Source organism: Rattus norvegicus, chromosome 1, assembly GCF_021556685.1.
Source record: "Rattus norvegicus strain SHRSP/BbbUtx chromosome 1, alternate assembly SHRSP_T2T, whole genome shotgun sequence".
Lineage (NCBI taxonomy): Eukaryota > Metazoa > Chordata > Mammalia > Rodentia > Muridae > Rattus > Rattus norvegicus.
Window position 1 is genome coordinate 125228522 of NC_141534.1, and position 104082 is coordinate 125332603.

The 104082-nt window shown below is 36.9% G+C and overlaps 1 long non-coding RNA gene across 1 annotated transcript; it reads right to left on the minus strand.

Annotated features, from left to right (window-relative positions):
- Positions 1–20675: 20675 nt before the first annotated feature.
- Positions 20676–62206, minus strand: LOC148007689 (uncharacterized). The gene is made up of 4 exons (XR_015646691.1): positions 61396–62206; positions 60481–60546; positions 41097–41244; positions 20676–20829 (listed from the first exon to the last, which is right to left on the minus strand). It is a non-coding gene; the product is annotated as an uncharacterized LOC148007689 (long non-coding RNA).
- Between the last annotated feature and the right edge of the window lie 41876 nt (positions 62207–104082).

Below are 104082 nucleotides of genomic sequence, written 5' to 3' on the forward strand. Positions count from 1 at the left end.
GGACTTTGAATTCTTATCTACTGGTCAAAATGTATAATAATTACGTACATACATTCTGTAATATATAAAATATGTGTTTGATACTTTATATGTGCAATTTATTCTGGATTTTTTCTCAACTTTACTCAAGTTGAGTTTTCTGTAATTGGAGAACATCAGTTGAACTGTGTCTACAGGGTAACCTGATTAAAAATCTGTAGGTCATTTTCATAATTTATGATTAATATGAGAGGACCCAGCCCCTTTTGTGTGGCCCTATACCTGGTTAGGCTTTATTGGTGTGTATAAGGAATCATTCTGAACTACCCACAGGGAGCAAACTGGTAAGAAGTAGCATGGCTTCCATTCCCTGCCTTGAGTTAATGTCTTGTCTTCACTCCGTGATAGTGTGTGACTTCAAACTTTTAAGATGAAATAGACACTTTTATACCCCAAGGAAAATATTTCTTTTACTACTGTACTAAGTATCATTTGTGACAATTCTGCAATCTAAATGTTAGACTTATAAGAAATCAAGATTATGTAGAGTTTTGTGGATACTTTCAGAAGAACAAAGAATTACACCTGATGTAATGAATCAGAGAGTGAAGAGTAAAACTATATGTCTTAATAAATACAAATGTCATTGAAAGACAAAGATTACTTCTGTTGGATTTATTGCTCATAGTAACCAAAAAAGCATATAAAAATAATAGGCTAATAGAATATTTTCCTCTTCCTCTTAAAAATATGATGACATTGTTGAAGCTATCACATATTTCATCTGCTGGACATAAAAAAATCAAGCTTTAACTAACTAGAAAATTATTTCTGTTAGCTATATTGAATACTAATATAGAGTACTATTCAATTGCTAGCAAAACATGATGATTTTTAGCTATTGAAGGACATTGCAATCTACAATAATGACATGTGAGGCAATATGTACCAATGGTGAAATAGCAGTGAGACTGTTTATAGGACTAAACAACCTCTTTCTTTATTGCAGTTGAGACTTTCTTCAAAGAGTGAGGAATCAGTCCTGGAACTGCAAACATAATTAAAATGCATGCTGAGGGAACTTTTAGGTCCCAGAATAAAATCATTTGATGCTATTCTAAATGGTCAGTTTCACACACAGACAAGTACATTTTTTATTATATCCAGTAGTTTTTGCCATTCTTAGTGTTTGTTTACATGTAATTAATGTTGCATTTAGTGTTGATCATTACACAAATGAATTAACCACCAGAAAATCCAAGTACACTCCTAATGTGTACTCATCTATTGTTCAGTCACATACCTGGGCTCACTTAGCACTGATGACTGCCTGATGAGCAAGGGTCACTTTTCCTTAGAAATGCAGCCACTGGTAAGGATACAGTGAACATATTTTGAATTAAGAGAGACAATACGTGACAACGTCAGAGCCAGAATTACATATATGGTAACAAATATTACTGACATTTTGGAAGAAAACAAGAATGTTCATTCTTTTGCCTACTTATTATATTAGGAGTCAATTCAAGGGAAAAAGTGAAGGAGAAAAATGTAACAAAAATGGAATATCAATGGTTAAATATGTTCATTTGAATATCATCTTATTTTATATGTAAATTTTCCTTAATTTTAAACAAGAAACCTATTGCTACTGAAGGACCCCACAAAGGTGACAGGATAAAAAATTAGCACAAATGATTCAGTAAGTTTCATTTATAACAAAATTACTATTTAAGAAATCATAGAAAAACATGCCATTCATAAACCATGCAAGCACACATGCACACACACCCACACATGAATACACACACATCCAAAACGTAAAACGGTACGCTGACAATTTAAGAAAGTAAAAATATTAAAGAAATTTCAGGATAAAATTCCTCCATGGTTATGAGATAACAGAGCTATTACATTACAAATTGCATGATTCTAAAAGCAGTTCACACATTTAATGTAATCTCCAACCAAAATTTTTCATACACAATTAAAAATGTTATTGTAATTTCATATGGGAACAAGAAGTTTCACTTTGGCCAAAAACAAACAGAAAAAGAAAAACAACAACAACAACACAGTAAGAGCCATTCATAATAGAACAGAATGCAAATCAACTCATTCTTAACATCCTGTACAAACCTGAAGTCCAAGTAGATCAAGGACATCCACATCAAACCTGATAACCTCAAATAATAGAAGAAACAGTAGTGAAGATTCTCAAGCACATGCAGACTGGGGAAATTTTCCTGAACAAAACACCAGTGGCTTATGCTCTAAGATTGTGACTGACAAATAGAACCTCATAAAACTGCAAAACTTCTGTAAGACAAAGGACACTGTCATTAGGACAAGATGGCAAAAAACAGATTGGGAAAAGATCTTACCAATCCTATAACAGATAAAGGGATAATATCCAAAATATACAAAGAACTCAAGTAGGTACACTACAGAGCACCAAATAACCCTGTTTTTAACATGTGGTACAGAGCTAAACAAAGAATTCTCAACTGAGGAATATTGAATGACTGAGAGGCACCTAAAGAAATGTTCAAAATCCTGGGACAAATGATAAAGGAAAGGACCCTGAGATCCATCTCACTCCAGTCAGAATGGCTAAGATCAAAAACTCAGGTGAAAACACATGCTGGCAAAGATATGGAGAAAGAGGTACACTCCTCCATTGTTGGTGGGATTGCAAACTGGAAGAACGACTCGGGAAATCAGTTTCGAGGTTCCTCCGAAAATTGGACATTGCAATTCCTGAGGACCCAGCTATACCTCTCTTGGACATACACCCAAATGGTGCTCCAACATACATCAAAGACACATGGTCTACTATGTTCATAGCAGCCTAATTTATAATAGCCAGAAGCTAGAAAGAATCCAGATGTCCTTCAACAAAGGAATGGATACAGAAATCGTGGTATATGTACACAATGGAATATTACTCAGCTATCAAAAACAATGACTTCATGTAATTAATATGCAAATGGGTGGAATTAGAAAATATCATCCTGAATGAGGTAACCCAATCACAAAAAAACCCAAAACAAAAACAACAAAAACAACAACAATAACAACAACAACAACAACAACAACAACAACAACAAAATAAAACACACATGGTATGCACTCACTGATGTGTGTACATTAGCTCTAAATCTCGGATTACCCAAGATACAATCCACTTACAACATGAAATTCAAGAAGAAGGATGACTAAAGATTGGATGCTTCAGTCCTTCTTAATGAGGGAATAAAAATATTCATAGGAGGAGTTATGGAAATAAAAGTAGGAGCAGAGTCTGAAAGAATGGCCATTCGGAGCTTGCCCCACATATGGATCCAGCCCATATATATACATCTACCAAACCCACACAATATTGTTGATGCCAAGAATTATATGCTGTCAGAAAGTTTATATAGCTGTCTCCTGAGATGTTCTGCCAGAGCATGACAAATTCAGAGGCAAATGCTCAGAGCCCACAATTGAACTGAAAATAGGGTCCCCATTGGAGAAGTTGGAGAAAGGATTGAAGGAGCTGAAGTGGTTTGCACCCCTTTAAGAACAACAATACCAATCAGTGACTAAACCACCATACAAACCCGTGGACACACCTGTGGCTCTAGCTGCATATGTAGCAGAGGATGGCCTTGTTTGGCACCAATAAGTGGAGAAGTCCTTTGTCCTGCTATGTCTGTAATATTTGGTGTAGGTGAATATCATGGTTGGGAAGTTAGAATGGATGGGTGCTTTGGTGGGGAAAAATCTCATAAAAGAGGGAGGGGTATGTGTTAGGGGGTTTATGGATGGGAAACAAGAAAAGGGGATGACATTTGAATGTAAATAAAGTATGTTCAATCAAAAAAGCTGTAAGGGGAAAAATTATGCCAATTTTAAAGACAGTTAATTTAGAACAATATTTTATTGTTTGCTACTGTATATAAGTGTTTGAATAATTTTCTATGGAGAACATGTCTGAAGAGGACTGGAGACTGAGTCCTCAGCTCCACTCTGACTTGCATCACAGATCATGGGAAGCAGACACATAGGTGATGTTAATTGAACACAGTTTCTCTGAATGAGTTGTTAGCAATTTTAACTGTTGAGAAATCCTTTTGGGTAAAGGGAGGTATTTTAATAAAGAATGGAAAATATTAATAGTCAAATGGCCTTTTTTTAAGTGTAACAAAAGTTTGGAAAGCTGCTATCACATTCAGAGTATATTGGAGAGTAAAATTGTCTCCACAGGTTGAGTATTGACTGCAACAGCCTATAAACACTGATAAAACCAAAATGCCTTCACATGAAGACTATGCTGAAGTTTCTTTTTATATCATCAAAAGAAAAAACTGCTTTACTGACAGCCTAAAGAGAATAATATTAAAAGACAAAAATAAAGGTTGCTTAAAGTAATATTTCTACGTAGATGAGAGAATGTACTTTATCACATGACAACAGCTTATATAACTATATACTACAATATTTGGCTCTATGAGGAAATTACAGAAAGCGAAAATAATAACATACTAATCAGACAGAAATGTTGGAATGAATTACAGAATATTTTCTCACAATTTTTAACATCTCATGTTATGAGGACTCAGACATAATCCTTTCACAAGGGTCTAGAATTCACCTAAATCTTCAGACTGGTTATAAATCTCAGCATCCCTCCCCACCTGTATCAGTAATTCCAGTGATTGGAAATTTTCAAGGAATTTTACATTTAAGTTTATTTTACTATGAAGAGTTTAGGTAAACCTAGTCTTTGATGATAGAATTCATGAAAAACAGTAGGGTTGTTTATTGGAAAGGAGAGATATGTTTTTTAAAAGATAAGATTTTCAAAAAAAAAGATAATATTTTCTTTAAATAAAAAAAAAACCTGAATTATTGGATTGACACTGTAAAACACAAGTACACCACTTTACAAACATGTACAAAGCTCTGGAGCTACAAGCCTGAAAGTATAATGGAAAAGAGTCACAGCAGAAACAAGAGCAAGCAGCATCAACAACAACAAAACACTTATATGTCCTATAAATGGCATTATTTCCTTCCGCAATGAAATTTAATCCCGAATACTGAATCTTCTATTTGGATCTACATAGTTTTTCACATATAATTCTATTTTAATAAGAACCATTTTTCTATGACCAAGAATCAATCTGTCTGTATATCTGTGTTTATTTTTCATCCCTCATCTTTTCACGATGATGTCTTACCACTCTGATCTTTTCTGACCCAGTCTTCATCAGTAATTAATCATTTTCCCTCCATTGCTCCTTCACTGGTTCTTCAGTTATTAATGAATTGTCAGTATTCTATGGTATACACTGATAAAACCAAAATGTCTTCACACGAAGACTATGCTGAAGTTTCTTTTTATATCATAAAAAAAAACTGCTTTGCTGACAGCCTAAAAAGAATAATATTAAAAGACAAAAAGGGAAATGTTGCTTAAAGTAAGAGAGACCACGCCCCATACACTGTAATTGACACAATACTTGATGACAAATTATATGGCACGGAAGCAAGTATCACCTATATAACGTTGTTTGTACTTCTCTCTGTGTGTGTGTGTGTGTGTGTGTGTGTGTGTGTGTGTATGTATATATATATGCAGATATATTTAAGAAATTCAGAATTACAGCATATTCTGATAAAGAATCACATCTAAATTTACATATAATAATTTTTAAAAAGCCTACGAATTTGCTGAAAATTCCATGAAAATTTTTCATTTTAAAACTATGCTTACTGAATCGTGACTTCTGTAATCCCTGATTCAATTCTGAATCGTTCACTTCCTTCTTTTAGCCGCATTCCAAGATTAACGGGAAAAATACAAAGGCGAGACTTGTATTATCAGTAATAATTGCGAAGACAAGATTCAATCAAAGAAATCCTGAATGTAACAAAAGGGAAAACAAACCACTTTCCAGTGTTCCCACTACCACAGGAATTGAATGAAGTGGGTGTCACTTCTTGGCTCCAAGGGAAGTTGAAAACCGTAAGGACTTCTGCTCTTTGTAGTTTCACAATATTTTCTCTTGCCAGAAGCCAGGGTCTGAGAGGGAGGGACAACACTCTGCGCAGCACTTTTATGACTCATTTGCTGTAGACCTTCTATTTACTGGATCAGTTTGCTGCAATCGGATACATGCTGTTGTTGAGGATACAGAAAGGAAAAGGACTTTCTCAGCTTTAAGCTGGTTTTATATCAGTCGGATTTTCTAGACAGCATCTTTTACGAATAGCTGTGTTTCTAAATCAACTCATCAGAATAATTTATGAATGAGATTTAAAAATAATTTTTAACAAGGAAATATACTTTCAATCCTAATGCATATGTTCAATTACTTCATCCAGAAGAAATTAAATCGCTGATGGTTTCTTCGGCCAGTCTTGATAAGCAGTTTTGTCTTACCGTAACTTTTCATGCTAATTTATGGTGCTTGGTTGACACATCCTTGTGTAACCTCTCTCACCCTCTCCCTTCCCCTTTCCCAATTCCCTTTCCCTCTCCTCCCCCTCTCTCTTTTGAATATAATGGGAAAAGGAGTGGATCTGGGTGAGAGGAGAGATAATGGGGAGAGCTGCATGGAATTGGTGGAGGGAATTGAGATGTAATGAATGAGAGAAGAATAACAGGAGAATAACGATAGAAAATCATGAATGTAAGACAATAGAAATTGAATATAACTAATACTGAAGAACAAGATTTAAAAATTTGGGTTAAGGCCACACTTTATGTAAGTATATTTCGAAGGAAAAGGACACTTTAGAAATAGAATTATGGGGGCTGGAGAAATGGCTCAGTGGTTAAGAGCACTGAATGCTCTTACAGAGGTCCTGAGTTCAAATCGCAGTAAAAATCTGGTGGCTCACAACCAACTGTAATGGAATCTGACACCCTCTCTGGTGTGTCTGAAGACAGCTACAGTGTACTATCAGTAATAATTGCAAAGACAATAATATAATATTTATAATAAATAAATAAATGTTTTTAAAAAATAGAATTATGTTTACTCTAGGAAAGGCTGATCTTCTCAGCGGTTGGTACAAATTACGAAGAAGAGTTTAACATGAAAAAACAAATAAATAGACCTTTTTAAGTGGTGGTACACAGTGTTACATCCATGTTGCAGGACCTCAAAAGATATTTTGTAAATACATAAGCATCTTAATTATGAGCTCTAGATCAATGTCACCGATGGTCCTGTCACAGCATGTCATACTGAAAGCCCTCCGAATAGGGTTTCAGGGTTTTTATTACGGTTACAGCAAATTTTTGGAATTTGTGTAAGGTTCAGCAGGTTAATATTTTAACAATGGCATTTTGGGATACACTGTAGTAACCGCACACAGGGAAAGAACTACCGGATGAACAGAATGGCTAAGTTACCTGTTCTCTGCAGGATGTCATAAGGTAAATGTATAATCTGTTATTTTACCCTGACTGGCTGGCTGTTGCTAAATGGGGTGGATTCCCATAGAATGTTTGCTCAGCTAGACTTTTGTGATTTTCTTCCTAGAGTTGGAGTTTAGCCCCTAGTCTCTCATAAAATAGGGTTGCTTCAAAAACAGATTTGATTGGGCTTTACAACAGGTTGATGATTTTGATTAGAATCATTCTAAGAGTGATTAAAGAGTGTTTGATTCAAGGGGTAAGAATTTTATTCCACATGCAAAACAAACCTAGGGGAATATGGGACAATCCTCATGCTGACTTCTGAGTATCACCTACATGCAAAAGCAAACAGGGACTACCTGCTGACTCAACTGATTATGATCAGGTGGAAGATATTCCCTCGCCGCCACCCCTCATTTCCGAGATATTTTCTCTGCCTTAATGAAAAATAGCCCATTTCCTGTGTCAATGCAGAAGTGGTAATTGCCATAACTAAGGGAGTTGCCTCCCATTACTATTGCCAGAAGCACAGCCCGCTCCTTGGTGGCTGAAGAAAGAAAATGTGGCACTTCTCACAGTGAAGGAGTATTTTAAAGAATGGCCAGCTTCGACATTTCAACTAATAAAGCCATGTTTTTATACTAATTTTATTGAAACTAAAATGATAAGTATGTAGAAGAAAATACAACTATACAGAATGAAATATAAATATCAAACACACAATGGTATAATAAATGAATTTCCCTTTTAAATCTGCGTTTTGAATGTGTTAATGGCAAATATTCCCCTCCATCCATTTTTAAAGTCAGTCAGCATCACAGGATTTTCACTGATTTTGAATTCTCATTTACCTGTTATGTTAATTTATATATAGTGTGATATGTTACCTAACAGTGTCCTGAACTATTCTTCTTGTGTCTCTGAAGGAGAACATACCTCAGATGGCCCCTGCACTAATCAGGTATAGGATTTGGCTTTGAGATGACTGTTAAATCCTTTAAAAACAGCACTGTCATTTCATATCCTTGGGTCCCTCTGCATTGTACTAAGAACTTTTGTAAGTGTTTCCATCAATCTTTCTGGTCTCTCAAAATCTACATGGCACAGTGAGCACAGAGGTAATCACTATTCAGTCATCACTTGTCTTGTAGATTTAAGGGTAAGAATGAAATCTGTGTCTGAGATCTAGGAAGAACACAAAAGTTTCTTTCCCTTTAGAACACATTTTAATGCACTTGAATTTGCAGTAGGCTGATTGAATTCCCTATAATATTTTAATGTCTCCTATCAAGAATCTGTCCATCCTGCCAAGCCTGGAACCTCCAGGTTAGGAAAATGTCAGAGCCAGGACATGGGAAGGATGTGCTTGGGGTGTAGAACAACCTTTTAGAAGAAGGAAGAACAGATGGGATAGGGGGCTTATGGATGGAAAACCAGGAAAGGGAATCACATTTGAAATGTAAATATAAAATATCCAAATAAAAGATCTCCCATGAAGCTTCGAACATTATACTTTCTCATCCCTTACTTATGAACTAGACATTTCTTAAATTTATTGGCAAAGGTGTATTCATTGTGTGGCTGGCCTCTTTTATAATGATTAAAAATCAAAACTATATATTTACACACACACACACACACAGAGAGAGAGAGAGAGAGAGAGAGAGAGAGAGAGAGAGAGAGAGAGAGAGAGAGAGACAGAGAGAGACAGAGAGAGAGAGAGAGATTGCTTATTGTCTTCCTCTGAAGTATGTCTCAAAGGTTTTAGGTGCCTTATTAGCTCTGGTTTCTTTCTGTATACTAATCCTTACACAGTTCTCTGTATCTCTAATTTCAAAGCTTTACCACAATATCCATTATCAAATAAAATATCTTCCTCTTATGACTCATAATTGTCCTTTCAAATGATTGTTTTATTGAAAGAAAAATTCAACATTTTTAGTAATCAGGAATATGCATATTCAAACCATATAAAGATTTTATCTTCCACTAATAAGTATGGCCAAGATCAATGAAATAAATGACCACACAATGTAGAAAGGGTGAAGCATAATAAGAATCCTTATCCACTGCTAGTTAAAACACACAGTTGTATTTCTTTTTTGGAAGTCGGTGTGATTTTGCACTTCGGACCCTGGGAATATTGTACTCCAGATTTTTTCATATCATTCATATCAGTAAGAAAAAGGATACAGCCTAGCCGTCGACGAATAGGGCTATGGTTAATGAAAATATCGGACAAAACACAATGGAATATTATTAAACTGTTAAAAAAACAATAGAACTCATAGTAAAGGAAGGATAAAAATCTCATCCTGAGTTACCCGTATCCCACCAAACATCTCAGACAATGCCTAAGAACATGATTGTCCTATGCACAATGTTGATGGCTCTATTTCAAAAGATGATCCTGCATTTCTGTTGAACATAAAGAAAAAAAAGCAGGTGCCTAACTAAAGCCATTATCTACTGAATAGTGTCCGTGGTACTGAAAAGTATTCTGCATGGTACATGAAGGAAAATTTAAACACCAACTCAACTCTGCATTCTTTGACCTACAACAGTCAGCTGCCTACATGATACTCTGCTGCAAGAGTGGCACCTGCTTGGGAAAAAGCTACTACTATTATCTGATGATCTAAGGTCTACTCACTGAGAGAGAACACATTTCTAACATTTCTTCCATGGCAAAATACCTGAGAATAGTGCGAAAAGAATATACCAATGCCTGCTTACACTATGTATCAATAAAAGAATTTATAATAACACTGTTATATCCATCATAAAGTGTATTACTTCACCTTCACTATAGAAGCTAAAATATACTGTTTATGGTGTCAGAAACAGAGACCCATATCCTTACAGTGTGCAGTATGGACGACCTTGGTTAATTCTGTCATAAATCACATATTGCCATCCAAATTCCCCTTCATGGCTCAGCAAAATTTTTAGAAGCCATTGTAAAAAGTTACTAAGGCCAGTGATGTTGGGAGGGTCCATAGGTCAGTCCATACACTGAGAGCAGGAATGGCATGTGATTTCCCACCTTTCATCAAGTAGCTATCTCTATTTGACAAATTCTCCAAATGGAAAAACTAGTGTACCCCAGTGGTACCCTACTGAGTCCAGAATCCACACAGAAGATCAAGTCTTATTCCATGCAGTAGAGAGACAACAAATGTGACTCAACATTAATATCTTGAGTTATTGTTTGACGCACAATATACTGTATTTTTAAACATACTAATAATTTTTTGTGGGCATATGTCTCTCTGTGTCTTTGTGCTTCTTTATTGTGATTTTTTTCTTATTACTAGGGTTGCTAGTTGTGTTTTATTTTGTATAGCTTTTTTTAATTTGGTTGTATATTTTCTAAGGAGAGAGAGAGAGAGAGAGAGAGAGAGAGAGAGAGAGAGAGAACATTAGGATTAGGTGGTTCTGCAGGTGGTAAGAATAAGTTAGGGGAATAAAGGGTATGACAAAATTAGAATATATTGTGTGAAAAAATCTATTTTCAAAAATTAGTAATTCAAAGAAAATATAGATGTTATGGTCATCCTTCTTAAGACATTAAAATTAAATCAAAGTACTCATGGGAGATTGCATTTATTTCATTGGTCAGAGGAGGAGAATATATGGAAATCAATTCCCTAATACTTAATGATGCTTCATGTATGGAACTCTGATGATTTCTATTTTTTTTTTGGCCCAGGTTGTGGCACCTCAAATCAGTAGCCTTCCTCTATGGAAAATACAAACATAGTGAGAAAGATATTAGGGAAACAACACCCCTTATATTAGCCATGAGTAAAGTATAATATATTGGTGTGACTCTAACCGGCAAGTGAAAGGTGTGTATGACAAGAATTTCAAATCTCTGAAGCAAGAACGCAAAAAAGACATCAGAAAATTGTAAGACTTTCCATGATCATGTATCAGTAGGATTAACATAATAAAAATGTCCATTTTACCAAAAGCAATATACAGTTCCAGTGCAATTCCCCATCAAAACTCCAACTCAGTTCATCACAAAGATAGAAAGTCCAAATCTCAACTTCATCTGGAATAAGAAAAAAACAACGAATAGTGAAAATTATTATCAACAATTACGGAATTTCTGCGAGAGTCACCATCCCTCACCTCGAGCTGTGCTACAAAGCAATAGTGATAAAAACTGCAGGATATTGATACACAGACAGACAGGTAGATGAACACAATAGAATTGAAGACCCAGAAATGAACCCACACATGCATATTCACTGATCTTTGACAAAGAAGTCCAAAGAGTGCAATCCAAAAATTAAGCATTTTCAAAATTGGAAGTGGCCTAACTCAAAGTCTGCAAGTACAAGAATGGATATTGAACTATTTTTATCTTCTTGTACAATTCTCAAGTCCTAGTGGATAAAGAACCTCCACATAAAACCAGATACAGTGAATCTGATAGAAGAAAAAAATGGGACAGAGTCTTGAACACATTGGCACAGGGAAAAATACCTGAACAGAACACCAGTGGCTCATGCTTTGAAGTCAAAAATTGACAAATGGGACCCCTCTAAAGTGAAAATGTTTTGTAAGGCAAAGTACACTGTTTAAAGGACAAAATAGCAATGTACCAATCCTATATCTGATACAGAGCTATCGTCCAAAATATACAATGAACTCTAATATGTTAGACACCAGAGAATCAAATAACCCAATTTAAAAAAAATGGGGTACAGAGCTAAATGGTTAATTCTTAACTGAGGAATATTGAATGACTGAGAAATACCTAAAGAACTGTTCAACATACCTAGTACTCAGAAAAAAGGAAATCAGAACAACCCTCAGATTCTAGCTCACACCCATTAGAAGGAAAAGATCAAAAACTAACTTGACAGTAGATGCTGACGAAGATGTGGAGAAAGATGAATACTACTCCATTGTTGGTGGGACGACAAGCTGGTAAAACTACTCTGGAAATTAGTCTTGTGGTTCCTCAGAAAATTGGAAATATTTTTACCTGAAGATCACTATCGATTAAAAGATGCTCCAACATATAACAAAAACATGTGTTCTCTTATATTAATAGCAGCCTTATTATAATATACAGGAGCTGGGATTAACATAGATGTCCCTCAACAGATGAATGGATACAGGAAATTTGGTTCCTTTACACGATAGAATATTACTCAGCTAATAAAAAAGACTTCACAAATTTTGAAGGCGAGTGTGTGGAACTAGAAAATATCCTCCTGAGTATGATAACCCAGATTCCAAATGACAGTCCTGGTATGTACTCACTGATAAGTGGATATTAACCCTAAAACTCAGAACTCCCATGACTCATAGACTCTATGAAGTTTACCAAGGAATTTCAAAGGTTTGATGCTTCGATTCCATTTAGAAATGGGGAGAAAATAATCATTGGAGGCAGAGGCAAAGAGGGACCTGGGTGGGGGAGGTGATGGGGTGATAAAGGCATGGGAGAGTTAGTCATGATAAGAGACTGGTGAGAAGTCCAGAGTGCTTGAAAATGAATAAAAATACGTGGCAGGGATGAGCTGTGGAGTGAACTAGAATGTCCTAGATCCCATGGACGAAAGAAACTCCCAGGTCCCAAGGTGGATGATATTAGCCAAGATAGCCAACAGCAGGGAGATAGTACTTGAAGAGACCAACTTTCATAGATTGACATGGCCCCCAGTTGAGGGATAGGGCCATCTACCCATTTCACATTCTTCAACCCACAAAGGTTTATGTATAAAGTAAGTGCATGGTCAAAAAAATGCATCAGAGAATGAAGGAAAGACCATCTAGTTTCCGCCTCACTTTGACAACCATCCAGTTGTGGACCTCAAACCCTAATACTATTGCTGCCAAGAAGTGCTTGCAGATAGGAGCCTTGTATAAATATGCTTTTAGAGGCTCTGCCAGCACCTAAGACTGATGCAGATCCTCAAGGCCAGAAAAGAGACTGATCCCAGAGAACCCAATGGAAGAATAAAGGGAAGGACTGAAACAGCTGAAGGGGATTTTAATCCCATAGGCGGAACAATTATATCAACGAACCATATCCTTCAGATGCCCCAAGGACAACCGCCAATCAAAGAGTATGATGGTTGAGTCCATGGCTCCAGCTACATGTGTAGCAGAGGAGTGCCTAATTTAGCATCAATGGGAGGGCAGGCTCTTGGGCTGGTGGAGGCTTGTTGCCCCAGAGAAGGAAGATGCTATAGGGGTGAGGCATGAGTGGATGGTTGGATAGGGAAGCACCATCTTAGAGGCAAAGGGAGGAAGGATAGTTTGAGGAGCTTGTAGATTGGAGTCTGGGAGGGGAGATAGCTTTTGGAATGTAAACACCTAAAATAATTAATAATATAAAAGAAAATGGAAGTCAAAGAATCCCAGAAAGCATGTATCAACAATTGCACATGTTTTCAATTGACACTGCAAACTTCATGGTAAGACCATTCTATTTTAGAGACTATAGATTCCATTTGCTTCACATAGGAAATCAAACTTAAGCTATCCAGGAACCTTTCCCTGATGGTTATTTTTTAATAGTGCTAGAATATGCTTCTTTGCATTTTCTAAGTACGGGGGGAAACTCATAATTTTCTTATTCATTGATAAACCTTATATACTACATTAATGACCTGCCATGTTCAATGCATTCATAGTGTAACTATGGTAAGACTACTTATTCAAGTAACCAACCATATTCTTGATTAGAATCAATGCCTTTTCTGCAGGAGAGAATTCCAGTATGGTACTCCAAACATTGACAACAAACATGCCTGAGGAAATTCAGGATCCTAGCAGAGAATATATTAATAATATTTTTTAAATGGTCATTTTGTCAAATTCCCTTTTAAATATTTCTGTTAATTTCCATAGTTACATGCTGGTTATTCTTTGAGTAGTTAAGACTCTTATTATAAGGGGTTGGGGATTTAGCTCAGTGGTAGAGCGCTTTCCTAGGAAGCACAAGGCCCCGGGTTCGGTCCCCAGCTCCGAAAAACAGAACCAAAAAAAAAAAAAAGACTCTTATTATAGTTGTTTTTGATTAGCAGAAGGATGAATAAGTACTTAAAATACTGATAATAAGGAACCTTCATTTTTCAGCCACATTTGGGACAACTAAAACAACCTGCCCTGGCATCAAGCAATATTAAAAAAAAGTTACAGAAATTATATAACACTAGAGGATTAGAGAAATACTGTGAAATAGCATTGCTGCTGCATACATGAACTCCAATGGTTACAGTTAAATGTGCACCCCTCACAAGACCACGGACAAAGTCAAGGATGGAGGATGATGGTTCTCTCCGTACTCCAACTGTACATGTAGACATTTCTATTGGAGTAAATGTTTCATAGGGTAGCAAGTGAGTTGTTTCCTTAGAAATGTGGTCACTGGTCAGGATAAAAATAAATTATTCCAGCATTAAGTCAACAAAAAACAAACTAAAAGCTAGCATCCTGGTAAATGAAGAAGCTCAAAACATTTTCGTTAAAATCAAAAACAAAACCAGGAACAAAACAAAACAAAAACACTTCTTGTCTTATTCTGAACAATATTAGGAATCTTAGGGAAGCATCAGGAATGAAAGACATAAAAGCAGTAGGAGTAGGAAAAGAAGAAGTCAATTTGTGATAGGATTTATAAGTAAAAGTTGCTAAATAGTTGAAAATGCATAATGATAGTAATAACATTCAGTAAAGATCTAGGATCAAAATTAATGAAAAATCACGTTTCTGTAATAAATATCTTAAGAAACAAATAATACACCCAATGTCATATACAATACATATAAAGTATAACTTTATATACAACATTGTTAAATATATATAAATATATACATATACGAGCAACATGATATCTATATTATACCTGTAGAAAATTTGAAAAGTTACAATGAAAATAAGGTATACGAATAGCAAATTTATGAAAATTAAAACAGAAAACAGAGCTTGACATGCCTCTTATGGCCAGGGATTGTCAGGGCTATTCTCATGAAAATTGCTATTCTAACAAAAGCAATTCACCTGTTCAATGTAGTAATCAGTAATATTCATGCAAATTAAAAAACATTGTTTTTATCTTATACAGAAAACAAAAAGACATTTATTGCAGAAGAAAAATGAATTATAAAAGAGTTGTAGGAGATATCATGTCAGATTTAAGTATATGCTACATAATTAACATAACAAAGGTGTATGGTATTGTATTACTAAGCTATAGCTATATTTTTTAAACAAGTATCTTCAGAAGCAAAAACCTCAAGACCGCTCAGAGTGCTATTGGCATGGGCCACCACAGGTTTGTACTTTGGATATACATTATAAATCTTGAATCCAAACAACATTTTGAGAAAGAAAACAAAATACAATGACATAAAGGAAAGGACATGCCTCTGTGGACCTCCCTGTTCAAGAGTTTATAACAGTCTGCACTGAGTCTTCTGTTCATATCTTATAACACTCAGTGTAGTGTTTTTATGGGATTCCTAAGTGAGTTAACAAGTGGGTTTCTGATGCTTGTGCACACTCCTGTGGCACTTTTTATTCTGTTGCATTGCCTTGTCAACATTCAATATCATGATTTTTGTTTATCTTACTGTATTTCATTTTGTTATGTTTGGTTGTTGTAATTTGGATGTGCGTTTCTAAAGAAAGACTGAAAGGAATTAGATATAGAAGAGAAGGGAGGTTGGAAGGAACTGGGAGGAGTATAAAAAAAGGGAATCCATAAATATTGTCGATGGCATTTATATTAATTTTCAATAAAAATATAAAATACAATACCATTTTTGATGAAAAATACCTAAAAAACCTGCTAACAAACAAACAAGCAAATAAAACAAAAAGAAAAGACAAACCATTGTTGATTTTTCTGATGAAGAATTGCCAAAACAAGAAATTAGCATGCTATTTTGCATAACAAATCAGGGGAAAGATCAAAATAAAAACGATTACATATCCAAGGAAAGTTATTCCTAATTCACAAGTTTATTGTGGGATCTGGGCAACATTACAAAATTAAAAGATATATTAATAAAGTCAATAAAAACTGTATATATTCAAAGTAAATTACCTTATTAGATCTCAGAAAATAAAAGTTTATTATTATTACCACTATTATATATATTTATTTATATAAACATATATACATATACATATTTATACATATGTGTGTGTGTCTGTGTTATGTGAAAGATAATCCACATTTCCATATTTTGGCACTCCACACACCTGAATTCACTCTCTGACACTCTCTCTTCAACCGACTTGGAAACCCCTTTTCTTTCTTATAACTATCATAGTGTCAGAACTCATACTACTGTGGTTTTCCTTTGATGATAAACTGGATATTAATCCTCAAGTGATTTTACCAGGTCATATCCTCCAGGGCATGGCAGAACCTAATTTATTCCTTTGTGAATATTATTTTTATGCAGCATCTGTATACCAACCAAATATTCCTCTTTTTCAATCTGACTGTCATTACTCACACGCAACAATAGTGTACAATATTGTCAATTATATGAAATATTTAGGTTCAACCTGCATGAGAACTGAAATAAAGCAGCAGGGCAGATTTAAAGCTCAAAAGTAGGGGCACTAAAGCCAACACAACACAGGACAGGAAAAAGGAATCCAGGTCCAGATGTAACTGCTTTCTGAACTGATCATTCAAAGACTAGATATCTATAGAACATTTTTCTAAATGCAACATATTTGCAGTACTTAATGTGCAAAAATCATGTCTACCTAAAAAGAAACAAGAGATCAAACTGGGAGCTGACCTGGATTGCTGCCCTGCTTTGCTGATGATTCCTATGGTGGATGCAACAGGCAACTTTGACTGCCTTTTCTCTGAGCAGAATTTGCTTCACTTCCTTGATTAATCATAGTCCCAAACCTTAGTCTCTCCTAGTGAACCAGAACAATCCTCCAATCACACATGTGAACATGTTTTCGGGCTCCAAGAATTCAAAATCTTTTCTAACCCTAAGAAATAAGCAGGCAACGATGAGAATTAACCTTTCTATTGCAAGTATTGAAGAGAAGGATCTTCTCAAGCTCCTTTAAAAGGCAGTCAGGAATATATTCAAGTATTTCCGGGGCAATGGGGACTATGTACTACTGATTTATATTCACCTTTAGATCTCTATACAAAGGAAAGAAAGAGTGCTTAGAAAAAATTTAACCCAAACTAGGGAATGTACAAAAGCTCTCTATACTTGTAGTACTATGATGAGAAATCACTGAGGAATAAAAGATTCTCCCTTAACAACATTCTGCATTATTCATGTTTTACTTTCTTAGGTATATTTTTCAAATTTCCTATATGTTCATGTAAATGAAAACCTTACCATGAACATAATATTTGTTGTTTAATAAAAGAATCGTTTTATCTTTCAGTGATGAAGTTTGTTTCCCTCATGTTTTAAAAAATGTTGCTATGATACACTTTTTATTTAGTTTTTTTTGCTTATTTTTAAAACAGAGTATTAGAATTTGCTGGACTTGTGCCACACTTTTCAGACAAGACACGCTTTGAACTCTGAGATCGAGAGTTTCTGCTTCTTAAATACTAGAAGGAAAGTCATGTGCCAACATGGTTACCTAGGTTGTTCATGATGATGATGATGATGAAGAAGATGATGATGATGATGTCGATGATTGTGATGGTGGTGATGGTGGTGATGGTGATGATGATGATGATGCTTTCAATCTACATTTATTTTAGCCGCATGGATACCGGACATTGTGTATTAGATGATTAAGGAGTCATGTTCCAACATCAGGGTTCCCTGGAGCATCTTAAGATTACCATTTTCCCCTTTAGCTCTGAGGACTCGTTTCCCTGAATGATGTTGTCGAAGACTCTCTCCAGGTCTCTGGATACTGGTGAAATTGTAATAAATAAGAAAAATGCAATTGTGTGAGTGGCATTTTTTAAGGGAACAGAGAACATCAAGGCTAGATTGACACTTAGACCCTGGCAAAGTAGTAGGCCCACAGTGCCATGGAAGCTGCAGTTCTTCATAAAGCGACACCCGACAGTGGACTTTGGAGATAGCAGTGTTAGTGGGTCCACTAATACATCCCAACTCTGCAACTTATACAAGGGATTCTTAATCATTTTTTATGATGTTGAATACCTTGTTCTCTACAGTCCAAGAAATTTAGACATCCACACTGTGTCTCAAAAGTAGGCCTCCTTGTTCACCCTTGGGAAGTTCCCAGGTTTCCCGTTCACTTTAGTTTTATTCATTTATGTATATTTCTCTCTGACTCTCTCATTCTCTGCATCTCTGTCTCTCACTCAGCTTCTGTCTTTGTGTGTTCTTTTCTCTCTGCCTCTGTCTGTATCAGTCTCTCTCTCTCTCTCTCTCTCTCTCTCTCTCTCTCTCTCTCTCTCTCTCTCTCTCTCTCTGTGTGTGTGTGTGTGTGTGTGTGTTCGTGTGCCTGAACATAGTGTTGATGTATGTAGGTGCCAAAGACTGTGTATGACTTCAGATCAGCAGTTTCATGTAATTTTGACATTCCCGACATAAATGATTGGAAATCCTGCAGAGCCATCCTTGTTTTATAAGCAGAAACATCACTCAGGCTCTTCTATGAACATTCAAGCCTTGGTGATATAAATGCCTGCTGAATATGAGAATGAAAGTACGAACAAAATGTAGAATGGCTTCTGATTTTAAATGTACATACAAAATTATTTTCCAGTAAATGTAAATATGACTTAGCAACATCCTTTCTGCAAGTAAAAGACTACATAGGAAAAGGAAATGCATAAGGAATTAATAAATGTGTTAGCGCCTTATCATTCCTTCTAGGTCCCACCCAACTGTTACCTAGGTCCAGCCAGGTAGGCCTGGCTTGCTCTGAAAGGGAATGTTTAGCCTCTCTCTCTACCCCTTTTTATCTCTCTGACCCACTTCTTGCACTCCACTTCTACATCCCCCCTTTCTCTCTGTGTTCCCAAGTGCCCTCCTCCTCTCCTTTTTCTCCATCCTCTTCTCCGTCTCTACTCCCTTCCCATCTCCACTTCCCATTCCCCAATCTCAACTCTATTCTATACTAGACCAATTTTATGGCTGTTACCTTGGGGAAAGAGATGCCTCAGCATGGGGCTGCTGATGCAACCTATAACAATAAACTGTGTTCGGCAAAATATATCCTTGACTTTATAAAATACATCATTTGGCATTATAACTTGGATTTGCAAACTGGCAGATTCACATTTCCTGCCACTTCATGGACTTTCCAGCAATTGGCTCAATATTCCTCTCTACTCAAACATGGGCAAATTGGGAAGATGCCCTCCTGCCACTCAGGCATTGGTCAGGGTAAATGGCCACTGGTGTCTATTTAGCTCACACCCACAACCTCTAATATCCTTGCCAACAGAGGATGACTGGCCTTTCTAGCTGACTCCTCATCTTAGGTCCTTTACCACTGGGTGGGCTCTATTTCCCTCCTTGAGATGGTTTCTCTCTCACTGCTGGCATACTCACCTAGGCAAACCATTCTCCTTGGGCCCTGGCTCCACAGCTCAGCAGCTGGTCCCAGCTCAACCCCTAGGTTATCACCTGGTGTTCTGACAATCTAGTCTGGTTGCTCATTCCATTCTGAGTTATTAATTGATACTTGGAACTCTGGAATCTATAAGCTTAATAACTACTATTCTCACTCTAAGACAATGGCTACTTTGCTATTTCTAAGATCTGTACTGGGACACCTCCTGGCCTTAAAGGCTTCTAAATTTTTTCCAATGCCGTATAAATAGTAACTCTAAATGGCCACTTAACCACACATTGAAAAAAATCTTTGACATCTCTCAGCAGCAATCTGATAAATGGAAGATTTTTTCTGTTCAGGCCTTTGCCCACCTTTCCTTTCAACCAGTTTATTTCTTGATCCAACTAGCTTGCTTTCTGGTCCCTGAACCTTGGCCTCGCCAGATATTTTTTCACTGCTGCTGGCGGCTGTTTGGTCCAATGTGCAGTCTTAAATTTTTACCTCCCTGGAAACTTTTATTTCTGTTTCCTTTCCATTCGGATCTACCGTAGCTCTAAGCCAGCTGTGGTGTGAGAAGCAGCAGCAGAGCTACTCTATGAGCCTGCCTCAGGTGTGCCACACCACCATTTAGAGTGTGCTGCTCAGTCTGTGATGCTAGGACCTGCACAGTGGCAGAGGCTGCTTGCAGTGACAGGGGAAAATCTCCATAATGCCATGTCCACCAGACAAAACATGCCTATTTGTATCTTTTTATGTTTGCATCTGTTGATACATAGTCATGCTTCTATAGATAACTGTTGTTCGGTTCAAAGATATAACCAACACCGGTGGAGGTATACTTTCAGCACCATCTTGGATGAAGGCAGTCTCATGACTATCTGACATGTTTGTTATGGTCAGTCCTTACTTCACATCTGTCATTAGGAGAACAGCCTGAATGAAAGTCTCCAAAGACATTTAACAATTAAGACAAACTTTTTATATTGTTTCTATCCAGCTGTGGTAAATAATTTTAATACTAATTTAAAGATTTACAAGATTAAAAAATGATAGCTCCCATAAATATATGTTTAGCCTTGTTTTGCTGCTGTAATTCTGTCACTAAGCCATAAGCTCTGTACTTCTTGATATCAGCCAGAACAAATAATTAACAACAGATACATATCTAATTCAGATATACTTAACAGATCCTAGCTCTCAATCTTGTCAGAAATCTGCTAAATTTAACATTAAATATTTAAGTATATTGTGACAGACCGAGACCTCCAAATCATCACAGAGAACTTGCACAAGATCTCCAAGATGATACATCATAGTTACAAGTGACTCTACCTGGATTGTGGTACAGTGACCACTGAGAGAGATGGTTCATTTCCTTACCTGCTGCCAGTGCTCAGGCTAATCTGTAGACAGACAGAGGACACCCAGGGAATTAAATGTATCATAATGCCTAAGGCAAGGTTAGTCATTGCTCCCATATTCCTTCTCCACAGGGAGAGCCTCTCATCTTCTAGGCCTGATGAATCTTTGCATGAGTTGTGATGGAGACAACAGGACCTGGAGAAACTGTTTAGGTAATGGATTATAGACTAACTTCTGTCATTTTAACTAATATATTAGATCAAGATTATATTTTATTCTTCCCTGACTTCTGATTAGATTGAAGCTAAGCTAGTTGCAGATTGACAACTAGAAAACAGGCAACGGGCTGCTTATCACTAGATAATCCACTACTATATTAGCTCATTAGTCTATTCATTAAATAGTTAAGACTCTCTTATCTATGGTAAAAAAGACGACAGGCTTGCATTACTCATAGGCTTCATAATAAAGGACATACAAATTCAGATGTAACCTTTCACAGATGAAACTTTCTCCTATTTCCTTATCCAAATTAAGGTTTTAGTGACTAAATGTTTCATATTTCTTCACCATACTATATGATTGTTGTATTGAGACTTTAAGAGTTCAAAATTCCAATTCTTAACAATGGAGTTTTGTTAAATGAGCCTAACCCTAGAAAAATATTCCACTAGGTGACCCTACTTTTAGTATCACTAGTTCATATATTATGTTTCCTTTGATTGTCTTCTAAATATATATTAAAGTATACCTCAAGCTAATTTTAAAATATCCACTATCAAAGTTACAAATTTAAGTTTCCTAACTATAGCCTTGAAGTATTTCTCACAGTAAATCCATCTGATCAACTATCATGTTCACAAAGTCATCAAATTTTGATTATCTTTTAAATAGAAACTTAAAGTTTTTCATCATACTAAATTTATATCTATTCATTCTTCTGGATAGAAGTCCTTCTTATTCCTTCTGCTCCCCAAAAGACTTTTGTCTTCTCTAATCTCAGTTTAAACACTGTTCATGGTATTAACAAACTTCTCTTTTGTATATTTATAAGCTCCAGGAAACACACTCAGATCTACCTCTCATGGACTGAGCAGGCACCATCTGCCAATCAATAGCCAAGTTGCTACCTGTTACCTATTCCTCTCCTGTTCCCTGGATTTGAGTGTATCCTCATATCAACCACCAAGACCTAAGCGTTCCAAATGTACACTAAAAAAAGTTATTTTCCCCAAACTTACTTACTTAACTTTATTTTCTACCTCGTGTTTGTGTGTGTGTGTGTGTGTGTGTGTGTGTGTGTGTGTGTGTGTGTTTCCTATTTTTCATTTTCAATTCTAGGTATCTACTCAAACTCTACATCCAGGAAAGCTCTAGAAGAGCAACCCATGGAAGATCCAGCCTACTCTCCTATTCTCACAGACACAGGCACTCCTTTGAGTCTTCATCTTCTTACCTACAGATGTTCCCACAGACCCTGGACAGCAAGGAAACTTACAAATCTCCTAAGCCTTGACCAACATCCCTGTCTCCATTTTCTTAGCTTTCCCACATCACCCCAAAATTGGCAGGATCAAAAGAGCAAAGGATCACATTGACCCTATTGTAGATTCACCACCACCTCTTTCTAGTTTCTCCTATTTTTAATTAAACAAAAATGGAGATATGTCAGCACCTTAATTTTTTTTCTTTTAGGCTCCACCAAACAGTTATTAGCAACATCCAGGTAGGTCTGGCTTGCAATAAAAGGGACTTTTTAGCCTCATTTCTCTTTCTCTCCCTGCCACTTTTCTTTCTCTGAGCTCCTTCTACCTCTCTCCTTTCTCCACATGTTCCTGCCCCCTCTTCCCATTCTTTCCTTCTACTCCTTCTCAACACACACATTTCATGCCACCAACTAAACTCTATTCTGTACTAGACCTGTCCTACTCACTCTAATGGAGAGATGCCCTTGTTTGGCCCTGCTGAGGAAACTCTTCACATCAAACCCTACCATACTCCACCAAGTATATCCTTGACTTACTGAAACACATCAAACTGTGATTTATATTTGACAATCTGTACTGTCCATTATAAAAAATTATGGAAAAATTGTTCCAGGCTACATATGGAAATTCTTTGCTTCCTACCCCATGACAGAACGTTTAGAAGCTATCCCTGTGTGACTAAATTTGTTGTGATGTAAGAGTGATCAAATATGCATGGTAATTTATCAATTCATGCCATGCTGAGAGGAGGTGTTGACCACTCATAAACAGATTGTTCTACTGCAGATCACTTTCTCTGAAGATTCTGCCAAAGCTGGAGAAGTTTAAGTTTTCTTGAAAAGATCTGTCTGTCATCTACCATCTTGTATTTTTAAGATACCTCTCAAATCCTGATTCATAGAAGGAATAAGCCACTGAAACTACAATGCAGTAGGGTTGTATTTGTCAAAGTTGTCAGCGGATGCCTAGCAGAAAGTACGTAATCAGACAGAACTGATTTGTTATTTTTAAATACACTGTATCAATATCACTTTCTAGACATGGGGTTGTTGTGTAGAATAGATCGGCTCTTAACATAATCATTCCATCTTCATCTGTCCCTGAGCAGATCAAGGTTAAGGTTGTTATACCATGAATTAGTTTACCTTTCAGATTTTATACAATAATGACAAAAGTTAAGAATTATATAGGGTTAGATAACAAGAAAATGAATGTAAGATTTTTTTCAGCTATCAAGATAAGGTATCAAGGTGGAATTAGGATGCTGAAAACTCCTAACCTTTATTTTTAAATAAATTACATTTTTATTTTAAAAGTAATGAGTATTTGTGGATATTATATAAAAGTATCATTCTCTGAGCTTTGGGTTTTAGATTTATTGCTTGGGACAGAGAAAGTCAACCTGTTAGTGAAAAGGCCAATGCTTAAGATCCACAACTTTTGCTACCCACGAAACAGGTTCTCCTACCTAAATTAAGTTATTTATGATAATCCTGCTCAGTCATGATTGAAGCTTGTGTCTCAGGTGATTCTAGGTCTCATCAAGTTGAAAAGGGGAATAACCACCTTAATAGTTTCTAAGAATAAAATCCTGTATAAGATGTATGCAGTAATCTATACTATGTATTTTATGGATAGAAATTATGCCTTTGTGATTTCTGCAGTTGATTCCAATTAGAAAATTGACAGTATTATTTTTGCAACTTATAAAAATTTCTATGTACTGCTTACCATGTGTATATAATGAAGAGGACTTATAATAGACCAATTCAATGATTACTTAATATGGGGCAGTTAGAAGAATTGTAGCGGTATGGAATTCATCGATCTTAAAATTCACACAATGGATACAGGGTCCACTATCTGGGAATAAAACGTATTCTGTACCTATTGTTTTTGTTTCTCTTGGGAGAAGTCTAACAATGCTCAGTTTTTCCAAGTCCCCTCCTTTTCACAGCAGAGAATTCTAGTTTACATTTGATAATCATTTAACCCATGTCTTCTGAGCTTTTCATTATCTCTGAATATTGGAGTCCTGTCTTTTTCCTCCTCTCATTTTCATAATTTCTTCTTTTGACTATCCTTTCTTTATTTCAGAAACTTTGAGAAACAATCTCAATCTCTAGCCTAGGCTGGCCATAAAATTATAGTAATTAGTTTGTTTATATCCACTGAAGGATATGATTACATATGTGAGGGAATAAACCATGAAAGCTTTTCAAAAAATATTTTTTTGCATTCATAAATTACTTTTTTCTCCCTCCTTTTTATTGGATAGTTTATGTATCTAAATTTCTAATATTATTCACTTTCCTGCTTCCCTCCTCTCCCATCTCACTTCCCAATGCTTCTATGAGGATTCTCCTCCTCCCACAGACCCACTCCCACCTCAACACCCTGGCGTTCCCCTACACTAGGGAAAAGAGCCTTCCAAGGACCAAGGAATTCTCCTCCTGTTGGTGCCAGACAATTCCATCCTCTGCTACATAGGTGGCTGGAGCCATGTGTCCCCAAATGAGCAATCTTTGGTTGGTGGTTTAGTCTGAGGGAGCTCTGGGGTGTCTGGTTGGTTGATAATGTTGTTCTTCGTATGTGGTTGCAAATCCTATAATCTCCTTCAGTTCTATCTCTAACGCCTCAACTGGGGTCCTTCTGCTCAGTTGGATGGTTAGCTGCTTAATTTGTATTAGTAAGGCTCTGATAGAGCCTCTCAGAAAATTTTCATATTACACTCCTGTCCACAAGCACATCTTGGCAACAGCAATAGTGACTGGGTTTGGTGGCTGCATATGGAAGGGATCAACAGGTAGGGCAATCCCTGGATGGCCTTTCCTTCAGTCTCTGCTGCACTCATTGTCCCTATATTTCCTCCCATGAATATTGTGTTTCCCCTTCAAAGAATACTTTCTGATACTTTCACATTTTGTCTTCATCCTTCTTGAACTTCAAATGGTCTGTAAATTGTATCTTGGATATTCTGAGCTTTTGGGTTAATATCCACTTATCAGTTAGTGCATATCATGTCTGTTCTTTTGTGCTTAGGTTACCTCATTCCAGATAATATTTTCTAGTTCCATCCATATGCATATGAATTTCACGATGTTATTGTTTTTAATATCTGAGTAATTCTCCATTGTGCATATGTATCTCATTTTCTGTACTCATTTTTCTATTGAGAAATATCTGGGTTGTTTCCAGCTTCTAGCTATTATAAATAAGGCTGTTAAGAATATAGTACAGCATGTGTCTTTGTTATATGTTGCAACATCTTTTGGGTATATGCACAGGAGTGGCTTGATCCTCAATTTGAAATATGTCCCATTTTTGGAATAGTTGTCAAATTGATTTTCAAAGTGATTTTAGCAGCTTGCAGTCCCACCAGCAATGTAGTAGTATTTCTCTTCCTCCACACTCTCACCTGCACTTGTTAGCATCTGAGCTTTATATCTCAGCCATTCTGATTGGTATAAGGTGGAATCTCAGGGTCATATTGATTTGCATTTCCCTGATGACTAAGGATGTTGAACATTTCTCTAGGTGTGTCTGTGCCATTTCTGATTCCCTCATTGAATATACTTTGTTTCGCTCTGTATCCCATTTTTAAATAGGATTTTTTGGTTGTATTGAGTAAAACTTCTTGAGTAGTTTTATATTTTGGATATTAAACCTCTATTAGATGTAAGGTTGTTGAAGGTCTTTTCTCAATTTGTGGGTTGCCATTTTGTCCAATTGACAGTGGCCTTTGCCTGAGAGAAGCTTTTTAATTTTATGTGGTCCTATTTGTAAATTGTTGATCTTAGACATGGATCCATTGTTGTTCTATTGTTTTAAGTACCTTTTCTCTTTAAGAGAGAACAATCAAGGAACAATGTAAAGAAAGCAAAGTCAAACCTCAGCAATGTTTATAATTCAATACCTTATCAATTGTGATCCACTTACTATTTTCTGATATCTTTTAAGGCAATTGAGAACTTTTCTAGCTCTGCCCTCTGCAGCACATGTACAGTTTTTATTGTATCAAAGATAGCTATGCCTATTTCCTCGCCGTGGCTGTTGTTGATAGTTCTGGTTATCCTATTATTCTTGCAGCCCCCCCCAAATACTAGGGTTCCTTGCAGCAACTGAAATTTACATTCATTAGTAACCTCTTCATGCATGTCTTCAGGAAATCCATACCTACCCACCCCACCCCCACCCCCGTGAAAAGCCTCACTGGCTGTCCATGAAATCTTCCTTCCTTCATATCCTGTGTCTCTAAGGTGAATTTTGTCATTGTAAAGTTAGTAAGCAAAAGACTTATTACCTCGTCATTTTTGGAACACAGTTTCTGCCTGGCGACCCTAAGGAATGACTTCACAGAGATTTTACCTCTTTAATGCTGATCTCTTCTTTATCAAAGCTGATTGATTATTTGTGGCAAAATGACTGGTATTCATTTCCAATAGAGCAAGGTTTTCACATTAAGTGGCTTCAGTATTGATATTTTGAATTTCAAATTTCTCAGGTACCTTCAAGAAACAAATTTTAGCTCAGAGGAAAGGGAATTCTGGAAGATTAAGGCTAAAAGACTAAGTAAGAAATACGATGTGTTACTCTTTATCTCTGCCTTTATACTTAATGCACTAAAAAGAAATGAGAGATATAAATAGATATAGAGAGAGACATGGAGGGAAAGAAGAAAGAGAGTGAGACACAGAGGGAGAGACAGGGAGAAAGATGTAAGACAAGGTAATCCTGAAGAATCAGTAGATTCTGAAGATGTTTGCCATTAGAGTAATAAGATAAGCTGGAAACGTATTACTAAAAAGTCACCCCAAAATATGCTCTGGGTATTGAAACTCCAGGTTACCACTTTTCTCTTCTAGGTTTCCAGATGCCGCTCTGATATAAAGTAGAAAACTACTCTGAGGAAGCAAGTCTGATTAATACAGATTGTGACAATCCACAGAGGTAATCAAGAGCTAGAGGGTCCAAATATAAAATACAGAGGTCAATGAAATTTATTGTTTCAAAGCTGCTGATGAGGATGCACTGAGAAAGTATTTTGATAACAATAGAAACAGCAACAATATTATTGTTTAAGAAATATGGAATTAAAATAATGCCGAAAAACAAATTCAATAGCAGGAAGTATTTTTGCTTGATTGCTAGAACGTGAACAGCGTACAAGTGATTGAGTCAGGGCCATGACTGAGCAATATTCCTCTGGATTTAAGGAGGTTTATGTTCATGATATCTAGTACCTAAAATGGCCAAAATAAATTCAGTAGAAAGAAAGGAGAGATTGAAAGGAGTAAGATAGCCACAGAGGATTGAGATGAAAAGAGCAATGTGCAGGTTAGAAGTAAGTAAACAGCTGCTTTGATAGAGGCCTTTCCCAGTGGAGAAAGCAATGGGAGAATGCTACAGAGATGCTACACAGAGCAGTTTAAGTCAGATTCTAATGTTATTTATGTTATGCCAAAAACATGCTTGGTGCTTCAAAGGGATGGGTGGCTGCTTGGAAATAAATATTTCACTTCCAGTGAGCAGCACTCTGTCAGGAGTATGAACGATATTCTGTCTGGAGCCTGTACTATTATGCAATGAGGGACAAGTTGATGATCTTAGAGGATAAGATCAATATTCCAATTAAGTCACATGATGCCAGTGTTGGACCTTTTTTGCTTGGCTTGTGTGCAATAGGCCTAATCAATCTTAACAATGTGAGTCTCATTTGCATTGTAGTGAGTGGTGAGATTTCTTTACCAACTGAAAACACACGAGTAGATGATCTCTATCCCTCCAGCACTACTGACAAACTGAAGAGAACATAGAATAAAGGAGAAATTTTAGAGTCCTGATTGCAGAACCGTTTTTATAACCACATATATTGTTGGTAGCTTGTTAATCAAAAACTCATCAGGTTTCAAAAAATATCTTGAAATTTCCACCAAAGTTCTCATCAGTTACACAATTCATACAGACACACTTGTAAATTCTTAGGGATATCCTACTGGACAGAGGCTGGTGGTAAAATGCCTCCCACTAGCCTGGCCTTAAAGTCACAGATTATCAAATGTAGCTGATTTCCTTTCAGTAGGTCATCTTCGATTTCTTTCTTGGCCAACCAATAAATCTTTCTTTTGGAGAATTTGCAATCAGCAAATTTCAAAACAAAGTACAGAAAATCTTTAATGTAATACAACAGAAATTGAATACCACTAACACTCAGGATCAAGGTTTCAAAATTTTGGTTTAAGCCCATATATTTTGTAAGTATATATGCGTTGAAAAAGAAACATTAGGAACAGGATCGTGTTTATCCTAGAAAAGACTTATCATACCAGCTACTGAGAAGAGATGAGGAGGAGGAGGGAAAAAAAGGGGACAGGAACAGTTGTGGGAGGAGACCAGGATGATATTCAGAGTGTCAGGGAATTGAACAGATGTGTAGAGAAATGGAGGATGAGGAATTGTGGGTAGCCACCACAAAGTCCCTGATACCAAAAAAAAGAGCTTACCAGGACCCAAAGAGATGAGATTAGCTGAACTGTCCAACAAAGGAGGGAGAAACTCTAGAGAGCTTATCCAGAGGTTAGGCAAGGCTCCAAGTTGGGGAACAGGATCATCTACTCATCTCAAAATTTTAACCCAGAATTGATCATGTCTAAATAAACTAGAAGGACAAAATGTGGAGCAGAGCTTGAAGGAAAGGCCATCCAGAGACTGTCCCACCTTGGGATCCATCACATATACAGACACCAAACCCAGACACCATTGCTGATGCCAAGAAGTGCTTGTTGACAGGAGCCTGATAGAGAAGTCTCCTGAGAGACTTTGTCAGAGACTAACAAATACAGATACAGATGCTTGCAGTGCACCTTTGGACTGAGAAATGGAACTCCAATGGAGGAGTTATGGAAATGAATGAAGGAGGTCAAGATTTGGAACCCCCTAGCAAGAACAGCAATCTCAACCTACCAGACACACCAGAGCTCCCAGGGACTAGACCACCAAGCAAAGAGTACACATGGAGGGATCCATGGCTCCAGCTGCATATGGAAGGAGAGACCCTTAGTCCTGTGAAGACTAGACACCACAGTCTAGGAGAATACCAGGGCAGTGAAGTGGATGTCCGTGGGTTGGTGGGGGAGCACCCTCATAGAAGCTGGGGTGGGGGAATGGGGTAAAGTTTTGTAGACGGGAAACTGGAAAATGAGAAAACATTTGAAATCCAAATAATTAAAATATCCAATAAAAATGAATAAGTAAAAAACAAGAAATTTAGACAGGAAAAGTTCAACATCAACAAAGGAAATAAATAGACCCTTTTTTGTGCTGGGATATACATTGAAGACCTCGATAATATTAACCCTATGAGGAGCAATTAAAGAGTTGTTTCTTTAAGGAGAAAAAGTTTTTTCCTCCATGCAAAACAAAAGAAAATTTGAGAGGAATGGGCTGTCTTCATGTTGACTTCTCATCACTTTCTGCATTCAGTAGGAAAGATGACAACTGTCTTCCTTTCAGAAAGACCCTCACCACAGTTATGCAGAGCTAATTCATGAGCCCTAATGAAATCTAGCATGTGTCCTGGAACAATCTAAAAATGTTAACGGTTATCACTAAAGGAGTTAGATTCAATTACTTGCCAGAAATACTGCCGCATCCTTGCTGGCTGTTGCCATTTTCACAGCTTCAAGGCTTCAACGAATAAAGTCCTGTTAGTTGTATAATTTGGAGTGTAAATTAAATGGAAAATATTTGCAAGAGTGAACTATTACAAAATGAAGAATAAATATTGTACACAAAATAATGGTCAATTAAAATAATTAATTAAATTAAGTTATTAAATTTTTTTTAGTAATGTACTCATCGCAAAATATTTCTCTCCATCCATTAATTCTGTGAGGAAGCCTCAAAGGATTATCATTGAACTTTAACCATGTGATGACTTGTGTGTAACGTTATGTGGCAGCGAACAGGTGCTACATCATTCCTTCTATGTCTCTGAAGAAGAGCATACATTAGATGTCCCTAGTAGTAATCAAAGTACAGGTTTGGCTTTAAGATGACACTTTAAATCCTTTTGGGAAAAAAAAACAGTTATATCCTATCCTTGAATCCCTGTGTGTTCTCACAGGCCCAAAGTGGGATCCATCTCAAGGGGAGGCCCCAAGACCTGACACCATTACTGAGTCTATGGGGCATTCACAGAAAAGGGACTTATCATGACTGCTCTCCGAAAGACCCAAGAGTCAGCTAAGAATAAAAAGCTGATATGTGCTCCCAACCAGTGAAACCTGACCGCTCTGATTGAATTAAGGCAAAGCTGGAGGGTGTTGATGAGGAAGACATCCCTGTAGGAAGATCCCAGCAGTCTTAGTAAACCTGGACTTCCAAGATCTCTCAGACATTGGATCACCAAGGAGGCAGCATACACCAGCTGAGATGAGGCCTCCATCACATATAGAGCAGAGGACTCCTGGGTCTGGGTTCAGTCAGAGAAGATGCACCTAACCCTCAAGAGACGTGAAGTTTAGAGTTCTGGTGGGGTAGGTGGGGTTGGGGCATCCTCATGGTGACTGGAGGGAGGGTGGGGTGGAAGTACAGGATGTGGAACAGTCTGGGAGTGACGTGGACCAGGAGGGGACTATACTGTGGGGTGAGAAAAATAAGAACATTCTTGTAGAGTTCTCCACCAATCCTCTTGTTTTGTTGTATGCTACATGACAATATGTGCACATAAGTAACTTCTCCTTCAGGCATACTTTGTCTTCAGGTTTTAAGGGGAAGAATGGATTTTTTTTGTCTAAAACCTATGAGTACCAAAAGGACTTTTTTCATGAGAATACAGTTTTAAGCGCAATTTCATTTGTAGTACATGGATTTACCTACTATCATATTTTTAAATTTATTTTATCCCCAGAACCTGTGAGAGAGAGACCCAACCGCCTGGTCAGGTGGGCACTCCTGAGGCTGCAGAGCGGAAGAGACGACCAACACTGCTCACCACTGCCCACATCCCTGGCCCAAGAGGAAACTGTATAAGGCCTCTGGGCTCCTGTGGGGGAGGGCCCAGGAGCGGCAGGACCCCTGCCAGAGACACCGCCGGACCCTGAAGGAAACAGACCGGATAAACAGTTCTCTGCACCCAAATCCCGTAGGAGGGAGAGCTAAACCTTCAGAGAGGCAGACAAGCCTGGGAAACCAGAAGAGACTGCTCCCTGTACATACATCTCGGACACCAGAGGAAAATACCAAAGGCCATCTGGAACCCTGGTGCACTGAAGCTCCCAGAAGAGGCGGCACAGGTATTCCTGGTTGCTGTCACCGCAGAGACCCCTGGGCAGCACCCCACGAGCGAACTTGAGCCTCGGGACCACAGGTAAGACCAACTTTTCTGCTGCAAGAAAGCTGCCTGGTGAACTCAAGACACAGGCCCACAGGAACAGCTGAAGACCTGTAGAGAGGAAAAACTACACGCCCGAAAGCAGAACACTCTGTTCCCATAACTGGCTGAAAGAAAACAGGAAAAGAGGTCTACAGCACTCCTGACACACAGGCTTATAGGACAGTCTAGCCACTGTCAGAAATAGCAGAACAAAGTAACACTAGAGATAATCTGATGGCGAGAGGCAAGCGCAGGAACCCAAGCAACAGAAACCAAGACTACTTGGCATCATCGGAGCCCAATTCTCCCACCAAAACAAACATGGAATATCCAAACACACCAGAAAAGCAAGATCTAGTTTCAAAATCATATTTGATCATGATGCTGGAGGACTTCAAGAAAGATGTGAAGAACTCCCTTAGGGAAACACAGGAAAATATTAATAAACAAGTAGAAGCCTACAGAGAGGAATCGCAAAAATCCCTGAAAGAATTCCAGGAAAACACAATCAAACAGTTGAAGGAATTAAAAATGGAAATAGAAGCAATCAAGAAAGAACACATGGAAACAACCCTGGATATAGAAAACCAAAAAAAGAGACAAGGAGCTGTAGATACAAGCTTCACCAACAGAATACAAGAGATGGAAGAGAAAATATCAGGAGCAGAAGATTCCATAGAAATCATTGACTCAACTGTCAAAGATAATGTAAAGCTGAAAAAGCTACTGGTCCAAAACATACAGGAAATCCAGGACTCAATGAGAAGATCAAACCTAAGGATAATAGGTATAGAAGAGAGTGAAGACTCCCAGCTTAAAGGACCAGTAAATATCTTCAACAAAATCATAGAAGAAAACTTCCCTAATCTAAAAAAAGAGATACCCATAGGCATACAAGAAGCCTACAGAACTCCAAATAGATTGGACCAGAAAAGAAACACCTCCCGTCACATAATAGTCAAAACACCAAACGCACAAAAACGCAGTAAGGGAAAAAGGTCAAGTAACATATAAAGGCAGACATATCAGAATCACACCAGACTTCTCGCCAGAAACTATGAAGGCCAGAAGATCCTGGACTGATGTCATACAGACCCTAAGAGAACACAAATGCCAGCCCAGGTTACTGTATCCTGCAAAACTCTCAATTAACATAGATGGAGAAACCAAGATATTCCATGACAAAACCAAATTTACACAATATCTTTCTACAAATCCAGCACTACAAATTATAATAAATGGTAAAGCCCAACATAAGGAGGCAAGCTATAACCTAGAAGAAGCAAGAAACTAATCGTCTTGGCAACAAAACAAAGAGAATGAAAGCACACAAACATATCCTCACATCCAAATATGAATATAACGGGAAGCAATAATCACTACTCCTTAATATCTCTCAACATCAATGGCCTCAACTCCCCAATAAAAAGACATAGATTAACAAACTGGATACGCAAGGAGGACCCTGCATTCTGCTGCCTACAGGAAACACACCTCAGAGACAAAGACAGACATTACCTCAGAGTGAAAGGCTGGAAAATAATTTTCCAAGCAAATGGTCAGAGGAAGCAAGCTGGAGTAGCCATTCTAATATCAAATAAAATCAATTTTCAATTAAAAGTCATCAAAAAAGATAAGAAAGAACACTTCATATTCATCAAAGGAAAAATCCAACAAGATGAACTCTTAATCCTAAATATCTATGCCCCAAATACAAGGGCACCTACATACATAAAAGAAACCTTACTAAAGCTCAAAACACACATTGCACCTCACACAATAATAGTGGGAGATTTCAACACCCCATTCTCATCAATGGACAGATCATGGAAACAGAAATTGAACAGAGATGTAGACAGACTAAGAGAAGTCATGAGCCAAATGGACTTAACGGATATTTATAGAACATTCTATCCTAAAGCAAAAGGATATACCTTCTTCTCAGCTCCTCATGGTACTTTCTCCAAAATTGACCATATAATTGGTCAAAAAACAGGCCTCAACAGGTACAGAAAGATAGAAATAATCCCATGCGTGCTATCGGACCACCACGGCCTAAAACTGGTCTTCAATAACAATCAAGGAAGAATGCCCACATATACTTGGAAATTGAACAATGCTCTACTCAATGATAACCTGGTCAATGAAGAAATAAAGAAAGAAATAAAAACTTTTTAGAATTTAATGAAAATGAAGGTACAACATACCCAAACTTATGGGACACAATGAAAGCTGTGCTAAGAGGAAAACTCATAGCGCTGAGTGCCTGCAGAAAGAAACAGGAAAGAGCATATGTCAGCAGCTTGACAGCACACCTAAAAGCTCTAGAACAAAAAGAAGCAAATACACCCAGGAGGAGTAGAAGGCAGGAAATAATCAAACTCAGAGCGGAAATCAACCAAGTAGAAACAAAAAGGACCATAGAAAGAATCAACAGAACCAAAAGTTGGTTCTTTGAGAAAATCAACAAGATAGATAAACCATTAGCCATACTAACGAGAGGACACAGAGAGTGCGTCCAAATTAACAAAATCAGAAATGAAAAGGGAGACATAACAACAGATTCAGAGGAAATTCAAAAAATCATCAGATCTTACTATAAAAACCTATATTCAACAAAACTTGAAAATCTTCAGGAAATGGATAATTTCCTAGACAGATACCAGGTACCGAAGTTAAATCAGGAACAGATAAACCAGTTAAACAACCCCATAACTCCTAAGGAAATAGAAGCAGTCATTAAAGGTCTCCCAACCAAAAAGAGCCCAGGTCCAGACGGGTTTAGTACAGAATTCTACCAAACCTTCATAGAAGACCTCATACCAATATTATCCAAACTATTCCACAAAATTGAAACAGATGGATCACTACCGAACACCTTCTACGAAGCCACAAATACTCTTATACCTAAACCACACAAAGACACAACAAAGAAAGAGAACTTCAGACCAATTTCCCTTATGAATATCGATGCAAAAATACTCAATAAAATTCTGGCAAACCGAATCCAAGACCACATCAAAACAATCATCCACCATGACCAAGTAGGCTTCATCCCAGGCATGCAGGGATGGTTTAATATACGGAAAACCATCAACGTGATCCATTATATAAACAAACTGAAAGAACAAAACCACATGATCATTTCATTAGACGCTGAGAAAGCATTTGACAAAATTCAACACCCCTTCATGATAAAAGTCCTGGAGAGAATAGGAATTCAAGGCCCAAACCTGAACATAGTAAAAGCCATATACAGCAAACCAGTTGCTAACATTAAACTAAATGGAGAGAAACTCAAAGCAATCCCACTAAAATCAGGGACTAGACATGGCTGCCCACTCTCTCCCTACTTATTCAATATAGTTCTTGAAGTTCTAGCCAGAGCAATCAGACAACAAAAGGAGGTCAAGGAGATACAGATCGGAAAAGAAGAAGTCAAAAGATCACTGTTTGCAGATGATATGATAGTGTATTTAAGTGATCCCAAAAGTTCCACCAGAGAACTACTAAAGCTGATAAACAACTTCAGCAAAGTGGCTGGGTATAAAATTAACTCAAATAAATCAGTAGCCTTCCTCTACACAAAAGAAAAACAAGCCGAGAAAGAAATTAGGGAAACGACACCCTTCATAATAGACCCAAATAATATAAAGTACCTCGGTGTGACTTTAACCAAGCAAGTAAAAGATCTGCACAATAAGAACTACAAGACACTGAAGAAGGAAATTGAAGAAGACCTCAGAAGATGGAAAGATCTCCCATGCTCATGGATTGGCAGGATTAATATAGTAAAAATGGCCATTTTACCAAAAGCAATCTACAGATTCAATGCAATCCCCATCAAAATACCAACCCAATTCTTCAAAGAGTTAGACAGAACAATTTGCAAATTCATCTGGAATAACAAAAAACCCAGGATAGCTAAAGCTATCCTCAACAATAAAAGGACTTCAGGGGGAATCACTATCCCTGAACTCAAGCAGTATTACAGAGCAATAGTGATAAAAACTGCATGGTATTGGTACAGAGACAGACAGATAGACCAATGGAATAGAATTGAAGACCCAGAAATGAACCCACACACCTATGGTCACTTGATTTTTGACAAAGGAGCCAAAACCATCAAATGGAAAAAAGATAGCATTTTCAGCAAATGGTGCTGGTTCAACTGGAGGTCAACATGTAGAAGAATGCAGATCGATCCATGCTTATCACCCTGTACAAAGCTTAAGTCCAAGTGGATCAAGGACCTCCACATCAAACCAGACACACTCAAACTAATAGAAGAAAAACTAGGGAAGCATCTGGAACACATGGGCACAGGAAAAAACTTCCTAAACAAAACACCAATGGCTTACGCTCTAAGATCAAGAATCGACAAATGGGATCTCATAAAACTACAAAGCTTCTGTAAGGCAAAGGACACTGTGGTTAGGACAAAACGGCAACCAACAGATTGGGAAAAGATCTTTACCAATCCTACAACAGATAGAGGCCTTATATCCAAAATATACAAAGAACTCAAGAAGTTAGACTGCAGGGAAACAAATAACCCTATTAAAAAATGGGGTTCAGAGCTAAACAAAGAATTAACAGCTGAGGAATGCCGAATGGCTGAGAAACACCTAAAGAAATGTTCAACATCTTTAGTCATAAGGGAAATGCAAATCAAAACAACCCTGAGATTTCACCTCACACCAGTGAGAATGGCTAAGATCAAAAACTCAGGGGACAACAGATGCCGGCGAGGATGTGGAGGAAGAGGAACACTCCTCCATTGTTGGTGGGATTGCAAACTGGTACAACCATTCTGGAAATCAGTCTGGAGGTTCCTCAGAAAATTGGACATTGAACTGCCTGAGGATCCAGCTATACCTCTCTTGGGCATATACCCAAATGATGCCCCAACATATAAAAAAGACACGTGCTCCACTATGTTCATTGCAGCCTTATTTATAATAGCCAGAAGCTGGAAAGAACCCAGATGCCCTTCTACAGAGGAATGGATACAGAAAATGTGGTACATCTACACAATGGAATATTACTCAGGTATCAAAAACAACGACTTTATGAAATTCGTAGGCAAATGGTTGGAACTGGAAAATATCATCCTGAGTGAGCTAACCCAATCACAGAAAGACATACATGGTATGCACTCACTGATAAGTGGCTATTAGCCCAAATGCTTGAATTACCCTAGATCCCTAGAACAAACGAAACTCAAGACGGATGATCACAATGTGAATGCTTCACTCCTTCTTTAAATGAGGAAAAAGAATACCCTTGGCAGGGAAGGGAGAGGAAAAGATTAAAACAGAGACTGAAGGAACACCCATTCAGAGCCTGCCCCACATGTGGCCCATAAGTATACAGCCACCCAATTAGACAAGATGGATGAAGCAAAGAAGTGCAGGCCGACAGGAGCCGGATGTAGATCGCTCCTGAGAGACACAGCCAGAATACAGCAAATACAGAGGCGAATGCCAGCAGCAAACCACTGAACTGAGAATAGGACCCCCGTTGAAGGAATCAGAGAAAGAACTGGAAGAGCTTGAAGGGGCTCGAGACTCCATATGTACAACAATGCCAAGCAACCAGAGCTTCCAGGGACTAAGCCCCTACCCAAAGACTATACATGGACTGACCCTGGACTCTGACCTCATAGGTAGCAATGCATATCCTAGTAAGAGCACCAGTGGAAGGGGAAGCCCTGGGTCCTGCTAAGACTGAACCCCCAGTGAACTAGACTATGGGGGGAGGGCGGCAATGGGGGGAGGGTTGGGAGGGGAACACCCATAAGGAAGGGGAGGGGGGAGGGGGATGTTTGCCCGGATACCGGGAAAGGGAATAACACTTGAAATGTATATAAGAAATACTCAAGTTAATAAAAAAAAAGTAGGTTTGAAAAATATAAAAAAAAAATTATTTTATCTATTAAATATCTCCCATGAAGCTTAGAGCTTAATAGTTTCTCATCTCTACGCATGAACTACATGTTTCTTAAATTTATTAACAAATTTGTATTCATAATCTTGCTGGCTTCTTTTATAATGATGAAACCAGAAAATAATTTGTGTGTGTGTGTGTGTGTATGTGTGTGTGTGTGTGTGTGTGTGTGTGTATGTGTGTGTGTGTGTGGTGAAATTGCTTAATAACCCCATCTAAATTACGTTTCAATTGCTTAGGGTACTTTATTTGCTATGATTTGTCTCTGAATACAAATCTTTCCATTGTCTTCTGTACCCATATTTCCATGTGTTCTACCACCTTATCTTTTTATGTTCAAATACAAATTCCTTCCTCTATTTACCCATAATTGACCATTCAAATGCTGGTTTCCTTTGAAGAAAAGTTCAACATCCTTAGCAATCCCAAATATGCACATTAAAACCATGTTTATATTTTATTTTTCACTATTAAGTATCTCCATGATCACACATGCTAATTTAGATGATGAGTACTAAGAAATCTCATCCTGCCGGTCAAAAAACATACCTGTACTGCTAATTTGGAAATCAGTTTGGTTTTCTGGGAATGTTTTACCTCAAGTTTCATGTGTAACATTGTTGGGCATAAATCTATGGGTATCCATATCATATTATAGAGATACTTACTAGTTCCTATTCATTGCTGTTATATTCACATTAGTTGTAATTAGGAAATAGCATACACTTCCATAGTAGAGAAATTGATAAGGAAAATATGGTGTAGTATAAAATAAAATATTAAGCTGTTAAAAAAACAAAATAATGGAATGAAACAACAGCAAAAACAACAAAACAACAATAAAACCTAATTGTGAGTTATCCAGAACCACGAAGACAAATGCAATATGTATCAGTTTATATTTTGATATTGTAAGCCTTGACGATGGAATACAAGATTTAGGATGGAGGGAAGCGGTTTATGAGGATAGATAAATAATATAAACAATTATGGGGATATTTGGGGATGATATTGGAATGCAGCAATTAAATGGACATAGTTGAATGAAGATGATAGAGTGGAATACTAAGGAGGACAACTATAAGTAGGAGTCAGATAAGTTCTTAATATATAACATATTTAAATAAGAATTAAAGGATGTTAAAAAAATAATGGGAGAGAATAACCAAACTAGACATCTCTTCCCACCAAATGAAATCTCCAACTCAAATATTGGCTATATCTACTATGTTTCTTGGCCAATGTGTCCTCATTGTAATATTTCAATCATCTCAAACTATTGCTTAAACTATTGATTGATACATACAACTGATGATGGGTCTATTGTTGAAGACAGCAATTCGATTTCTTTTGAACGTAGAGAAGACAAGCAGGTGCCTAACTAAAACCTTTACCTTTTGAATTGTGTTGCTCATACTGAAATGAATTCTGCATGGTTACTGAGCAGAAACTTAAATGCCAACCAACCTCTATACTATTTGATCTACCGCAGTCAGCTGCCTATAAGATAAGCTGCTGCAATAGTGGTGCTTTCAAGGGAGTAAGAAACCACTATCTGACTGGATTTGAGACATACACAGTGAGACAGAACACATTTCTACCATTGTTCTCATGACTAAATACTGGAGTTTAAGGCTTACGGTAGGTATTATTACCTGCTATAGAAATGTCGCTACAAAATGATTCCTAATAACATTCTGTTATATGCATAGATCAGTATATTGCTCTACTGTCATCACAAAAGCTAGCATATACAATAGATTGGGCTAAGTAAAGAGAACCATGTCTGCACAATATACAGAGTGAAAGACTTTGGATCACACTCTCATAAATGATACACTGCTGTCCTATCTCTTCCTTCATGGCTCAGGAAAGATTTGTAAAAGACACAGTAGAAATATTATAAGGCACTGTGGTGCTGGAGGAATGCAAGCAAGTCAGTAATGATGTCCAGATAGAGCAGGACTGATACACATATCGACTCATATAAACCAGGAAACCATGTGCAGGTTCTGCACAGGTTTTGCAGGTCAAAATTATTGGAGGTCCAACCACAAGTAGTGGAAAATGAATATGATCTACCTCACTAAGAAGCTCTCTCCATTTAACACATTTTCCAATATAAAAAACTACTTTTTCCAGTACGGTTTCATAGGAATAGAATCCACACTCAAGCAAAGGCTTCATTCTAACTTATATAAATCAATGGTAAGTTTGAATTTTTTGATTCATAATTTACTATATTTTAACCATGCTGGTAATTTTCTGATGCATTATGACTGACAATTTAATAATTTCCTGGGCTTTTCTCTGTGAGCATGTATAAATATGTGTCTATGTGCTTCTGGTGTTTTTTCTTATATTTCATGATTCCTTTGATTGTTCTGTTTGCGTATGGTTATGTTTTTTTCATGTTTTCTAAGGGGTGGGATGAGAACATGAGGAATTAGATCAATGTAGAGGTAGAAATTATCAGGGAGAACAAAGTAAGGAGGGATTAGAATATATGGTCTGAAAAAAATCAATTTTCAAAAATTAGTAAATCAAAAACTAATACAGATTCCATATTGATACATCTTTAGGTACTAACATTTAATTAAGTTAGTCTTCAGAGGATACATTTCTATTGGTCAGAGCAAAATTGTGCAAGTCATTCTGCTCTGATACACTCCAGGATGGAACTTTGTTTTTACTAGAGTTCATTTTATATAACCTGCCAGCTCACTGATGAGTCAAATTATTTTTTCACTGAAACACTGGGATTTCAACTCAGGAACTATAACACACTGGGTATACATCCTATTTAGAGCAACATTCCTATGTGTCAATGGTTTGAAAAGCATAAAAGTCATTTGATTGATTTGATTTGTATTGTCCTTTTGTTCAAACATGTAATATTTAGTTACTGGAAAATATTTTACTCTACTTACATCTCAGATAAATTAGTTATTTGTTCATTTATATCATCATTTAAACTCACTTCTTTTGGTGACTTTTTGATACATACTCACAAACTGCAGACTAGGGTTCCTTCTAATTAGTGTAATCCAAAGTGTCCTCAGAGAAGTACTCCACGTTTATCTCTCCCAATGTGAAATTACAGGTCACAACATGGTAACTTTCATCTACTTTTTCTTCTTTGAAAAATTTAGTCCCTAAAAGAAATGAAATAATGAAATTCACAGGTAAATAAATGGAACTAGGAAATATTATACTGAATGACGAAGCCCAGACCACCAAGACAAGTATGTTATTTGCTTATATGTGGACATTAGCTGTTAAGTCAATGATAAAAGTGTACAATCTACAGAACCAGAGATACTAGGTTTAGAGTAAGAGACTAGGGGCAATAGATAGGTCTCCTTAGGAAAGTGAACTAGAATAGATGGATACGCATAGCACAGGGTTGTAAAGTGAAGGAACCAGTAGTGATAATTATTGAATAAGTGAATAGTGGAGGGAATATGGAGATAAGTAAAATTAAGAGCCCTTTCATGGTTACTGTGGTAACATATACCCTTTATGAATATATACATACGAATTCAATTTAAAGAATTCTTTCAACAATACGTTTCTGGAGTCAGAGGTCTTGGTTGCTTACCTTAGGTTAAGGAGCAACTCAGTGGCTTTGTGCATATCCTAACACGTGAGATGATCTGTCTGTGAACATGGATATAACCCTATTCCCAAAGGCATGAGAACTGAAATGTCACATGCATATAACTGCTATGGTATGTGGGACAGGAAAAAGGATAAAGGATAAAGAACAAATGTGGAGTGGCTTTTGACATAGTAATATTAAGTAATTGACTGAATAATGTTGTTAGAATCCATTTCAACATAGATCAGTCTCTATGTATCTATGTATCTATGTATCTATGATCTAATCTATGTATCTATGTATCTATGTATCTATGTATCTATGTATCTATGTATCTATGTATCTAACTATCTATCTATCTATCTATCTATCTATCTATCTATCTATCTATCTATCTACTTACCTACCTATTTATCTCTCTTAGAAACATTGTCCTTATGGATATAATAAAAATATGGCATCAGCAAACCTGCAGCATGTATTTCCTTACTTTGTTTATTTATTTTGTGAGTATGTGTGAGAGTCTGTGTGTGTCTGTGTGTGTGAATTTCTTAGTGTGAATTGATCATACTCACCTTTTCCTTCCATTGCTTCGAGATGAAATCCTTCTCTGCCAATGTAATTTTGTGTCTTTTTCAGAATCAAATACAACTACAGTTTATATAAATGTGAACCAAGCAAGTTGTAGCATTAACAGGTCTAGATAAACTGCCTACTGATGCAACAGTGGTATAAATGACATGAGAATAACCAGTCTACATTCTGGTTGAAATTAAGACTTTCTCCCAAAATTGAAATGTATAAATTATCCTATTATATGAATCAAAAACATGTAGCCAAACAGATTATAGGCCCTAAGGGAAAGGCAAAGGTTATTATTCTGTCAAATGAACATATTATTAATCTAACTATGACTTATACTTAGAACCACAGCTTAGTGTATTTTTCAACCCTCTTGAGAGAAGGTCCTTCTGCTAGCACATCATGCCTAACATAGAGATCAATAGCTGTTCAAGTGGCATGGAATAAGAGAATGCTCAATTCCAGTCACTAAATAAAATGCCTATACCATGTCTCCCTATAAAGGTTCAGAATTAATTCTGGAAGACAGGCTGGCAGAGTTATAAGTATTGTACACAGTAAAGGACTAAAGTCACCTTTCATCAATATTGTGGCTACTGCTGAATACAATACACTGACTCCAGTGAAAGACATACAGAAAATTGATCCTTCCCGTGTGTGTGTGTGTGTGTGTGTGTGTGTGTGTGTGTGTGTATCATGTGTGTATAATTACCACACATAAAGGTCAGGGGAAAATCTGGGGAAACAGTTCACTAGATGTGCTTGTGTATGTATTCTAGAGAGCAAACTTAAACTGCCAGGCTTCAACAACAGTCACCTGTGTCTCCTGAGACATAGATTTTTATTTGTTATTCTTTTACAGATTCATACTTGAACATAATGAATGTTAGTCACATGCATCCTGTTATACTCTCCAAACCACATACTTTCTGCCATGGACATACTTTTTCCAACAAGTTTCCCTGTTAATTTCAACAAATATATGTATTCATATGAAGTTCTGAATGGTCAACATGGTTTCATTTTACATTTGCTTTGATCTTAAATATTAATATTTTAAAAATAATAAGTAAATTATATCATTTATTTGACACTGATGAAAATATGCAGCAAAATATAGAAATGAGTAATGTTGTGGAGAGAAAGATTTTTATAAATATTCCATTTAAGAATAAATATTGAAAAAGGAATTCAGCGTGTGCAGACCAATTCTGATTCTCTCTTTATTTCCTCCAATCTCTCAAGCTCAAACACCATTCAGACACTGAAATGAAAGTAGGTAAATCTCTTCTTGTCAATTTTCATTGTACATACAATAAAGTGAGGGCAAGTTTCTGATAATTGTGAATTGTGCAAACAGTCATGTAAGTCTTCCTGCTTGCTGCATGTGTACTAAAGACTGAACCCTGTGCTTATCTCTGTTCATTTAAAAGAGGCACGTTGTTTAGAAGCTTCACCACCAAATTGTCATAGGTATGTTCAATATTCTTCCTTGTCTTCTGCCTACCCTTCTCTCTATATAATAATAAAACATTGACCAGAGAAGAGTAAAGGGAAGAAAAAGTAAAAGTAATGATAAGGGATCATGGCGAAATATTTTTTAATTTATTTTCAAAGTGACCCTTGGAAATTGTGATGGATTGCATATGATTGGCCCTGGGAGCGGCACTGTTAGGACATGTGGCCTTGTTGAAAGTAGTTTGTCACCGTGGGAGTTTGTCACTCCTCCTATTTACCTGATGATTCTCAGTCTATTCCTGGCCTCCTTGGGTTGAAGATGTACAACTCTAAGGTCCTCCTGCACCATGCCTGCCTGGATGCTGCCATGTTCGGCCTTGACTGATTATCTAAGCCTGGAAGCCAGTCCAAAATAAATGTTGTCCTTCATAACACTTGCACTGGTCACGGTGTCTCTTCACAGTAATAAAACCCTAATTAAGATAGAAGTATCCATACATTCAGAGATAAAACTGAGATGGGCAGAATATAGCCAATTCGCTTTAGCAAACGTATCAGTAGTGATGATTGCATCCCACTGTAAAGTGAGGAACATGGATCTTCTTAGATAAGAGAGAATTTTTGTATTTATATTCTGTCACTAACAGGGAATTTAAAGTACTAAAGACAATCTTTCATTTTTTTCCTCATCTAAAAGACAGCTACATTTGAAAAAAAAAGCAGATGTTTTCTCTTTCCAAATTCATTTTCACACAAATGTTTTCATTTTCTGATTTTTTCATATAAATCTAATATATTGACATCATTTCATGTTTCCCTCTTGACTCTCCTACTCCTCCAATGTAATCTACTCCCCTCTAATCACTTCTATAATTATTGTTACACAGACACACAAACCCACACCCACAAACACAACACATACACACACATACACACACACACACACACACACAGAGAGAGAGAGAGAGACAGAGAGAGAGAGAGAGAGAGAGAGAGAGAGAGAGAAGAAATGATGAAAAATCTTGAACTCGAATCATACTAGAAAGATGGCATAGAAGTACAGGTGCTTGCATCCAACATCTTGTTTCTGTGTTCTCAGTTTAATACCCAGAAGTCACATGGCAGAAGGAGATGATTAACTCTTTCAACAAATTTCTAAACTACAAGCATTCTTTATTTCGACCATGCCATCCATTAGTACAGAGATATGAAAAATGAATAAATGAATGTGAGAAAACTTTAAAACATAGCTCACATCTCAAATGAGAAAACAGTAATCATTGGTCTTCAAAAAAGAAATGACTTCATCTTGCTACTTATTATGGTAGTAATTAAATCCTTTAGACAAGTAAGTGATGTATAAAATTTGCTTAGTAAAACCATGTAAAATTCAATAATACACCCAGGATACACTGGTGATAGTAATATAACTGAATGCTTTTTCAAAAATTTTTCCCCATTAATCAATTTATTTATTCACTTTACACCCAGATTACAGCCACCACTCATAGTGCCCCCTCACATAGCCCATCCTCTTATTCCCCCTTTTCCCTCATCTTTACCCTCTGAGAAGGGCAGTCCCCCCTGGATACCAACACAGCATAGTATATCAAGCCTTTGCAAGACTAGGCACATTTTCTACCACTGAGGCCAAATAAGGCAGCATCATTAGAGAAACAGGATTAACCATCAGGCAACAGAGTCAGGAACAGCTCCTGCTTCAGTTGTTGGGTGGCTTGCAATACACAATTTTTAAAAATAATACAAAAGTCCTCTGTGAGTATGTCATGTGAGTTTGTTCTAATGACTGGTTGGAGTTACATCCTTAAAACATCCATTATACAAAAGTGTAAGCCTGCATATCACAGAAGACTGTAAAAGTATGGACATGATGACACAAAACTTAAAACATTTTTTGTTTTGGTTTTCCAAGACAATTTGTTTTATGGCTGTGAAGATACAACTTCAAATCTCATAAGTGAAAACATTTAATTAGGGCTGGAATACAGTTTCACACGTTTAGTTCATTATTGTCATGATGGGAAACTGGGCAGCATGCAGGCAGAGCTGTTGTTAGAAATTGAGAAGACAATTGTATATCTTGATCTGCAGGCAGCAGAAGCAGACAGTGTGGAGCTTGACCATAGGAGGCTTCAAAACCTGTTCTCACAGTGACACACTTCTTTGAACAAAGCCACACCTTCTCACAACGCCATTCTCTGTGGGCCAATCATACATTCAAAGCACTATACAAGATTGTTCCATGTAGGCTTGGCTGTCCTGCATCTGCTTTCTGTAGACCAAACTGGCCTTGAACTCAGAGAGATCCTCCTGCTTTGTCTCCTGAGAGCTGACATTAAAGGTATGTCAGACATCTTGTATTATATTAAGCCATAGAAAAGATTATCACTTTAAAATGCTAATGATGAAAATGAATACCATTTATGAACTCTCAGTTCCAGGGCTGCACAAAAGAATATAATGTTGAGGCAGAGTAGAGTGGATTGGAATGACTCCGATAGACTCATGTATTTGAATGCTTCTTCCATAGGGAATTGCATTATTAGTAGGTCTGACCTTGTTGGAGTGAGTTTGACCTTGTTGAAGTTCATGTGTTACTATGGGGCAGACTCTAAGGACTCAGCCACTTCACTTCTTCCTGCTTGTATACCACAGTGTTGAACTCACAGCTTCTTCTCACCTCCATATCTGCCTGCATGCAATCATAGGTTTGCCATGATAATAATGGAGTAAATATATAAACAATAAATAATCCAACATTAAATGTTTTCTTTTATAAACATTGCCATAGTTATGGTGTCTCTTTACCATCATGAACATCAGGAATATTGGACTGAATTCAGCTGGAGTTTAGGAAGCCCAACTAACAGAGAAGAACTTGTTACTAGGATTTTGGGGTATACTGTGAGAGTGCTGACCATGCTTTGAGGAGGATTGTGAAAGGACTTTAGAGATTCGATGTTCAAAATTTTGAGTGTGAAAACTCAATGAGAAGTTTTGAGGAGATTGAAAGAATAGAATGTTACTGGCAGTGAGGAAAATGGAGGTTTAGCTTTTGAACTTTCACAGTGAAATTTAAAGTGTATAACAGAACTGTTTGCCATTTTAAACTGAGACTGTCATTCTGGTCAGTTGAAGATAAAGAGTCAGCCATGATTAAGAGAGACTGGTAACAATGAAGTGAAACACTTGTGTTACTGGAGAACTTGATCCTGGTTAGCTGCAGCTGACAAATTATAGGTGGTTGATGAAAAAGAGAAGAGCATCATTTCCTGAAAGCACAGAGAAACTTTGCTCAAGAGGTCCCCGAAGTTGACCATGTCTTGAGAGCTGGACTTGGTAATCTGTAGAGACACCCTGGGAGTACTGGTCCTGAAGTCATGAAGCAAGATAGGAGACACGGAGAGCAACTGTAATCTCCTAGTGGCACTGTGAGAAACGAGGAGATTTGTAAAGGTGAATACTCAGTCACATTTGAAGCCTAGGACCAAAGGGGTTATGCAAAGAAGGTTGACACGAAGAAGAAAGCCTTGAGAGCCATGGGTGAAAGTGTAGCTCAGTGCCTGCAAAGGATGCCTGCAGTTTTGTAGCTACCTGTACCATGAGAAAACCACTAAGAACAGCAGCAACAGTGGAATGGATCCAGCTCAAGCCTAGAATATGAAGAATGTTCTACAGAAAACAGAGTTGTAGATGTGACACAGGTCTATTGTAGGACATCAGAAGATCTTCAGTAGATTCCAGACACACAGTGGTTGCAATCAGATTTTGCTTTGATTTGATTGTAACTATGCCCAGATGTTTATTTTTTGAAGTAAAAATGTATCTTACTGGAGCCAAACAACAGAGAATTTAAATTTTAATGGACTTTGGATTTTAAAAGGGATTTTTATAAGAGACTGAAATTTTAATGTGTTCGAATTTATAAAGCACATTAAAGCTTGAAGTTCTCGGACTTCTAAAATTATTTATATTTTTTAATGTGAGATCTTATGGATGGATAAAAAAGGGATAATAGTGGCTTAATAGCAATGTGTTTGTGGGTGAAGTGAACAAGGGGTTAGCTGTACCACCTGGTTTTATGTATCAACTTGATACGAAATCATTAAAGGAGAAGAAGTCTCAGTGGAGGAAATGCCTCAATGAGACATATCTATAAGATATTTCCTCCATTAATAATAAATGAGGGAGGGCCAAGACTATTCTGATTAGTACCCTCCCAGAGACATATTTGTTCAGTTTATAGGCAAACAGGCTGAGCTAGTTGGAAACAGTCCTCCTCCATGGCCCTGCATTAGTTCTGCTTCCAACTTCTTACTCTGTAGTTACTTCCTTTGGTGATGAAGAACAATGTGGATAAGTAAGCTCAATTATACCTGTTTCTCTCCTATTTGGTTTTTGCCATGGCATTTTTGTTGTAGCAATTGAAACAGTAAGACACAGAGATAAAAAATTATGAAGGAGGTACAATTACAGTAATGCTCGCATATAGGAAAATCTGCACATTCACGATTACTTGTGGGCTTTGGCCCTTCCATTTTCAGATTGGACTTTTGTTCAAAGATTGTTTATATAAGTAGGGAATAAATAGTTGGTATGAAAAATACAGAATAAGACATGAGGAGTTTAAGCATGTCTGTAAATTATGTTTTCCCACAAGACATAGGAAGGTTCAACAAAAATAAATAAATTAGCTGATAATAATAATGATGATGACAAAGGTATTGATGATTTTGCTGAGAAAAAGCTTTAAATGAGAATGATTCAAACGATTAAATCTCATTGATAATTCAAGAATCCTTGAAAACACAGAAAAATACTCTTAAAAGGAAGGAACTAGGTCTATACACATTAAAGTAAAAATGCAATTGTGTTTGCAAAAAATGTTTTCTTCATCAAGTTACCACAATTATGTGATAATTCACTCTGGATGACTGACCATGAGCATGATAGTTGGCATTTTCTTGGCCCAGTGAATGGCACTATTTAGAGATGTGGCTTTGTTGGAGTAGGTGATTCACTGTGGGCATGTGCTTTAAGCCTAGCTGCCCGGAAGTGAGTATTCTGCTAGCAGCCTTCAGATGAAGATGTAGAACTCTCTTTTCCTCCTTTCCTCCTGGACTATGCCTGCCTGGACACTGCCATGTTCCCACCTTGATGATAATGGACAGAACCTCTAAACCTCTAAGCCAGTCCCAACTAAACGGTGTACTTATAAGAGTTGCCTTGGTCATGGTGTATGTTTGCAGCAGTTAAACCCTGACTAAAACAAATACCCTATAAAAGATCCATGTTTCTGTGGTTCACAGCAAAAAGTATGGATTTGGGTCCCAGTACCCAGATTATGGTTTATGAAAGTTTGTAACTCTCATTGCAGGGATTGAACAACTTCTCCTGAATTCAATGGGCATGAGTCCCACATGTAGTACATAAACGTTTGTGTAGCCAATACAATTACATATATAAAATAAAATATATTAATCTAAAATGATTTAGAAAAATTGTTTGGATGAAATATTCGGTTTGTTTGTTTCTTCAACAGTAGATATCTTCTGGTCCTTTCTCTAACACACAATAAGCATATTTCCTACCTGTGTTTGATAAATGCTCTACAGGAGACATTGCCATGAATGTTCAGTTTAATGTTCTTGTTCTTCATTTAAGGGTAGAGTTCTAACAATTTTTACAGTTGTATGGTTATTACAATAATGGTGGTCACATATAAATATCATGACAGACATTCATGTTTTAAATAAACTCAGAATTTCAATAAAGCACAATAATTGCACCCAGAAATATACATAATTATCTGACATTAATGGAAGCAGAGGCCCTTGGTCCTGTGGAGGCTTCATGTCCCAATATTGGGAGATGCTAGAGAGGTGATCTGGGAGTGGGTGGAAGACGACCCTAGGCAAAGAAGAGGGAGGAGAATGGAGATGTGATGGTGGTTTTGAGGAGGGGTAACCAGGAAGAGAGATATCATTTGATATGTGAATGAATAATTAATAAAAATAGGTTAAAGACGTTGCAGGGTTCAGAAGGGCATCAATGCAAGCAGAGAGATGCTACAGATGTTAAGACAAAGCCCTACAGGGAGCAGACAGAATATTGTATAAAGTGAAAGACAAGCATAAATTTGAGCTGGGATGAAAAAGTGCCAATTACATAATTGGGATACATGAAGTTCAATTAGAGTAGACTGTGTGAACAGAGAATAGAAACAAGGATTGGACACTAGGGATCAGAAGTATGATGGTTAGTGTTTCTCTTTTCTTTTTGTTTGCATTTATTTTCAATCTTTTTCAACTTAGGACATATTAGGCTCATCTCTTTAGATGAACCTCAATTGAGAAAATGACTCCATCTGACTTAGCTACAGGCATGACTGAAGGAGGATTTTCTTACTATTGATGTGGGAGTACCCAGACCATGGGCACTGTGCTATCTTCCCTAGGCAGTTCTTTCATGGGTGGTAAGAAAGTAAACTGAACAAGACAGTAGATGGTGCTCCTTTGTGATTTCTCCTTTAGGTTCTGTTTCCTAGTTCCTAGCCTGAGTGTTTGGAACAGGAACTATAATGAGGAAGTACATACCAAACAACCTTTTCTTCTGAAAGTTGTTTATACCCAGGGTGTTATCAAAGCAAAAGGAAACTAATACAGCTGGAAGTCCTTAGATGTAGCAATTTTCATGCAGATGGTTAGTGATGAGTGTACCTTACCACTGGTCAGTGTGCTTGCCGTACTCCAGCCTGGAATTTATATTTCTGTTATAGTCTCTGAGGGAGTGGAGATGTCTTGTATTCGTAAGATCAAAGTTTTTAGATTTAAAAGATACCATTCCATGTTTTTTTTATTTACCTCAAGGAACGTGTAACTGGTGTGTGTGTGTGTGTGTGTGTGTGTGTGTGTGTGTTTGTGTGTGTGTGTTTGTGTGTGTGTGTGTGAATACTTTAATTATTAGTCTGTGCCTTGTGGTTCAGGAGACTCAGGTAGTGTGTGTTTACATATAAAACCTTTAACTCCTTATTGCCTCGGTATGTGCGCCAAAGTGTTGTGTATTGTTTTGTAAAATGCACTTATTTAGTGGAAGGAAAACTACAAAACCAGAGAAACTGGGTTTAGAGTAAGAGACTAGGAGTAATAGATAGGTCTCCTTAGGAAAGGGAACTAGAATAGATGGATACGCATAGCACAGGGTTGGAAAGTGAAAGAACCAGTAGTGATAATTAGTGAATAAGTGAGTAGTGGAGGGAATGTGGAGGTTAGTAAAATTAAGAGCCCTTTAATGTTTACTATGGTAACGTATACCCTTTATGAATATATGCATATGAATTCAATTTAAATGAATTCTTTGAACAATATGTTTCTGGAGTCAGAGGTCTTGGTTGCTTACCTTAGGTTAAGGAGCAACTCAGTGGTTTTTTGCATATCCTAACAAGTGAGATGATTAGTCTGTGAACATGGATATAACCTTATTTCCGAAGGCATGAGAACTTAAAAGTCACATGCATATAACAGCTATGGTATGTGGGACAGGAAAAAGGATAAAGGATAAAGAATAAATGTGGAGTGGCTCTTTCACATATTAATATTAAGTAATTGACTGAATAATATTACAATCCATTTCAACAAAGCTCTGTTTCTATCTATCTATGTATCTGTCTGTCTATCTATCTATCTATCTATCTATCTATCTATCTATCTATCTATCTACTTTCCTACCTATTTATCTCAGAAATATTGTCCTTATGGATATAAATATATGGCATCAGGAAACCTTTATGCATGTATTTCCTTATTTTATTTATTTAATTTGTGTGTATGTGTGAGTCTGTGTGTGTCTGAGTGTGTGAATTTCTTAGTGTGGTTTGTTCATAATCACCTTACCCTCCCATTGCTTCCAGATGAAATCCTTCCCCGCCCATCTAATTTTGTGTCTTCTTCAGAAACAAATTCAACAGCAGTTTATATAGATGTGAATCAAGCAAGTTGTAGTATTGACAGGTCTGGATAAACTACCTACTGATGCAACAGTGCTATGAAGGACATGAGAATAACCAGTTTATATTCTGGTTGAAATTTAGACTTTTTCCCGAAATTGAAATGTATAAATTATTGTATTATGTGAATAAAAAACATGTAGCCAAACCGATCATAGGCCCTAAGGGAAAGGCAAAGGTTATTATTCTATCAAATGAACATAATATTAGTCTAACTCCATATGACTTATCCTTAGAACCACAGCTTAGTGTATTTTTCAACCCTCTTGAGAGAAGGTTCTTCTGCTAGTACAACATGCCTAACATAGAGATCAATAGCTATTCAAGATGCAGGGAATAAAAGACTGCTTAATTCCAGCCTATACCATGTCTCCATATGAAGTTTCAGAATTAATTGTGGAAGACAGGCTGGCAGAGTTATAAATATTATGGACAGCACACAACTAAAGTCACCTTTCTTCAATGTTGTGGCTACTGCTGAATATTACACACTGACTCCAATGAAAGGCACACAGAGAATTTATCCCCTCCGGTGTGTGTGTGTGTGTGTGTGTGTGTGTTTGTGTGTGTGTGTCTGTATGTGTGTTTGTGTGTGTATGTGTGTTTGTGAATGTATGTGTGTTTGTGAATGTATGTGTATGGGTGTGTTTGTGTATCTGTATATGTGTTTGTATGTGTGTGTGTTTGTGTGTGTGTGTGTTTGTGTGTGTGTGTATGTGTGTAAAAGTAACATGATACTTCAAGATTTATGTGGTACTTATGTAGTAACAAATATCTTCTACAAAATATTGTTTCTCACTTTTTTCTTTCTTTGGTAGAAAAAGTACACAATGGTAGAACTAAAAGCAAAAGTTTGTTTGTTTCAGACATCCATATTCTATTTAAGGAATAATATCAAAATAGATTTTTTTTAAAAATTTCACACCAGTACGAAAAATTCAAATATTTCCTTTGATAAATAAAAGGCAAATTGGCACATTAGAATATGTCTTTCGCAATTAGAGAATTATTGCTGAACTTTTTGTTTTCTTATTTATAAAAGCAAAACTTTTTGTAGGACAGGCACGTAAAAGTATACTTAAGGAATGGAACCCTAGGGGCTGGGGATTTAGCTCAGTGGTAGAGCGCTTGCCTAGGAAGCGCAAGGCCCTGGGTTCGGTCCCCAGCTCCAGAAAAAAAGAACAAAAAAAAAAAAAAAGAATGGAACCCTAATATAAAGAAATGTATTGTAAAATGTGTATCATTGTAAACTGATGTAAAAAAATCAATTCTTAAATATGGAAGTGAAGGAACAAATCATCTCTAGGTTCACAAAGCCTGAGAATTGACACCAGCTACAAAAACAAAACAAATGAACCCCCCCCCCAAAAAATAAAATCAGGCTAGAGTTACAAATGTTTTTCGGCTAGAGGAAATTGTATGCCCAGAGGTTCACTGGGCCATGCTATTTCCTGATGCCTTCTCTGCAGCCAAGCCCAGTCTGTGATCCAGGATTGTGATGTACGTTTGGTTGCCAGTATTGCCAAAGGAGTATAACACTGCAATGAGATTTTAGTGAAGTTGGGAGATAATGAAAAGGAGAGGAAATACTGGTACTCAGCTTTAATGTTGGTTTTCAATACTCTGTGGAAAAAAAGCATCTTTCCAATTTTGCTGTGTTCTAAATCCATGCTTCAAAATAGGTTAGGAGTAAGATGCTAAAATATTTTTAACTGTTAAAGATAATATCTGCCATAAAAAACCCTGTTAGGAAGTAGTCATGGATGGAGGAATAATGTGATATATAAAATATAGCACCATTATTTTCAATGAAGCTTACTTGCTTTGATATTTTAATATAAGTTTGGGGCTTTAATAATTTCTTAACAAACACTGCAATGTGAGCACCACTCCAAGGCTCTTCCCTGATAATTGCTGAAACACTGTGTCAAACAAGAAAAAGATTCAAAAGTAAAAGTGACATACTTCCATGGCTGTTGGGAGTACAAAATTTTATATCACCTTGGAAATCAATTTGGCAGTTTCTAAGAAAATTGGAGATAGTTCAACCTCAAAAATCAGCTGTATACCTAGAAAATGCTCCAATATCCCAAAAAGACACTTGCTCAACTCTGCTCATAGCTGCTTTATTAATACTAGCCAGAAATTAGAAAAAACCTAGATGTCCCTCTGTGGGGCAGCAGGCTGTGAAAGTTACCCTGATTCCTCATCGAGAAAGGTCGAACCCCAGGAACCCGAAGGGACAGTGAGAGCACTTGAAATCTTCCAGGAGATCAGGTCCTTCTCTTGTAGACCACAAACCCCCCTGTAGAGAAGTTTGAGGTGGATCAGTCACTTAGGGCAATGCAGCAAACACCTCCACCACAGGTGAAGATGTGACCACAGGTCACATAGCCTCAAGACAGAACAGTCACATGGATGCAGAACCATGACCCCAAATATATAGATGAGGTATTCCTAAGCTCTCAGTCCAAACCAATAAGAAGTACCAGCTGTCAGACCCTGACCACTCCCAAAAGTGTATTTAAGAATCCTATCCAGGATTAAAGGTATGCAAGAATTACTCCAACGTCTGAGAGCTTCTGTCATAAGAGCTGGAACACTGCTTCTTGGGGAAGAGATCTGCTCTCCAGGAAATACATTAGAACCTCCTGTGTACCCCTTTTCAGGTTGTCACTCTCCAGGTGGCTCAGCTGGCCTGGGCAACCTCAGTGGCAGAGGCAGAAGCAGAAGCAGAAGCAGAAGCAGAGCAGCACCAGCAGCAGGGCAGCAGAAGCAGTTCCCCCTCCTTTCCTGAGTTTCCTCCCCTTCTCCTGGACCTGCACAGCTAGCTGGATCAGAGACCTTCATGGAAAGTCTCCAGCATGAAGGCCAATATCCCTCAACTGGAGAATGGATAAACAAAATGTGTGACATCTACACAATGGAACACTATTCATTTGTTAAAAACAAACACAGCATGAATCTTGCAGGCAAATAAACGGAATTTGACAATATCATCATGAGTAAGGTATCCCAGTGCCAAAATGACATGAATGATACATCTTGACTTATAAGTGGATATTAGTCTTTAAATACACATTCCATGTAACACTGTATAGGCCCAAAGAAGCTAAACAAGAAGGAAGGACCAAACGAGGAAGCTTGAATTTCACTTAGAAGAGGGGATAAAATGAACAGAAAAGATAGATTCATGGTGGGAACTGAGAAGCAGGGGGAATATGGTAGGGAATGGGGATTCAGTATCTGGTGTTGCAAGGGTCTGGCCATGAAAAAGAATGGAAATCTGCAACTGACAGGTATGAGGTAGACGTGAGAAGAGTGAGTTCCCAAAAATCAATGGGGATGACCTTAGCTGTGACTCCTACACTGAAGAGACCAGGCAATGGCTTCAGTGGAGCAACAGAGACAACAACCTGCCCATAAATTTCAAATTCTTTCCAAAATTTATCTGATCTATAAGAAATGTAGGCGCGCGGTATGAAGCAAAGACCGAGGGAATTGCCAATCAATAACAGGGGCCAACTTGTGAGTCATCCCATGAGCAAGCACCAACCCCTGCCACAGTTAATAATATTCTGCTATGCTTGCAGACAGGAGCATGGCATGTAAGAGGCTCCACTAAGCAGTTGTCTCAGACAACTACATCAACCCACAGCCAAAGAGTGAATGGAGCTTGGGAACGATTATGGAAGAATAGTAGGAATGATTTCAAGCCCTGAAGAGGAGAGGAACTCAGAAGAAAGACAAAGAGTATTAACTAAACTGGATCCTTGTGGCTCTTATAGTTTGAACCACAAACAATAGAATGTATACCAGGTGGACCTAGGCCTCATCACACATAGGCAGCATATGTGCAGCTTGGTATTCATGTGGGTCTCAAAAAACTGAATCCTGCGCTAGATCCAAAGTTGTCTTCTGTATGTAGGATATGTTCTTCTGGTTGGGCTGTGTTTCTTCCCTCAGCGTGAGGTAGAACCACACCTTTCAAAGACTTGAACTGTTAGTGTTTTGGGATACCTAGGCAGTCCCCACCTGCTTGGAGGAAGAGAGGGAGAATGTAAACATTGTTGTGGGAGGGGTGGTGACTCAGGAAAGGGACTGTAAGCAGAATGTAAAGGGAAGAAATAAAATATAAAATTAAATTTAAAAAGTGACAAATGATTTTTCACATATACATGTCATTGTTGGAATAAATATATAAATATATAACATGATAGGTCTGTATTTAATGGGAAGGAAGTGTTTAAAAACAATGGTGTAAATAGAAAGGGAAACTAGTAACAAACGAAGTGTCTTTGGGTTTTACTTCTGAGAACGGAAACCATGACCAAGGCAACTCTTACAAGCATGACATTTTATTGGGGCTGGCTCACAGGTTCAGAGATTCAGTCAATAATCATCAAGGTAGGAGCCTGGTAGTGTCCAGGGGATGCAAGAGTTGAAAGTTCTACCTCTATTCTGTAGACAGCTAGCAGAAGAATGTATTCCAGATAGCTAAGATGAGGCTATTAAAGACCATGCCCACAGTGACCCATCTACTCCAATGAAGCTATACCTCCTAATAGTGCCACACACTGGGCCGAGCATATACAAACCACCACAGTGAATTAAATGGTGATGGTTGAGGAAACTGAGATTGAGGAGTGAAAATGAGGAAGGATAAATATCCCTAAAGTCACTTTGAAAAAGGCATATGGAAGTAAACTTCTGCCAAAGAGGTTTCACTGTAAAAATAGACATGTAAACATATTTCAAATAGGGTTAAGAAGTAATAAGGTGATGATTTCTCCACTGGACACTATAGCCTAACAAAGACATAGTCCAGTGCCAGAATTGGGTTGTCTACTTTGAATTTATTTTCCAGAGATTTCCCATATAGTCCCGCCATTAAAAACCATTTTAGTTACCATAGAGAATTTGAATGTAAGACCCTATTGATGAAGTCAGCATATGCTTAAGTCAAAGAACAGACATAAATTTATCTAGCATTGACCTAAAAGCTTGATTCTACTGTGTATCTTAGTGGATAACTTTCTTATTAACAGAATGTATGAAGCAGGCTACTGCAGGAGAAATGTAATCACCACTTTTTCCAAGCTTGGAAATACATCCTGCCAATGAATTCCAACTGATACAATGATGAACTGCCTATCATGAGAAAAACCAACATTTTTAGTGGGATTTGTGTCCTAAAATGAAATCTATACTTGGCACAGTTTTCACGAGTAGGATGCTGCACCTAAACAGGGGCTTGGTACTACTTGTACACCTACACCTATTATGGAGCTAAGACATATTAATTTAAATCAACTCATAAATAATAATCATACCTGTAAATTAGTGTACCCATGAAAAATATTCAGAGATTAGAAAATCAGGAATACAAATGAATAAACTATGAGTAGGCACAGTTTATTGTTAAAATGGGAAGGCAATGATTCTTGTTTATATTATATAAGTTCATATATGCAATTTTTAGATTCAGCACCCATAGCATTTTCTATGTTAAACTATGTGGCATAGAATTAATAATATACACAAAATAGTTGATAGATTCCGTAAATGTATTGGACAGTTCTTTCCATGGATCCATGATTAATAAGTAATAAAAACAATGTATACAGAAGAAAGAGGCATCCTGATAGACATTAATGCTTTTGTGAGCTTATGTGGGGGGAGAATAACAGCAAAGGCAATGGGAATGATGCATCATGATTCCAAATTTCTAGCACCAATATACTATGTCAGTTTTATGATGTTTCCCTTGACCATTTGTGGGTATTCCTTGAAAAAAGTGAGCTCACATTGTTGAAATGCATAAAATAATACTAGAAAACAAGTAATACTGTAATTAATCAATTTGTTGTACAGCAGTTTCTTTATGTGGCATTAAATATTCTCTTAGTCCTCTGACAGTGTACAAAAATAGCAAAATAGGTAGATTCAAAATTCTTAACATCACTAAAATAAGACAATTTTGGTCTTAGGTGTTATTTAAATTTCGGTTCAATCCATGAGTTATATTCTTACTAGAGAAGAGTCTTAGGAACTAAATGCTCCAAATTAGAATTTTATAAACAATGCTTTAATGAATTCTCATGCACTTCTTATATATGAGTGATTTTGAAAGCCATTTTACAGTATGGAGAATAATTTCTCTAGGGAAAATAAATCTGTGAGACAACTAAGGTTGAAAATGAGAGGTCTACTTCGGGAAGCAATACTGTAGCTAAATAAAAATTAAATTTCAGACAATATCTATGAGCTTGTGAGATTCAAAAAATTATCACGATATTTGTAATAATTATTTCATCCTCACATGTTTTTCTTTTTACTTTTTCCCAATTTTTATTAAATTGGATATTTCTTATTTATATTTCAAATGTTATTCCATTTCCCAGTTCCCTGTCCATCAGACCCCTAACTCCCCCTCCCCTTCTCTGAATGTAGGAATACAGTAATATAGGAGTAGTCAGCAGCAGGAATCTTCTGGTTTCTGCATGTTCCAAGAACTGTACTGACCAGGTCCCACAGCTCCCTGCAACCAAATCCCTTGGGGGAGAGAGCTGGACACTGAGAAATGTGGACAATCCTGAGAGCTCAGATAAGACAACTAATTCTTCCCACATTCTTGACCCTAGAGGAATGCCTAGCCCCTTCAGTACACGTTGGCATAGGCACCTAGGAGCAGTCAGGGGGAGATATAGAGACAAAGTTTGGAGCAGAGACTGAAGAAATTGCCATTTGGAGCCGGCTCTACCTGGGGATTCAGCCCATATACATATAGCTACCAAATCCACACAGTATTGCTTATGCCAAGAAGTGCATGCTAAAAGGAGCCAGCTATAGCTATATTCTGAAATGCTCTGACAAAGCATGGAGAACTCAGAGACAATTGCTTGCAGCTAACCATGGAAATGAGATTAGGGTCCCCAATGGAGGAGATAGAGAAAGGAATGAAAAAGCTTAAGGGTATTGCAACCCCATAAGAACAATACCAACCAATCAGAGCTCACAAAGAGTAATTCACCATCAGAAGAGTACTCATGGACAAACCCATGTATTCAGTGGCCTATGTAGCAGAGGATGGTTTTGTTGGGGACCAAAGGGTGGAGAATCCCTTGGTGCTGCCAAGGCTGGACCCTCAGTGTAGGGGAATATCACGGCAGGGCGGTTAGAATGGGTGGATGGTTTGGTGGGGAACACCCTCACAGAAGAATGGGCTATGGTAAGGGGTAGGGGGTTATATCCAGGAAACCTCGAAAGGGAATAACATTTGAAGTGTAAATAAAAAAGTATTCAAAAATAAATCAATAAGTAAATAAATAAATAAACTAATAAATAAATAAAATGAAAGTTGAGAACCATTAGACTTTCGTGTTCTACGTGTGTATAAAATCAACTGCTCATTGAATTGTACTTTCTTTCTGGACTTTGAATTCTTATCCACTGGTCAAAAATGCATAATTATTATGTACATACATTCTGTAATACATAAAATATGTGTTTGATACTTTATATGTGCATTTTATTCTGGATTTTTTCTCAACTTTACTCAAGTTGAGTTTTCTGTAATTAGAGAACATCAGTTGAACTGTGTCTACCAGGTAACCTGATTAAAAATCTGTAGGTCATTTTCATAATTGTTGATTGATATGAGAGGACCCAGCTCTCTTTGTGTGGCCCTTTACCTGGTTAGGGTTTATTGGTGTGTATAAGGAATCATTCTGAACTACCCACAGGGAGCAAACTGGTAAGCAGTAGCATGGCTTCTGCCTAAGTCCCTGCTTCCATTCCCTGCCTTGAGTTAATGTCTTGTCTTCACTCCATGATAGTGTGTGACATCAGATTTTTAAGTTGAAATAGACACTTTTATACCCCAAGGAAAATATTTCTTTTACTACTGTACTAAGTATCATTTGTGACAATTCTGTAATCTAAATGTTAGACTTATAAGAAATCAAGATTACATAGAGTTTTGTGGATACTTTCAGAAAAACAAAGAATTACACCTGATGCAATGAATCAGAGAGTGAAGAGCAAAACTATATATCTTAATAAATACAAATGTCATTGAAGATAAAGCTTACTTCTGTAGGATTTATTGCGAATAGAAACCAAAAAACCATGTAAAAATAATAGGCTAGTAGAATTCCTTTCTCTTCCTCTTAAAAATATGATGACATTGTTGAAGCTATCACATATTTCATCTGCTGGACATAAAAAATCAAGCTTTAACTAACTAGAAAATTATTTCTGTTAGTTATATTGAATACTAATATAGAGTACTATTCAATTGCTAGCAAAACATGATGATTTGTAGCTATTGCAGGACATTGCAATATACAATAATGACATGTGAGGCAAAATGTACCAATGGTGAAATAGCACTGAGACTGTTTATAGGACTAAACAACCACTTTATTGCAGTTGAGGCTTTCTTCAAAGAGTGAGGAATCAGTCCTGGAACTGCAAACATAATTAAAATGCATGCTGAGGGAACTTTTAGGTCCCAGAATAAAATCATTTGATGCTATTCTAAATGGTCAGTTTCACACACACAAATACATCTTTTATTATATCCAGTAGTTTTTGCCATTCTTAGTGTTTGTTTACATGTAATTAATGTTGCATTTAGTGTTGATCATTACACAAATGAATAGCCACCAGAAACTCCAAGTATACTCCAAATGTGTACTCATCTATTGTTCAATCACATACCTGGGCTCGCTTAGCACTGATGACTGCCTGATGCACGAGGGTCACTTTTCCTTAGAAATGTAGCCACTGGTAAGGATACAGAGAACATATTTTGAATTAAGAGAGACAATATATGACAACGTCAGAGCCAGAATTACATATATGGTGACGAATATTAATAACATTTTGGAACAAGACAAGGATGTTCATCCTTTTGCCTACTTATTATATTATTGGAGTCAATTCAAGGGAAAGAGTGAAGGAGAAAAATGTAACAAATATGGAATATCAGTGGTTAAATATGTTCATTTGAATATCATCTTATTTTATATGTAAATTTTCCTTAATTTTAAACAAGAAACCTATTGCTACTGATTGACCCCACAAAGATAACAGGATAAAAATTTAGCACAAAATAATTCAGTAAGTTTCATGTATAACAAAATTACTATTTAAGAAATCATAGAAAAACATGCCATTCACAAACCATGTAAGCACACATGCACACACACCCACACATGAACACACACACATGCAAAACGTAAAAGGGTACGCTGACAATTCAAGAAAGTAAAAATATTAAAGAAATTTCAGGATAAAATTCCTCCATGGTTATGGGATAACAGAGCTATTACATTACAAATGGCATTCTTCCAAAAGCAATTCACACATTTAATGTAATCTCCAACCAAAATTTTTCATACACAATTAAAAATGTAATTGTAATTTCATATGGGAACAAGAAGTTTCACTTTGGTCAAAAACAAACAGAAAAAGAAAAACAACAACACAGTAAAAGCCATGCATAATAGAACAGAATGGATTATCAGGATCCCAGATATCAATCACATTATCCTATACAGCTGAAGTGAAAAGTCTACACACTATATCAGAAAAGTTAATACATGAATCAATTGATTAGAAATGAGGACTTACATATAATCCCACAGTGATATCTGTTGGTTTAATAAAATTTAAAAATATTAATAAATTATTCTGATCAATGGGAATTGCTGCACATAAAAGAATGAAACTACATATTTATTAACTGCCCTCCAATACTCGACTGCAAATGTTTCAACGATTTAGCATAAGACCCGATGTCTTGAATCTAAAAGAGGACAAGTAGGTAGTAAATTTTAACTCATTGACATAAGATAGAACTTTTAGACAGGACATTTGATATCATAAGAATAGGGTAAAAATTATTAAATATATCTATAGAAATAAAGCCATTATATGTAAGTGGCATTTTAAGCATTTATATGAAACCTATTGACTAACAAGAAAGCCATTCTTGGAGAGATTTCTCTATAAAATGAGCCTGTACATTAAATATATATAAAAATTTCTAGAACTGTTTTCTATTCCATATGGAAAAATAATAAACTCACATAGACAAAACAGTCCTGAACTATAAGATAACTTCAGACAGAATCGAAAGTACTGGCCTCAAGCCATACTGCAGAGGAATAACGATAAAAACTATATGGTATTTGTACAGAAAAAGACAGGATGATCAATTTATTGGAATCAAAACTCCAGAAATAATCTTCCATATCTACGGACATTTATCGACAAAGAAACCAAAACCATATTTAAAAAACAATCTTCAACAAATGGTGATAGTCTATCTGATGACTACAGGTTGAAGAATGGAAATAGTTCCAAATTTATCACCCTGCATAAAACTTAAGTCCAACTGGATATAATAAAACAAGATGGATTAAAATATTCTTGAATGCACACATGCAGGAGACAATTTCCTAAAGAGAACACCAACGGCTCTGGTTCTAAGAGCAACTATTGATAAATTGGACCTCATGAAACTGCACAGCTTTTTTAAGGTCTAGAACACTGCTAATAAGACTAAACAAAAGACTACAGATTGGGAAAGGATCTTCACCAACCCTCCATCTGACAAAGGGCTAATATCCCAAGTTTATAAAGAACTCAAGAAGTTAAACACAAACATCCCAAACCACCCAATTAAAATATACGGAACAGAGTTAAGCACAGAATTCTCAACAGAAGATTCTCGAATTGCCTACTATTTATTGTTGAAGGTGACTGTTATTTAGGTATCCTGAATATCATGGGTGAGTTCTCAGAAGCTGTTAAAAGTTTGAGATATCAAAATAGATATATAAATGTTTTTTTCAGTATCTTTTGAGCTCTAAGAAGAGATGGGTTAAAGTAGTGAATATATCCAGTCAGTAAGAAAGACAGAAACTTTTTATTCATAAGGAAATATTACTGTGGTTATAAATAAAATACTATGTAAAATAAAATGAAAGGAACACACATTTGTATGTTTTTGTGTATTTGTGTGTGTATGTGGGTGTGTTTGTGTGTGTGTGTCTGTGTGTGTGTGTGTGTGAGAGAGAGAGAGAGAGAGAGAGAGATAGAGAGAGAGAGAAACACATTGAGAAATGCCCACATGTACACACGTACATGCACACAAAAATTTCAAGTTCATGGGTAGAAGTCTAAGCTCTACTTAAAGTAGGCATTTCTTTTTTTCCACTAAATGGATCCTAAAGATTAGGTTCAAATTTTCTGAATTGGTAGGCTGGCCCTTATCCAGCTGACTCAACTTTTTTGAGGCTTAAAAATGTTATACTTTTAATGCATAAATAAATTTTAAATTGTTTTTAATTCAGAAAATAAATACATTTTCCATTCTCTCTCTCAAAACATCCGTGTATTACTCTCCAGTCCATTCATTAAATTAATGACCTTTTCCCCATATCGAAATTACTATATGCATATATATATATATATATATATATATATATATATATTTACTCCAGCATATGTCTGTGTTTAACCTGTTCTGTCTGTATAATTTTGCATGTATATGTTTTCAGAGGTGATCATTTGTAATTGAACCCACCACCTGATGTGTTTATCTCTGATAAAAAACCACCTCTCACACTACGAATTTTTACACTTGCCTAACATACTTTTCATAGTGTTGAGCTTCATGAAGTTCTCTGGATGGGTTTGGTTGTTCAAGTGGATCATCCTTGTTAAGCATGTTTATTTGTCATACAATATATTTTGACATTGTTCTCCTCAGATAGTCCAATGTCCAATTTTCTGAGAAACCTCCAGACTGATTTCCAGAATGGTTGTACCCGTCTGCAATCCCACCAACAATGGAGGAGTATTCCTCTTTCTCCCCATCCTCGCTAGCATTTGCTATCACCTGAGTTTTTGATCTTAGCCATTCTCACTGGTGAGAGGTGAAGCAGTCCCACTCAAATCAGGGACTAGACAAGCTTGCCTAATCTCTCCCTACTTATTCAGTATAGTAATCGAAGTCCTATTCAGAGTGATCAGACAAAAAATGAGGTAAAAGGGATACAAATTGGAAAGGAAGAGGTCAAAATATTGCAGATGATAGGATAGTATACATAAGTGACCCCAAAAGTTCCACCAGAGAACTCGTAACCTGATTAAAAACTTCAGCCAAGTGGCTAGATATAAAATTAATTCAAACAAATGAGAAGCTTTCATGTGCTCAAATGATAAAAAGGCTGGGATGAAATTAGAAAAATGAGACCCTTCACAAATGTCCCAAATAACAAAATATCCCAGTGTGACTCTAACAAAGCAAGTGAAAGGTCTTTATGACAAGAACTTAAATTCTCTGAGGAAAGAAATAGATGAATTTCTCAAAAGACGGAATGATCTCCCACCCTCAGGGATGAGCAGGACTGATATAGTAAAAATGGCAATTTTGCTAAAAGCAATCTACAGGTTCAATGCAAACTTCATAAATATTCCAACTCAATTGTTCAAAGAGTTAGAAAGAACAATTTGCAAATCCATTTGGAATACAAAAAAAAAAAAAACCTAAGATAGCAAAAACTATCCTCAATAATTAAAGATCTGGGGAAATCACCATCCCTGGCCTCAGGCAGTATTACAGGGCAATATTGATAAAAACTGTATGGCATTGGTACAGAGATAGGCAGGTACATCAATGGAATAGAATTAAAGACCCAGGTCACTTGATCTATGACAAAGGACCCAAAACCATTCAGTGGAAAAAAGAACTTTTTCAAAAAATGGTGCTGGTTCAACTGGAGAGCAGCATGTGAAAGAATGCAAATCAACTCATTCTTAACATCCTGTAGAAACCTGAAGTCCAAGTAGATCAAGGACATCCACATCAAACCTGACAACCTCAAATAATAGAAGAAATAGTAGTGAAGATTCTGAAGCACATGCAGACTGGGGAAATTTTCCTGAACAAAACACCAGTGGCTTATGCTCTAGGATCGTGACTCGACAAATAGAACCTCATAAAACTGCAAAACTTCTGTAAGACAAAGGACACTGTCATTAGGACAAGATGGCAAAAAACAGATTGGGAAAAGATCTTACCAATCCTACATCAGATAAAGGGATAATATCCAAAATATACAAAGAACTCAAGTAGGTACACTACAGAGCACCAAATAACCCTGTTTTTAACATGTGGTACAGAGCTAAACAAAGAATTCTCAACTGAGGAATACTGAATAACTGACAGGCACCTAAAGAAATATTCAAAATCCTGGGACAAATGCTACAGAAAAGAACCCTGAGATCCATCTCACACCAGTCAGAATGGCTAAGATCAAAAACTCAGGTGAAAACACATGCTGGCAAAGATATGGAGAAAGAGGAACACTCCTCCATTGTTGGTGGGATTGCAAACTGGAAGAACGACTCGGGAAATCAGTTTGGAGGTTCCTCAGAAAATTGGACATTGCAATTCCTGAGGACACAATATACCTCTCCTGGACATATACCCAAATGGTGCTCCAACATACATCAAAGACACATGGTCCACTATGTTCATAGCAGCCTTATTTATAATAGCCAGAAGCTAGAAAGAATCCAGATGTCCTTCATCAAAGGACTGGATACAAAAATTGTGGTATATGTACACAATGGAATATTACTCAGCTATCAAAAACAATGACTTCATGTAATTAATATGCAAATGGGTGGAATTAGAAAATATCATCCTGAGTGAGGTAACCCAATCACAAAAAAAAAACAAAACAAAACAACAACAACAACAACAAAATAAAACACACATGGTATGCACTCACTGATATGTGGACATTAGCTCTAAATCTCGGATTACCCAAGATACAATCCACTTACAACATGAAACTCAAGAAGAAGGATGACTAAAGATTGGATGCTTCAGTCCTTCTTAATGAGGGAATAAAAATATTCATAGGAGGGGTTCTGGAAATAAAAGTAGGAGCAGAGACTGAAAGAATGGCCATTTGGAGCTTGCCCCACATATGGATCCAGCCCATATACATATATCTACCAAACCCACACAATCTTGTAGATGCCAAGAATTATATGCTGACAGAAAGTTTATATAGCTGTCTCCTGAGATGTTCTGCCAGAGCACGACAAATTCAGAGGTAAATGCTCAGAGCCCACAAATGAACTGAAAATAGTGTCCCCATTGGATAAGTTGGAGAAAGGATTGAAGGAGCTGAAGTGGTTTGCACCCCTTTAAGAACAACAATACCAATCAGTGACTACACCACCATACAAAGAGAACACATGGACGCACCCGTGGCTCTAGCTGCATATGCAGCAGAGGATGGCCTTGTTTGGCACCAATAGGTGGAGAAGTCCTAAAATAAGACAATTTTGGTCTTAGGTGTTATTTAAATTTCGGTTCAATCCATGAGTTACATTCTTACTAGAGAAGAGTCTTAGGAACTAAATGCTCCAAATTAGAATTTTATAAACAATGCTTTAATGAATTCTCATCCACTTTTTATATATGAGTGATATTGAAAGCCATTTTACAGTATGGAGAATAATTTCTCTAGGGAAAATAAATCTGTGATACACCTAAGATTGAAAATGAGAGGTCTACTTCGAGAAGCAATACTGTAGCTAAATAAAAATTAAATTTCAGACAATATCTATGTGCTTGTGAGATTCAAAAAAATTATCAGGATATTTGTAATAATTATCTCATCCTCACATGTTTTTCTTTTTACTTTTTCCAAATTTTTATTAAATTGGATATTTCTTATTTACATTTCAAATGTTATTCCATTTCCCAGTTCCCTGTCCATCAGACCCCTAACTCCCCCTCCCCTTCTCTGAATGTAGGAATACAGTAATATAGGAGTAGTCAGCAGCAGGAATCTTCTGGTTTCTGCATGTTCCAAGAACTGTACTGACCAGGTCCCACAGCTCCCTGCAACCAAACCCCTGGGGGAGAGAGCTAGACACTGAGAAATGTGGACAATCCTGAGAGCTTAGATAAGACAACTAATTCTTCCCACATTCCTGACCCTAGAGGAATGCCTAGCGCCTTCAGTACACGCTGGGCATAGGCACCTAGGAGCAGTCAAAGGGAGATATAGAGACAAAGTTTGGAGCAGATACTGATGAAATGGCCATTCGGAGCCGGCTCCACCTGGGGATTCAGGCCATATACATATAGCTACCAAATCCACACAGTATTGCTTATGCCAAGAAGTGCATGCTGAGAGGAGCCAGCTATAGCTATATTCTGTAATGCTCTGAAAGAGCATGGCGAATTCAGAGACAATTTCTTGCAGCTAACCATTGAAATGCGATTAGGGTCCCCATTGGAGGAGATAGAGAAAGGAATGAAAAAGCTTAAGGGTGTTGCAACCCCATAAGAACAATACCAACCAACCAGAGCTCCCAAAGAGTAATTTACCATCAGAAGAGTACTCATGGACAGACCCATGTCTCCACTTGCCTATGTAGCAGAGGATGCTTTTGTTGGGGACCAAAGGGTGGAGAATTCCTTGGTTCCGCCAGGGCTGGACCCACAGTGTAGGGGAATGTCACGGCAGGGCAGTGAGAATGGGTGGATGGTTTGGTGGGGAACACCCTCATAGAAGAATGGGCTAAGATAAGGGATAGGGGGGTGGTTATATCCAGGAAACCTCGAAAGGGAATAACAATTGAAGTGTAAATAAAAAATATTCAAGAAAATAAATAAATAAATAAAATGAAACTTGAGAACCATTAGACTGTCGTGTTTTATGTGTGCATAAAATCAACTGCTCATAGAATTGTGCTTTCTTTCTGGACTTTGAATTCTTATCTACTGGTCAAAATGTATAATAATTATGTACATACATTCTGTAATATATAAAATATGTGTTTGATACTTTATATGTGCAATTTATTCTGGATTTTTTCTCAACTTTACTCAAGTTGAGTTTTCTGTAATTAGAGAACATCAGTTGAACTGTGTCTACCGGGTAACCTGATTAAAAATCTGTAGGTCATTTTCATAATTTATGATTAATATGAGAGGACCCAGCCCCTTTTGTGTGGCCCTATACCTGGTTAGGCTTTATTGGTGTGTATAAGGAATCATTCTGAACTACCCACAGGGAGCAAACTGGTAACCAGTAGCATGGCTTCTGCCTAAGTCCCTGCTTCCATTCCCTGCCTTGAGTTAATGTCTTGTCTTCACTCCGTGATAGTGTGTGACTTCAAACTTTTAAGATAAAATAAACACTTTTATACCCCAAGGAAAATATTTCTTTTACTACTGTACTAAGTATCATTTGTGACAATTCTGCAATCTAAATGTTAGACTTATATGAAATCAAGATTACAGAGAGTTTTGTGGATACTTTCAGAAAAACAAAGAATTACACCTGACGTAATGAATCAGAGAGTGAAGAGTAAAACTATATGTCTTAATAAATACAAATGTCATTGAAAAACAAAGATTACTTCTGTTGGATTTATTGCTCACAGTAACCAAAAAAGCATATAAAAATAATAGGCTAGTAGAATTTTTTCCTCTTCCTCTTAAAAATATGATGACATTGTGAAGCTTTCACATATTTCATCTGCTGGACATAAAAAAAATCAAGCTTTAACTAACTAGAAAATTATTTCTGTTAGCTATATTGAATACTAATATAGAGTACTATTCAATTGCTAGCAAAACATGATGATTTGTAGCTATTGCAGGACATTGCAATCTACAATAATAACATGTGAGGCAAAATGTACCGATGGTGAAATAGCACTGAGACTGTTTATAGGCCTAAACAACCACTTTATTTCAGTTGAGTCTTTCTTCAAAGAGTGAGGAATTAGTCCTGGAACTGCAAACATAATTAAAATGCATGCTGAGGGAACTTTTAGGTCCCAGAATAAAATCATTTGATGCTATTCTAAATGGTCAGTTTCACACACAGACAAGTACATTTTATCCAGTAGTTTTTGCCATTCTTAGTGTTTGTTTACATGTAATTAATGTTGCATTTAGTGTTGACCATTACACAAATGAATTAACCACCAGAAACTCCAAGTACACTCCTAATGTGTACTCATCTATTGTTCAGTCACATACCTGGGCTCGCTTAGCACTGATAACTGCCTGATGATCAAGGGTCACTTTTCCTTAGAAATGCAGCCACTGGTAAGGATACAGAGAACATATTTTGAATTAAGAGAGACAATACGTGACAACGTCAGAGCCAGAATTACATATATTGTAACAAATATTAATGACATTTTGGAAGAAAACAAGAATGTTCATTCTTTTGCCTACTTATTATATTAGGAGTCAATTCAAGGGAAAAAGTGAAAGAGAAAAATGCAACAAAAATGGAATATCAATGGTTAAATATGTTCATTTGAATATCATCTTATATTATATGTAAATTTTCCTTAATTTTAAACAAGAAACCTACTGCTACTGATGGACCCCACAAAGGTGACAGGATAAAAAATTAGCACAAATGAATTCAGTAAGTTTCATGTATAAAAAAAATTACTATTTAAGAAATCATAGAAAAACATGCCATTCACAAACCATGCAAGCACACATGCACACACACCCACACATGAATACACACACATCCAAAACGTAAAACGGTACGCTGACAATTTAAGAAAGTAAAAATATTAAAGAAATTTCAGGATAAAATTCCTCCATGGTTATGAGATAACAGAGCTATTACATTACAAATTGCATTCTTCCAAAAACAGTTCACACATTTAATGTAATCTCCAACCAAAATTTTTCATACACAATTAAAAATGTCATTGTAATTTCATATGGGAACAAGAAGTTTCACTTTTGCCAAAAACAAACAGAAAAAGAAAAACAACAACAACAACAACAACACAGTAAGAGCCATTCATAATAGAACAGAATGCAAATCAACTCATTCTTAACATCCTGTACAAACCTGAAGTCCAAGTAGATCAAGGACATCCACATCAAACCTGACAACCTCAAATAATAGAAGAAATAGTAGTGAAGATTCTCAAGCACATGCAGACTGGGGAAATTTTCCTGAACAAAACACCAGTGGCTTATGCTCTAAGATCGTGACTCGACAAATAGAAACTCATAAAACTGCAAAACTTCTGTAAGACAAAGGACACTGTCATTAGGACAAGATGGCAAAAAACAGATTGGGAAAAGATCTTACCAATCCTACATCAGATAAAGGGATAATATCCAAAATATACAAAGAACTCAAGTAGGTACACTACAGAGCACCAAATAACCCTGTTTTTAATGTCCTTCAACAAAGGAATGGATACAGAAATTATGGTATATGTACACAATGGAATATTACTCAGCTATCAAAAACAATGACTTCATGTAATTAAAATGCAAATGGGTGGAATTAGAAAATATCATCCTGAATGAGGTAACCCAGTCACAAAAAAACCCAAAACAACAACAACAAAAACAACAACAATAACAACAACAACAACAACAACAACAACAAAATAAAACACACATGGTATGCACTCACTGATATGTGGACATTAGTTCTAAATCTCGGATTACCCAAGATAAAATCCACTTACAACATGAAATTCAAGAAGAAGGATGACTAAAGATTGGATGCTTCAGTCCTTCTTAATGAGGGAATAAAAATATTCATAGGAGGAGTTATGGAAATAAAAGTAGGAGCAGAGACTGAAAGAATGGCCATTCCGAGATTGCCCCACATATGGATCCAGCCCATATACATACATCTACCTAACCCACACAATATTGTTGATGCCAAGAATTATATGCTGACAGAAAGTTTATATAGCTGTCTCCTGAGATGTTCTGCCAGAGCATGACAAATTCAGAGGCAAGTGCTCAGAGCCCACAATCGAACTGAAAATAGGGTCCCCATTGGATAAGTTGGAGAAAGGATTGAAGGAGCTGAAGTGGTTTGCACCCCTTTAAGAACAACAATACCAATCAGTGACTAAACCACCATACAAACCCGTGGACACACCCGTGGCTCTAGCTGCATATGTAGCAGAGGATGGCCTTGTTTGGCACCAATAAGTGGAGAAGTCCTTTGTCCTGCTATGTCTGTAATATTTGGTGTAGATGAATATCATGGTTGGGAAGTTAGAATGGATGGGTGCTTTGGTGGGGGAAAAATCTCATAAAAGAGGGAGGGGTATGTGTTAGGGGGTTTATGGATGGGAAACCAGAAAAGGGGATGACATTTGAATGTAAATAAAGTATGTTCAATCAAAAAAGCTGTAAGGGGAAAAATTATGCCAATTTCAAAGACAGTTAATTTAGAACAATATTTTATTGTTTGCTACTGTATATAAGTGTTTGAATAATTTTCTATGGAGAACATGTCTGAAGCAGACTGGAGACTGAGTCCTCAGCTCCACTCTGACTTGCATCACAGATCATGGGAAGCAGACACATAGGTGATGTTAATTGAACACAGTTTCTCTGAATGAGTTGTTAGCAAGTTTATCTGTTGAGAAATCCTTTTGGGTAAAGGGAGGTATTTTAATAAAGAATGGAAAATATTAATAGTCAAATGGCCTTTTTTTAAGTGTAACAAAAGTTTGGGAAGCTGCTATCACATTCAGAGTATATTGGAGAGTAAAATTGTCTCCACAGGTTGAGTATTGACTGCAACAGCCTATAAACACTGATAAAACCAAAATGTCTTCAAAAGAAGACTATGCTGAAGTTTCTTTTTATATCATAAAAAAAAACTGCTTTACTGACAGCCTAAAAAGAATAATATTAAAAGACAAAAAGGGAAATGTTGCTTAAAGTAAGAGAGACCACGCCCCATACACTGTGATTGACACAATACTTGATGACAAATTATATGGCACGGAAGCAAGTATCACCTATATAACGTTGTCTTGTACTTCTGTGTGTGTGTGTGTGTGTGTGTGTGTGTGTGTGTGTGTATGCAGATATATTTAAGAAATTCAGAATTACAGCATATTCTGTTAAAGAATCACATCTAAATTTACGTATAATAATTTTTAAAAAGCCTACGAATTTGCTGAAAATTCCATGAAAATTTTTCATTTTAAAACTATGCTTACTGAATGGTGACTTCTGTAATCCCTGATTTAATTCTGAATCGTTCACTTCCTTCTTTTAGCCGCATTCCAAGATTAACGGGAAAAATACAAAGGCGAGACTTGTATTATCAGTAATAATTGCGAAGACAAGATTCAATCAAAGAAATCCTGAATGTAACAAAACGGAAAACAAACCACTTTCCAGTGTTCCCACAACCACAGGAATTGAATGAAGTGGCTGTCACTTCTTGGCTCCAAGGGAAGTTGAAAACCGAAAGGACTTCTGGTCCTTGTAGTTTCACAATATTTTCTCTTGCCACAAGCCAGGGTCTGAGAGGGAGGGACAACACTCTGCGCAGCGCTTTTATGACTCATTTGCTGTAGACCTTCTATTTACTGGATCAGTTTGCTGCAATCGGATACATGCTGTTGTTGAGGATACAGAAAGGAAAAGGACTTTCTCAGCTTTAAGCTGGTTTTATATCAGTCGGATTTTCTAGACAGCATCTTTTACGAATAGCTGTGGTTCTAAATCAACTCATCAGAATAATTTACGAATGAGATTTAAAAATAATTTTTAACAAGGAAATATACTTTCAATCCTAATGCATATGTTCAATTACTTCATCCAGAAGAAATTAAATCGCTGATGGTTTCTTCGGCCAGTCTTGATAAGCAGTTTTGTCTTACCGTAACTTTTCATGCTAACTTATGGTGTTTGGTTGACACATCCTTGTGTAACCTCTCTCACCCTCTCCCTTCCCCTTTCCCTATCCCCTTTCCCTCTCCTCCCCCTCTCTCTTTTGAACATAATGGGAAAAGGAGTGGATCTGGGTGAGAGGAGAGATAATGGGGAGAGCTGCATGGAATTGGTGGAGGGAATGGAGATGTCATGAATGAGAGAAGAATAACAGGAGAATAACGATAGAAAATCATGAATGTAAGACAATAGAAATTGAATATAACTAATACTGAAGAACAAGATTTAAAATTTTGGGTTAAGGCCACACTTTATGTAAGTATATTTCGAAGGAAAAGGACACTTTAGAAATAGAATTATGGGGGCTGGAGAAATGGCTCAGTGGTTAAGAGCACTGAATGCTCTTACAGAGGTCCTGAGTTCAAATCGCAGTAAAAATCTGGTGGCTCACAACCAACTGTAATGGAATCTGACACCCTCTCTGGTGTGTCTGAAGACAGCTACAGTGTACTATCAGTAATAATTGCAAAGACAATAATATAATATTTATAATAAATAAATAAATGTTTTTTAAAAATAGAATTATGTTTACTCTAGGAAAGGCTGATCTTCTCAGCGGTTGGTACAAATTACGAAGAAGAGTTTAACATGAAAAAACAAATAAATAGACCTTTTTAAGTGGTGGTACACAGTGTTACATCCATGTTGCAGGACCTCAAAAGATATTTTGTAAATACATAAGCATCTTAATTATGAGCTCTAGATCAATGTCACCGATGGTCCTGTCACAGCATGTCATACTGAAAGCCCTCCGAATAGGGTTTCAGGGTTTTTATTACGGTTACAGCAAATTTTTGGAATTTGTGTAAGGTTCATCAGGTTAATATTTTAACAATGGCATTTTGGGATACACTGTAGTAACCGCACACAGGGAAAGAACTACCAGATGAACAGAATGGCTAAGTTACCTGTTCTCTGCAGGATGTCATAAGGTAAATGTATAATCTGTTATTTTGCCCTGACTGGCTGGCTGTTGCTAAATGGGGTGGATTCCCATAGAATGTTTGCTCAGCTAGACTTTTGTGATTTTCTTCCTAGAGTTGGAGTTTAGCCCCTAGTCTCTCATAAAATAGGGTTGCTTCAAAAACAGATTTGATTGGGCTTTACAACAGGTTGATGATTTTGATTAGAATCATTCTAAGAGTGATTAAAGAGTGTTTGATTCAAGGGGTAAGAATTTTATTCCACATGCAAAACAAACCTAGGGGAATATGGGACAATCCTCATGCTGACTTCTGAGTATCACCTACATGCAAAAGCAAACAGGGACTACCTGCTGACTCAACTGATTATGATCAGGTGGAAGATATTCCCTCGCCGCCACCCCTCATTTCCGAGATATTTTCTCTGCCCTAATGAAAAATAGCCCATTTCCTGTGTCAATGCAGAAGTGGTAATTGCCATAACTAAGGGAGTTGCCTCCCATTACTATTGCCAGAAGCACAGCCCGCTCCTTGGTGGCTGAAGAAAGAAAATGTGGCACTTCTCACAGTGAAGGAGTATTTTAAAGAATGGCCAGCTTCGACATTTCAACTAATAAAGCCATGTTTTTATACTAATTTTATTGAAACTAAAATGATAAGTATGTAGAAGAAAATACAACTATACAGAATGAAATATAAATATCAAACACACAATGGTATAATAAATGAATTTCCCTTTTAAATCTGCGTTTTGAATGTGTTAATGGCAAATATTCCCCTCCATCCATTTTTAAAGTCAGTCAGCATCACAGGATTTTCACTGATTTTGAATTCTCATTTACCTGTTATGTTAATTTATATATAGTGTGATATGTTACCTAACAGTGTCCTGCACTATTCTTCTTGTGTCTCTGAAGGAGAACATACCTCAGATGGCCCCTGCACTAATCAGGTATAGGATTTGGCTTTGAGATGACTGTTAAATCCTTTAAAAACAGCACTGTCATTTCATATCCTTGGGTCCCTCTGCATTGTACTAAGAACTTTTGTAAGTGTTTCCATCAATCTTTCTGGTCTCTCAAAATCTACATGGCACAGTGAGCACAGAGGTAATCACTATTCAGTCATCACTTGTCTTGTAGATTTAAGGGTAAGAATGAAATCTGTGTCTGAGATCTAGGAAGAACACAAAAGTTTCTTTCCCTTTAGAACACATTTTAATGCACTTGAATTTGCAGTAGGCTGATTGAATTCCCTATAATATTTTAATGTCTCCTATCAAGAATCTGTCCATCCTGCCAAGCCTGGAACCTCCAGGTTAGGAAAATGTCAGAGCCAGGACATGGGAAGGATGTGCTTGGGGTGTAGAACAACCTTTTAGAAGAAGGAAGAACAGATGGGATAGGGGGCTTATGGATGGAAAACCAGGAAAGGGAATCACATTTGAAATGTAAATATAAAATATCCAAATAAAAGATCTCCCATGAAGCTTCGAACATTATACTTTCTCATCCCTTACTTATGAACTAGACATTTCTTAAATTTATTGGCAAAGGTGTATTCATTGTGTGGCTGGCCTCTTTTATAATGATTAAAAATCAAAACTATATATTTACACACACACACACAGAGAGACAGAGAGAGAGAGAGAGAGAGAGAGAGAGAGAGAGAGAAAGAGAGAGACAGAGAGAGAGAGAGAGATTGCTTATTGTCTTCCTCTGAAGTATGTCTCAAAGGTTTTAGGTGCCTTATTAGCTCTGGTTTCTTTCTGTATACTAATCCTTACACAGTTCTCTGTATCTCTAATTTCAAAGCTTTACCACAATATCCATTATCAAATAAAATATCTTCCTCTTATGACTCATAATTGTCCTTTCAAATGATTGTTTTATTGAAAGAAAAATTCAACATTTTTAGTAATCAGGAATATGCATATTCAAACCATATAAAGATTTTATCTTCCACTAATAAGTATGGCCAAGATCAATGAAATAAATGACCACACAATGTAGAAAGGGTGAAGCATAATAAGAATCCTTATCCACTGCTAGTTAAAACACACAGTTGTATTTCTTTTTTGGAAGTCGGTGTGATTTTGCACTTCGGACCCTGGGAATATTGTACTCCAGATTTTTTCATATCATTCATATCAGTAAGAAAAAGGATACAGCCTAGCCGTCGACGAATAGGGCTATGGTTAATGAAAATATCGGACAAAACACAATGGAATATTATTAAACTGTTAAAAAAACAATAGAACTCATAGTAAAGGAAGGATAAAAATCTCATCCTGAGTTACCCGTATCCCACCAAACATCTCAGACAATGCCTAAGAACATGATTGTCCTATGCACAATGTTGATGGCTCTATTTCAAAAGATGATCCTGCATTTCTGTTGAACATAAAGAAAAAAAAGCAGGTGCCTAACTAAAGCCATTATCTACTGAATAGTGTCCGTGGTACTGAAAAGTATTCTGCATGGTACATGAAGGAAAATTTAAACACCAACTCAACTCTGCATTCTTTGACCTACAACAGTCAGCTGCCTACATGATACTCTGCTGCAAGAGTGGCACCTGCTTGGGAAAAAGCTACTACTATTATCTGATGATCTAAGGTCTACTCACTGAGAGAGAACACATTTCTAACATTTCTTCCATGGCAAAATACCTGAGAATAGTGCGAAAAGAATATACCAATGCCTGCTTACACTATGTATCAATAAAAGAATTTATAATAACACTGTTATATCCATCATAAAGTGTATTACTTCACCTTCACTATAGAAGCTAAAATATACTGTTTATGGTGTCAGAAACAGAGACCCATATCCTTACAGTGTGCAGTATGGACGACCTTGGTTAATTCTGTCATAAATCACATATTGCCATCCAAATTCCCCTTCATGGCTCAGCAAAATTTTTAGAAGCCATTGTAAAAAGTTACTAAGGCCAGTGATGTTGGGAGGGTCCATAGGTCAGTCCATACACTGAGAGCAGGAATGGCATGTGATTTCCCACCTTTCATCAAGTAGCTATCTCTATTTGACAAATTCTCCAAATGGAAAAACTAGTGTACCCCAGTGGTACCCTACTGAGTCCAGAATCCACACAGAAGATCAAGTCTTATTCCATGCAGTAGAGAGACAACAAATGTGACTCAACATTAATATCTTGAGTTATTGTTTGACGCACAATATACTGTATTTTTAAACATACTAATAATTTTTTGTGGGCATATGTCTCTCTGTGTCTTTGTGCTTCTTTATTGTGATTTTTTTCTTATTACTAGGGTTGCTAGTTGTGTTTTATTTTGTATAGCTTTTTTTAATTTGGTTGTATATTTTCTAAGGAGAGAGAGAGAGAGAGAGAGAGAGAGAGAGAGAGAGAGAGAGAGAACATTAGGATTAGGTGGTTCTGCAGGTGGTAAGAATAAGTTAGGGGAATAAAGGGTATGACAAAATTAGAATATATTGTGTGAAAAAATCTATTTTCAAAAATTAGTAATTCAAAGAAAATATAGATGTTATGGTCATCCTTCTTAAGACATTAAAATTAAATCAAAGTACTCATGGGAGATTGCATTTATTTCATTGGTCAGAGGAGGAGAATATATGGAAATCAATTCCCTAATACTTAATGATGCTTCATGTATGGAACTCTGATGATTTCTATTTTTTTTTTGGCCCAGGTTGTGGCACCTCAAATCAGTAGCCTTCCTCTATGGAAAATACAAACATAGTGAGAAAGATATTAGGGAAACAACACCCCTTATATTAGCCATGAGTAAAGTATAATATATTGGTGTGACTCTAACCGGCAAGTGAAAGGTGTGTATGACAAGAATTTCAAATCTCTGAAGCAAGAACGCAAAAAAGACATCAGAAAATTGTAAGACTTTCCATGATCATGTATCAGTAGGATTAACATAATAAAAATGTCCATTTTACCAAAAGCAATATACAGTTCCAGTGCAATTCCCCATCAAAACTCCAACTCAGTTCATCACAAAGATAGAAAGTCCAAATCTCAACTTCATCTGGAATAAGAAAAAAACAACGAATAGTGAAAATTATTATCAACAATTACGGAATTTCTGCGAGAGTCACCATCCCTCACCTCGAGCTGTGCTACAAAGCAATAGTGATAAAAACTGCAGGATATTGATACACAGACAGACAGGTAGATGAACACAATAGAATTGAAGACCCAGAAATGAACCCACACATGCATATTCACTGATCTTTGACAAAGAAGTCCAAAGAGTGCAATCCAAAAATTAAGCATTTTCAAAATTGGAAGTGGCCTAACTCAAAGTCTGCAAGTACAAGAATGGATATTGAACTATTTTTATCTTCTTGTACAATTCTCAAGTCCTAGTGGATAAAGAACCTCCACATAAAACCAGATACAGTGAATCTGATAGAAGAAAAAAATGGGACAGAGTCTTGAACACATTGGCACAGGGAAAAATACCTGAACAGAACACCAGTGGCTCATGCTTTGAAGTCAAAAATTGACAAATGGGACCCCTCTAAAGTGAAAATGTTTTGTAAGGCAAAGTACACTGTTTAAAGGACAAAATAGCAATGTACCAATCCTATATCTGATACAGAGCTATCGTCCAAAATATACAATGAACTCTAATATGTTAGACACCAGAGAATCAAATAACCCAATTTAAAAAAAATGGGGTACAGAGCTAAATGGTTAATTCTTAACTGAGGAATATTGAATGACTGAGAAATACCTAAAGAACTGTTCAACATACCTAGTACTCAGAAAAAAGGAAATCAGAACAACCCTCAGATTCTAGCTCACACCCATTAGAAGGAAAAGATCAAAAACTAACTTGACAGTAGATGCTGACGAAGATGTGGAGAAAGATGAATACTACTCCATTGTTGGTGGGACGACAAGCTGGTAAAACTACTCTGGAAATTAGTCTTGTGGTTCCTCAGAAAATTGGAAATATTTTTACCTGAAGATCACTATCGATTAAAAGATGCTCCAACATATAACAAAAACATGTGTTCTCTTATATTAATAGCAGCCTTATTATAATATACAGGAGCTGGGATTAACATAGATGTCCCTCAACAGATGAATGGATACAGGAAATTTGGTTCCTTTACACGATAGAATATTACTCAGCTAATAAAAAAGACTTCACAAATTTTGAAGGCGAGTGTGTGGAACTAGAAAATATCCTCCTGAGTATGATAACCCAGATTCCAAATGACAGTCCTGGTATGTACTCACTGATAAGTGGATATTAACCCTAAAACTCAGAACTCCCATGACTCATAGACTCTATGAAGTTTACCAAGGAATTTCAAAGGTTTGATGCTTCGATTCCATTTAGAAATGGGGAGAAAATAATCATTGGAGGCAGAGGCAAAGAGGGACCTGGGTGGGGGAGGTGATGGGGTGATAAAGGCATGGGAGAGTTAGTCATGATAAGAGACTGGTGAGAAGTCCAGAGTGCTTGAAAATGAATAAAAATACGTGGCAGGGATGAGCTGTGGAGTGAACTAGAATGTCCTAGATCCCATGGACGAAAGAAACTCCCAGGTCCCAAGGTGGATGATATTAGCCAAGATAGCCAACAGCAGGGAGATAGTACTTGAAGAGACCAACTTTCATAGATTGACATGGCCCCCAGTTGAGGGATAGGGCCATCTACCCATTTCACATTCTTCAACCCACAAAGGTTTATGTATAAAGTAAGTGCATGGTCAAAAAAATGCATCAGAGAATGAAGGAAAGACCATCTAGTTTCCGCCTCACTTTGACAACCATCCAGTTGTGGACCTCAAACCCTAATACTATTGCTGCCAAGAAGTGCTTGCAGATAGGAGCCTTGTATAAATATGCTTTTAGAGGCTCTGCCAGCACCTAAGACTGATGCAGATCCTCAAGGCCAGAAAAGAGACTGATCCCAGAGAACCCAATGGAAGAATAAAGGGAAGGACTGAAACAGCTGAAGGGGATTTTAATCCCATAGGCGGAACAATTATATCAACGAACCATATCCTTCAGATGCCCCAAGGACAACCGCCAATCAAAGAGTATGATGGTTGAGTCCATGGCTCCAGCTACATGTGTAGCAGAGGAGTGCCTAATTTAGCATCAATGGGAGGGCAGGCTCTTGGGCTGGTGGAGGCTTGTTGCCCCAGAGAAGGAAGATGCTAAAGGGGTGAGGCATGAGTGGATGGTTGGATAGGGAAGCACCATCTTAGAGGCAAAGGGAGGAAGGATAGTTTGAGGAGCTTGTAGATTGGAGTCTGGGAGGGGAGATAGCTTTTGGAATGTAAACACCTAAAATAATTAATAATATAAAAGAAAATGGAAGTCAAAGAATCCCAGAAAGCATGTATCAACAATTGCACATGTTTTCAATTGACACTGCAAACTTCATGGTAAGACCATTCTATTTTAGAGACTATAGATTCCATTTGCTTCACATAGGAAATCAAACTTAAGCTATCCAGGAACCTTTCCCTGATGGTTATTTTTTAATAGTGCTAGAATATGCTTCTTTGCATTTTCTAAGTACGGGGGGAAACTCATAATTTTCTTATTCATTGATAAACCTTATATACTACATTAATGACCTGCCATGTTCAATGCATTCATAGTGTAACTATGGTAAGACTACTTATTCAAGTAACCAACCATATTCTTGATTAGAATCAATGCCTTTTCTGCAGGAGAGAATTCCAGTATGGTACTCCAAACATTGACAACAAACATGCCTGAGGAAATTCAGGATCCTAGCAGAGAATATATTAATAATATTTTTTAAATGGTCATTTTGTCAAATTCCCTTTTAAATATTTCTGTTAATTTCCATAGTTACATGCTGGTTATTCTTTGAGTAGTTAAGACTCTTATTATAAGGGGTTGGGGATTTAGCTCAGTGGTAGAGCGCTTTCCTAGGAAGCACAAGGCCCCGGGTTCGGTCCCCAGCTCCGAAAAACAGAACCAAAAAAAAAAAAAAAGACTCTTATTATAGTTGTTTTTGATTAGCAGAAGGATGAATAAGTACTTAAAATACTGATAATAAGGAACCTTCATTTTTTAGCCACATTTGGGACAACTAAAACAACCTGCCCTGGCATCAAGCAATATTAAAGAAAAAGTTACAGAAATTATATAACACTAGAGGATTAGAGAAATACTGTGAAATAGCATTGCTGCTGCATACATGAACTCCAATGGTTACAGTTAAATGTGCACCCCTCACAAGACCACGGACAAAGTCAAGGATGGAGGATGATGGTTCTCTCCGTACTCCAACTGTACATGTAGACATTTCTATTGGAGTAAATGTTTCATAGGGTAGCAAGTGAGTTGTTTCCTTAGAAATGTGGTCACTGGTCAGGATAAAAATAAATTATTCCAGCATTAAGTCAACAAAAAACAAACTAAAAGCTAGCATCCTGGTAAATGAAGAAGCTCAAAACATTTTCGTTAAAATCAGAAACAAAACCAGGAACAAAACAAAACAAAAACACTTCTTGTCTTATTCTGAACAATATTAGGAATCTTAGGGAAGCATCAGGAATGAAAGACATAAAAGCAGTAGGAGTAGGAAAAGAAGAAGTCAATTTGTGATAGGATTTATAAGTAAAAGTTGCTAAATATTTGAAAATGCATAATGATAGTAATAACATTCAGTAAAGATCTAGGATCAAAATTAATGAAAAATCACGTTTCTGTAATAAATATCTTAAGAAACAAATAATACACCCAATGTCATATACAATACATATAAAGTATAACTTTATATACAACATTGTTAAATATATATAAATATATACATATATGAGCAACATGATATCTATATTATACCTGTAGAAAATTTGAAAAGTTACAATGAAAATAAGGTATACGCATAGCAAATTTATGAAAATTAAAACAGAAAACAGAGCTTGACATGCCTCTTATGGCCAGGGATTGTCAGGGCTATTCTCATGAAAATTGCTATTCTAACAAAAGCAATTCACCTGTTCAATGTAGTAATCAGTAATATTCATGCAAATTAAAAAACATTGTTTTTATCTTATACAGAAAACAAAAAGACATTTATTGCAGAAGAAAAATGAATTTTAAAAGAGTTGTAGGAGATATCATGTCAGATTTAAGTATATGCTACATAATTAACATAACAAAGGTTTATGGTATTGTATTACTATGCTATAGCTATATTATTTAAACAAGTATCTTCAGAAGCTAAAACCTCAAGACCGCTCAGAGTGCTATTTGCATGGGCCACCACAGGTTTGTACTTTGGATATACATTATAAATCTTGAATCCAAACAACATTTTGAGAAAGAAAACAAAATACAATGACATAAAGCAAAGGACATGCCTCTGTGGACCTCCCTGTTCAAGAGTTTATAACAGTCTGCACTGGGTCTTCTGTTCATATCTTATAACACTCATCTTAGTGTTTTTATGGGATTCTTAAGTGAGTTAATAAGTGGGTTTCTGATCCTTGTGCACACTCCTGTGGTGCTTTTTATTCTGTTGCATTGCCTTGTCAACATTCAATATCATGATTTTTGTTTATCTTACTGTATTTCATTTTGTTATGTTTGGTTGTTGTAATTTGGATGTGCGTTTCTAAAGAAAGACTGAAATGAATTAGATATAGAAGAGAAGGGAGGTTGGAAGGAACTGGGAGGAGTATAAAAAAGGGAATCCATAAATATTGTCGATGGCATTTATATTAATTTTCAATAAAAATATAAAATACAATACCATTTTTGATGAAAAATACCTAAAAAACCTGCAAACAAACAAACAAGCAAATAAAACAAAAAGAAAAGACAAACCGTTGTTGATTTTTCTGATGACGAATTGCCAAAACAAGAAATTAGCATGCTATTTTGCATAACAAATCAGGGGAAAGATCAAAATAAAAACGATTACATATCCAAGGAAACTTATTCCTAATTCACAAGTTTATTGTGGGATATGGGCAACATTACAAAATTAAAAGATATATTAATAAAGTCAATAAAAACTGTATATATTCAAAGTAAATTACCTTATTAGATCTCAGAAAATAAAAGTTTATTATTATTATTACCACTAGTATATATATTTATATAAACATATATACATATACATATTTATACATATGTGTGTGTGTCTGTGTTATGTGAAAGATAATCCACATTTCCATATTTTGGCACTCCAGATACCTGAATTCACTCTCTGACACTCTCTCTTAAACCGACTTGGAAACCCCTTTTCTTTCTTATAACTATCATAGTGTCAGAACTCATACTACTGTGGTTTTCCTTTGATGATAAACTGGATATTAATCCTCAAGTGATTTTACCAGGTCATATCCTCCAGGGCATGGCAGAACCTAATTTATTCCTTTGTGAATATTATTTTTATGCAGCATCTGTATACCAACCAAATATTCCTCTTTTTCAATCTGACTGTCATTACTCACACGCAACAATAGTGTACAATATTGTCAATTATATGAAATATTTAGGTTCAACCTGTATGAGAACTGAAATAAAGCAGCAGGGCAGATTTAAAGCTCAAAAGTAGGTGCACTAAAGCCAACACAACACAGGACAGGAAAAAGGAATCAAGGTCCAGATGTAACTGCTTTCTGAACTGATCATTCAAAGACTTGATATCTATAGAACATTTTTCTAAATGCAACATATTTGCAGTACTTAATGTGCAAAAATCATGTCTACCTAAAAAGAAACAAGAGATCAAACTGGGAGCTGACCTGGATTGCTGCCCTGCTTTGCTGATGATTCCTATGGTGGATGCAACAGGCAACTTTGACTGCCTTTTCTCTGAGCAGAATTTGCTTCACTGCCTTGATTAATCATAGTCCCAAACCTTAGTCTCTCCTAGTGAACCAGAACAATCCTCCAATCGCACATGTGAACATGTTTTCGGGCTCCAAGAATTCAAAATCTTTTCTAACCCTAAGAAATAAGCAGGCAACGATGAGATTTAACCTTTCTATTGCAAGTATTGAAGAGAAGGATCTTCTCAAGCTCCTTTAAAAGGCAGTCAGGAATATATTCAAGTATTTCCGGGGCAATGGGGACTATGTACTACTGATTTATATTCACCTTTAGATCTCTATACAAAGGAAAGAAAGAGTGCTTAGAAAAAATTTAACCCAAACTAGGGAATGTACAAAAGCTCTCTATACTTGTAGTACTATGATGAGAAATCACTAAGGAATAAAAGATTCTCCCTTAACAACATTCTGCATTATTCATGTTTTACTTTCTTAGGTATATTTTTCAAATTTCCTATATGTTCATGTAAATGAAAATCTTACCATGAACATAATATTTGTTGTTTAATAAAAGAATCGGTTTATCTTTCAGTGATGAAGTTTGTTTCCCTCATGTTTTAAAAAATGTTGCTATGATACACTTTTTATTTAGTTTTTTTTTTTTGCTTATTTTTAAAACAGAGTATTAGAATTTGCTGGACTTGTGCCACACTTTTCAGACAAGACACGCTTTGAACTCTGAGATCGAGAGTTTCTGCTTCTTAAATACTAGAAGGAAAGTCATGTGCCAACATGGTTACCTAGGTTGTTCATGATGATGATGATGATGATGATGATGATGAGGAGGAGGAGGAGGAGGAGGAGGAGGAGGAGGAGGAGGATGATGATGCTTTCAATCACTACATTTATTTTAGCCACATAGATACCGGACATTGTGAATTAGATGATTAAGGAGTCATGTTCCAAAATCAGGGTTCCCTGGAGCATCTTAAGATTACCATTTTCCCCTTTAGCTCTGAGGACTCGTTTCCCTGAATGATGTTGTCGAAGACTCTCTCCAGGTCTCTGGATACTGGTGAAATTGTAATAAATAAGAAAAATGTAATTGTGTGAGTGGCATTTTTTAAGGGAACAGAGAACATCAAGGCTAGATTGACACTTAGACCCTGGCAAAGTAGTAGGCCCACAGTGCCATGGAAGCTGCAGTTCTTCATAAAGCGACACCCGACAGTGGACTTTGGAGATAGCAGTGTTAGTGGGTCCACTAATACATCCCAACTCTGCAACTTATACAAGGGATTCTTAATCATTTTTTATGATGCTGAATACCTTGTTCTCTACAGTCCAAGAAATTTAGACATCCACACTGTGTCTCAAAAGTAGGCCTCCTTGTTCACCCTTGGGAAATTCCCAGGTTTCCCTTTCACTTTAGTTTTATTCATTTATGTATATTTCTCTCTGTCTCTCTCATTCTCTGCATCTCTGTCTCTCACTCAGCTTCTGTCTTTGTGTGTTCTTTTCTCTCTGCCTCTGTCTGTATCAGTCTCTCTCTCTCTCTCTCTCTCTCTCTCTCTCTCTCTCTCTGTGTGTGTGTGTGTGTGTGTGTGTGTGTGTGTGTGTGTGTTCGTGTGCCTGAACATAGTGTTGATGTATGTAGGTGCCAAAGACTGTGTATGACTTCAGATCAGCAGTTTCATGTAATTTTGACATTCCCGACATAAATGATTGGAAATCATGCAGAGCAATCCTTGTTTTATAAGCAGAACCATCACTCAGGCTCTTCTATGAACATTCAAATCTTGGTGATATAAATGCCTGCTGAATATGAGAATGAAAGTACGAACAAAATGTAGAATGGCTTCTGATTTTAAATGTACATACAAAATTATTTTCCAGTAAATGTAAATATGACTTAGCAACATCCTTTCTGCAAGTAAAAGACTACATAGGAAAAGGAAATGCATAAGGAATTAATAAATGTGCTAGCGCCTTATCATTCCTTCTAGGTCCCACCCAACTGTTACCTAGGTCCAGCCAGGTAGGCCTGGCTTGCTATGAAAGGGAATGTTTAGCCTCTCTCTCTACCCCTTTTTATCTCTCTGACCCACTTCTTGCACTCCACTTCTACATCCCCCCTTTCTCTCTGTGTTCCCAAGTGCCCTCCTCCTCTCCTTTTTCTCCATCCTCTTCTCCGTCTCTACTCCCTTCCCATCTCCACTTCCCATTCCCCAATCTCAACTCTATTCTATACTAGACCAATTTTATGGCTGTTACCTTGGGGAAAGAGATGCCTCAGAATGGGGCTGCTGATGCAACCTACAACAATAAACTGTGTTCTGCAAAATATATCCTTGACTTTATAAAATACATCATTTGGCATTATAACTTGCATTTGAAAACTGGCAGATTCACATTTCCTGCCACTTCATGGACTTTCCAGCAATTGGCTCAATATTCCTCTCTACTCAAACATGGGCAAATTGGGAAGATGCCCTCCTGCCACTCAGGCATTCGTCAGGGTAAATGGCCACTGGTGTCTATTTAGCTCACACCCACAACCTCTAATATCCTTGGCAACAGAGGATGACTGGCCTTTCTAGCTGACTCCTCATCTTAGGTCCTTTACCACTGGGTGGGCTCTATTTCCCTCATTGAGATGGTTTCTCTCTGACTGCTGGCATACTCACCTAGGCAAACCATTCTCCTTGTGACCTGGCTCCACAGCTCAGCAGCTGGTCCCAGCTCAACCCCTAGGTTATCACCTGGTGTTCTGACAATCTAGTCTGGTTGCTCATTCCATTCTGAGTTATTAATTGATCCTTGGAACTCTGGAATCTATAAGCTTAATAACTACTATTCTCACTCTAAGACAATGGCTACTTTGCTATTTCTAAGATCTGTACTGGGACACCTCCTGGCCTTAAAGGCTTCTAAATTTTTTCCAATGCCGTATAAATAGTAACTCTAAATGGCCACTTAACCACACATTGAAAAAATTCTTTGACATCTCTCAGCAGCAATCTGAAAAATGGAAGATTTTTTCTGTTCAGGCCTTTGCCCACCTTTCCTTTCAGCCAGTTTATTTCTTGATCCAACTAGCTTGCTTTCTGGTCCCTGAACCTTGGCCTCGCCAGATATTTTTTCACTGCTGCTGGCGGCTGTTTGGTCCAATGTGCAGTCTTAAATTTTTACCTCCTTGGAAACTTTTATTTCTGTTTCCTTTCCATTCAGATCTACCGTAGCTCTAAGCCAGCTGTGGTGTGAGAAGGAGCAGCAGAGCTACTCTATGAGCCTGCCTCAGGTGTGCCACACCACCATTTAGAGTGTGCTGCTCAGTCTGTGATGCTAGGACCTGCACAGTGGCAGAGGCTGCTTGCAGTGACAGAGGAAAATCTCCATAATGCCCTCTCCACTAGACAAAACATGCCTATTTGTATCTTTTTATGTTTGCATCTGTTGATACATAGTCATGCTTCTATAGATAACTGTTGTTTGGTTCAAAGATATAACCAACACAGGTGGAGGTATACTTTCAGCACCATCTTGGATGAAGGCAGTCTCATGACTATCTGCCATGTTTGTTATGGTCAGTCCTTACTTCACATCTGTCATTAGGAGAACAGCCTGAATGAAAGTCTCCAAAGACATTTAACAATTAAGACAAACTTTTTATATTGTTTCTATCCAGCTGTGGTAAATAATTTTAATACTAATTTAAAGATTTACAAGATTAAAAAATGATAGCTCCCATAAATATATGTTTAGCCTTGTTTTGCTGCTGTAATTCTGTCATTAAGCCATAAGCTCTGTACTTCTTGATATTAGCCAGAACAAATAATTAACAACAGATACATATCTAATTCAGATATACTTAACAGATCCTAGCTCTCAATCTTGTCAGAAATCTGCTAAATTTAACATTAAATATTTAAGTATATTGTGACAGACCGAGACCTCCAAATCATCACAGAGAACTTGCACAAGATCTCCAAGATGATACATCATAGTTACAAGTGACTCTACCTGGATTGTGGTACAGTGACCACTGAGAGAGATGGTTCATTTCCTTACCTGCTGCCAGTGCTCAGGCTAATCTGTAGACAGACAGAGGACACCCAGGGAATTAAATGTATCATAATGCCTAAGGCAAGGTTAGTCATTGCTCCCATATTCCTTCTCCACAGGGAGAGCCTCTCATCTTCTAGGCCTGATGAAACTTTGCATGAGTTGTGATGGAGACAACAGGACCTGGAGAAACTGTTTAGGTAATGGATTATAGACTAACTTCTGTCATTTTAACTAATATATTAGATCAAGATTATATTTTATTCTTCCCTGACTTCTGATTAGATTGAAGCTAAGCTAGTTGCAGCTTGACAACTAGAAAACAGGCAACGGGCTGCTTATCACTAGATAATCCACTAATATATTAGCTCATTAGTCTATTCATTAAATAGTTAAGACTCTCTTATCTATGATAAAATAGACGACAGGCTTGCGTTACTCATAGGCTTCATAATAAAGGACATACACATTCAGATGTAACCTTTCACAAATGAAACTTTCTCCTATGTCCTTATCCAAATTAAGGTTTTAGTGACTAAATGTTTCATATTTCTTCACCATACTATATGATTGTTGTATTGAGACTTTAAGAGTTCAAAATTCCAATTCTTAACAATGGAGTTTTGTTAAATAGGCCTAACCCTAGAAAAATATTCCACTAGGTGACCCTACTTTTAGTATCACTAGTTCAAATATTATGTTTCCTTTGATTGTCTTCTAAATATATATTAAAGTATACCTCAAGCTAATTTTAAAATATCCACTCTCAAAGTTACAAATTTAAGTTTCCTAACTATAGCCTTGAAGTATTTCTCACAGTAAATCCATCTGATCAACTATCATGTTCACAAAGTCATCAAATTTTGATTATCTTTTAAATAGAAACTTAAAGTTTTTCATCATACTAAATTTATATCTATTCATTCTTCTGGATAGAAGTCCTTCTTATTCCTTCTGCTCCCCAAAAGACTTTTGTCTTCTCTAATCTCAGTTTAAACACTGTTCATGGTATTAACAAACTTCTCTTTTGTAAATTTATAAGCTCCAGGAAACACACTCAGATCTACCTCTCATGGACTGAGCAGGCACCATCTGCCAATCAATAGCCAAGTTGCTACCTGTTACCTATTCCTCTCCTGTTCTCTGGATTTGAGTGTATCCTCATATCAACCACCAAGACCTAAGCGTTCCAAATGTACACTAAAAAAATTTATTTTTCCCCAAACTTACTTACTTAACTTTATTTTCTACCTCGTGTGTGTGTGTGTGTGTGTGTGTGTGTGTGTGTGTGTGTGTTTCCTATTTTTCATTTTCAATTCTAGGCACCTACTCAAACTCTACATCCAGGAAAGCTCTAGAAGAGCAACCCATGGAAGATCCAGCCTACTCTCCTATTCTCACAGACACAGGCACTCCTTTGAGTCTTCATCTTCTTACCTACAGATGTTCCCACAGACCCTGGACAGCAAGGAAACTTACAAATCTCCTAAGCCTTGACCAACATCCCTGTCTCCATTTTCTTAGCTTTCCCACATTACCCCAAAATTGGCAGGATCAAAAGAGCAAAGGATCACATTGACCCTATTGTAGATTCACCACCACCTCTTTCTAGTTTCTCCTATTTTTAATTAAACAAAAATGGAGATATGTCAGCACCTTAATTTTTTTTTCTTCTAGGCTCCACCAAACAGTTATTTGCAACATCCAGGTAGGTCTGGCTTGCAATAAAAGGGACTTTTTAGCATCTTTTCTCTTTCTCTCCCTGCCACTTTTCTTTCTCTGAGCTCCTTCTACCTCTCTCCTTTCTCCACATGTTCCTGCCCCCTCTTCCCATTCTTTCCTTCTACTCCTTCTCAACACACACATTTCATGCCACCAACTAAACTCTATTCTGTACTAGACCTGTCCTACTCACTCTAATGGAGAGATGCCCTTGTTTGGGCCTGCTGAGGAAACTCTTCACATCAAACCCTACCATACTCCACCAAGTATATCCTTGACTTACTGAAACACATCAAACTGTGATTTATATTTGACAATCTGTACTGTCCATTATAAAAAATTATGGAAAAATTGTTCCAGGCTACATATGGAAATTCTTTGCTTCCTACCCCATGACAGAACGTTTAGAAGCTATCCCTGTGTGACTAAATTTGTTGCGATGTAAGAGTGATCAAATATGTATGGTAATATATCAATTCATGCCATGTTGAGAGGAGGAGATGACCACTCATAAACAGATTGTGCTACTGCAGATCACTTCCTCTGAAGATTCTGCCAAAGCTGGAGAAGTTTAAGTTTTCTTGAAAAGATCTGTCTGTCATCTACCATCTTGTATTTTTAAGATACCTCTCAAATCCTGATTCATAGAAGGAAAAAGCCACTGAAACTACAATGCAGTAGGGTTGTATTTGTCAAAGTTGTCAGCGGATGCCTAGCAGAAAGTACGTAACCAGACAGAACTGATTTGTTATTTTTAAATACACTGTATCAATATCACTTTCTAGACATGGGGTTGTTGTGTAGAATAGATTGGCTCTTAACATAATCATTCCATCTTCATCTGTCCCTGAGCAGATCAAGGTTAAGGTTGTTATACCATGAATCAGTTTACCTTTCAGATTTTATACAATAGTGACAAAAGTTAAGAATTATATAGGGTTAGATAACAAGAAAATGAATGTAAGATTTTTTTCAGCTATCAAGATAAGGTATCAAGGTGGAATTAGGATGCTGAAAACTCATAACCTTTATTTTTAAATAAATTACATTTTTATTTTAAAAGTAATGAGTATTTGTGGATATTATATAAAAGTATCATTCTCTAAGCTTTGGGTTTTAGACTTATTGCTTGGGAAAGAGAAAGTCAACCTGTTAGTGAAAAGGCAAATGCTTAAGATCCACAACTTTTGCTACCCACGAAAGAGTTTCTCCTACCTAAATTAAGTTATTTATGATAATCCTGCTCAGTCATGATTGAAGCTTGTGTCTCAGGTGATTCTAGGTCTCATCAAGTTGAAAAGGGGAATAACCACCTTAATAGTTGCTAAGAATAAAATCCTGTATAAGATGTATGCAGTAATCTATACTATGTCTTTTATGGATAGAAATCATGCCTTTGTGATTTCTGCAGTTGATTCCAATTAGAGAATTGACAGTATTATTTTTGCAACTTATAAAAATTTCTATTTACTGCTTACCATGTGTGTATAATGAAGAGGACTTATAAGAGACCAATTCAATGATTACTTAATGTGGGGCAGTTAGAAGAATTGTAGCAGTATGGAATTCATCGATCTTAAAATTGACACAAAGGATACAGGGTCCACTATCTGGGAATAAAACGTATTGTGTACCTATTGTTTTTGTTTCTCTTGGGAGAACTCTAACAATGCTCAGTTTTTCCAAGTCCCCTCCTTTTCACAGCAGAGTATTCTAGTTTACATTTGATAATCATTTAACCCATGTCTTCTGAGCTTTTCATTATCTCTGAATTTTGGAGTCTTGTCTTCTTCCTCCTCTCCTTTACATAATTTCTTCTTTGGACTACCCTTTCTTTATTCCTGAAACTCTGAGAAACAATCTCAACCTCTAGCCTAGGCTGGCCACAAAATTATAGTAATTAGTTTGTTTATATCCACTGAAGGATATGATTACATATGTGAGGGAATAAACCATGAAAGCTTTTCAAAAAATATTTTTTGCATTTATACATTACTTTATTTTCTCCCTCTTTTTTGGATAGTTTATGTATCTAAATTTCTAATATTATTCACTTTCCTGCTTCCCTCCTCTCCCATCCCCCTTCCCAATGCTCTATGAGGATGCTCCTCCTCCCACAGACCCACTCCCACCTCAACACCCTGGCGTTCCCCTGCACTAGGGAAAAGAGCCTTCCAAGGACCAAGGAATACTCCTCCTGTTGATGCCAGACAATTCCATCCTCTGCTACATAAGTGGCTGGAGCCATGTGTCCCCACATAAAGTAATCTTTGGTTGGTGGTTTAGTCTGTGGGGGCTCTGGGTTGTCTTGTTGGTTGATAATGTTGTTCTTCGTATGTGGTTGTAAATCCTATAATCTCCTTCAGTTCTATCTGTAACGCCTCAACTGGGGTCCTTCTGCTCAGTTGGATGGTTAGCTGCTTAATTTGTATTAGTAAGGCTCTGATAGAGCCTCTCAGACGACTTTCATATTACACTCCTGTCCACAAGCACTTCTTGGCAACAGCAATAGTGACTGGGTTTGGTGGCTGCATATGAAAGGGATCAACAGGCTGGGCAATCCCTGGATGGCCTTTACTTCAGTCTCTGCTGCACTCATTGTCACTATATTTCCTCCCATGAATATTGTGTTTCCCCTTCTAAGAAGGACTGATACTTTCACATTTTGTCTTCATCCTTCTCGAACTTCAAATGGTCTGTAAATTGTATCATGGATATTCTGAGCTTTTGGGTTAATATCCACTTATCAGTGAGTGCATATCATGTCTGTTCTTTTGTGCTTAGGTTACCTCATTCCAGATAATATTTTCTAGTTCTATCCATAAGCCTATGAATTTCATGATGTTATTGTTTTTAATATCTGAGTAATTCTCCATTGTGCAAATGTATCTCATTTTCTGTACTCATTTTTCTATTGAGAAATATCTGGGTTGTTTCCAGCTTCTAGCTATTATAAATAAGGCTGTTAAGAATATAGTAGAGCATGTGTCTTTGTTATATGTTGAAACATCTTTTGGGTATATGCACAGGAGTGGCTGGATCCTCAATTTGAAATATGTCCAATTTTTGGAATAGTTGTCAAATTGATTTCCAAAGTGATTTTAACAGCTTGCAGTCCCACCAGCAAAGTAGTAGTATTTCTATTTCTCCACACTCTCACCTGCACTTGTTAGCATCTGAGCTTTTTATCTCAGCCATTCTGATTGGTATAAGGTGGAATCTCAGGGTCATATTGATTTGCATTTCCCTGATGACTAAGGATGTTGAACATTTCTCTAGGTGTGTCTGAGCAATTTCTGATTCCCTCATTGAGTATACTTTGTTTCACTCTGTATCCCATTTTTAAATAGGATTTTTTGGTTGTATTGAGTAAAACTTCTTGAGTAGTTTTATATTTTGGATATTAACCCTCTATTAGATGTAAGGTTGTTGAAGATCTTTCCTCAATTTGTGGGTTGCCATTTTGTCCAATTGACAGTGGCCTTTGCCTGAGAGAACCTTTTTAATTTTATGTGGTCCTATTTGTAAATTGTTGATCTTAGACAAGGATCCATTGTTGTTCTATTGTTTTAAGTACCTTTTCTCTTTAAGAGAGAACAATCAAGAAACAATGTAAAGAAAGCAAAGTCAAACCTCAGTAATGTTTATAATTCAATACCTTATCAATTGTGATCCACTTACTATTTTCTGATATCTTTTAAGGCAATTGGGAACTTTTCTAGCTCTGCCCTCTGCACCACATGTAAAGTTTTTAATTGTATCAAAGATAGCTATGCCTATTTCTTCCCTGTGGTTGTTGCTGATAGTTCTGGTTATCCTATTATTCTTGCACCCCCCCCAAAATACTAGGGTTCCTTGCAGCAACTGAATTTTACATTCATTAGTAACCTCTTCATGCATGTCTTCAGGAAATCCATTCCTACCCACCCCCCCCCCCAGTGAAAAGCCTCAATGGCTGTCCATGAAATCTTCCTTCCTTCATATCCTGTGTCTCTAAGGTGAATTTTGTCACTGTAAAGTTAGTAAGCAAAAGACTTATTACTTCGTCATTTTTGGAACACAGTTTCTGCCTGGCGACCCCGAGGAATGACTTCCCAGAGATTTTACCTCTTTAATGATGATCTCTTATTTATCACAGCTGATTGATTATTTATGCCAAAATGACTGGCATTCATTTCCAATAAAACAAGGGTTTCACATTAAGTGGCTTCAGTATTGATATTTTGAATTTCAAATTTCTCAGGTACCTTCAAGAAACAATTTTTAGCTCAGAGGAAAGGGAATTCTGGAAGATTAAGGCTAAAAGACTAAGTAAGAAATACGATGTGTTACTCTTTATCTCTGCCTTTATACTTAATGCACTAAAAAGAAATGAGAGATATAAATAGATATAGAGAGAGACATGGAGGGAAAGAAGAAAGAGACTGAGACAGAGAGAGAGAGAGACAGGGAGAAAGATGTAAGACAAGTTAATCCTGAAGAATCAGTAGATTCTGAAGATGTTTGCCATTAGAGTAATAAGATAAGCTGGAAACATATTACTAAAAAGTCACCCCAAAATAAGCTCTGGGTATTGAAACTCCAGGTTACCACTTTTCTCTTCTAGGTTTCCAGATGCCACTCTGATATAAAGTAGAAAACTACTCTGAGGAAACAAGTCTGATTAATACAGATTGTGACAATCCACAGAGGTAATCAAGAGCTAGTGGGTCCAAATATAAAATACAGAGGTCAATGAACTTTATTGTTTCAAAGCTGCTGATGAGGATGCACTGAGAAAGTATTTTGATAGCAATAGAAACAGCAACAATATTATTGTTTAAGAAATATGGAATTAAAATAATGCTGAAAAACAAATTCAATAGCAGGAAGTATTTTTGCTTGATTGCTGGAACGTGAACAGCGTACAAGTGATTGAGTCAGGGCCATGACTGAGCAATATTCCTCTGGATTTAAGGAGGTTTATGTTCAGGATATCTAGTACCTAATATGGCCAAAATAAATTCAGTAGAAAGAAAGGAGAGATTGAAGGGAGTAAGATTGCCACAGAGGATTGAGATGAAAAGAGCAATGTGCAGGTTAGAAGTAAGTAAACAGCTGCTTTGATAGAGGCCTTTCCCAGTGGAGAAAGCAATTGGAGAATTCTACAGAGATGCTACACAGAGCAGTTTAAGTCAGATTCTAATGTTATTTATCTTATGCCAAAAACATGCTTAGTGCTTCAAAGGGATGGTTGGCTGCTTGGAAATAAATATTTCACTTCCAGTGATCAGCACTCTGTCAGGAGTATGACTGATATTCTGTCTGGAGCCTGTACTGTTATGCAATGAGGGACAAGTTGATGATCTTAGAGGATAAGATCAATATTCCAATTAAATCACATGATGCCAGTGTTGGACCTTTCTAGCTTGGCTTGTGCGCAATAGGCCTAATCAATCTCAACAATGTGAGTCTCATTTGCATTGTAGTGAGTGGTGAGATTTCTTTACCAACTGAAAACACACCAGTAGATGATCTCTATCCCACCAGCACTACTGACAAACTGAAGAGAACATAGAATAAAGGAGAAATTTTAGAGTCCTGGTTGCAGAACAGTTTTTTAAACCACATATATTGTTGGTAGCTTGTTTAATAAAATACTCATCAGGTTTCAAAAAAACTATCTTGAAATTTCCACCAAAGTTCTCATCAGTTACAGAATTCATACAGACACACTTGTAAATTCTTAGGGATATCCTACTGGACAGAGGCTGGTCTTAAAATGCCTCCCACTAGCCTGGCCTTAAAGTCACAGATCATCAAATCTATCTGATTTCCTTCAGTAGGTCATCTTCGATTTCTTTCTTGGCCAACCAATAAATCTTTCTTTTGGAGAATTTGCAATCAGCAAATTTCAAAACAAAGTATAGAAAATCTTTAACGTAATACAACAGAAATTGAGTACCGCTAACACTAAGAATCAAGGTTTCAAAATTTTGGTTTAAGCCCATATATTTTGTAAGTATATATGCGTTGAAAAAGAAACATTAGGAACAGGATCGTGTTTATCCTAGAAAAGACTTATCATACCAGCTACTGAGAAGAGATGAGGAGGAGGAGGGAAAAAAGGGGACAGGAACAGTTGTGGGAGGAGACCAGGATGATATTCAGAGTGTCAGGGAATTGAACAGATGTGTAGAGAAATGGAGGATGAGGAATTGTGGGTAGCCACCACAAAGTCCCTGATACCAAAAAAGCAAGAGCTTACCAGGACCCAAAGGAGATGAGATTAGCTGAACTGTCCAACAAAGGAGGAAGAAACTCTAGAGAGCTTATCCAGAGGTTAGACAAGGCTCCTAGTTGGGGAACAGGATCATCTACTCATCTCGAAATTTTAACCCAGAATTGATCATGTCTAAATAAACTAGAAGGACAAAGTGTGGAGCAGAGCTTGAAGGAAAGGCCATCCAGAGAATGCCCCACCTTGGGATCCATCACATATACAGACACCAAACCCAGACACCATTGCTGATGCCAAGAAGTGCTTGTTGACAGGAGCCTGATAGAGCAGTCTCCTGAGAGACTTTGTCAGAGACTAACAAATACAGATACAGATGCTTGCAGTGCACATTTGGACTGAGAAATGGAACTCCAATGGAGGAGTTAGGGAAATGAATGAAGGAGGTCAAGGGTTTGGAACCCCCTAGCAAGAACAGCAATCTCAACCTACCAGACACACCAGAGCTCCCAGGGAATAGACCACCAAGCAAAGAGTACACATGGAGGGATCCATGGCTCCAGCTGCATATGGAAGGAGAGACCCTTAGTCCCGTGAAGACTAGACGCCACAGTATAGGAGAATACCAGGGCAGTGAAGTGGATGTCCGTGGGTTGGTGGGGGAGCACCCTCATAGAAGCTGTGGTGGGGGAATGGGGTAAAGTTTTGTGGACGGGAAACTGGAAAATGAGATAACATTTGAAATCCAAATAATTAAAATATCCAATAAAATGAATAAGTAAAAAACAAGAAATTTAGACAGGAAAAGTTCAACATCAACAAAGGAAATAAATAGACCCTTTTTTGTGCTGGGATATACATTGAAGACCTCGATAATATTAACCCTATGAGGAGCAATTAAAGAGTTGTTTCTTTAAGGAGAAAAAGTTTTTTCCTCCATGCAAAACAAAAGAAAATTTGAGAGGAATGGGCTGTCTTCATGTTGACTTCTCAGCACTTTCTGCATTCAGTAGGAAAGATGACAACTGTCTTCCTTTCAGAAAGACCCTCACCACAGTTATGCAGAGCTAATTCGTGAGCCCTAATGAAATCTAGCATGTGTCCTGGAACAATCTAAAAATGTTAACGGTTATCACTAAAGGAGTTAGATTCAATTACTTGCCAGAAATACTGCCCCATCCTTGCTTGCTGTTGCCACTTTCACAGCTTCAAGGCTTGAACGAATAAAGTCCTGTTAGTTGTATAATTTGGAGTGTAAATTAAATGGTAAATATTTGCAAGAGTGAACTATTACAAAATGAAAAATAAATATTGTACACAGAATAATGGTCAATTAAAATAATTTATTAAATTAAGTGATTAAATTTTTTTTAGTAATGTACTCATCGCAAAATATTTCTCTCCATCCATTATTTCTGTGAGGAAGCCTCAAAGGATTATCATTGATCTTTAACAATGTGATGACTTGTGTGTAAGGTTATGTGGCAGCTAACAGGTGTTACATCATTCCTTCTATATCTCTGAAGAGGAGCATACATTAGATGTCCCTAGTAGTAATCAAAGTACAGGTTTGGCTTTAAGATGACACTTTAAATCCTTTTGGAAAAAACACAGTTATATTCTATCCTTGCATCCCTGTGTGTTCTCACAGGCCCAAAGTGGGATTCATCTCAAGGGGAGGCCCCAAGACCTGACACCATTACTGAGTCTATGGGGCATTCACAGAAAAGGGACTTAACATGACTGCTCTCCGAAAGACCCAAGAGTCAGCTAAGAATAAAAAGCTGATATGTGCACACAACCAGTGAAACCTGACCGCTCTGACTGAATTAAGGCAAAGCTGGAGGGAGGTGATGAGGAAGACATCCCTGTGGGAAGATCCCAGCAGTCTTAGTAAACCTGGACTTCCAAGATCTCTCAGACATTGGATCACCAATGAGGCAGCATACACCAGCTGAGATGAGGCCTCCATCACATATAGAGCAGAGGACTCCTAGGTCTGGGTTCAGTCAGAGAAGATGCACCTAACCCTCAAGAGACGTGAAGTTTAGAGTTCTGGTGGGGTAGGTGGGGTTGGGGCATCCTCATGGTGACTGGACGCAGGGTGGGGTGGAAGTACAGGATGTGGAACAGTCTGGGAGTGACGTGGACCAGGAGGGGACTATACTGTGGGGTGAGAAAAATAAGAACATTCTTGTAGAGTTCTCCACCAATCCTCTTGCTTTGTTGAATGCTAGATGGCAATATGTGCAGAGAAGTAACTTCTCCTTCAGGCATACTTTGTCTTCAGGTTTTAAGGAGAAGAATGGATTTTTTTTTGTCTAAGACCTATGAGTACCAAAGGGACTTTTTTCATGAGAATACACTTTTAAGGGCAATTTCATTTGTAGTACGTGGATTTACCTACTATCATATTTTTAAATTTATTTTATCTATTAAATATCTCCCATGAAGCTTAGAGCTTCATAGTTTCTCATCTCTACCCATGAACTACATGTTTCTTAAATTTATTAACAAATTTGTATTCATAATCTGGTTGGCTTCTTTTATAATGATGAAACCAGAAAATGATTTGTGTGTGTGTGTGTGTGTGTGTGTGTGTGTGTGTGTGTGTGTGTGTGTGTGTATGTGTGGTGAAATTGCTTAATAACCCCATTAAATTACGTTTCAATGGCTTAGGGTACTTTACTTGCTATGATTTGTCTATGAATACAAATTTTTCCATTGTCTTCTGTACCCATATTTCCATGTGTTCTATCTCCTTATCTGTTTTATGTTCAAAGACAAATCCCTTCCTCTATTTACCCATAATTGACCATTCAAATGCTGGTTTCCTTTGAAGAAAAGTTCAACATCCTTAGCAACCCCAAATATGCACATTAAAACCATGTTGATATTTTATTTTTAACTATTAAGTATCTCCAGATCACACATGCTAATTAAGATGATGAGTACTAAGAAATATCATCCACTGCTGGTGAAAAAACACACTAGTACTGCCACTTTGGAAATCAGTTTGGTTTTCTGGGAATGTTTTACCTCAAGTTTCATGTGTAACATTGTTGGGCATAAATCTCTGGGAATCCATATCATATTTTACAGACATACTAGATCCTATTCATTGTTGCTATATTCACATTTGTTGTAATTAGGAAATAGCATATATTTCCATAGTAGAGAAATTGATAAGGAAAATATGGTGCAGTATAAAATAAAATATTAAACTGTTAAAAAAACAAAATAATTGAATGAACAACAACAAAAACAACAACAAAACCTAACTGTGAGTTATGCAGAACCTCAAAAACAAATGCAGTATGTATCAGTTTATATTTTGATATTTTAAACCCTGTCGATGGAATAGAAGAATTAGGATGGAGGGAAGGGGTTTATGAGGATAGATAAATAATATAAACAATTATGGGGGATATTTGGTGATGACATTGTAATGCAGCAATTAAATGGACATAGTTGAATGAAGATGATAGAGTGGAATACTAGGGAGGACAGCTATAAGTAGGAGTCAGATAAGTTCTTAATATATAGCATAAATAAGAAATAAAGGATGTGAAAAAAATAATGGGAGAGAATAATCAAACTAGACATCTCTTCCCACCAAATGAAATCTCCAGCTCACATATTGGATATATCTACTATTTCTTGGCCAATGTGACCTCATTGTAATATTCCAATCATCTCAAACTACTGCTTAAACTATTGATTGATACATACAACTGATGATGGGTCTATTGTTGAAGACAACAATTTGATTTCTTTTGAACGTAGAGAAGACAAGCAGGTGCCTAACTGAAAGCTGTACCTTTTGAAATGTGTTGCTCATACTGAAATGAATTCTGCATGGTTAATGAGCAGAAACTTAAATGCCAACCCACCTCTATACTATTTGATCTACCACAGTCAGCTGCCTATAAGATAAGCTGCTGCAATAGTGGTGCTTTCAAGGGAGTAAGAAACCACTATCTGACTGGATTTGAGACATACACAGTGAGACAGAACACATTTCTACCATTGTTCTCATGACTAAATACTGGAGTTTAAGGCTTAAAGCAGGTATCATTGTCTGCTATAGAAATGTAGCTACAAAATGACTCCTAATAACATTCTGTTATACCCATAGATCAGTATATTGCTCTACTGTCATCACAAAAGCTAGCATATACAATAGATTGGGCTAAGTAAAGAGAACCATGTCTGCACAATATACAGAGTGAAAGACTTTGAATCACACTCTCATAAATGAGACACTGCTGTCCTATCTCTTCCTTCATGGCTCAGGAAAGATTTGTGGAAGACATAGTAGAAATATTATAAGGCACTGTGGTGCTGGGAGGAATGCAAGCAAGTCAGCAATGATGTACAGATAGAGGAGAACTGATACACATATCGACTCATATAAATCAGGAAACCATGTGCAGGTTCTACACAGGTTTTGCAGGTCAAAATTATTTGGGTTCCAGCCACTAATAGCTGGATATGTATATGATCTACCTCACTAAGGAGCTCTATCCATTTAACACATTTTCCAATATAAAAACCTACTTTTTCCAGTACGGTTTCATGGGAATAGAATCCACACTCAAACAGGGGCTTCATTCTTACTCATATAAATCAATGGTAATTTTGAATTTTTTGATTCATAGTATACTATATTTTAACCATACTGGTAATTTTCTGACACATTATGCCTCCCAATTTAATACTTTGCTGGGCTTTTGTTTGTGAGCATGTATAAATGTGTGTCTATGTGCTTCTTGTGTTTTTTTCTCATATTTCATTAATCCTTTTCATGTTTTCTAAGGGGTAGGATGAGAACATGAGGAATTAGATCATTGTGGAGGTAGAAAGGATATGGGAGGACAAAGTAAGGAGGGATTAGAATATATTGAATGAAAAAAATTTCAAAAATTAGTAATTCAAAAACTAATATAGATTCCATATTCATTCATCTTTAGGTACTAACATTTAATTAAGCTAGTCTTCAGAGGATACATTTCTATTGGTCAGAGCAAAATTGTGCAAGTCAATCCTCTACTACTACTCTGATACTCTCCAGGATAGAACTCTGTTTTTACTGGAGTTCATTTTATATAACCTGCTAACTCACTGATGAGTCAAATTATTTTTTTACTGAAACCATGGGATTTCAACTCAGGAACTGTAACACACTGGGCATACATCCTATTTTGAGCAACATCCCTATGTGTCAACGGTTTGAAAAGCGTAAAAGTCATTTGATTGATTTGATTTGTATTGTTCTTTTGTTCAAACATGTTATATTTAGTTACTGCAAAATATTTTACTGTACTTACATCTCAGATAAATTAGTTATTTGTCCATTTATATCATCATTTAAACTCACTTCTTTTGGTGACTTTTTGATACATACTCACAAACTGCAGCCTAGGGTTCCTTCTAATTAGTGTAATCCAAAGTGTCCTCAGACAAGTACTCCATGTTCATCTCTCCCAATGTGAAATTACAGGTCACAACATGGTAACTTTCATCTACTTTTTCTTCTTTGAAAAATTTAGTCCCTAAAAGAAATGAAATAATGAATTTCACAGGTAAATAAATGGAACTACGAAACATCATACTGAATGACGAAGCCCAGACCACCAAGACAAGTATGTTATTTGCATATATGTGGACATTAGCTGTTAAGTCAATGATAAAAATGTACAATCTACAGAACCAGAGAAACTGGGTTTAGAGTAAGAGACTAGGAGTAATAGATAGGTCACCTTAGGAAAGGGAACTTGAATAGATTGATATGCATAGCACGGGGTTGGAAAGTGAAAGAACCAGTAGAGATAATTATTGGATAAGTGAGTAGAGAAGGGAGTATGGAGGTTAGTAAAATTAAGAGCCCTTTAATGGTTACTGTGGTAACATATACCCTTTATGAATATATACATATGAATTCAATTTAAAGAATTCTTTCAACAATACGTTTCTGGAATCAGAGGTCTTGGTTGCTTACCATAGGTTAAGGAGCAACTCAGTGGCTTTGGGCATATCCTAACAAGTGAGATGATCAGTCTGTGAACACGGATATAACCTTATTCCCAAAAGCATGAGAACTGAAATGTCACATGCATATAACTGCTATGATATGTGGGACAGGAAAAAGGATAAAGGATAAAGAACAAATTTGGAGTGGCTTTTGACATACTAATATTAAATAATTGACTGAATAATGTTGTTAGAATCCATTTCAACACAGATCAGTCTCTATCTATCATTTATGTATCTATGTATCTATGTATCTATGTATCTATCTATGTATCTATGTTTCTATGTATGTATGTATGTATGTATGTATCTATTTATCTATCTATCTATCTATCATCTATCTATCTATCTATCTATCTATCTATCTATCTATCTATCTAATTACCTCCCTATTTATCTCTCTTAGAAACATTGTCCTTATGGATATAATAAAAAATGGCATCAGCAAACCTTCATGCATGTAGTTCCTTACTTTATTTATTTATTTTGTGTGTATGTGTGAGAGTCTGTGTGTGTCTGTGTGTGTGAATTTCTTAGTGTGATTTGATCATACTCATCTTTTCCTCCCATTGCTCCCAGATGAAATCCTTCTCTGCCAATCTAATTTTGTGTCTTTTTCAGAATCAGATACAACTGCAGTTTATATAGATATGAATCAAGCAAGTTGTAACATTAACAGGTCTAGATAAACTGCCTACTGATGCAACAGTGGTATAAATGACATGAGAATAACCAGTCTACATTCTGGTTGAAATTAAGACTCTCTCCCAAAATTGGAATGTATAAATTATCCTATTATGTGAATCAAAAACATGTAGCCAAACAGATCATAGGCCCTAAGGGAAAGGCAAAGGTTATTATTTTGTCAAATTAACATATTATTAGTCTAACTATGACTTATCCTTAGAACCACAGCTTAGTGTATTTTTCAACCCTCTTGAGAGAAGGTCCTTCTGCTAGCACATCATGCCTAACATAGAGATCAATAGCTGTTCAAGTGGCATGGAATAAGAGAATGCTCAATCCCCGTCACTAAATAAAATGCCTATACCATGTCTCCCTATAAAGGTTCAGAATTCATTGTGGAAGACAGGCTGGCAGAGTTATAAGTATTATAGACAGTAAAGGACTAAAGTCACCTTTCACCATTATTGTGGCTACTGCTGAATACTACACACTGACTCCAGTGAAAGACACACAGAGAATTTCCCCCCACCGTGTGTGTTTGTGTGTGTGTGTGTGTGTGTGTGTGTGCGTATGTGTGTTTGTGAATGTATGTGTATGTGTGTGTGTTTGTGTATTTGTGTATGTGTGTGTGTCTTTGTGTGTGTGTCTTTGTGTGTGTGTGTGTGTGTGTGTGTGTGTGTGTGTGTGTGTGTGTGTGATTACCACATGTAAAGGTCAGGGGAAAAATCTGGAGAAACAGTTCACTAGATGTGCTTGTATATGTATTCTAGAGAGCAAACTCAAACTGCCAGGCTTCAACAACAATCACCTGTGTCTGCTGAGACATTGATTTTTATTTGTTATTCTTTTACAGATTCATACTTGAACATAATGGACGTTAGTCACATGCATCCTGTTATACTCTCCAATCTGCCATGGACATACTTATTTCCAACAAGTTTCCCTGTTAATTTCAACAAATATATGTATTCACTTGAAGTTCTGAATGATCAACATGGTTTCATTTTACATTTGCTTTTGATCTTAAATATTAATATTTTAAAAATCATAAGTAAATTATATCATTTATATGACACTGATGAAAATATGCAGCAAAATAGAGAAATGAGTAATGTTGTAGAGAGAAAGATTTTTATGAATATTCCATTTAAGAATAAATATTGAAAAGGGAATTCAGCGTGTGCAGACCAATTCTGACTCTCTCTTTATTTCCTCCCATCTCTCAAGCTCAAACACCATTCCGACACTGAAATCAAAGTAGGTAAATCTCTTCTTGCCAATTTTCATTGTACATACAATAAAGTGAGGTCAAGTTTCTGATAATTGTGAATTGTGCAATTATGTAAGTCTACCTGCTTGCTGCATGTGTACTAAAGACTGAACCATGTGCTTATCTCTGTTCATTTAAAAGAGGCATGTTGTTTAGAAGTTTCACCACCAAACTGTCTAGATATGTTCAATATTCCTCCTTGTCTTCTGCCTACTCTTCTCTCTATATAATAATAAAATATTGACCAGAGAAGAGTAAAGGGAAGGGAAAGTAAAAGTAATGATAAGGGAACATAGGGAAATATTTTTTTATTTTCAAAGTGACCTTGTAAATTGTGATGGTTTGCATATGCTTGGCCCTGGGAGTGGCACTGTTAGGACATGTGGCCTTGTTGAAAGAAGTTTGTCACTGTGGGAGTTTGTTACTCCTCCTATTTACCTGATGATTCTCAGTCTATTCCTGGCCTCCTTGGGTTGAAGATGTACAACTCTAAGCTCCTCCTGCACCATGCCTGCCTGGATGCTGCCATGTTATGCCTTGACTGATTATCTGAGCCTGGAAGCCAGTCCAAAATAAATGTTGTCCTTTATAACGTTTGCACTGGTCACAGTGTCTCTTCACAGTAATAAATCCCTATTTAAGATAGAAGTATCCATACATTCAGAGATAAAACTGAGATGGACAGAATATAACCAATTTGCTTTAGCAAATGTATCAGTAGTGATGTTTTGCATCCCACTGTAAAGTGAGGAACATGGGGTCTTCTTAGATAAGAGAGAATTTTTGTATTTATT